Source organism: Cetorhinus maximus, chromosome 17 (genome assembly GCF_964194155.1).
Source record: "Cetorhinus maximus chromosome 17, sCetMax3.hap1.1, whole genome shotgun sequence".
In the NCBI taxonomy this organism is placed as follows: domain Eukaryota; kingdom Metazoa; phylum Chordata; class Chondrichthyes; order Lamniformes; family Cetorhinidae; genus Cetorhinus; species Cetorhinus maximus.
The window spans coordinates 97499539-97643717 of NC_135895.1; the positions used below are offsets into that span (position 1 = coordinate 97499539).

General features: G+C 43.2%; 2 protein-coding genes across 2 annotated transcripts; both read right to left on the reverse strand.

The window, feature by feature from the left end:
• Positions 1–14567: 14567 nt before the first annotated feature.
• On the reverse strand, positions 14568–43346 carry LOC144692705 (fibronectin type III domain-containing protein 7-like). Its single transcript, XM_078561794.1, has 12 exons — positions 43301–43346; positions 42095–42349; positions 41638–41898; positions 39982–40242; positions 39359–39613; positions 36487–36747; positions 36114–36374; positions 31492–31752; positions 30967–31254; positions 24853–25095; positions 21148–21201; positions 14568–15353 (listed from the first exon to the last, which is right to left on the reverse strand). Exons 1-11 carry the CDS (start codon positions 43344–43346, stop codon positions 21149–21151), a joined length of 2445 nt encoding a protein of 814 aa, XP_078417920.1. The 3' UTR covers positions 14568–15353; position 21148.
• A 949-nt stretch (positions 43347–44295) lies between these two features.
• LOC144692789 (fibronectin type III domain-containing protein 7-like) lies at positions 44296–56020 on the reverse strand. Its single transcript, XM_078561870.1, has 4 exons — positions 55579–56020; positions 54218–54478; positions 49960–50220; positions 44296–44694 (listed from the first exon to the last, which is right to left on the reverse strand). Exons 1-4 carry the CDS (start codon positions 55856–55858, stop codon positions 44402–44404), a joined length of 1095 nt encoding a protein of 364 aa, XP_078417996.1. The 5' UTR covers positions 55859–56020; the 3' UTR covers positions 44296–44401.
• Positions 56021–144179: the final 88159 nt, after the last annotated feature.

A 144179-nucleotide genomic window follows, 5' to 3' on the forward strand; every position in this document is an offset into this window, starting at 1 on the left:
TAAATACAAAGTGATATGAAACGAAACCATGGTGAACCCATCAGCGATGGAGGCGATATGGGGTGGGGTGGTGAGCAAGCAGTGTAAGGACCTCTGTGAGAAATAAAAGGAAGTAATGAGATGTAGCGCTTTACATTGTGAGAGCACGCTCTGATACACACCATTGACTTTAACTATAATTCAGTTGCCCTTATCATGCAACCCAACTTTTGCAGACCCCTTCTTTCCCCTTCTGCTCAGTGAACTGACAGGATCTCTTTATCACCATGTTCCATGTTGGCACCTGTTATGTGCAATTCTCCATCCCCAACAACCAACCAGGCGGGCACTCTGGCTACGTCCATGGCTATCTCCTCCATGTACCTGATTTCCCATAACCTCACAGCCCCAACTCAGTCTGGGCCATCTCTCTGGCATCCTGGTATTCTGAATCCTCTTGTCCTGCAGATACAACATAAAGAATGATGAGAGCTGAATATATAGCGTCACCAGGGACAAATCTCTTGAATTTGGCAACACGTCACAGTGAACATTTACACCTCTACTGTGTGCGCCTACAGGAATGACTTGAACATACAAGCCTCCATGCTATAGGAGAGGTATGTGCCAGGTCTCCCACATTGGTGCAGCATTCAGATGTGAACCATCACTTCAACTTCCGCGTGCTTGTGCCAAACAACTCACCTTGCTGGAGTGCAGCAGGTCATGGAACCTCTTTCTACACTGAATCTATAATCAACCATGATCTCCTGCTATGCTCATGGCAGAGGCTGTCTCCTGCCACGCCTTCTTGGTCTCTGTGGGCAGGTGCCACTGGCCACAGGGATATAATAAGCTGCGCTGTCCCTGGACCCCCTCGACCAGGATCTGGAGGCCCTGGTTACTGAAGTAGGGCACAGCCCCTCACACTCCTGCTTTGTGACATTCTGGCATGACAAATGATAAAAGAAAAGATACATAAGGCTTCCAGCTTTGAATAGTCTTGCACACATATGTCTGCTTACATACACAAACCACGTCCTCTAGCTCAATAATGCCTAATGCCAGGGTAGCCTGGCATTTGCTCCTGTCACTCCCAGATGGCAAATTGTGCTCCCGACCATAAACTACCTTGCTGGCCTGCCCCCTCTGAGTCACATTGTTCTGCCAAGACAGTGCAGAGGTCTGAGGGTCCTGATCAAGGCTCAAATGTATGGCTGCACCCTGAGAGATGGGTGGAAAGAGGGTAAGTGGAAGGGCAAAGGTTCATTGCAAATGTGGTGTATGTCAGTCATCCCCTGAGGTATTATGCTAACCTGAGTTAATATAGAATACCATGAACAGCTGATGGTGCCAAGGTGCTGTCATCTCCATGGCTGTCTTGTGAAGCTTCTCCAGCCTTAACTTGGTAGAGTGCACTCTATAGTGAATAGGCAGCAACAATTACTATATTTTCCTATGGAGGGCCCATGATGGGCCATCTCTCCCAGTGTCAACAACCAGTTGAACAACTATTACAGTTAGTACTCACCTGACTGTTAAGAACATAAGAACATAAGAAATAGGAGCAGGAGTAGGCCATTCAGCTCCTCAAGCCTGCCCTGCCATTCAATAAGATCATGGCTGATCTACCTAGGCCTCAACTCCTCTTTCGTGCCAGTTCCCCATAGCCCTCTACTCCCCAATATTTCAAAAATCTGTCTACCCATCTTTAAATACTTTCAGCGATCTAGCCTCCACAACTCTCTGGGGTAGAGAATTCCAGACATTCACTACCCTCTGAGAGAAGAAATTCCTTCACATCTCAGTTTTAAATGCGTGACCCCTTATTTTGTAAATATGTCCCCTGGTTCGAGATTCTCCCACTAGTGGAAACATCTTCTCAACATCTACCCTGTCAACCCCCTCAGAATCTTGTACATTTCAATAAGATCACCCCTCATTCTTTTAAACTCTAATGAATAAAGGCCTAACCTGTTTATTTATTTTTGATAAGTCAACCCCTTCGCCCCAGGAATCAGCCTAGTGAATCTCCTTTGAACTGCCTCCAATGCCAGTATATCTTTTCTTAAATACGGGGACCAAAACTGTACACAGTACTCCAGGTGCGGCCTCACCAACACCCTGTTTGTTGTAACAAGACTTCCCTATTTTTAAACTCCAACCCCCTAGCAATACAGGCCAAAATTCCATTTGCCTTCTTAATTACTTGCTGCACCCACATGCTAACCTTTTGTATTTCCAGCACAAGAACATCCAGATCCCTCTGGGCTGCACTTTTTTGGAATCTATCTCCATTTAAATAATAGTCTGCCTTTTGATTCTTCCTACCAAAGTGCATGACCTCACACTTTCTACATTAAACTCCACCTGCCAAGTTTTTGCCCACTCGCTCAACCTGTATATATATCCCCTTGCAGATTCCTTATGTCCTCTTCACAACATGCCTTCCCACCTATTTTTGTATCATCAGCAAATTTGGATACATTACACTCTGTCCCCTCCTCCAAGTCATTAACATGGATAGTAAAGAATTGAGGTCCTAGGACTGATCCTTGTGGCACTCCACTAGTTACACCTTTCCAACCTGAAAAAGACCCATTAATCCTGATTCTCTGACTTTGGTGTGTTAACCAATCCTCAATCCATGCTAATACATTACCCCCAATACCGTGAGCTCCTAGCTTGTGCAATAACCTTTTATGTGGCACCTTATCGAATGCGTTCTGGAAATCCAAATATACTACATCTACCAATTCCCCTTCATCAACTCTGCTTGTTATATCCTTAAAGAACTCTATTGAATTTGTCCAACATGATTTCCCTTTCACAAAACCATGTTGACTCTGTTTGATTGCGTTAAGCTTTACCAAATGTCCTGCTATTTCTTCCTTAATAGTGGACTCTAGCATTTTCCCAATGACAGATGTTAGGCTGACTGTTCTGTTGAAGGGTCACGAGGACTCGAAACGTCAACTCTTTTCTTCTCCGCCGATGCTGCCAGACCTGCTGAGTTTTTCCAGGTAATTCTGTTTTTGTTTTGGTTCATAGTTTCCTATTTTTGTCACCCTCCACTCTTGAACAGAGGTGTCACATTAGCTGTTTTCCAATGCGCTGGGACCCTCCCAGAATCCAGTGAGTTCTGGATTGGATACTCTCCTTGACCACCTTTGTTAACCATGGGTGGTTCATCCTTCTCATCAAGTCCTTTTTTTTTGACCTGGATAAACTTTTGCTGAGCGTTATGAAATATCTGCTTAAATGTCTACCTGCGGATGAGGTTCCATGAAAAATGCGAAGGTCGCCTGGGCTCTTCGCTTGCCCAACAACCTTAAGGTTGGACGGGCAGCTCCGTTAGTAACTTTAATTGAGAGTTAAATGACCTTAATAGGCCTTTGACAGTTTGGCGGGCACGCAGCCAACTCGGGTGTGCGCCCTCCAAACTGAAAGTATGAATGAAGCGCCGTGACATTGGGACATACGCCCAATGTCACCACGCGTCATTTTAAGCCTTGGCGAGCGGGGGAGGGGCCCGCTCGCCGAGCCGAAGATTCGGCCTATGATTACAGCAGAATGACTGTATTGACTGTAAGCACCTTGCGACAGCCAGAAGACATGAAAGGCACGACATGAATGCAAGTCTTTCAAGCTCTGATCAAGATACAAGAGACACATGCAAAAATTCGAAGCTCAAAGAGGCCATGAGTCTGAGAGATAAGTCTGAGTTATAAGAGAAGACTGGAGAAACCTTGCTTTCTGAATCTTAAAAGGAGGGGACTGAGGCCAATACAATATTGGGAAAATCTTCATGCTAACAGTGATTGCCACATGAAACAGGCTTACTTTTAGAGTTTCTTCCATCTAATCTATCTGGATCACTAATCCCTTCTCAACTCTGTTGTTGCTAGGTCATCTTGAAAGATGTTGGGTGTCTTATTCTTAGCTAGAGATCTGGCTAGAGGCAAAGATCTTTTTTCAAAGGAACCTTTATTTACATACTCAACTATGTACAGGATTACAAAGCACTAGGACATTTCTCAGATTCTCCTCATTCTCTTCTGTGTGACATCATTATTACATAGAGATAAAAACTACTCTACGTCTGGCTGAACTTGTTCTCACACTGAACAATTTCTCCTTTAACTCCTCTCACTTCCTCCAAATAAAAGGTGTGGCTATGGGTACCCGCATGGGCCCCAGCTATGCCTGTCTCTTTATGGGGTACGTGGAACATTCCAGTCCTACACCGGCCCCCTCCCACAACTCTTTCTCCGGTACATCGATGATTACTTCGGTGCTGCTTCATGCTCTCGTCGGGACTTGGAAAAATTTATTAATTTTGCTTCCAATCTCCACCCCTCCATCATTTTCACATGGTCCATCTCTGACACTCCCCTTCCCTTCCTTGACCTCTCTGTCTCAATTTCTGGTGATAGACTGTCCACCAATATCCATTACAAGCCTACCGACTCCCACAGCTACCTCGACTACAGCTCCTCACACCCCGCTTCCTGTAAGGACTCCATCCCATTCTCTCAGTTCCTTCGCCTCCGTCGCATCTGTTCTGATGACGCTACCTTCAAAAACAGCTCCTCTGACATGTCCTCCTCCTTCCTTAACCGAGGTTTTCCACCCATGGTCGTTGACAGGGCCCTCAACCGTGTCCGGCCCATCTCCCGCGCATCCGCCCTCATGCCTTCTCCTCCCTCCCAGAAACATGATAGGGTCCCCCTTGTCCTCACTTATCACCCCACCAGCCTCCGCATTCAAAGGATCATCCTCCGCCATTTCCGCCAACTCCAGCATGATGCCACCACCAAACACATCTTCCCTTCACCCCACCGGCGGCATTCCGTAGGGATCATTTCCTCCGTGACACCCTGGTCCACTCCTCTATCACCCCCTATTCCTCAACCCCCACCTATGGTACCTCCCCATGCCCACGCAGAAGATGCAACACCTGCCCCTTCACTTCCTCTCTCCTCACCGTCCAAGGGCCCAAACACTCCTTTCAAGTGAAGCAGCATTTCACTTGCATTTCCCCTAACTTAGTCTACTGTATTCGTTGCTCCCAATGCGGTCTCCTCTACATTGGAGAGACCAAACGTAAACTGGGCGACCGCTTTGCAGAACACCTGCGGTCTGTCCGCAAGAAAGACCCAAACCTCCCTGTCGCTTGCCATTTTAACACTCCACCCTGCTCTCTTGCCCACATGTCTGTCCTTGGCTTGCTGCATTGTTCCAGTGAAGCCCAACGCAAACTGGAGGAACAGCACCTCATCTTCCGACTAGGCACTTTACAGCCTTCCGGACTGAATATTGAATTCAACAACTTTAGATCTTGAACTCCCTCCCCCATCCCCACCCCCTTTCCGTTTCTTCCCCCTCCCTTTTGTTTTTTCCAATAATTTATATAGATTTTTCTTTACCCACCTATTTCCATTATTTTTAAATCTATAACTGTAATGCCCTGTCAGTCTTTCCACCCCACCCCCACTAGAGCTGTACCTTGAGTGTCCTGCCATCCATTCTTAATTAGCACATTCTCTCAGATAATATCTCCACCTTTTACACATCTTTGTTCCTTTGTCTGTGACATCTTTTGATTATCTGCTCCTATCACTGCTTGCTTGTCCCTACAACCACCCCACCCTCAACTTCTCTCCTCCCCCTCCCCCCACCACCTTAAACCAGCTTATATTTCACCCCTCTCCTAACTTTACTCAGTTCTGCTGAAGGGTCATGAGGACTCGAAACGTCAACTCTTTTCTTCTCCACCGATGCTGCCAGACCTGCTGAGTTTTTCCAGGTAATTCTGTTTTTGTTTTGGATCATTATTACATAGCTCCTTATGCAAATGTTCAGTAACTATTGTTAGAGTAATGTTAGACTTTACCCTTTACTCTACATCTCCCCCCAAGTCTTTATCTCTACATGTTATGTACACATCCCCTCACACCTCACCCCAAGGTCTCTGTTTTTACAGGAATAATCTTTGTGGTGGCTTTACCAATCTCCCCATACAGAATTCTTTTTGAGGTTGTTGAGGATCTGTTCACTTCAACTCATTCTCTGAGGCCTGTCATTTCTTGTTTCCATTATCATTGGTTCTGTAGCCGTGGTTTCCTCCTGAGGATCAGGCTCTGCAGCTCATCCATCTAATGGCTTCTCATTCATCGAAATTGAGGCACTCCTATTCCTTCAGATGATACCGGTTTCTATCTGGACAATATATTGTTGCAACCTCTCCATTAGCTTACCTTCTCGCTGCTAATCCACACCATCTCTCCCCTTTCGAGTGTGGGCAGGTCGTGGGCCCTGTCTCATTGGTTGAAAGTGCAGGCTTGACTGGCTCTATAACCTTCTTCCTTCTGTTGGGCACGGTCATGGTTCTGTATTGTGATGCTTGGCATTAATGTGTGAGGAAGGGAAAGAAGTTAGGTCCTTAGCCTGCAGCCCATCAAGAGCTCACATGGGGGGGAAGCTGTTCTGCAATTGTGTAGAGCAGTAGCTGAGCAGGGCTAACTGAAAATCTTTGTTTTCTGAGGAGGCCTTTAATGGTACATACTCCTCCCCTGACCTCTCTGTTGGCCTGAGGGTAACTCGACGAACTTTGACTTGGACAATTCCATTATGATGCTGCAGTGGGTTGGAAACACTGAGCAAATTGTGGCCCATTGTCAAAAATGACAATGTCTGGAATGTCGTGCATGTAAAATATCCTCTTCAGAAAGGTTATAACAGCTTCAGGGGTGAGCCCATGTAGCACCTCAATCCACAACAATGAGAAATGCCTTCTCTTTGAATTCAAATAGGTCCATACCAAGGCATTCCCATGACCTGGAGGGAAAAGTACAGGACAGAATTGTTTCTTTCCACTCCTGTCTATGGTTGGCACAGGTGACGCAGTTGGAGACCATGTTTGTAAGAGAACATGAGATACCTGACCACCATATGGATTGTTGCGCCCTGGCCCAACACTTGGGTAATACCAAGATCACCTGGTGAATCTTCTGGGGGCTCATGGGACCAACAACCTCTCATCATAGACCAAGGGGCATCAGAGATGCTGATGTGGCAACATCGTTCAAAGAAATGCCTGAGGACCGGGTTATGGGAACATACTCTGGCTATCCACCAAGGCAGTATGTGCGAATCTGCGCACATTCCTCATCTCACATTTCAGCCTCCTGAAATTCTTGCAACTTCCACTCTGCTGCTGGCAAAAGTGGTTAAGGTCGTGAAGGCCTCACCCAGATTTTTACCTTCTTGTTCTGGATCATTGACTTTTTCAACTTTAAGGATCAGGTTCAGACCTATACAGGCTTTCCTGCTTAAGAAGGAGCATTCCTGGTTCGGAATGACATATAGTGTCTCCGAGATTTTTCTGCCTTTGTATCTTAACATTGCATCAAGATGACCTTTGATTTTTAGCTTGAGTCCTCCTGGACCTTGAAGCTTGATTGATGAGGGTTGCAGAGTAACTTTTTGAGGCTAGTTAACTCCATCAGACAGAAGTGGGAGTCCAGCTCCTGTATCCAATTTAAATTCTGCATGATGCCCATTGAGCTCAATGTTAGTGCTCCAGTATTGGCTTTTGTTCTCTTTGATTTCACCAAGACAATTGATTTCCTGGCAGTCTGGTTCCTATACTCCTTGTATAGAGCTTCCTTTAAAAGATTTTTCTTTCTGCTTGGCAAACACAGGTTTTTTTGAATGACGCACTATTTGAAAATGACTGACTTTGCTGCATCTATGACATTCTGTGGTTCGGGTGGGACTTCCTTTGCAGCTGTGGATCTTCTTCCCACCACAGCGAGGACATTATAAAAGGACCATTGGTGCTTTTTCAGCCATGCTTCCCTGGTTGGTGCCATGATGCGCTTTCAGTTTTGCATCCAATAAATTGAATGGCTTCAAATGGCTTTTCCCATGGCATTTCTTGCTTACAAACTTACAAACACCCAGTTTGCTTTCACACTTCAGCCTGCCCAGCCAGTTGTTCTGCTTTGCTCAGCACTAAATCTTCCATCGACTAGAAAATCTGACAGGGTTTGTTCCAAAACAGCAACAATTATTCTGTCTCTTACTAAATCACCTTTAAACATTCCATACTTAAGATTATCAGCCAAATGATAGAGATCATTTATAAATGAATCAATTCCTTCACCTGGTCTTTGATTTTGACTGTTGAATTTTGCCCGCTCTATGAAGATGTTTTGGCAAATACCAAAATATGAGTCAAAGGCTCCGATGACATCCTTTGGAGGAGGCTGCCTCCTGGTTCACCCCCTGCCTGGCCAGCATGTCATCTGCAATGCTACCAACTGCAAATAACAAAATACTAACTTGATCTTTGATAGTCTTATGAGAACCGGAGCATTTCGATGATGGGTGAAATGTTTTTTCCATTGCCCGGTCTGTCTGGGGTCCTCTACATACTGGAATGATTCTGGGTGAGGTAGGGTAGAATTCATTGCTCACCCTGGGTCAAGGTTCCTGTTTCCCGCGCTGCTTTCTATGGTTGTCGCTGAGCTGTCCTCATGGTTTCCCTCTCTGGTCCGATTACTGGAGAAGCCTCAAAGTCCTCTACCCGCTGCTGTCTGCTGCTGCTGGGCTTCTCCTCAGGCTGTTTCCTGCCACTTTTATACTGCTTTCCTGTGGGTCTGGCCACCACTGCCACCATCTATTCCTGTTGGGCTATCTTGGAAGATGTTGAGTGTCTCACTCTTAGCTAGAGATCTGGCTGGAGGCAAAGATCCTTTTTTGAAGGAACCTTTATTTACATACTCAACTATGTACAGGATTACAAAGCACTAGGACAGAGCCACTGCTCATCTCTCAGATCCTCCTCATTCTCTTCTGTGTGGCATATTGTTACGTAGCTCCTTACGCACACGCTCAGTAGCTATTGTTAGAGTAGTGTTAGGGTTAACCTTTAGTCTACATCAGCCTTCTCTGCTCTAAGGAAAAATAAACCCAGCTCCTCCAGTCTATCCACATAGCTGAAGTCCCTCATTCCTGGAAACATTACTTAAGCTTTTCTCTAAGGCCTCCACTTCCTCCCTGAAGTGTGGTGCCCAAATTTGGAAACAATGCTACAGTTGTGACTGAAACAGTGCTTTCTAAAGGTTCATCAAAACTTTCTTGTTTTTGCATTCTATGCCTAAGTGTCAAAAGCTCAGGATTCCCATTTGCTTTTTAACCACTTTGTTTAGGAATGTTATCAGGAAATTTTCTTCTCATAGTGTAAAGAATATGTGGAAGGAAGTACAATTGTGGGGCTGAGAGCCAAGGCAGGCTGGCTAAAAGGCCCATCTTGGTGCTCTGGGACTTCGCCCTGTTGTATTGTGACAATTTAGGCCCTCACCAAAAGGGACTTTAAGCATCTTTACCAGTGGCACCTGCATCCCGAGAAAATCTTTTGAATAGAGGTGAATAGAAATTATTTTAAATAATTGCCTACCACAGGCAGCAGCCCAACACAATTCCTCCTAACATCTTCCTCCAATTGCAAGCAAGCTTATAAGATGACATTCTCTACAGAAAGTCAATCCCTCACCCCCCCCCAGCTCCATTTACCGTCCATGCCAACCGATGCCTCCCACCCAACCCCTAATGGCCCCTTATATCCTCCATCCCAATCACCTAGTATCTAACATCAGGAGACTTCAGGAGCTATGTTGAGCTGAAATAAAACAAAGTTCTAAAAATCTAATCCAGCCTTACTGTATTAGAAAGAGCTCCCATTCATGAAAGTCCAGTCAAAACTTTTGTTAAAATCTCAAGTGCTTAATCTCTTATAAAAGCAATCAAACTTGTATTCATACCTCACATCAAAGACTGTGAATCTTTAATAGGCTGTTTAACCTGTCAATCAAACTGTGAACTCAGAACACTCCTGCTAAGATAATTGTGACTTTTGGAAACCAGCCAAGCAATCATAAAGAGCCCTTAGGGAAATGACAGCAACTATTGAAACTGTTGGAATCGAGTCTTTTAACTCTCATTGACACCTCCAACCTGTTTCTTTTTCATTTTTACAGGGCTGGGGATTTAAATAACTTCAGATTATAATGATCAAACAGACCTTAAGAGACTTTAAGCCTTCTCCATAAATTTGTGACTCCCACGCTATGGGTTAAGTCCCTTACAGCAGCCAAAATGGGGTCTGTTTGAAATCGGCACTGAGTTCAAATGATTCTGCTGAGTTTGGGTTTCCCTCCTGTGAGAGTCACGCATTGGCCCCTTTCCCATACCGGTAAAAATCGGATCTGTTGGGAATGGGGGGCAGGAGTACCACATCTGGGTCCCACCTGCTATTTTAGAAATTTTACAGAGTCTCCATGATGCCTCGAAAATCCGGGCCCTAGACTTGACTATTCCCACACCTTCCTGACTGGCCTCCCGTTTATTCCACTCTGTAAACTTGACATCATTCAAAACGCTGCTGCTTGTATCCGAACTTGCATCAAGTCCTGTTCTTTATCAACCCTGTGCTTGCTGACCTACAATTAGTTATGCAACCAACCCTCTGGGATCTCTGTGCTCCGCTCATTCTCGTTTCTTGAGCACCTCTGATTTTAATTGGTCCACCAATGGTGGCTATGCCTTCAAATATCAAGGCCCTAAACTCTTGGAATTCCCTCTTGAAACCTCTCCGGCTCTCTATCCTCTTTTCCTCTTTTACGATGCTGCTTAAATCCTTCCTCTTTGACCAAGTTTGGTTTTATGCATTAATATTTCCATAGGCAGCTCAGTTTCAAATGTTGCTTTATACTGCTTGTGTGATGTGCTTTGGGGCACTTTATTTTGTTAATGTGTTATATAAATACAAGTTGTTGTTGTTGAATGCCCTTACTATTGCAAAATAGAAAATTGCTGACTCCCTGTCACGAACGCCACAGGAACAGGAATGGGCCATTCAGTCCCTAGAGCTTGTTCTGCATTTAATGAGATCGTGGTTGATCATAGAGCTCTGCCTGTCTACATGTGAATGTTTTGAGGTTTTCAGGTTTTGCACACGCATGTTTTTGCATCACACTCTGACATAAAACGAAAGCTGGCCATTGTTTCTGATTTCTTCTGACCTCAAACTAATTTCAGGATCTGCTTAAGAGCAACTAACTCCCAATTTAACTCAGGAAGACATAGATAATTACATCCAACAGCCTAAAAAGGCTGCAGAATGTTACACTGCATGTAACAGGATATAACATTACTTTCCTTAGAAAACCACATCATATGGTTTACTGTGAATAATGCTATGTGAAATCTTCAAGTATATAAAATAATTAGGATGAAAATACACATCAGTCAACATCCTGGGGGTTACCATTGGCCAGAAAACTGAACTGGACCAGCCATATAAATACTGTGGCCACAACAGCAGGTCAGAGGCTAGGAATCCTGTGGCAAGCAACTCACCTCCTGACTCCCCAAAGCCTGTCCACCATCTAGAAGGCACAAATCAGGAATGCAATGGAATACTCTCCACTTGCCCGGATGACTCCCACAACACTCAAGAAGCTTGACACCATCCAGGACAATGCAGCCCACTTGATTGGCATCCCATCCACCGCCTTCAACATTCATTGCCTCCACCATGACACACAGTGTACCATCTACAAAGGTGCACTGCAATTCACCAAGGCTCCTTCGACAGCATCTTCCAGGCCTGTGACCTCTATCACCTAGAAAGACAGAGGCAGCAGACGCATGGGAACACCACCAACTGCTATTTCCGCTCCAAGCCACACATCAGCCTGACTTGGAAATAAATCGCCATTCCTTCACTGCTGCTGGGTCAAAACCCTGGAAATCCCTTCCTAACAGCACTCCCTCAGCTTCTCCATGTTGAACACCACTTGGAGGAAGCACTGAGGGTGGCAAGGGTGCAAGAATGTACTCTGGGTGGGGGACTTCAATGGGCATCACCAAGAGTAGCTCGGTAGCACCACTACTGACCTAGCTGACCTAGTCCTAAAGGACATGGCTGCTAGACTGGGTCTGTGGTAGGTGGTAAGGGAACCAGCAAGAGGGAAAAACATACTTGACCTCATCCTCACCAACCTGCCTGCCGCAGATGCATCTGTCCATGACAGTATTGGTGGGAGTTAGCACCGCACAGTCATTCTGGAGACGAAGTCCTGCCTTCATCATGTTGTGTGGCCATCATGGTGTGTACCACCGTGCTAACTGGGATAGATTTCGAACAGATCTAGCAACTCAAAACTGGGCATCCTTGAGGCACTGTGGGTCATCAGCAGCAACAGAATTGTACTCGAACATAATCTGTAACCTCATGGTCCGACATATCCTCCACTCTGCCTTCACTATCAAGCCAGGGGGTCAACCCTGGTTCAATGAAGAGTGCAGGAGGGCATGCCAGGAGCAGCACCAGGCATATCTAAAAATGAGGTGTCAACCCGGTGAAGCTATAACACAGGGCTACTTGCATGCCAAACAGCATAAGTAGCAAGTGATAGATGGAACTAAGCGATCCTACAACCAGCAGATCAGATCTAAGCTCTGCAGTCCTGCCACATCCAGTCATGAATGGTGGTGGACAATTAAACAACTCACTGGAGGGGGAGGTTCCACAAATATCCCCAGCCTCAATGGTGGGGGAGCCCAACACATCAGTGCAAAAGACGAAGCTGAGGCATTTGCTACAATTTTCAACCAGAAGTGCCAAGTGGATGATCCATCTTGGCCTCCTCTGGAGGTCTCCGCATCACAGACACCAGTCTTCAGCCAATTCAATTCACTCCATGTGATATCAAAAAATGGCTGAAGGCACTGGATACTGCAAAGGCTATGGGCCCTGACAATATTCCGGCAATAGTACTGAAGGTTTGTGCTTCAGAACTTGCCACATCCCTAGCCAAGCTGTTCCAGTACAGCTACAACACTGACATCTACCTGGCTATGTGGAAAATTGCCCAGGTATGTCATGTACACAAAAAGCAGGACAAATCAAACCCAGCCAATTACCGTCCCATCAGTCTACTCTCGATCATCAGTAGAGTAATGGAAGGGGTCATCAACAGAGCTATCAAGCAGCCCTTGCTTAGCAATAACCTGTTCACTGACACTCAGTTTGGGTTTTGCCAAGGCCACTTAGCTCCTGACCTCACTACGGCCTTGGTTCAAACATGGACAAAAGGGCTGAACTCCCGAGGTGAGGTGGAGTGACTGCCCATGACATCAAGGCTGTATTTGACCAAATGTGGCATCAAGGAGCTCCAGCAAAACTGGAGTCAATGTGAATGAGGGGGAAAACACTCTGCTGGTTGGAGTCATATCAAACACAAAGGAAGGTGGTTGTGGTTGTTGGAGGTCAGTCATCTCAGCTCCAGGTCATCAATGTTGGATATCCTCAGGGAAGTGTCCTCGGCCCAATCATCTTCAGCTGCTTCATCAATGACCTTCCTTCCATCATAAGGTCAGAAGTGGGGATGTTCGCTGATGATTGCACAATGATCAGCACCATTTGCAGCTCCTAAAATACTGAAGCAGTCCATGTCCAAATGCAGTAAGACCTGGACAATGTCCAGGCTTGGGCTGACAAATGGGGCAAGTAACATTCGCGCCACACAAGTGCCAGGCAATGACCATCCTCAACAAGAATCTAACCATCACCCCTCGACGTACAATGACATTATCGTCACTGTATCCCCCAATATCAACATCCTGGGGGTTACCATTGACCAGAAACTGAACTGGACTAGCCATAAAAATACTGTGGCCACAAGAGCAGGTCAGAGGCTAGGAATCCTGCGATGTGTAACTCACCTCCATGCCCACCATCTACAAGGCACAAGTGAGGAGTGTGTTGGGATACTCTCCACTTGCCTGGATGAGTGCAGCTCCTACAACACACAAGAAACTTGACACCATCCAGGTCAAAACAGCCTGCTTGATTGGCATCACATCCACAAACATTCATTCCACCACCGATGCACAGTAGCAGCAGTGTGTACCATCTACAAGATGCACAGCAGGAATTCACCAAGGCTCCGTAGACAGCACCTTCCAAACCCATGACCACTGCCACCTAGAAGGACAAGGGCAGCAGATAGATGGGAACACCACCACCTGGAAGTTCCCCTCCGGGTCATTTGCCATCCTGACTTGGAAATATATCACTATTCCTTCATTGTCACTGGGTCAAAATCCTGGAACTCCCTTCCTAACAGCACTGTGGGTGTACCTACACCACATGGACTGCAGCGGTTCAAGAAGGCAGCTCACCACCACCTTCTCAAGGGCAGCTAGGGATGGGCAATAAATGCTGGCCTAGCCTGTGATGCCCACATCCCGTGAATGAATTAAAAAAAAAACTGTGGGTGTACCTACACCACATGGATTCAGGAATGCAGCGATTCAAGAATGCAGTTCATTACCACCTTCTCTAGGGCAATAGATGTTGGCCTAGCCACTGATGCCCACATCTTGTGAAACAATGATTTAAAAAATGTCATATATTCACAGAATCACAGAATAGTTAAGCTCAGTGTTACATTTGTTTCTATTTTTAAAGCTTTTGAAAAATACTGGATGTAAACAAAAATAGCTACTAAAATGCTGAGATATTTTTTATTTATATGCAGCAAATACAGAACCAGTATTTTACAATAAAACCAGTAAAAATATACTTTTATACAGTTCAAAAAGATTTTGTAATTGAAATAATTGTACTTAGCATCTACAGTGAAATTGGACTTTCTCTTTTTATACCACAAAGTTCAAATAAAATCATTCTAATTGTGTAATCTTACATTGTATAGGTATACAGCAGTCAATAATCATGTCAGAAACATCACAAAATTTTTTAAAAAATCATTATATTAGAAACATGTGTATAGGAAATGTAATAGAATAGACTGGGCACTTGCAAATTTCATTAGCATGCCTTGTTCCAAATGGTATTAAGTTATAATCATACCTCCAGGAGACAAAAAAATCAAGCCTGCAAGTTAGGATATTTTTATAATATTCCATATGACTAGGTTTACTAGACTTGACTGGTAAACCATCACTGTGGCAGATCGATACTTTACTGCAGCTAGCTAAGCAAAATGGGATGTGAGTTTCACCATAAATGTGAGATCAGAACTTGGTGTTTCCACTTAATGTGTAAAAGTATTTCTTACATTTAGTGGAATTCTTTGCTGACACTATAACAATATGTTGTGTGACACCTGAAAGACCAGATATCCTGACATTAATCTTTGCAACAAATTCTATGTAGATTTGTTACGTGTTCTTCACTATGACTGTAAAGTACTTTGCATCCTCTTCAGGGAGCCATTTGCTTGCACTGAGTATCGGTTCTAATAAAGTACTTTTGGAGGGGAAGAGGAGTCATTCTAGAGAAAAAAAGTAAACAATTAAAGGCTGAATTGTTAAACATTTTTTCATACAGTATATATCTCTACCTGAATCAACATTTTCCCATTGTTCTATTCGAATCATAAACCAACAGAAGTTTGTAACACAGGAGACCATTCGACACAACAAATCTGTCCTGGCTCTTTGATGGAACAATCCAAAACTAATCCCATTGGTCTACTCTCTTCTCATTGCTTGGTACTGTTCACTGCTTCAGAAATAACACTTTACACTTAAATGATGCATTGGTTTCTGCATTAACCACTCCCTGTGGCAAAACATTCTATAAAGCCAGCAATGACCTGTTTAAGGAATATCTCCCAACTGTTCTCCCCACTCACTTAGTGGCAATTTTAAACTGGTGACTGCTTAGTAGAGACTCACCCAGAAGAAAAGCATTTTTTTATTCACTATCAAAATTTCATAATTTGGAAAACCTCTAAAACTCTTCTTTGGCCATTTCTGCTCCAATACAAAAACTTCTAGGGCAGAATTTTCTGCCTGTCGGGCGGGCGGGCCCGACCCAGTCTCTGACGGGCGGGGAGCCGATCCCCGCCGGATAAGCGGGCCCCGCCGCCATTTCACGTGGGCGGGCCAATTAAGGCCCGCCCGGCGTGAGGTCCACTGGGAAGCAGGCGGGGGGTGGGGGGGGGGAGGTGGGAAGGGGTGGGAATTCCCCAAAAGCGAGAGTGTGCTCTTTCGCGCATGCACATGAAAGAGCGCACATCTCCCTGAGGCTAAGTGCTGCCCCAGGGAGATCACTGGCAGTTTTAAAAACGTTAAAAATAGAAAAAAAAAATCCTTAACATGTCCCCCTCATGTGACAATGTCACACGAGATGGGACATGTTAATAAATTTCACTCAAACTTTATTAAACTTTTAAAATCCCTGCATGAAACCCCATCCCGCCGATGGATGAGGTTTCATGTTTTTTCTATTCCCCGCCGGGGCTCCTGGCCTGCCCGACAGCCTTAAGGTTGGACGGGCAGGTCCTTTAATTGTTTCAATGATCCTGTCAATGTCCTCAATTGGCCATTGACAGGTCGGCGGGCCACCAGCTGATTTTGCTGCGCCCCCGTCTTCCTGAAAATTTAAATGGGGCGGGATGACGTCGGGGGTTCCCCCCAATGTCATCCCATGTCACTTTACGTGTCAGCGAGCGGGCCCCGCCCCCTGTTCACCGGCGGCAAAATCCAGACCCTAGTATCGCAAGTCTCTCCACATAACTCTCAAAAAAAAGTCATTAAAATGTCATGAACAGGTACAGAAAGTAATCAAAAAGACAAATTCTATGTTAGCTTGACACCTAGAGGACAAGAACACAATCGGGTAGAAGGTTAATGGGTGATTTGATCAAACTTTTCAAGTTATTAAGGAAAACAGCTAGGGTCAATAGAGAAAAACAACTTTTGCTGGTTGGGGAGTCTAGGGCTAGGAAGCACAGTCTAAAAATTAGAGCCAGATCTTTCAAAAGTGAAATTAGGAGGCAGTTCTGTATACAAATGATGATAGATATTTGGAACACTCTTCCGCAAACAGCAATTGATGCTAGGTCAGTTGTTAATTTTAAATCTGAAATTGATAGTTTGTTAACCGAGGGTATTAAGGGATGTGGGGCAAAGGCTGATATATGGAGTTGGGTCGCAGATCAGCCAAGATATTATTAAAAGGTGGAGAAGGCTCGAGGGGCTAAATGGCCTATTCCTGTCCCTATGGTTTCTCATCTCTGGCATCACTCTGGTGAAATGTTCTTAATTACTTTATTGCCCTTTCTATAATAAGGTGCTCAAAAACTGCTCACAACATTTTTTGAACAATAGCCTAAACCAATATTTTGTACAAAATTTTCAGTGCTCCTTTAATCAATCACTCTATGGCCTCCAAGATGTCTTTTATGTGCTTTATCTGCCTACACTTGCATTTTCAGGAATTTTTACATTTGAATCTAGCCACGTGTTTCCATTGTGTGTGTACACTTGTTCCTTGTTTTTATTTTTTAATCTTTAAAAATTTAATTTCTTTTCTATAGTTATCTCCACCAATTGTTCCACATCCTCCTTTGATTCACCCACATTTTCACTTCTGCCCTTATTTTCAACACAAAGTATTTATTTAATATCTCTCTCACATCTTCATTTTCCACAAATATACTTCCTATTTCATAGTCCTACCCTCTCTTTAATTATTCTTTTACTTTTTTGTATACATAAAAATATCTTATTATTCCTTTGATATTATCTGTTAGCTTGTTTTCATATTTCCTTTTAGTCTTTTTTAATCCTAATCTCCCTTTTTAATCTTCCCTCTACATGTTTTATGTGCAATTTTCAATACAGTTAATCCCAATTTTATGATGTGCCTACTCTTTAAGTTTAAGTTCAGTTTTTATTTCTATCTATCAATGAGAAGACAATTTATTTAGTTTTCACAGAATAATTGATAATCATGGAATTAAATACAAAACCCCCCCAGAATACCATTTAGTAAAAATGAATTTGACTTATTCAACTGTTATAACAGAGTAGCCTTGATTCCATATAGGAATATGTTCATTTTGTATTCAATATTATGCTAATCAGTCGACCTGTTTGCTAACTTGGTTCAGATCCCTTCTTATCTTATTGACCTTTGCTCTTTTCCAGTCCAACATCCATATGTTCATTGTCCTTTTCTAATTTTACATTGAATTTATCTACCTGTTTCCTACCTGTCCTACTCACATCATTATTCACCCCGCTTTATTTCTTAAACGTTCTAATTTAGGAATCAGGCCTGGATTCATAATAAAAAGGCATTTCCTACTTGGACCACAAGTAGTTTTACTTCTGCCCCTGTTAGTCTGCACACAAAATAACTGAAAAATTAATGCATGAGTTTCAACGAAACATGGTACACACATAGGGTATGGCCCAAGGAAGAACTCATTAATTTTTGGCATGGATGCAAATCTGGATCCTGGAATTTTTTTAAGGATCTGTTAGCATTGAAAGATAGGGCATTTTGTGGGTTGTTTCAGTTAGACTGTTGTTGATTGTTTTAGAATGTTATGGATTGTCTCAGCTCTGTGGTGGAATTTGTTACCGCTGTCAAAATGTGAGCAGAGTTTTCAGAGAAGGTTGTTGGATGTGGATTGGTCTGAAGCCTCCTCAATGAGATGAAAGCACATGATAAAAAGGTTTATTTTTTTCAGCTTTTTAATTACAAAGCAGCAAGCAGGCAGAAATAGCCTCAAGGAAGAACTGTGTAAATGTAATAAGGATTGTAAATTCTATTGGTACATTTTGTGAGACAAGAGATCAGCTAGAAGTGCATATATGTTATAATATAGTATAACATTGAGTTAACATAGTGTGGTGAAGGTTTGCACTCTACCAGAGCCTTCTTCACTTGTTTTTATATTCATTCATGGGAGATGGATGGTGCTGCCCAGGCCAGCATTTACTGCCAATTCCTAATTGTCTTCAGAAGGTGGTGGTGAGCTGCCTTTTTGAACTTCTGCAGTTAATCTGGTGTAGGTACATCCACAGTGCTGTTAGGGAGAGGGTTCCAGGATTTTGACATAGCGACAGTGAAGGAACGGTGATATAGTTCCAAGTCAGGATGGTGTGTGGGGTTGGTGGGGAACTTGCTGGTGGTGGTGCCTACTGCTCTTGTCCTTCTAGCTGATAGATCGAGGGGTTAGAAGGTGCTGTTGAAGGAACCTTGGTGAGTTGTTGCAGTACACCTTTTAGATGATACACACTGCTGTTACTATGTGCTGATGTTGAAGAGAGTGAATGTTTAATGCTGAGGATGGGGTGCTAAACAAGTGGACTGCTTTATCTTTGGATGGTGTCAACTTGTGCCTTCTAGATGATGGACAGGCTATAGGGAGTCAGGAGGTTAGTAACTTCCTGCAGAATTCCCAGTCTCTGACCTGCCCTTGCAGCCACACCATTTATATGGCTGGTGTGGCTAAGTTTCTTATCAATGGTAACCCAAGGATGTTGATGGTGCGGTTTTAGTAATGGTAATGCCACCGAACGTCAAGGAGAGATGGTTAGATTCTCTTTCAATGGAATTGTCATTGCCTAGGACTTGTATGGTATGAATGTGACCTACCTTTGGCTTCAATTTTGTTAAGGCTCCTTGATGCCACATTTGGTCAAATGTGAGGTGACAGTGACTGCCATTGACATCAAGGCTGCATTTGACCAAGTGTTGCATCAATGCACCCTAGCAAAACCGGAGTAAATGGGAATAAGGGGGAATACTTTCCACTGGTTGGAGTCATACCTAGCTCAAGGGAAGATGGTTGTGGATGTTGGAGGTCAATCATCTCAGTTCCAAAACAGGAGTTAATCAGGGTAGTGTCCTAGGTCCAACCACCTTCAGCTGCTTCATCAATGGCTTTCCTTCCATCACAAGGTCAGGAGTGGGGATGTTCACTGATGATTGCACAAAGTTCATGTCCAAATGCAGCAAGACCTGGACAATATCCAGGCTGGGGCTGACAAGTGGCAAGTAACATTCATGCCACACAAATGTCGGGCAATGACCATCTCCAACAAGAGGCAATATAACCATTGTCCCTTGATATTCAATGATATTACTATCACTGAATCCCTACTGTCAACAATGGAGTTACCATTGATCATAAATAGAACTGCACTAGCCATATAAATACTGTGACTACAAGACCAGGTCGGAGGCTATGAATCCTATGGCGCGTAACTCACCTCCTGACTCCCCAAAGCCTGTCTGCCACCTAAAAGGCACAAGTCAGGAGTGTGATGGAATACTCACCATTTGCCTGGATGAGTGCAGCTCCAACAACACTCACAAAGCTTGACACCATCCAGGACAAAGCAGCCCGCTTGATTGGCACCATATCCACAAATATTCAATCCCTCCACCACCATTGCACAGTGGCAGCAGTGTGTAACATCTACAAGATGCACTGCAGGAACTCACCAAGCCTCCTTTGACAACACCTTCCAAACCCATGACCATTGCCATCTAGAAGGACAAGGGCAGCAGATAGATGGGAATACCACAGTCTGGAAGTCTCTCTCCAAGCCACTCACCATCCTGACTTGGAAATATATCGTTGTTCCTTCACGGTTGCTGGGTCAAAATCCTGGAACTCCCTCTCTAATAACATTGTGGGTGTACCTACGTCACATGGACTACATTAGTTCAAGAAGGCAGCTCACCACCACCTTCTCAAGGGCAACTAGGGATGGGCAATAGCCAGCAACACCCACATCCCATGAATGAATTAAAAAAATGTTGGCTTTGGTACCTAGAACAGTCACTCTCATATTTATTACCTTCACTCAAGTCTGACCTGGGATAGGTAAAATTATTTAATTTTACCCTGTTATTCTAATATACCTCAAGACCAGCCTTGTGAAAATCTACCATAATAGGCATCTGAAATAGTTAAGACTACTTCTTGGGGTAAACAGGTCATCTTCATGATAATGGAACAGAACTCAGACTAGGTATTTTGTGGAATTTAATATTAAAAATTGGTAGTGACACTAATGGAAGGTATAGGGAATTTTACAAGCTATGTTGATGGCTATATGTTACTTTTTCTGAAATTTGGATAACAGCACACTTGAACAAAGAAGAAACAACTGTTTTCTACATCTGGCCAATGCTGTACCTGACTTGAAAGTGCTTATTCTTAACATTTAGTGGCAAGAGTGCTAAAGTTCAGAAAAGTTCATCAAAAAATAGTTAAAACATTAATCTCATAATTGTTGTAATAAAATCAACTGTACCTTATACAACTGTTGTAGGGAAAGGCTCGGTGGGGGAGTCTCTTTTTCTTCTTGCTGTGATATTGAAAAAGTCAAGCTTAATATAACCATTTCATGGAAATCACAGAACAAATGGAATCATTTATATAGGGGTCAGCACCAAACATGTAGGATATGGTAAATATGTAATTGACTATTCAGCTTGTTTTTACATGCTGCATATGTCTACCATGTCAAATTATCAAGTGTACTAAACACAAATATATTATATAAAAGCAAAAAACTGCAGATGCTGGAAATCTAAAACAAAAACAAAAATACTTGGAAAAACTCAGCAGGTCTGGCAGCATCTGCGGAGAGGAACACAGTTAACGTTTCGGGTCCGTATGACTGAATTTCTGTTGAAGAGTCATACGGACTCGAAACGTTAACAAATATAATATAGTTTAGGAGATTGGTTCTCAGTAGCAACTGATTGTTTATAAACTGTCAGAAATAAAGAGGATGTTAGTTGAAAATAATCTGGGATAGGCAATACAACCTCAGCACAATGGCTTAAAGGTTGCTTATTCACCTTCCCACTTTTCCTCCCTTTCTTTAGTTGTCCTAGCAACGCAAAGCATTCCTCAGAAATATAGTTCCAAGTCAGGATGGTGTGTGACTTAGTGAGGAAGCTCCCGTTGCTCTTGTCCAAGGTGATGGTCAAGGGATTTAGAAGGTGCTGTCGAAGGAGCCTTGACGAGTTGCTGCAGTGCATCTTTTACATAATACACACTGCTGCCACTGCCAACATGTACATCCGTGGTGGAGGGAGTTGGTGGATATGGTGCTGATCAAGCCGGCTGCTTTATCCTGTCTAGCTTCTTGAGTGTTTGGAACAGCACTCATCCAGGTAAGCGGAGAGTATTCTATCACACTCCTGACTTGTGCCTTGTAGATGGTGGATAGATTTAAATGAGTTGAGGAGGTGACTTACACCTCTCAGGGTTCCCACTCTCTGACCTGCTCATGTAGCTACAGTATTCATATAGCTAGTCCAGTTTAGTTTCTGTTAATGGTAACCCTCCAGGATGTTCATAGCAGGGGACTCGGCGATGGTAATGCCATTGAAAGTCAAGGGGAAACGGTTAAATTCTTTCTTGCTGGAAGTGGTTTTTGGGACTAGTGTGGCATGAATATCACATGTCACTTATCAGCCTAAGCCTGAACATTATCCAGGTCTTGATGCACATAGACACGGACTGCTTCAGTATCTCAGGAGTTGAGAATGGTACTGAACATTATACAATCATCAGCAAACATCACTACTTCTGACCTTATAGTGGAGGGAAGGTCATTGGTGGAACAGCTGAAGATGGTTGGGCCTAGGATAATACCCTGAGGAACACCTGCAGTGATGTCCTGGGACTGAGATGAGTGATCTCCAACAACCACAGCCATTTTACTTTGTGCTAGGTATGACTCCAACCAGTGGAGAGTTTTCCCCCTGATTCCCATTGACTTCAATTTTGCCAGGGCTCCTTGATGCCACACTTGTCAAATGCTGTTTTGATTTCAAGGGCTGTCACTCTCAATTCAACTCTTTTATCCATATTTGAACCAAGGCTGTGATGAAGTCATGAGCCGAGTGGCCCTGGTGGACTCAAACTGAGAATCAGTGAGCAGGTTATTGCTGTGTAAGTGCTGCTTGATAGCACTGTTGATGACACCTTCCATCACTTTGACGATGATTGAGAGAAGGCTTATGAGGCAGCAACTGGCTGGATTGCATTTCTCTTGCTTTTTGTGGACAGGACATATCTGGGTGGTTTTCCACATTGTCAGGTAGATGCCAGTGTTGCAGCATAATGGAACAGCATGGCTAGGGGCCTGGCTAGTGCAGGAGCACAAGCCTTTAGTACTATTGCTGGGATATTGGCAGGGTCGATAGTCTTTGCAATATCTAGTGCCTTCAGCCATTTCTTGATATCATGTGGAATTAATGGAATCGGCTAAAGATGGGCATCTGTGATGCCGGGGACCTCAGGAGGAGGCTGAGATGGATCATCCATTCAGCGTTTCTGGCTGAAGATGCCTTGTCTTTTGCACTGACATGCTGGGTTATCCCATCATTGATCCCATCATATAGATATGGAGGGAATATATATGGAGCCTCCTCCCCCTGTTAGTTGGTTAATTATCCACCACCATTCATGACTTGGTATGGCAAGATTGCAGAGCCTTGATTTGATTTGTTGGTTATGGGATTGCTTAGCTCTGCCTATCGAATGCTGCTTCCGCTGTGTGGCATGCAAGTAGTCCAGTGTTGCAGCTTCACTAGGCTGACACCTTACTTTTAGGTATGCCTGGTGCTGTTCCTGGCATTGACCCAGGGTTGATCCTCTGACTTGATGATAATGGTAGAGTGGGGAATATGCCAAGCCATGCAGTTACAGACTGTAGTTGAATACAATTCTGCTGCTGATGACCTACAGCGCCTCATGGATACTGCTAGATCTGTTCTGAATCTATCCCATTTAGCACAGTGGTAGTGACACGATAGAGCGTATGCTCAGAGTGAAGATGGGACTTTGACCCATCCTAGCTATGTTGCCATGTGCAGATGTACCTATTGGTGAGGACAGGGTCTAGTAGGTTTTCCCCTCTTGCTGGTTCCCTCAGCACCTGCTGCAGGCCCAGTCTGGCAGCTATGTTCTTCATGACTTGGCCAGCTCAGTCAGCCATGGTGCCACCGAGCCACTATTGATGATGGACATTGAAGTTACCCCACCCAGAATACATTCTGTGCCCTTGCCACCCTCAATGCTTCTTGCAAGTGGTATTCAACATGGATGAGTACTGATTCATCAACTGAGGGGGGCAGTAGGTGGTAATCAGTAGGAGGTTTCTATGCTGATCCTCCCTGATGCCATGAGACTTCACAGGGTCCAGAGTCAATGTTGAGAACTCCCAGGGTAACTCTCTCTTGACTGTATGCCACTGTGCCGCCAGCTCTGCTGATGTTAGCTTTCATGGCACCAATACCGAGACAGTTCCAGATTTTTATTAATCAATTTATTAATTAATTGAATTTAAATTCCACCGGCTGCCATGGATTAAATCAGAGGGTGGCGGGAAGGTGGTGGGATCTTCACCTTGCACCTTCTCACCTGATCACATGGTCCCCCCCTACTTCTGGCTTTAAATTCTTCCTCATGTGCTTATTTTGTGTTCCACCCCTGCTAGGCATTGAGGAGACTTTCGGAAATGAAGGGAGGCTCGGTGCAACTGAGTCTTCGCCATTTCCATGGTTTTCTGCCAGGTTACAGTGTGAGACCTCTAGAACCCTTTCCAAATTTCAGATTCCAGATATATACCTCCAGTGGATACATACTATGTAACATGTCCTGGAAACTTAGCTATAAAAATTGAAGGGATGCAAATTAAACACATAGATAAAAGAATGCAGTAAGTGTACTAATAAACGGTACTCATTTACAGTTTTTATAGAACAATAAACAGAGTTCTATCTTCAAAGTATTGAGTGGCACAGAGTACCATGTAATAAAAGTGGAATTTGATAATTTAGTCACCATTGGCATTGATAGTACATTATGTGTTACATGGTACACACCCCCTGAGTGCTGAGAACACTCAGAGAGATCTACTAGTCATGATACAACAGGTTTTTTATAGGAACTGTTAGAGTAAACCTTTACTGACTATGACCCAACAAGGAAATCTTACCTTGCAAGAAATTAATCTTGCTAGTTTCACTTTCACCAGCAGAATTTAAAGCAACAATTTCAATCATATCTTTATGAACATTTGCAGCTTCACAAGAAAGTGCTGGTGTTCTGCATATCTCACTCCTTTCTGAATTAGAAACCGCATACACAATATATTCTGTGGCGTAAATTGACCCTGCCCATGAGATGAACAGGGTGCCATTTTCCTGAGAAGCATTAAGATTGTTTGGAGAGCAAGGAACTGAAACAAAAAGAAAGTTACTTATAAATTGTTATACATAGTACAAACTACAAGAGTCAAAGTGTTATCTTTTGCATGAGATTTTGGTCCAGTGGTTGACTTACTGGCTGATTTTTGGACAATCCTATGCAGTAAACTGATGTTTTGCCACAGCACTGATAAATAATGTTTCATAGCACTTTGCTAATTCAGGCAAGATGGGCTCCTATTTTACCAATATAAATTAAGTCACTATAACAGATCGTTTCATACATGGCATTCTTTCTGTATGAACATTGGTTTGATATTCCACTGATCAAAATCAGGTGGTACAGTTTTAAAATTGACAGGTTCATTGAGAGTAGCACAAAATTATGGCATAATAGTAATGACTGAAATGGAGTTGAAGTTGAGTCATGATTGGCAATTAAACGTAGATGTTCAGGACAGTTAGGGAAGGAAGAAAAGAAGAGAATTATTAATGAAACGAATAATCATAACACTAAAGTGGAAAGAATAAAATGGAGAAGTGGTCCAACTATAAACTATAAGTTTGAGATATGGAATTGGAAAGGGTAACAAGCAATATAATATGGGGTGAGGGAAGAAAAACAGGGAATGGGAATATAGAGTTAATGGAAAGGCATTGAAGGTTATAGAAGAACAGAGATCTACATAACGCAGTTACAAGTTTAAAGCCATAGGGCAGGGTTTCCCCCCGTTGGGAGGGAAGTTGAAGTGTGGGTGTGCAGAGGTGCACCTCCGATCAGGGGCGCGCCGCCATTTTACGTGGGCGGGCCAATTAAGGCCCGCCCAGCGTGACGTCCGCATGGAAGTGCTGTGCGCTCCCTGTGCGGGCAGAGGGGGGAATCCCTAAACCCGAGAGTGCACTCTTTTGCGCATGCGCATGAAAGAGCGCACTCATCTCCCTGAGGCTAAGTGCTGCCTCAGGGAGATCGTCTCTACTGTACAAATTATTAAAAATAGAAAAAAAAATCCCTGACATGTCCCCTCATGTGACACTCACATGAGTTGGGACATGTCAATAACTTTTTAAAAAACTTCAATTAAATTTTTAAAAACCTACATGAAACCTCGTGGATGAGGTTTCATGCTTTTTCTAATGCCCGCCAGGGCTCCAGGCCTGCCCGCCAACCTTAAGGTTGGACGGGCAGGTCCATTAATTACTTAAATGACTTTGTCAATGGCCTCAATTGGCCATTGATAGGTTGGCGGGCGCACAGCTGATTTTGCTGAACCCCCGGTGACCTGAAAAGTTAAATGGAGCGCGGTGACGTCGGGAGTTCCGCCCAACATCACCGCGTGTCATTTTACACGTCAGCAAGTGGGCCCCGCCCCCCCGCTCGCCGATGGGAAAATCCTGCCCATAGAGGATACACAATGTAATTTCACTAGGATGATGCCAGGGCTGAGGAACTATCAATGCAAGAAGAGGCTTGAAATGGTGGGATTGGGGCAAATAAAGCCAAGAGGAGATGTAATGAAGATTTAAAAAATTATGAAGGATCAAACAGGAAAAAACTATTTCTTCTGACTGGGGGAGCCCATGAAGATGAATCATTGTGGAATTCTTTGCCACAGGGAATAAATGGGACAGAGACCATTCCACCTTGTAATGAAAGAGAAAACAAATATTCAAAACAGAGGAAGATCCAGCGTTATGGGGACCAAACAAGGTAGAGGGGTTAGTTTGATTTACTGCAGTAAAGAGATATAATGGGCAAATTGTGATGAAGGTTGTGAAGGACCAATGGGAGGCATAGATAAGTGGCAGTTACAGTTCAATGCACAAAAATGTGAAGTAATATATATTCGAACTAAGAATAAGGAAAGTGAATACACCTCAAATGATAAGATTTTGAATGGAGTAAATAAGGAGAGGGATGTTTATTTGTCGATGCACATGATTAAAAGGTGGTAATGCAAGTTGACAAGGCTATAAAAAAGGCATTAGAAATATATTCTGTGCTTGTCTAGAGAGTAAGAATACGAAAGCAGAGAAATGTTGAACCTGTACAAGTCCTCAGACACAGGTGAAGTATTGCGTACAATTTTGGGCACCCCATTATTGGAATAGCAAGGTTGCAAAAGCAACAAAGGGCAGGGCTTTCATTAAGGCATAGTGATTAGGATTGCTGGGGAATGACTGAAATCACCTTGTTTTAAGCTGAGAAGTTGGGCTAGCTTGACATATTCTTTATTGTATATTATTACATGAAGGTAATTTGTGCAGATTGAACGAAGTGACTCCGATCACAATGGTTATTTTGCATGTTCACTTTACTGAGAAATTAAGTACCTTATTGATTCAAACTTGGCTTTCTCTCACCAAATACCTGCTAGTATTTGTTTCTTGAGACATGTGTTTGTTTCTTGAGACATTTAGGAAGAATTGTTTTGTGAAATAAGCGCATGTTCTGTTCAGATCACAATGGGATATTGTTGTTACATTTCGGATGCACTATCTTGCAAGTGAAAATAGGGCAATGTGAGTCAACTCCCAAAATGCTTGGACCATGTATGGGAATCGACACCAACTTAACCACAAAGGCACCTATGGAAGACCCATATTTGTAACAGCTATGAAAAGATAAATAGCGATGGATTGTTTTCATTGATTACTGAAATGGTAAGAGGAGGGAAAAGTCTAAAATAATTGTGAAAAGAATTAAAGGGGATGAAAGTTTTTTTTGTAGATAAAAGGTGGTTAGAATGTGGAATTGTCTGCCACAACCATTATTAAAATGAAGTATCAACTGTGGCCCAATAGTAGCACTCTCGGCTTTGAGTCAGAAGAGTGTAGGTTTAAGTCCTTCTTTAGAGACTTCAGCCCTAAAATCTAAAACAAAAACAAAATTACCTGGAAAAACTCAGCAGGTCTGGCAGCATCGGCGGAGAAGAAAAGAGTTGATGTTTCGAGTCCTCATGACCCTTCAGCAGAACTGAGTAAAGTTAGATGAGGGGTGAAATATTAGCTGGTTTAAGGTGGGGGGTGGGGGGGGGGAAGAGGTGTTGAAGGTGGTGATATTATCTAAGAAAATGTGCTAATTAAGAATGGATGGCAGGACACTCAAGGTACAGCTCTAGTGGGGGTGGGGTGGAAAGACTGACAGGGTATTAGTTATAGATTTAAAAATAATGGAAATAGGTGGGAAAAGAAAAATCTATATAAATTATTGGAAAAAACAAAAGGGAGGGGAAGAAACGGAAAGGGGGTGGGGATGGGGGGAGGGAGTTTAAGATCTAAAGTTGTTGAATTCAATATTCAGTCCGGAAGGCTGTAAAGTGCCTAGTCGGAAGATGAGGTGCTGTTCCTCCAGTTTGCGTTGAGCTTCACTGGAACAATGCAGCAAGCCAAGGACAGACATGTGGGCAAGAGAGCAGGGTGGAGTGATAAAATGGCAAGCGACAGGGAGGTTTGGGTCTTTCTTGCGGACAGACCGCAGGTGTTCTGCAAAGCGGTCACTCAGTTTGCGTTTGGTCTCTCCAATGTAGAGGAGACCGCAGTGGGAGCAGCGAATGCAGTAGACTAAGTTAGGGGAAATGCAAGTGAAATGCTGCTTCACTTGAAAGGAGTGTTTGGGCCCTTGGACGGTGAGGAGAGAGGAAGTGAAGGGGCAGGTGTTGCATCTTCTGCGTGGGCATGGGGAGGTGCCATAGGTGGGGGTTGAGGAGTAGGGGGTGATGGAGGAGTGGACCAGGGTGTCCTGGAGGGAAAGATCCCTACGGAATGCCGCAAGGGGGGATTAAGGGAAGATGTGTTTGGTGGTGGCATCATGCTGGAGTTGGCGGAAATGGTGGAGGATGATCCTTTGAATGTGGAGGCTGGTGGGGTGATAAGTGAGGACAAGGGGGACCCTTCTGGGAGGGAGGAGAAGGCGTGAGGGCGGATGCGCGGGAGATGGGCCGGACACGGTTGAGGGCCCTGTCAATGACTGTGGGTGGAAAACCTCGGTTAAGGAAGGAGGAGGACATGTCAGAGGAACTGTTTTTGAAGGTAGCATCATCAGAACAGATGCGACGGAGGCGAAGGAACTGAGAGATGGGATGGAGTCCTTACAGGAAGCGGGGTGTGAGGAGCTGTAGTCGAGATAGCTGTGGGAGTCGGTAGGCTTGTAATGGATATTGGTGGACAGTCTATCATCAGAAATTGAGACAGAGAGGTCAAGGAAGGGAAGGGAAGTGTCAGAGATGGACCATGTGAAAATGATGGAGGGGTGGACATTGGAAGCAAAATTAATAAATTTTTCCAGGTCCCGACGAGAGCATGAAGCAGCACCGAAGTGATCATCGATGTACCGGAGAAAGAGTTGTAGGAGGGGGCCGGAGTAGGACTGGAACAAGGAATGTTCCACATACCCCATAAAGAGACAGGCATAGCTGGGGCCCATGCGGGTACCCATAGCCACACCTTTTATTTGGAGGAAGTGAGAGGAGTTAAAGGAGAAATTGTTCAGTGTGAGAACAAGTTCAGCCAGACGGAGGAGAGTAGTGGTGGATGGGGATTGTTCGGGCCTCTGTTCAAGGAAGAAGCGAAGGGCCCTCAGACCATCCTGGTGGGGGATGGAGGTGTAGAGGGATTGGACATCCATGGTGAAGAGGAAGCGGTTGGGGCCAGGGAACTGGAAATTGTTGATGTGACGTAAGGTGTCAGAGGAATCATGGATGTAGGTGGGAAGGGACTGGACAAGGGGAGAGAGAAGGGAGTCAAGATAACGAGAAATGAGTTCCGTGGGGCAGGAACAGGCTGACACGATCGGTCTGCCAGGACAGTTCTGTTTGTGGATTTTGGGTAGGAGGTAGAAGCGGGCCGTCCGAGGTTGGGTGACTATCAGGTTGGAAGCTGTGGGAGGAAGATCTCCAGAGGAGATGAGGTCAGTGACAGTCCTAGAAACAATGGCTTGATGTTCCATGGTGGGGTCATGGTCCAGGGAGAGGTAGGAGGAAGTGTCTGCGAGTTGACGCTCAGCCTCCGCGAGGTAGAGGTCAGTGCGCCAGACAACAACAGCACCGCCCTTGTCAGCGGGTTTGATGACAATGTTTTTAGCCCTAAAATCTAGGTTGACACACTAATGCAGTACTGAGGGAGTGCTTCATTGTGGGAGGTGTCATCCTTTGGGTGAGATGTTAAACCAAGGCCCTATCAGCCCTCTGAGCTGAATATAAAATCCAATGGCACTATTTTGAAAGCCATGGGGTTTCTCCCATGTGTCCTGATCTTTATTTATCCCTCAACCAACACCTAAAATCAGATAATCTGATTATCACATTGTCATAGGACCCAATTGTTGTGGACAAACTGGCTGCCACCTTTCCTATGTTTATAACAATGACTATACCTCAAAACTACTTCATTGACAGTTAAGCACTATGGGATATCCCGAGGCCATGAAAGACACCATATAAATGTAAGTTTGTCCTTCTTTAACTTTATTTGACATGCATTTAAATCTTTGTTTGAAAAACAGCAATATTGGCCAGAATTTCCTGGCTCCGTTGTGGGCATTCATTGATTTGCGGCAGGACTGGAAGATCGCGGCGGTGGGCGGGAGCGGAAAATTCCACCGATTGAAACAAACAGAATGGTCAGAAAAGTATGATTAGACAGGGTGCGGAAAATAAATATTGGCACAGACTTGATGGGCTAAAGACCTGCTGCTGTGTTATAACATTGCATGGTTCTAGTACCTTATGAAAGGGTATCTTTAAAGTATACATTAGACCACATGATAGTCATTTATTTTCAAGTTTCTTTTCAAGTAACAACTTTCTAAAAAATTCAAAGAGTATGCAATGCTAGAAGTTAATTTCCAGTGATGGCTAGATTTCATATACTGGATATTGTGCTTTATTTTTAATTCTGTTACTTACCAGTAATACCAGCTAAAGGAATGCTTGGACTACTGATCCCTGCTGCATTTCTTGCTGTGACAGAAATGTTGTATGTGGAACTGCAAGGAACTGGGAATTGGAAAAAAGTTCTGGGTGTCCAATATGACTGCAAGGTATACAAGGAGAATGGATCTTTTTCAATTTGTCCCTCTATGCCTACTTCATAGTCTTCGGCACAGTGACTGCTTTTCCAGGAGATTTCTATGTCTTGTACACCATTACTGGCAGGGCTTAATGTGGCTTGTATGTCTTCTGGTACACATGGGACTATGCAACAAAAAGGATTAAATGACAATAAAATGAATTAAACAACAATCAAATTAAGCTAGGTTAAAAATTCATCAGACCATTATTAATCACGTGCCAATTCATATTATGAATTTGTATAAAGCAAACTATAATTAGAACTTTTACTAATAAGCTTTTTTGTATTAAAGCAACATTTTTGAATGCTGTAGTTGAGCTCAAACAAAATAGAATAATTGGTGTAGGTAGAATATTTACCTGTACCAACTTCATAAGAAGTGTTAAGCATACTTGTGCAAAATCCATCAAAAGCGTAAACAGAAATGTTGTACTTGGTAGCACACTTCAGGTGTTGAATGTAGCAACTTGTGTTTGTTGTATTAAAATGAAGTAGGTCTTTATCACTGGCATTTACAAATGCCATATATGATATTGCAGTATCGCTGTGAGCCCATGACAGTAACATTGAGTTGTTTAAACAGTCCACATCAGCTTCAAGATGTTTTGGAGTACATGGTACTAGAAGGTTGAAAAGGATTTGTTATTTTTAGGATTATGCTGCACTTGAGTAAAACAAAGTAGATGTAATTAGTGCCACAACACAAATCTTAAATCTTCAGTGATCAATATTTGTTTTAAATAATTCTTAGACTAATGAAGCAGCTCACAGATGTCTATGAATGTAATGCAACACTTTCTTAGCAAATTATATCTCTAATTTATTAAACAAAGAAAATAATTCTAAATTTTCTTTAGACATTCAACTGTCATGAGTTAAAATGGTGGCTGGCAGCCATTTTGCTCTTTTTCCATATGTGAATTCACAATGCCAACTGCCGACTATTGGACTATAACAATAAACCTATTGATATATCAGATTCAAATTACTCAAATACTTAATGAGTTGCTTAACTAGTTAAAAAATGGCACAACATTCTTGAATTTGGTTATGGAGCGCACAGTGTTCAGAGGAAATGTTTGTGAGAATATTCACTTGTGTTGCCATAGCCTCCAGGGCTATGGGCCAAGCGCTGGAAAATGGGATTAGACAAAGTCAGATCTTTGTTGGCAAGCATTGACATGATGGGCTGAATGGCCTCCTTCTGTGCTGTAAACGTCTATGAGTCTATGTCCCAGCTGCTAGATCATTACAGTTAACTGATCAGGTGAGATAGCATTACAGCCTTCTCTCTCCACAGATGCTGCCATATCTGTTGCGCATTTCCAGCACTTTCTGTTTTTACATTTGACATTAGAGTCTTCGTTTGCTTATTCTTTTGTTTTCTGCCTCCTGCAATTTAGGTCTACATTTGGGTCTCAGTTAGCCTCTAACTAACTGTGCAAGGTTCTGTGTTTAAGTTCCACTCCAGGCCTTGAGCACAAAAATCTACACTGACACTCTAGTGCAGGACTGAAGAAGTGCTGCACTGTTAGAGGTACCATCTTTCGAATGGGACGTTAAACCGAGGGCCCATCTGCCTGCTCGCATGGATGTAGATCTCATGGTACTACATCAAAGTAGAGCAGGGGAGTGATACGCGGTGTCTCAGCCAATATTTATTCTTCAATCAACACCATCAAAACCAGGTTATCTGGTCATTATCAAACTGCTGTTTGTGGAAGTCTGTTTGGTGCAAATTGACTGCTGTTTTTCCTACATTACAACAGTGACTACACATCAAACATACTTCATTGGCTGTAAAGCACTTTGAGGCACTTCATGGTCATAAAAGGCTATATATAAATGCAAGTCTTTTCTTTCTTTAAATATTGTTAAATAAAAGTCTAATAAAATGAAATATTAAATACGGTATATACATCTTTCTTTAGTTTTGGTGGCAGTGGGTCAATTGTGGTCATTAGAGTGGATTGAGATTTGCCAGTTGAACAACTGAGTTTGGGTGGGAAGGCCTGGAACAAGTACTTCACTATCTTAAAATAGCTCTTAACAAGATTTTCTTCTAAATATTTTTCATATTGCCATTACACCCATTAAGGCCATCAGGAAATTAAAACACCATATTTCATCCCAAGTTTAGCCATGATATCTTTTCTGAAAAATACACTTACACACAGACCCCGGAGGTATCTATTAGCTGTTAGATTTATTGCAGCCTTAAAATGCACACCTAAATATATTTAAGGATATACAATGCACACAATACGCCCAGTACCCCTGCACTGAGAGTTATTTTGCATGATCATAGAGTGATGCATAAATGTGGCAGATGGCTCCTCATTGCTTGAAACAAATGCAGCTTTCAAACCAGTACCTGGGGTATAACAGAGCCATTACGTTACATGCTGAGATTATTATCTAAACAAAAGTATGCATTTTCCAGCATTGCCTTCTATTGATGATCATAACAATTCCAAAAGTAAGAAATTTTAAGAAGTCACAACTTTACATAGCAAGAATATAGATGAGCAAATTACTATCTGCAGAGAGTGCAGTGATTGTAATTTAAGGTTGAGTTATTGTCATCATGCACTAAATTATTTATTGCATCACAAAAATAATGCTTTTGCCATACGTACGAAATGAATCAAGCTTCCCCAGCACAACTGCAAATCGCAAATAGGTTTTTCATATTCGTCAAAGGAAAGGGATGGATACTGTGTTTGAAAAGGCAATTTCTATTGTTTTTAATTCCTGTTTTACAATCTGTGTCTCAGTGAGGATTCTCCAATCTGACTGGTTGAAGAGTCTCCCTGCTGCTTGTCCTGTTCATAGATACCACAGGTCTCCCTTAAGGATGCTGCTTTGATGAAGGCAACCAAAAACCACAAATTTTCGCTACTGGTGTGAAAGCCTGTTCACAGTAAAATCCGCACCAAAATCTCTGTGTCCTCTATTAACATGCACTATTGTGATAAGTATTGCAAAATTTCCACCCATGTAAGTAAATGGTTTGTTTTGTGTGTGTTATAAAAGGACACCAATGTCTAGATTAACCATTCAAACAGAACAATATTGTGTGTGTAGAGCTGGTTATCTCCTCGAAAACCCTTTGCCGCACTTTCTGAACTGTTGCATATCTCATTAACAGCTACTACTGTTACTATTGTACTATACCTTGGTTTTTTTGGTACATTTGTATTTAGCACTAATTTTCATCTCCCTCATTTCCTGTTGCATCTGCACTATTTTGCAATGATACTGTGTTATTGTAACAATACTGAGATATTTTAAACATCTTTTGAAGATTTAAGGGACAATTTATACATTAAAACATTTTTCATGGGAAGTCAGGAATCTAAAACAGAAATGAATGTCAAACAAAATGAGAGACCAATAGAAATGGAGATTGGAAACAGCAGCAAGTGAGATAAGAAGAAATCTTTTAATCATGTACATAGCAGGACCAGACAGGACCGTTAAGGGGTTGGTGCAGCAGGAACATAATAAAGAATCACATAATGGTAGATGTTTAAGGTCAGTTCTTCAATAGTTTTCACAACGACTACCTGATGGAGTTTATTTTTAGTTTAGAAATCTACCTAGAGACCTGTAAAGTAGATGTTTTGAAGGAATTTTTTACACTTTGCTCACAGGCCTTCCTGTTGGGAAAGTCTGGAGTATTGGAGTATGAAAGTATTGGGAAAGTTGGGAGGCAGTGGCGTAGTGGTATTGTCCCTGGATTGGTAATCTAGAGGCCCAGGGTAATGCTCTGGGGACCTGGCAGATGGTGGAATTTGAATTCAGTAAAAAATCCGGAATTAAAGACTAATGATGATCATGAAACTACTGTTGATTGTTATAAAAACCCGCCTGGTTTTCTAATGTCCTTCAGGGAAAGAAATCTGCCATCCTTACCTCGCCTGGCCTACATGTGATTCGAGACCCACAGCAATGTGGTTGACTCTTAAAATGCCCTCTGAAGAAGGGCAATTAGGAATGGGCAATAAATGCTGGCCTAACCAGAGATGTCCACATCCTATGAATGAATAAAAAAAAATGTATGGATGTTTACCCTAATTTTAATGGGCAATGAGTCAAGGGTTGAGGATGGACAATTCCCTGAAATGGAAAATTTCACTTGAAATTTATACAGGACACTTGACGGAGTCCATGTTATTAACCGATGTGACAATGAAGGACATTTTGTTTGCAAGTTCAAAAGTTATGACCACCCTGGTGTAGGATGGAATCTAATTCTATAAAAACCTAAAATGGCTATTGCTGATGAATGTGTTATTTGCTTTATAGACACCTCGCCACTTATGTTTTCTTTTGATGGATGTGAATTAGGTTAAGTGGTGTGAGGTGAGGGTTGGCGATCCAGTTAAAGTAGCTTAGTGCTGTGCTCCTTTTGGGATTATTGAATGTATCCATAAATTTAGTACTTTCAACTTTTTGTTATCAGTTAATGTGAACTGCAGACACTGAATCTCAGGCTGAGATTCCAGAAAGGGTGCATTCGCAATCTCAAAACTAAAAAAAGGAGAGTGAATAGAAAATAAAAGCACAAAAGCAAAATAACTGCAGATATTGGATACCTAACATAACAGAAAATGCTAGAAATATTCAGCAGTTCAGTCAGCATCCGTGGGGGGAGAAACAGAGTTACAATTTCAGGTATAGATTCAGTATTTGGTCAAATATTGCCGCTCAAAGGCAAGCAACATTGGAAAATATCAGCATCGTTATCCAGAAATGATTAGAACACCAAACAATGCTCCAACTGGATCTGTGGAAGCATTTTAGATTAAAGATTATATAAAAATCAAAATGTTGAGTTATCAAATCAAAGATGTCAACATCTGTGAAGTCAATACTATGAATTCTACAATATGAATTTAACCTGCACCCTGTGTAAAAACCCATCTAACAAGAACAGAATTAACAAAATAAAAACACACATTTTAATGAGCAATACCTGCATGTACATTCACCACTGCACTCTGAGGGCTTTTGCAGATGTTGTCTGTCGCTAGAACAGAGATTGTATAATATTCACCACACTGCAGGTGTGGGATTTGAGCCATGGTATCACTGGTGTTGAATAAAGCTGTGACTCTTTGACTATCTTGAGCGGTCACTGTGTATAACTTTGCTCCATCGGTGTCATCCCACGAGAAGGATACTGCATTCGAATCACAATTCAGCTCAGCTTTTAGATTCTCAGGAATGCACGGTGCTGTTTAGAAAATACAAATGAATATCAATCCTCGCTCTCTGTCCTGTAAACATGCAGAATAAATGCACAGCTATTTCCATGGTAGACATTATTTAAGGATTAATAGCTTTACCAGTTTGGGTTTGAACAGAAGTACTTGAAATGCCATTCCGGCTATAACTGAGTGTTGTTACAGTTATGTTATAGGTCTGTCCACAGTGTAAATCCAGCATTTCATAGCGTGACTCTGTTGTGTTGTGCGAGTGTGTATGTCCATTGCTGCCTTCTGCAGTTACATCGTATGATATTGCTCCATTAGTCCGTTCCCATAATACTACTACTCTATTCGAATTACAGTCCAGGTTCACAATGATTTCACCTGGGGCACACGGTGCTGTAGAAAAGGAAATATAAACAATAATATCCATAAGGGTTGTGTGAAAAAACGTTTTGTTTAAATGAACCTTGTCAATATCTTGCCAAACATAAATAACCCCAATAAGCCTGTCACAGTTATACTCCACATTGTGACGACTCAATCCAGGTTTACAAATAACAAAATTAAGCTCAGGTGTCACTATGGTCTATACTATACCCACTTTGATTGCTAAGTCTTCAACTATTTTCGCTGAATGCTCATCTTTATATCAATGGTGCCAGATGGACATACAAGGATATGGATCCTAGATCTCTAGCTTATTGCTGATATCCACAGTGAGTGAAAGTTGCTGAAGTGCAGGGTGAAGGGGGAGGAAATCAGGGGAACATGGGGCTGTGCTCCTGCCGCTGTGTACAGGAGCGCCCTGGGGCCCCACTGAAGGATGGCAGCTCACGGGCAGCAGGCGGGTACATGTTGTTTATTTAGGATGGCAGGCAGTGGTTCTGTGTCCCAGTTTAATTTTGGATGAGATATTTGTAAATTAGACGCTTTTAAAAGATTTCCAATTGGGCCAGTCCAGTAGTGGCTGTAACAGACAGGACGCTCATTTTATACTGATATAAGGCAGCATTGTTTTGTAGATATCTAATTCTCACTCATTGGGCTGTATTTTACGTGCCCCCACTGGGCGTGTTTTGGGCAAGGGGGGCACATAAAATAGGGCAAGTGCCCACCCCACCACCTTCCACACAAACCAAACCTCACCTACATAATACAGGGGGTGGGTGGGCACCAAAATCGGCAGCCCGCCCACCACATTTAAATAAGTGATCAAGGGTCAAGTCAAGTCAATTGACCCTGAAAATACGCTGCCCACACCATAAAACATTTGGCGTGAGCAGCCAGGTGGGAGTGGGCAGCCTGATTTTTTAATAAACTTCCTCAAAGGGCGGGAAGGAAGGAGGGGGGGGTTCAATCTTCAGGGACAGCCCTTTGCCAATCAGGGAGGAGATGGCTCCCCTAATATCAAACACCCCCTTCCTTCCTACCTGCCCACAGCCTTAAACCCACCCCCCAGCCCCCCTCCTGGCCTACCCAAACCCTCCTTGCCCAAGACCTCTGACTTAACTGCTCTGGGGATCCATGGGCCTTCTTCCCTCTTCCCCTGCAGTCCCAGCAGCGGCCACAGACACACTCTTGGCGCTGCTGGAACTGATGGGAGCTGCCATCCAATCCGATTGGCCGGCAGCTCCAGGGGGCAGGACTTCCTCCCCAGTGAGGGGCAGAATTCCCACTTGGCACTTACCCAGCCCACCCGCAGCACTTTATGGCTGCGGGGCAGGTCGGCGTGATGCTGATCAACTTTGCTTCCATGGGGGCGAGCTATCTGCCTCCGCCCTTCCCATACTATTCAGCCATCATCATCATCATCATCATCGTCGTGTGTGCTCTGCCCGAAGACAGCTCCTTGGCTCATAGTGGTCTTTCCATGTCTCTCTGTCCCGTGCCAGTCTTTTTATTTGCCAATAATTTCCTTCAATTTTCAGGCCACCCAGCATTAATATTCTCTTCCTTCCTCTAAAATCTTTCCTCCATAGCATCTCTTACTAGACTGTTTCCTCTAAGGTGTGCCCTGTCCAGTCTCTCTGCCGTTCCCTAACTACATTCAGCAAATTTCTTTGTTCTTTCACTCTCCTCAGCATTTCGCCATTTGTTACTGTTTCTGTCCAACTGATCCTTTTCCATTCTCCTCCAAACCCACATTTCAAAGCTACTTAGCAGGTTGGTCTCCTATTTCCGTAAGGTCCAAGCCTGGCATCCATACAAAACAACACTCCAAATCAAGCTCTTTACAAGTCATGTCTTGGGTTGTTTATGCAGCTTTCCGGTTAACAACTGTCCAATTCTGCCTATTTCATCATTGTGGTCTATTTTAACACTTCGCAACCATGGCAAAACTTTCAGGTGGACAGTTTAAAATAAGCAGGTTGAAATGTTCTAGGACTCAGCTGATAGGCTTATATTATACCGAGGCAGTGCTAGTTGTCCATGTGCTGTGTTTCCAATCACACTTTAAGGCCACATCTGTCACACCTTTCCAGTTGTGAGATCACATAGCACCATTTTTGAAGGGTTGAAAGTTGTCTCACTAGGGAGCTGCCCCTTACTAACATTGTCTAAACAGATTAACTTGTCATCTGATTTAATGACTTCTCTCCCGGATCTCTGTGCTCCTCCAATTCCGACCTCCTGTGCATCCCCGATTTTTTTAGATCTCCATCAGTGGCAGCCACGCCTTCAGCTGCTCTGTCTTTGCTGCTCCTTTAAAATGCTCTGTAGAACCTATTTCTTTGGCCAAACTCTTTGTCAACAGCCTTAATGTCTTTTATGTGGCTGAGTGTCACATTTTGTCGCATTATGCTCCACTGATGTGCCTTGGGAAGTTTTATGTTAAAGATGCAATATAAATGCAAACTGTTGGTGTTTGTGTGGTGATTAACTTGGCTGCTTCAGTTTGCATACATAACAAGAAGGACCACACTTCAAAAACAAACCCTTGGCTGTGAAGTGCCCTGTGGTGACTAAAGATGTTTTACAAAGGCAAAATGTTTCATTTCTATATTACCTGTGCGAATATCAGAACTGGAGCTTTGAATGCTGCTGCAGTTTTCACCAAATGCGAGTACAGAGATGCTGTATATTTGGCTGCAGTGAAGATCTGGGATTAGACAGTGTGTTTCAGATGTGGTACAGGTGGCTGTGTGTCCATCACTCCCCTCTGCTGTTGCAGTGTATGACACTGTGAGATTACTCAGCTCCCATGTCACAAAGGCTGTGACAGCATCAATATCGGCTTGTACATTCTGAGGGGGGCATGGGACTTATGGGAGGAGGAAAGAGAAATGAGATATCATGAATTAGTGATACCAGTGTGGAGTCAAAATTCTTACCTTTGATATGAAACTCAATAAATAAGCACCTAATGAGATCACACAGAGAATTCAACGTGAACTTTAATTCATGATTCGACCTTTTGTTTGCAAGTTTCTGAAGAGGCTGCTTCATAGCGGGGGGAAAGAAAGGGAAAGCTTATTCTTCTATTCTACAAATAGAACCATCTGCCATTAAAGCTGGTAGGTGGATAGAAATCCAGAGATCTGAGCATTCAAACTCAGAGCTCACAACAGCACTTGCTACTCTGTCAGTGTAAAAGTTATTAAATATCAGAAACTTCTTTAGAAATTTTACCTGATTCAGTTTCAAAACTGGAAGTGTTTACACTCTGACAATAACCATCCATTGCTTTGACTGTGATCAAATATGTTTGACTGCAGTGCAGGTCCAGGAATTCACAGCTTGTCTCTGTTGTGTTACATAGTGTTTGGTGTCCATCTTGTCCTTCTGCTGTTGTAATGTACCACAGCGCACCATCACTCCTCTCCCATGTCACTGTCATACTCTTGCTGACACAGTTTAGGTTGGTATCAATATACTGGGGTGCACATGGGGCTGCAAAATACAGAAACACAAACTGGCTGTGACGTGGCAAGAAATATCTATAATCCAAAACATTCAAAATCAGAAGGGTGGAATCTTCTCAGTCTCTCGGAAGGCTGAAGGGGAATGGGGGAGTATCTAAAGCTCCCCAATACTGAGTGAGTTTACCAGGAGTGGGCTACCAGGGAAATCAACAGCCCCCTTCACGGAGGCAGGTAACCAATCAAGGTAATTATGGCCCCATTTATGAGCCATTTTCCCACACCAACGGAACTTTCCCCATGTCAATTGCCTCCCCACCACGCCCTGCCACCCACAGAGCATGGCAATGGTTTGGCGGGAGGTCAAACAGCCATCGGAGCCCGCTCTCAATGCGCTTCTGATAGCAACTTTGAAAAAGTCACAGCATGGCCAAGACCAATCTTGAGCGGGTTGGCTCAGCTTTGATAGCCCTAACAGCTTTGAGCCTTCTTTGTTAGTAGACCTGCAGCCTTTCGAGTGTGCCTTAAAATGCAGCTCTCACCTTCCGCCTCATCAGAGCCCACCTCTTCCAGGAGGCTGCCAGCCAGCCAGGCCCTCTACTTGGGCCTCCCTGCATCCCGATTGCTCCTGCCGTCCTTAATTGGATGGTGAATGTGGAGGCAGCAAGTTAACTGGCAGCCTCCTGGACGATCATGACACTGTGCCATGGAGTCTGAAATGGACCCGACTCCTGGCTGGAAGATTCCAGCCCAAGTCACTCTAATTTGTGCTTCTGAACAATAATTTATTTTTATATTGTCTTTTAGTGAGTAAAATGCCCTAACATATTTGACTGCATCTACTGCAACAGTTCCTAAGGAAAATTCTGACCCTTTTTAAAACAGGAAGGCTGTCTTTTGAAAGTAAATGGCTTAGTTTCATGCAAATATGGTGCTAGTTTCATTGAGAATGACACAAAAAATTTCTATACCCATCCTTGTGTAGAACAATCGAGGCAATTTTTAGCCATTCAGCATTTGTACTTTAGTAATTTGACTTGTGTTTCTTTTGCTTGACTTTCAGCAGTTGTATTTATATTATTTATCTTTACTCATACTGAATGACACATGAAAAGTAGCCGACAGAATGGGTCAAATATTCCCCTTAGGCCACTTGTTGACTGTCCATTCCTGTCAACTTCAGTCATGTGCCTTGTTTGGCTACTTACACTCAAAATAATATGCTACTTGCGTTTAGTGGAGACATAATACAAAAAATGTTGTAAGTTCTAGTTCGTATCTCAATTCCTGATCAGACAGTAAATTCCCTGTCCTAATGGAGCATTTAAAGATATTTATAATGTGGAGGATTACACCTAAGTGAGATTTTTATGGGGAATCAGTTGTACCAGTTTTGAATTATTCTATCCCATACAAAAGGACTTACCAGTTCTGAATTCAATTATAGAGCTTTGTGAAGTGTCACACACACCGTCCAGTGCTGTTAGAGTTAAATTATACATCTGCCCACAGTGTAGGTTGGTTATTTGACACTGTCTGTTGGCTGTATCACATGACACTGTGTGCCCATCACTTCCTGCTGTTGTTGCAGAGTATGACACTGCACCTTTAGTGTGGGTCCATGACACAGAAGCATCGTTTGTGTCACAATCCAAGTGGACATCGAGATTCTGTGGGATGCACGATACTGAAAAGAACAAAAAGACCAGGTAAAGAGCACAATGACCAGTGGCTGCTTTGTGGAATTGTTTTTGAACTGAAGCCTTCATGCAAATGCATTCGAGAGTTTTTCTGGAAAAAGTATTTAGACAGTGTAGAAATCAGGGTTAGTGAGATTGATGCAGATATTAGTGTTATGGGAAAATCCGTTTCTCTTTAGTTACCTGTTTTCATTGAGACAGAAGGACTTTCAGCAGTGTCACATGAATCATCGTGTGCACGAACGGTGATGGTGTAGGTTTCTCCACAGTTCAGGTCAGGGATATCACACATGGTTTCATTAGCGCTGCATTGTTGTACATTGCTTCCTTCAGCAGTCGCAATGTATGAAATTGCACCTTCACTTGATTCCCATGAGACTGACAAATATCCATCATCACAGTTCATGAGAGTATCAACAATCTGTGGGACACATGGTACTGCAAAAAGAAAATTCACAAGCATTCCCTTATGGAAAAAATACTGATCCAAAATATACAAAAACCTCCATGTTCCAACCAATCTTTAATAATAAAAACACAGTTTTTTTCTATCTGGACTGTTTTGATTGGTCAATTTAAAGGGTGCATCTGTTGGTGGTTTTCTGTGGTGAATGATGCCTGGGTACCCTCAATAAAGTTTCGAAATATTTAATTAACCAGTTGTCATCCCCCAGGTGCAGAATAACCTCACTAAAGATAAACCACCCAAAGGGTGAGGGGTGTGGGTGGGAGTGAGGTGGGGAGACAGGGGCGACAGCATGGGTAGGGGTAGGATGGGTGTGGCTGAACAGCAGGGAGGAGAACAAGGAATGAGAAGGATGAATGCATGGGAGGTATGGAATAGAGGAAGGAATTGGCTCTGGAAGAAGGGATAGGATGGGGATCATATGAGGGGGATGAAAAGAATGGGATGGGTATGGCCTGAGAGGGATGGAATGGCATGGGATGGGAGGGGGGTTTAAAGAAGGTCTGTTGTGTAGTGAGAACACTACTTTCACTGCAAATGTTTTGTGGGTTGGAAAGCAGGGGAATGTCAACAACAATGTTATCCTGGCTAGAGAAATCGGGAGGGGAGGAAGTAGCGTGGGGGGATGTTATGGGGTGAGTGGCATGCAGGAGGGGGCAGCAAAGGGGAATGGCATGGGAGCGGAAATGCATGGGAACTAATGAATGTGGTTGGAATGGAGGATGCGGATGATATGAAAGGAATGGGATAGATATGGCATGAGAGGGATTGCATGGGAAGGATGGAATGGCACAGGATGGGGATTTTAAAAAGTACTGTTGCAATAAAGATACTAATGGCATGACAAATGTATTTTTCTGTGGGTCTCTGTAGAGTGTATTTATTTTAGAATTTTTAAACTCTAAATTCATGTCTAGAATTACCTGTTTTAACTGTAACAGCAGAGCTTTGTGAGCTGTTACATTGCATGCGGATTGCCTCTACAGTTATATAGTAGCTCAGTCCACAATACACATCTGAGATCACACATTCAGTGTCTGTTGCATTGCATGAGGCCCAATGACCATTGCTTCCTTGGGCTGTTACAAGGTATGATTCTGTGCCATTACTGGGATCCCAAAACACTGACACATTATTACTTTCACAGTTGATGTGAGCGACCACATTCTGTGGGATACAAGGGGCTGTAGATAGGAGAAAACATGGAATGAAATACTTAAACCGTAGTAGATTTAACGTTACATATACATTTCTGAAATCTACACAATATCAAATTTTACAATTAATATAGGGAAACAATGCAGCTATTTTGTGCAGAGTGCAATCCCAGGGCAATGAGATAATATCTAGGTAATATGCTTGCAGTGGTGTTTGAGGATAAATGTTAGCCAGTCTCCTGTAATGGCCTAACCACCCTATTGTCTAGTACAATAATGCATATAGCAATGGAAGGAACTCTCAGTTTGTGGCCAGCTGGATTGTCAATCAGTCTGTGAATCCTTCAAGTATGTCCAAGGGAAATGATGTACTAAAACGACAACATCCAACTCTCAGCTCACAGCTGAAAATCTTCAACAGTTTCAATAAACCCAAAAGCAATCCAGTAAGGAAGCCCCACAAATTGGAAGAGTAGACCAAGGCACTGCTTCCTAATGTATCCGGATTCCTAGATGTTTACTGGGTAAAGGCACCAATCCCTGGTATGTACTGATTTCCTGACAGTTTCCTGAGCTAAAAAGAGCTCTACAACATGCATGAGAGGCAGTTTGATCAATATTGAGTAGAATTGACTGCTGGATAGATGGGATTGTAACAAGGATTAACTATAGAAATTATCAATATACAAAATATGAAGTAGTGTTTATTAATTTACAGTTTGATAATGCCACTTGGGCTTATAAATTTTCCTGTTTTTTTTGGGACTATGTTCTGTTTATTTTCTTTAATTCTTTGTTTATTAATCTACTGCTTTATAATTCTACATTCTTTCTAGTTTTTCCTGCCTTTTAGGGACTCTATTCTGTTTATTTTAATAAAAACACAACCAAGGTTTTACCTGTTTGGATTTCAAAAGCTGGACTTGGTAAACTGGTACAACTCTCATCCATTGCTAATATAGTTATACTGTATATCTGACCACATGGGAGGTCTACGATCTCACAGTTTTCCTCTGTTGTGTTGCATGGATACCTGTCTCCATCCATTCCTTCTGCAATTGCGATGTAGTTCACTGCACCGTCACTCTGCTCCCACAATACTGATGCTGTGTGTGTTGTACACTCCAAAGAAGCACTTACAATCTGGGGACTGCAAGGAGCTGAAGATATCAGAGAAATAAGATGGATTAAGGCACAGTCAGTTTTTTTACTTAGATTCATCTAATTTGTATGCCATCAAGAAAGATAAACCATGTTAACTATAGTTAGTCTAACGTCAGTTGTGGAATAACAATTAGAATTCCTGACTGGAGATAAAATTAGTGAGAATTTAGAAATAAAGATTAATCAAGGACCGCTAGTATGGAGTTGTTAAAGGTGAGTCATGTTTGATGATTTTAATGGCTAGATATAGGAAATTTAATGAATGTAGAGTATGTAGATTTTTGGAAGGTGTTCAATATTGTGTCCCACAGGAGGTTAGTAAAATTTATTCATATGGTGTAAGAAGAAATGTAACGATGTGGATAGAAAGTTGGGAACGTGACAAAATCAGGTAACAATGCCGCTTTTGGACCCCAACTGATTTTGCTCTCCATAGTACTGAAATAGTAATAGTACTGCAATAATACTGAAGACTTGTGCTCCAGAACTTGCCGCGCCCTTAGCCAAGCTGTTCCAGTACGGCTACAATACTGGAAGCTACCCAGCCATGTGGAAATTTGCTCAGGTATGTCCTGTAGGCAAAAAGCAGGACAAATCCAACTCAACCAGTTACCGCCCCATCAGTATACTCTTGATCATCAGTAAAGTAATGGAAGGCGTCATCAACAGTGCTATCAAGCTGCACTTGCTTAGCAATAACCTGCTCACTGATGCCGAATTTGGGTTCCCCCAGGTCTACTCAGCTCCTGACCTCATTACAGCCTTGGTTCAAACATGATTAAAAGAGCTGAACTTCCAAGGTGAGATGAGAGTGACTGCCCTTGACATCGAGGCAGCATTTGACCAAGTGTGGCATCAAGGAGCCTTAGCAAAACTGGAGTCAATGGGAATCAGAGGGAAAACTCTCTGCTATTTGGAGTCATATCTAGCACAAAGGAAAATGGTTGTGGTTGTTGGAGATCAATCATCTCAGTCCCAGGACATCACTGCAGGAGTTCCTCAGGGTAGTGTCCTCGACCCAATCATCTTCACCTGCTTCATCAATGACCTTCCTTCCATCATAAGGTCAGAAGTGGGGATGTTCGCTGATGATTGCACAATGTTCAGCACCATTTGCGACTCCTCAGGTACTGAAGCAGTCCATGTCCAAATGCAGCAACACCTGGACAACAGGCTGACAAGTGGCAAGTAACATTCATGCCACACAAGTGCCAGGCAATGACAATCTCCAACAAAAGAGAATCCAACCATCACCCCTTGATATTCAATGACATTACCGCCACTGAATAGCCCAATATCAATATCCTGGGCATTACCATTGACCAGAAACTGAGCTGGACTAGCCATATAAATACTGTGGCTACAGAGCAGCTCAGAGGCTAGGAATCATGTGACGAGCATCTCACCTCCTAACTCCCCAAAGCCAGTCTACCATCTACAAGGCACAAGTCAGGAGAGTGATGGAATACTCCCTACTTGCCTGGATGAGTGCAGCTCCTACAACACTCAAGAAGCTTGACACCATCCAGGACAAAGCAGCCCGCTTGATTGGCATCAAATCCACAAACATTCACTCCCTCCACCACCGATGCACAGTAGCAGCAGTGTGTATCATCTACAAGATGCACTGCAGGAACTCACCAAGACTCCTTAGGCAGCATCTTCCAAACCCATGACCATTACCATCTAGAAGGACAAGGGCAGCAGATACATGGGAACACCACCACCTGGAAGTTCCCCTCCAAGCCACTCACCATCCTGACTTGGAAATATATCGCCGTTCCTTCACCGTCGCTGGGTCAAAATCCTGGAACTCCCTTCCTAACAGCACTATGTATGGGTGTATTTACACCACATGGACTGCAACGGTTCAAGAAGGCAGCTCAAGGGCAAGGGCAACTAGGGATGGGCAATAAATGCTGGCCCAGCCAGCGAAGCCCACATCCCATGGATGAATAAAAAAAAATTAAAGTAAATGGGCTTTAAAACTGGCATGTCACCTGATCACACGGACTTTCTGTCTAGTGACTTCATTGAAATGACTCTGGCATTAACGCTGCACTTTACAAGGTGATTATGTTTTAAAATGGCCCTTTGACTTAAAGTGAAAGGAACATTCTGAAAAGGGGAATGGTGAACTCCTGACAAACACTTCAGTTCGGGCAAGCGGCCATGTGATCGCAGGTTACCATAGGGAGAGAAACTCAAATAGGAACCTACTGAGGTGTCGGATGGCAGTTTTAGCACCTTTCATAGTATCTCACAGGACATAGGACAGCTACTGCAGAGTCGCAGGCAGAGGAATTGGAACTCTCCCAGGAACAGGTCTTCACTGTTCTGTAAGAAATGATGGGTAGCAGAAGTAAAACTCTCTTTGGAGAGAACAGTTTTACCAGGGCCAACTAAACTATTTAAAAGAGTTGGACAAAGGAATCCCTGGAATTCTGGACTGTCAACAGTGTTGTATCCTGAAGGAGAGGGGAATTCATCTTGTGCCATGCTGATGGTGATCGTATCCAAGAAAACTTTGGAGCAGTGGAATAATTGTCAAAGGCCATTGGAAGTTTTAACCTGTGTGGCGCGGAGAGGTGGGAATGACTTTGGGCTGGATTTTTATCCTAGAGGCGGGTAGTGGGAGTTCCCAGCTCGGTCTGCCCGCCTTGGGTGAAAGTGCCAGCAAAGACCAGATTTTCATTCTGGGGGGAGCGGGTACTAACTGGAGTCAGGCCTGCTGCCCCAAGAAAGAGTTTGGAGGCAGCCACAAGGGCTGCCATGTGCCAAGGAAGGCTGTTTAAAAGGCCCAACTTGGTGTTCTGGCACTTCGTCCCAGTTGTAATAATAGCAGCAAAACAAAAAACAGCTCTCCAGTCACCCCTCACGCTACTTCTTCCCCGCCCACAACATACTCCCCATGCCCCATTCTTTCCAACTCATGCTCCCTACCCACCCCCCATAGCCTCTCATACCCTCCATGTCAAGCTATGCCCTTATACCCACTATGGCCCTCATACCCTCCATGCCAAGCTATGGCACTTTCATGCCCATTCACCCACTATACATTCTGTATAGAACCAATGAACACTATTGTAACAATAGTATTTGTGAAACCCATTCATTCATTCATAACTTTCTAGTTTCTTAAAAAAAGCTTCTTTCGCTACAGCCCTATAAATGTGTCAATCATCCAGACCCTTTAAAGTATCAATAGCAGAAACTGCAAGCTCTTGACACCGCTTCATCTTGTAAATAGTGTAAATAAACACTATGCAATTGACAGAATAGATCACAGAGCAAGAGCTGTCAATCAAGCAATATTTTCCCTGGGACGATGCTGTTTCAACAGTTTAATGGATGTCTGGGCTCTCAGCCAAGAATACATAACGAGGCCTTTCTAAATACCTTTCTAAAGGTTCCTTCATCCAAGTATGGTGCATGAGACATCTGAGGGGCCGTGAACCATGATTTCTTTAAAAGCTGGCCCGACTTCATGAAACTGTGGGGGACTAGGAGATGCCTAGTATTGCTATGGAGCCGGCCTGGCCAGGAGTGCAAGTTGTGAGCTTACGAGCCACACCAACCCGCACACTTAACCTGCACTGGTGAAAATTGGGGGTGTCAGGAATGGGGTCAGAAATCCTGGAATAGGGTCCTGGCTGCCATTTTTTCACCTTAACAAAGACTTCTGACTCCATGGCCAGAATCGCCCCTGCTCACCGACGCGTAAAATGATGCGCGGTGACGCTGGGTGTGTGTCCCGACGTCTTCAGATCTTCAGTTTGGCGGGTGCGCAGCAGAGTTGGCTGCGCACCCACCGAACTGTCAAAAACCTATTAAGGCCATTTAAAAACTAAGTAAAGTTATTAACTGAGCTGCCCATCCAGCCTTAGGGTTGGCGGGGGGCAGGTGAAGAGCCCAGGCGGCCTTCACATTTATCATGAAACCTCATCCACGGGCGGGATGAGGTTTCATGAAGGGTTTATAAATTAAATAATTTTTTTAAATTAAAGTTCATTGACATGTCCCAGCTCATGTGACACTATCACATGAGGGGACATGTCTTAAAAGTTTTATTCTTCCTTTATTTAAATTTTTAAATATCAAACTGATCTCCCTGAGGCAGCTCTGTGCCTCAGGGAGATTTCTGCGCTCTTTTGCGTGCATGCGCGAAATAGCGTAGGCCCCGATTCAGTGTATTCCCCCCGCCCGCACGGGGAGCGCTCAGTGCTTCTGGGTGCGGGTCATGCTGGGCGGGCCTTAATTGGCCGCCCACGCAAAATGGTGGCGCCCAGCCGATCGCGGGTGGTGACCGGCTGTGCGCCCGCCCGCATCCGCTTCCACTCAGCCCCCTCTGATGGGGAGAAAATTCTCCCCCAATGAAAATCTAGTCCTTTGTCACTGTTCCTTTAATACTATCGGCGGGATTTTCCGCACCTGCCCGCTGCTGCGATATTCCAGTCCCGCTACAAGTTAATGGACTTCTGGCTGGGGCGCCGCCGCCCGCGGTGGGTCCCGCTAGAATGGGACTGGAAAATCCTGGCCTATATGTCTGACAGAAGTATGGCGTAAAGTATGTGTTCTGTAAGTCGTATCTCAGTTGATTTAGTTAGTTAATGCAAAACTTACCTTTTTCTTTAGTTTGATGTATCACTTGTCAGTTAATGTTTGTATTATTTTAATTTTAGCTTGTTTGTTACAGTAAATGTCTTAAAAATTGAAATCTTGTCCTTCGGTCATTTCAGTTGGGTCATTCTGGAAACTTGGCTCTTTTAAAAAGTTATCAATCTCTATGTGGATTGTAACACCTCACCATAGAGTTTGTGCACATAGTGTTAGCTGCATTGGAGAAGAATGTGGTGCAGCCAGGCATCAGTGCTGGATTTGCTTTTGCCTTCTCTATATTTGGATGCTTTGAACTTATCAAATTCGTTGACACAAAAGTAAGAGATTTGACAAACAGTGAGGAAAATTGTAAGGGGTTTCAGGGAGATATGAACTGGTTAGGAGAAGGAGCAGAAATGTGCCATAAACAATATAGAATGGAAGTGTGTGAGGTGATACATTTTAGTGGATAAATTAAGAATTCAGAGTACACACTTAACAGAGTACATTGAATGATTTTGGTGAACAGAAGGACCGAGGCATTATAGATACTTATTTCATTGTATTATATGTTAATAATTAATTATTCCAGTAATTAACATTTCTGGAACATTACTTTTTTTTGACTACATGCTGCATCAATTAATAAAGTAAGGAGTTACCTGTTTGAATTTCAATGACTGAACTCTGGGATTGGTTGCATGTGCTGTCAGATGCTGTGACATATACAGAATATAACTGGCCACAGAGTAACCTGGGTGTTCTACACGATGTTTTTGATGTGCTGCACGATGTGATGTTCCCATCGGCTCCTTCAGCAAAGGCAGTGTACAACAGTGCACCTTTACTATAGTCCCACGAGACCAAAGCTGTATTTAGGTTACAATCCAGTCTTACTTCTACATTCTGTGGATCACAAGGGACTGAAAATGAGATTGAAAGTTAAAATGGATGTCAGGTGACAGAATAAAACCATCAGTGTAATTTCAAATAAATAAAGGAATGGATAAATTTTCTAAATTTTCAATAATTGCATTAGAACTTGTCATTCTATAAACACAGGAAAGCAAATATAAAATTAAAGCATGCAGACTGTTATTTCACACAACAAGTACCATAAATGTAGACCTGCATTAATTCTGTCGCATAAACACCCTAACAAGAGACTATCTAGCTGAAGTCACATTCACATGCAAATTCTTAGAAAAATAATTGTGCTGGCCTAAGTGTGTAGTTTGCAGCACTTTTCAAAATAGTGATAGCACTGATTCTAGTTTGTGCATCACTCATCACTTAGTGGCTCTGAATAAATCAATAGGATGTTTTGTCATTGTCTGCAAATATTGACCAAGCAATTTTAACTTAAGTTTACGATAGTTGCTACACCAGCATGGTGAACATTATTATGGATAATAGGATCATGCTCAAATTAGAAGTCACTCGGTCCTGTTGGGTTGCATCCTAGGTTGCTGTAGGGGTGGGGTGTATTGGGAGTAACAGTGCAATATGCAGATGTTCTGGCTACAACAATTTTTTAATCCTTCTTGGATATGGGAGTAGAGCCAGTGGACTGAAGGGTTACAAATATTTCACCCTTGTTAAAAATAGGGGAAAAGGATAAACCTAGTAGCTAGAGGACAGTCTTCCTAATGTCGATGATGAGGAGTCGGCTAGGGACGATAATCCCTGAGAAAATTGTCACTTGGGAAAACATGGGTTAATAAAGCAAGGATCTGTTAAAGGCTAATTGTGTCAGACAAACTTGATTGAGTTCTTTGATGAAACAATATTGAGTGTTGATGGTGTAATGTGGTTTATGTCATGTATATGGACTTTCAAAAGGCATTTGATGAAGTATCACCTAATTGACTTGTTAGCAAAATTGGAGAGCATGGAATTAAAGGGACAATGGCAGTATAGGTACGAATTGGCTGAGAGACAATAATCAGAGAGTGGTGGTAGACTTATTTTTCATACTTGAAATAAATATGCAGTGGAATTCCAAGGGTTATTATTAGACCACTGCTCATATTAATGACCGGGAATTAATTATTTAGAGCATAATTTCAAATTTGCCAATGACACGATAAAGAGTGAGAAGGATAGGACTTCAGGAGCATATAGTGTTAGGGTGAAATGGGGCCACATATGGCAGATGTGAAGTGATCCTTTTTAGAAGAAGAATAAGGAGAGGCAACATAAACCAAAAGTAAGAAATATATGCTATATCTTTATTAATCACTGGTTAGTCTCAGCTGGAGCACTATGTCTATTTCTGGGTGCAACACTTTAGGAAGCACATGAAGGCCTTGGAGACAATGCAGAGGCGAGTAACTAAAATTATACCAGGGATGAGGGACTTCAGTTATCTGGAGACACTGGAGACGTTGGGGTTGTTCTACTTCAAGCAGAGAAAGTTAAGGAGAGACTTAATAGAGATGCTTAAAGTAGTTTTGATAGTTTTTCCTTGTTTACTCTGTTTTCATTGGTAGGAGGGTTGGCAACCAGAAGTCACAGATTTAAGGTAATTGGCAAATAGCTAAAGGTGAGGTGAGAATTTTTTTACCCAATGTGTTATTCTGATCTGGAATGTACTCTCCTGAAAGGATGGTGTAAGTTCACTCATAAGTTTCAAAAGGGAATTGGATATATACTTGAAAATGAAACATTTACAGAGCTATGGGGAAAGACCAGTGGAATAGTTCTAAATGGAAAGTCTCCCAAACAGCCAATTGGTCTCCTTCTTTGCTGTCTGATTTTCTGATGCCCATCCGGAAGATCTTTCCAGTCACGAGAAATTCAGAAGCTTATCTTTGGACATCTTTTTATTCATTAATTACCTTAGGCTTCAACCAATCTTCGCATGCGATCCATATTTCCGCTGAACTTCCAAAGATATAAGATCATAAGAAATAGGAGTGGGAGTAGGCCATTTGGCCCATCAAGCCTGCTCTGCCATTCAATAAGATCATGGCTGATCTGATTGTGGCCTTAACTCCACTTCTCTGCTTTCTCCTTGACTCCCTTGTCAATCAAAAATCTGTCTAACTCATTTTTGAATATATTCAGCTACTGCTCTCTGGGGAAGAGAATTCCAAAGATTAATGACCTCCTGAGAGAAGAAGTTCCTCCTCAACTCTGCCTTAAACTTTTAAACCGTGTCCCCTAGTTCTAGATTACCCCACGAAAGAAAACATCCTCTCAGCATCGACTCTGTCAGGCTCCCTCAGAATCTTATATGCTTCAATAAGATCACCTCTCATTCTTCTAAACTCCAATGAGTATAGGCCCAACCTTCTCAATCTTTCCTCATAAGACAACCCTCTTATCCCCAAGGAAACGTGTGAATTCAATATTGACTTTTTTAAGTATCCAGCTCCATATTTTGTGATTTGGGGTTCCAAATCGTTTGCTGTGCTAAAATGTAATGCTTGTCCAGTTAGATACCCCTAATAATAACATTCTTGATTTCTCGTGCTTGGATGGGTTGTGGTGTTGGGTAGGAGTTGGGGGTGGCACAGTGGGGGCTGCGTAGACCCACAATTTGGAAAGATATTGTCAGTGCTAACCTATTGGAAAATGCTAACTCCATTATGCAGGATCTTTTAGAACACTAAATTCTGCTTCCATCGGATCAGTGAAAACATTTTAGGTTAAAGAGGATGCAAAATGAAAATGTTCAAAATGCCATTTCTCAATAGTCAGACCAAATACATAAACAGTAACTCTGATGTGGATGGTATAAAGTGGGGTCTGCAATTTCACCTGCGCCATGCACGGGGGCCCCTTTAACAAGAGCATAGTTAACAACATAAAGATTCACTTATGCAGCTACTGCCTGTGGAATGTAAAACCTTATTGGTTAAGATGCTACAAAATATTTTATGGAAATGAGCAATACCTGCGTGTACATTCACCACTGCACTCTCAGGACTTTTGCAGATGTTGTCTGTTGCTGGAACAGAGATTGTATAATGTTCACCACACTGCAGATATGGGATTCGAGCCACGGGCTGGAATTTTCCCCCTGTCGGGGTGGTTGTGCGGGAGCGGGGCGGGAGCGGGCGTGAACCCGACTGGGGGCACCAATTGGGGTCATGCTGCTATTTAACATGGGCGGGCCGATTAAGACCTGCCCAGCATGACACACCTGGAAGTGCTGAGCGCTCCCTGTGCGGACGGTGGGGGGATTCCCTGAGCCTTTCGCAAAGGTGCCTCAGGGAGATTAGCTTAAGTTTTAAACGTCTAAGTAAAGAAATGAAAAGCTTTTAAAACATGTCCCCTCATGTGACAGTGTCACATGGAGCTGGGACATCAATGAATTGTTAAAAAAATTTTCATTGAATTTTTAAACACTTCATGAAACCTCATCCTGCCCGTGGGTGAGGTTCCTTGAAAAATGCCAAGGCTGCCCGGGCTCTTCGCCTGCCCCCCCGCCAACCTTAAGGTTGGACAAGCAGCTCATTTTATTAGTTCAATTAGGCCTTTGACAGTTTGGCGGGCGGGCAGCCGACTCGTCTGTGCGCCTGCTGAGCTGGAAATCTAAATGACGCGCGGTGACATCTGGGCACCCACCCAACATCACCGTGCGTCATTTTACGCATCAGCGAGCGGGCCCTGCCCCCGCTCGCCGACCTGAAAATTCTTCCCATGGTATCACTGGTGTTGAACAAAACTGTAACTCTTTGACTATCTTGAGCGGTCACAGTGTATAACTTTGCTCCATCAGTGTCATCCCATGGGAAGGATACTGCATTCGAATCACAATTCAGCTCAGCTTTTAGATTCTCAGGAATGCATGGTGCTGTTTATAAAATACAAACAAATATCAATTCCTTCTCTCTGTCCTGTAAACATGCAGAATAAGTAAATGTAGAACTGTATCCATAGTAGATATTATTTAAGGATTAATAGCTTTACCAGTTTGGATTTGGACAGAAGTACTTGAAAAGCCATTCCGACCATAACTGAGTGTTGTTACAGTTATGTTGTAGGTCTGTCCACAGTGTAAATCCAGCATTTCATAGCGTGACTCTGTTGTGTTGTGCGAGTGTGTACGTCCATCGCTGCCTTCTGCAGTTACATCGTATGATATCGCTCCATTAGTCCGTCCCCATGACGCTACTACTCTATTCGAATTACAGTCCACATTCACAACGATTTTACCTGGGGCACATGGCGCTGTAGAAAAGGCATTAATAGAAACATTAATAATCATAGGGTTCATGTGAGAAATACTTTTGGAAAAATCGTCTTTGCCAATATCACACAGAACTTAAATAACCCTAGTAAAGCAATCATCATTATACTTCACATTGTGACGACTAAATCTAGATTTAATGTATTCTGGAAACAAATTTCGGCTCAGGATTCTATGTCACTATGATCTGTACCCACTTTGAACATTAAGTCTATATGTATTTTTTTTTAATGTTAAATATCTATATCAAGCATGCCAGATGGGCATAGAAGAATACAGATCCCCAAATCTCTAGCTTATTGCTGATATCCACAATGAGTGAAAGTTGCTGGAGTGCAGGCTGAAGGGGGATGAAATCAGGGGAACGTGGGGCTGTGCTCCTGCCGCTGTGTACAGGAGCACCCTGGGGCCCCACTGAAGGATGGCAGCTCCCAGGCAGGTACATGTTGTTTATTTGGGATGGCAGGACATTGGTTCTGTGTCCCGGTTTAATTTTGGCTGACATATTTGTAAACTAGGCACTTTTATAAGATTTCCAATTGGGCCAGTCCAGTGATGGCTGTAACAGACAGGGTCCACTTTTTATACTAATGCAAGATAGCATTGTTTTCTAGGTCCTTCTAATTCTCATTACTACTTTCTATTTCACCACTGTGGCCTATTTTAACCCTTTCTACCCATGGGAAAGTTGGTGGGCTGGCAGTTTAAACTTAGCAGGTCAGAAAGTCCGAGGGCTCAGTTGACAAGTCAGTGCTGTACTGAGTTAGTGCTGGCTGTTCATGTGCTGTCTTTTCAATAACGCTTTTAACCAGCACCTATCACAGCTGTTCCAATTGCAAGAGACTGCAGCAACATTTTGAAGTGCTGGGAGTATTTTCATTGGGGAATTGTCCCCTATTAATACTGTCTAAACAGCTTAACATGTCATTTTGGGATCTTGCTCTGAGTAAATTGGCTGCTCAGTTTGCCTGCACAACAACTACACATTAAAAATAATCTCTTAACTGTGAAGTCTCTTGAGATGTCCAGGAAAGATAAAAGGTTTTACATAAACTTGTTTTTTTTTTTGTTTCTATATTACCTGTCCCAATATCATAACCGGAGCTTTGAATGCTGCTGCAGTTTTCACCAAATGCGAGTACAGAGATGCTGTATATTTGGCTGCAGTGAAGATCTGGGATTAGACAGTGTGTTTCAGATGTGGTACAGGTGGCTGTGTGTCCATCACTCCCCTCTGCTGTTGCAGTGTACGACACTGTGAGATTACTCAGCTCCCATGTCACAAAGGCTGTGACAGCATCAATATCGGCTTGTACATTCTGAGGGGAACATGGGACTTTTGGGAGGAGGAAAAAGGTCATAAATTAGTGATACTGTTACAAAGTTCCAATGGGGAACATAGGGACGGGAATAGGTCATTTACCCCTTCGGGCTTGTTATGCCAGTCAGTTAGATCATGGCTGATCTGTATCTTAACCATGTACCTGCGTTTTGGTTTCATATTCAATATCATGAGGATTCTGGACAGTGTAAATAATGAGAAATTTCACATTGGCGGAAGGGTCAAGAATTCACTGAGAGGTCAGAGGTCACTGAGTTACAGCGATTGGCAAAAGAGCCAGTGGCGACATAACGAGAAACCTTCGTAGGCAGCTAGTGGTTAGGATCTGGAATGCACTACCTGAGTGTGTGGTAGAGGAGGGTTCACCCATGGCTTTGGAAAGAGTGTTGGATAATTATCTAAAGAGGAAAAATATTGCAGGGCTATGGTGAAAAGGCAGGAGAGTGGGAGTAGCTGAGTAGCTCTTAAAAAGCTGGCACGGGTACAACAGGTCAAATGGTCTCTGTGCTGTAACCATTCCATAATTCTATCCCTTGATTCCCTAATTTAACAAAAATCTGTCTAAGCAAACTTCCACCCCTTTGAACTCCAGCACTCACGAGATAAAGGTGAACGTTCCAATAGCTATTTCACTGTTTATTTGTGCCTGTCCATTATGTATTTTTGTGACTTCTGTATCTGGACCCCTAGAATTCTCTGCCCCTTCAGTTTGCAGTTTCTTACCATTTAGAGAATACCTTTCCTTATCTTTCTTGGTTGCAAAATGGATGACCTCACACAGAAATCCTTCTACGACAGCTTTGCCCAATGATAACCTTTGATACCAAACTCAGAAAATAAATATTTAATGAAGAGATCCCCAATAACCGTGCAGTAACCAGGTTTCCATTCAGAAACACAGAATTCAACATGGACTATAATTTCTGATCGGGGCTTTTGTTTACAAACTTCTAGACAGGCTGCCTCACAGTGGAAGGGAATTCTAAAACGAAAGATCGTGGTTGCTAAGACAAAGTGTTAATGTTAGTAACTGGATGGAAAACCAGAGACCATATCATTCAAAGTCTCTGCTGAAAAGGGTCATCACAGAGAGGAAAACAAGTGTAACATTACCTCCCAAATTATCACTATGACCTTCCTAGACCTTGAACCTCACGACAGAACTAGCGATGGTGCCAATGTAACAATTCCCAGAAGTCACAAACCTCTTTAGAAAGTTTACCTGTTTCAGTTTCAAAACTGGAAGTGTTTACACTCTGACAATAACCATCTGTTGCTTTGGCAGTGATCAAATATGTTTGGCTGCAGTGCAGGTCCAGGAATTCACAGCTTGTCTCTGTTGTGTTACACAGTGTTACGTGTCCATCTTGTCCTTCTGCTGTTGTAATGTACCACAGCGCACCATCACTCCTCTCCCATGTCACTGTCGTACTCTTGCTGACACAGTTTAGGTTGGTGTCAATGTATTGGGGTGCGCATGGGGCTGCAAAATACAGAAACAATAACTGGCTGTGACATGGGCAAGAAATATCTACCATCTAAAATGTTTAAAAAAAGATGTCGCAATATTTGTGCTTCTGAACAAAATTTAATTTACTTAACATTTTCTTTTAAAAAATAAGATCCTCTAACATATTGTACTGCACCTATTGGAATGATTACTAGGGAAAATACTGGCTCTTTTAAAATATGATGTTTCTCTTTTTCAAAAATAAATGGCTTAGTTTCACTCAAAGATGGCATTGGTTTCAATGGAGAATTACAAATAAATCTTTAGCCATCCTGCTGTATTAAGGTTAAGGCGTATTTTTCATGATTCAGTATTTGAACTTTATTAGTTGGACATGTATTGCTGTAGTTACACTTTCAGCTGTTGTATTTACTGTCCTCTGCTCTCATACTGGATGACACATGGCATGTAACTGAAAGAGTCAACTATTCCTTGAGAGCCAGGGTAACAGGGAGGAAATTAGACCTGTAGTTTATAAAGGAGAAAAACATTCATGTTTGATACACCTTTTCACATCTGTTTCCGGGTACATGGCATTACACTATCAGCCATAGCAAAAACTCAGTACATGACCAGTTCAATAGAAATGCAAAACAGTGAAATAGGTTTCGAAAGGGTCAACAGCATATAATCAACCTTGCCACAATTCTTCACAAGGGTGTCCTGCATTCCATCCCATAAAACTCCATCTTGCACAGAACACCTGTCATCCCTCTTGTCCAATGCCTCACCATCTCAAAATCATTTCCTACATTAGTGACTACACTACAAAATTATTTCATTGGCGGTTATGTGCTTTTAAAGTTGGGAAAGGTGCTACATAAATAACAGCCTTTCTTTAGTATGATTTCAAGCCTCATCATTGTCTCACTCCATCCTACTAACTTTGGAAAGCATCTCTAGCTCTTGATCTTAGTTTTTGGTCCCTTATCTTTGGATTCTGGATTATTTTGTTCTTCCCTCCCCCCCGAGTCTCTCCTTGCCACCCACTTGTTCCACGTCACTGATGGAGACTGAGCTTTTAGCCATCATGAACTTTCTGGTTGGAATTTATTTTGACTCATTACCGCCCTGCCTATCTTCAAAAGACTCCTTAAAGCTAAATGCTGCCTTCACTCACAACTTCTCCCAATTCCTGTTCGATATTCATATTCCCTGTCTCAACGATTTGAGATGAATTATTATGTGGAATGTTCTATATAAATCAAGGGATGTCATGGGAATCAGTTGTACCAGTTTTGAATTATTCTATCCCATACAAAAGGACTTACCAGTTCTGAATTCAATTATAGAGCTTTGTGAAGTGTCACATATACCGTCCAGTGCTGTTAGAGTTAAATTATACATCTGCCCACAGTGTAGGTTGGTTATTTGACACTGTCTGTTGGCTGTATCACATGACACTGTGTGCCCATCACTTCCTTCTGTTGTTGCAGAGTATGACACTGCACCTTTAGTGTGGGTCCATGACACAGAAGCATCGTTTGTGTCACAATCCAAGTGGACATCGAGATTCTGTGGGATGCACGATACTGAAAAGAACAAAAAGACCAGATGAAGGGCACTTGTCCAGCAGCTGTTTATCTTTGTAGAATTATTTTCTAACTGAAATCTTCATGAAAATGTCATAGAGTCATAACGACGCAGGTAGAGGCCATTCAGCCCATCGAGTCTATTCTGGCTCTCTGTAGAGCAATCCAATCAATCCTATTCCCCTTTCCATCCCCATAGCTCTCAAGTGCCCATCTAATTTCCTTTTGAAATCATTATTTATCACCACCCAAGTACCATCAGCTAATGGGAACAGCTTTACTTTGCCCACCTTATCTAAATCTGTCATAATCTTGTACACCTCTAATAGATTTCCTCAGTCTTCTTTGCTCCCAGGAGAAGAAACCCAGTTTTTCCAACCTAACCTTGTAGCTAAAATCCCTCATACCTGGAACAATTCTGGTAAACCTCCTCTGTACCCTCACATCCTTTCTAAAGTGTGGTGACCAGGGCTGGAGTTGTAGCCTAACCAGAACTTTATACAGTTCCAGACAAGTTTCCCTGTTTTTGTACTCAATACCCCTCTTTATGAAGTTCAAGATCCTTCTGCTTTGCAAACTACTCTCTCAATAAGTCCTGTTGCCTTCAAAGATCTATGCACATGAACCCCCAGAATATATCAAAAAATCAGTGGTCCTAGCCCTGAACCCTCCAGTGGTGGAAAAGCAACCATTTAACATGGCTCGATGTTTACACTCCTTAAGCCAATTTTATCCAAGCTGTCACTGACCCTTCTGTTCCATTAGCTTCAATTTTGTTAACCAGCCTTTTCAAACTCCATATGGACGACACTCATTGCATTCCCATCATCAGCCTAAACACGTTTCAGAAATTCCTCCCTTTCCTTACCCTTTACTGTAACATTATCCCAATAAATATTTGGGTAATTAAAGTCCCCCAATTTACACTGGAAGCAGAGCCCTTTGCATCCCCCACCCTAAAAGGCAGTGGCGAGCTCGCCCCTGCTTGGCCAGCTTGCTCCAGCAGCCAGTTAACGGCCGTCGGGTCTTTAATTGAGGTGGGCCTTCCACCCTCAGTGAGAGGAAGTCTCAGGTATGAAAGCTGCCAGCCAATCAAATTGCCTGCGGTTCTCTTGTCCCAGCTGCACCACCAGGAGTGGTGGCCACTGTTTGGAGCTCAATTGCCAAAGGTGAGTAGCATGGAGCCCAGACCCATAGGTAAATCCGTGGTCTTGCCACGGGCAGGCTGATACGCCCTGGTGAGGGAGGTAGGGCATCAGGAATGCCACAGGGGGAGGGGAAACATGGGCTGCGGTGAAATACCTTGGTGGCGGCCTCCAATGGGCACGAGGTGTCCAATCAGAAAGTAACTTCCATCTAAGTCTGGCCACAAAGCTTGCCCGGATTTACTGGACAGCCTGAATACTTGACACTGGCCTCCCCAGCTGGGGGCAAAATCCCAGCAGCAGCAGGAGGAGGCTCTTAACTGGCCATTAATTGACCACATAAGGTGCTTAATTAACCCACAGGTGAGATGCCTCCCCTGCCACAAGTAAAATATCTGCAGAGGTGGGTGGGTAGATCACAGCGCTGCTGCCATGGTGCCTAATTTTACCCCCTGCCCCCCACCACACTCCCCCACCCCCCATCCCCCACCCCCAGCTTGCTGCCAACCTGTCTCCAGTCAGTTTCGCCATCCTTTAGTTATAGCACATCTCTGTGATTTCCCTGCAGATTTGCTTCTCTATCTCTCTCTCTCTGTCTCGCACAATTTGGAGGCTTATAGAATACCCCCTGGAGCATGATCACCCCCTTTTCCCTTCTCAACTCTAAATGGATTTGTCTTTGCTCCCTCTTTCTAAAACTACAATGTCTTCCTTTAAAAACACTGCTACCCGACCTTCCCTATCTTCCCTGAACATTTTGTATCCTTGAATATTAAGGCCCCGGTTCTGACTATTTTTAAGCCATGTTTTTGGTATTGCCAATACATCATATTCTCACTGTAATTTGCGCTTGTGCACCACACTTTGTGTTTAAATACATGCAGTGTAAACCTGTCTTTGTATTCTTCACAGTCCTTCCTAGTCTGCTGCTATACTTCCTTCTCTAATACTATCTAACACTCTCACTCTTTAGGGCCCATTATTCCTCTTTTCTACTTGTATATGTTGGTGCCCATGACTTGCCAATTTAGTTTAAACCCTTTCCAACTACACTAGTGAACCTCCCCTCGGGTACATTGGTCGCATGTATTCAGGTGCAACACATCATTTTAAATAGGTGCCTCTTACCTCAGAGATGATCTCAATGTCCCAAGATTCTGGGACCCCCTCCTGCACCATGCTTCAAACCACACATTGATCCTCCATCCTAATTCTCAGTAGTGAGTGGCACTGGGAGGAATCCAGAGGATGTTAACCTTGAGGTCCTACTTTTTAACTTTCTAGATCCTGAAAATCTAACTGCAGGACCTCAATACCTGCCCTCTTTATATTATTAGCATGGATGTGGGCCACAACTTCTGCTCACTCTCTTCGCCCTGCAGAATATTCTGAACCCTCTCTGTATGTCCTTTATGCTGGCACCAGGGAGGCAACACACCAAGCAGGACTCCTGACGACAGTTACAGGAATGCCTGTTCAGCCCCCTAACTATGGAAACTAAAAGGAGTGCATTACTAGTCTTTCCTGTTCCCTCCTATGCATTTTCTTAGACATTGGTGCCATGGGCTAGACTGGACTCCTTCAAGGTTTCACCATGCTCAGCAGTCTCCAAAGCTGAGTATTGGTTTGAGAGTGACACACATCCCAAAGACTCCTGTAGCTCCCGCCTCCTACCCTTCCGATGGCCACCTATCTACCATCTTGAATTCTTACTGCTTGTGGGATGATGACCTCCTGGAATTCTCATCCTCCCTGATGCTTGGCAGTGACTCCAGCTGCCCCTCATGTTCAAAATCCTGAACTTGACCTCAAAAGCAAATGAAGACATTGCCTATACACATGATTCCCCCAAGACACATGAAATGTCCTGAAGTTCCCACATGGTGCAGGATTTGCAAACAACAGGTCTCAACTGCCCATTCATGATCTAAGAAAAAAATCTTGATTCTCTCTTTCATACTCTAGTTAATACTTTGTATTCCATTCTGTTCCAGAGTACTCTGCCCAAGGCAGATCCTTGGCTCATTGATTGCTGAGGTTTCATCCTGAGCCATTTTTCTTGGCAGCTTATGTCAGTGGTGGTTTGCCACTGCCTTCCACTCTTAGGGGCGAGGCAAGGGGCCAGGACCCAAGTCTACCTCAGCCGGAACAGGAATTGAGCTCACCCTACTGGTATTATTCTGAACCACACGCCAGCTATTTAAACAGATGTGGTAACCAGCACCACCAACACCGCTCACCACCCTCCCCCAACCTCCCACCTTTACCTTGCATGAACTATTAATGTTAATGAATGTATTTGAGAGTTCTTCAGGAGAAGAGCATTTTGGAGAATGTTGAATTCAGGGCTAATGTGATTGATGCAGAATTAGTGATGGGGAAATTTCACTTCCCTTTTAGTTACCTGTTTTCATTGTGACAGAAGGACTTTCAGCAGTGTCACATGAGTCATCGTGTGCACGAACAGTGATGGTGTAGGTTTCTCCACAGTTCAGGTCAGGGATATCACACTTGGTTTCATTAGCGCTGCATTGTTGTACATTGCTTCCTTCAGCAGTCGCAATGTATGAAATTGCACCTTCACTTGATTCCCATGAGACTGACAAATATCCAGCATCACAGTTCATGAGAGTATCAACAATCTGTGGGACACATGGTACTGCAAAAAGAGAATTCATCAAAATCACCAACTGAAAAACCATTAAGCCACATAATTGTCTATAAGATACAAAAATGTCAATATTCCAACTAAAGTGTATTCATTTAAAACTTCTTATTCTAAATTCTTGTCTAGAATTACCTGTTTTAACTGTAACAGCAGAGCTTTGTGAGCTGTTACATTGCATGCGGATTGCCTCTACAGTTATATAGTAGCTCAGTCCACAATACACATCTGAGATCACACATTCAGTGTCTGTTGCATTGCATGAGGCCCAATGACCATTGCTTCCTTGGGCCATTACAAGGTATGATTCTGTGCCATTACTGGGATCCCAAAACACTGACACATTATTACTTTCACAGTTGATGTGAGCGACCACATTCTGTGGGATACAAGGCACTGCAGAAAGAAGAAAACACAGAATAGCTTTGCATGAACATGCTCAATTCATAGTAGATTTAACATTGCATATGTGCTTCCAAGACTGCGTGATATCAGAAATTTGCATGATATGGGGAAAGGGACTATCTAAATTGTTCTTACAGAGGGATGGCATCAGCCTCAAAGGGCCGAATGGCCTCATTTGTTGCTGTAACCATTCTAGGGTTCTAAGATTCCATTCCTGAATTAAAACGAGTTCTGAAATGGGGAGACTAAGATTAACAGTAGCAATTTATAAAATATGAAATATAAGGTGATGTTTATTAATCTATTGCTTTGTAATGCTACATTAATACTAGTTTTTTCTGCCTTATTCTGTTTATTTTAATAAAAACACAGTCAAGGTTTTACCTGTTTGGATTTCAAAAGCTGGACTTGGTAAACTGGTACAACTCTCATCCATTGCTAATATAGTTATACTGTATATCTGACCACATGGGAGGTCTACAATCTCACAGTTTTCCTCTGTTGTGTTGCATGAATACCTGTCTCCATCCATTCCTTCTGCAATTGCGATGTAGTTCACTGCACCGTCACTCTGCTCCCACAATACTGATGCTGTGTGTGTTGTACACTCCAAAAAAGCACTTACAATCTGGGGACTGCAAGGAGCTGAAGATATCAGAGAAATAAGATGGATTAAGGCACAGTCAGTTTTTGACTTAGATTCAGCAATGTGAATATACCAGTAGCATGTGAAAAGTTTAAAATAAAACCTGAAAGTAATTCTTTCTGTTACCATGGAAAGGAGCTACGTGCAGGAATAATAAAACACTAAAAATCAAAGTATCATATTTGGTCACTATGTGAAAGATGTGACATCTTGTTCATATGGTCAGACGTCACCACGTTACATTTCTTGGGTTACACTATCATATATTGTTCAAGAAAGATGAACCATGTTAACTATAGTTAGTCTAATGTCAGTTGTGGAACAACAATTCGAATCCATGACTGAAGATAAAATTAGTGAGAATTTAGAAATAAAGATTAATCAAGGACCATTAGTATGGAGTTGTTAAAGGTGAGTCATGTTTGATGATTTTAATGGCTAGATATAGGAAATTTAATGAATGTAGAGTATGTAGATTTTTTGGAACATGTTCAATAATGTGTTCCACAGGAGGTTAGTAAAATTTATTCATATGGTGTAAAAAGAAATGTAACGATGAAGATAGAAAGTTGAGAAAGTGACAAGATCAGGTAACAATACTGGTTTTGGACCTCATCTGATTTTACTCTCCATCTAAGTAAATGGAGTAATTTGAGGTGGGCTCTAAAACTGGCATGTCACCTGATCAGGTGGACTTTCTGCCTAGTGACTTCATTGAAATGACTGTCATTAACGCTACATTTGTACACTCCAAAGAAGCACTCACAATCTGGGGACTGCAAGGGGCTGAAGATATCAGAGAAACAAGACAGTTAAAGGCACAGTCAGCTTTTACTTAAATTCATCATCGTGCACAATAAAGTTTCATTTGTAAATGTTTACAACGTAGTCTAAAATGAATTCTTTCTGTTAACATAGAAAAAGTCCAAGTCCTGGAATAGTAAAGCATCAAAATTAAAAGATCTTATCTGATTGCTATATAAATCACCTGCATGACAATGTACTTTCACTATCACAATAATTCGAATAAGTGGGCCTAATCAGAACTATTGCATTTCTTGTACACTAGCATTGTTCAGTTGTATTGCTACAGCTGTTACATAATAACACAAGAAATAGGAGCAGGAGCAGGCTCTTTGGCCCCTTCAGCCTGCTCTGCCATTCAATAAGGTCATGGCTGTTCTGATGATAGCTTTAACGCAACTTTCCTGTCTGTCCCCCACAACTTGACTCCTTTGTGGATCAGAAATCTGTCTAATTCAGCCTTGTACAGTTGTAACAAGACTTCCCTACTTTTATCCTCCATCCCCTTGGAATAAAGGCCAACATTCCATTCGCCTTTCTAATTACTTGCTGTGCCTGCATACTAACTTCTTGTGATTTGTGTACGAGGACATTCAGATCTCTCTGTACCACAGCACTCTGCAGTCTCTCTCTATTTAAATAATATTCTGCTTTTCTATTCTTCCCATAAAAATGGACAACCTCACATTTTCCCACATTATACTCCATCTACCAAATTTTTGCGCATTAAGTTGCACTGTCTATATTCCTTTGAAGACTCTGTGTTCTCCCCACAACTTGCTTTCCTACCTATCTTTCTATCGCCACTAAATTTGGCTAAGTTACAGTCAGCTTCTTCATCCAGTCGTTAACATAGATTGTAAATAGTTGATTCCCCAGCACTGATCCCTGTGGCACTCCACTAATTACAGTTTGCCAAACTGAAAATGACACCTTTATCCTGACCCTCTGGCCAGAATTTTCCACCCCTGTTGGAGTCGGGCATCAAGGCGGGCATGAGTGGACAACATGGCAAGAAGGCCAAAAATCGGTTTTATGCCATCGTGAAACCAGTTTGCGCTCATCCACTCTACCTGTCAATGGTGGGTTGCCTTCCTGCTATCCAACATCGGGAATCTAATTTCAATGTGTTTGCAACTCATCATCTTGCCTGCCAGCCAGAATCAGCTTCCCACCCTGGATGATCTGGACACATTAGTGTAATTGCACAATGACATGTTTCACAACTGAACATAAGCGACGTGCACTTGGCGAGCTGCAATTCACCTGGGACTTTAAGGTTTGTTTGCCTATCTTACTTCAGGCAGCACTCATGGTCATCAGCACCAGGCTTCACAGGCAGCACCACATCACTTTTAGGGGGGGCTCACGGACAGGTCTCTACTTACCAGACTAGCCGTAATGCGGGGTTGGCTTTTCCACAGCTACAGGGCTAAGGCAGTACTGGGGAAATAGATTATCTGAGGGTGTGTGTGTGGAGATACATGTTCATCTGTGCAAGTGGCCTCAACAGAGTGAGTGCTAAGGAGGCAGTCTCCAGAGGAGATGAGGCCAGATAGCGATGTGAGGGTGTGTGTGAGAGAATGAGTGGTGATGTCCCTTGAGATGGCAGTGTGTGGAATACCAATGAATGTGTGATTGGCCAGTGAGCGTGTGAGTTCGTTGCTTTGCCCTGGCAGCATGGATGAGGTCATTCATCCTCTTTCTGCACTGGATAGTGAACTTCTTTTATAAAAGCAAAATACTGCGGATGCTGGAAATCTAGAACAAAAGCAAAAATACCTGGAAAAACTCAGCAGGGCTGACAGCATCTGTGGAGAGGAAGACAGAGTTAACGTTTCGAGTCCATTTGACTCCTCATCAGAACTGAAGAAAAATAGAAATAGGTGAAATATAAGCCGTTTGACGGGGGTGGGACAGGTGGAGCTGGATAGAGGGCCAGTGATAGGTGGAGGCAAAGAAGAGATTAATTCAGTGAGGACAGGGTTGATGGGTGAGCAGAGTTTTTGGTCAAGCTGAAGTAAAGTCTGTAGATAAAAGCAAAATACTGCAGATGCTGGAAATCTAGAACAAAAACAAAAATACCTGGAAAAACTCAGCAGGTCTGACAGCATCTGCAGAGAGGGATACAGTTGACGTTGAACTTCTTTTGTTTAGTGCTGGCACTGACCACCATTGCCACTGCCTCCCAAGCCAGTGTGGTGACACTTCTGGGCCTCCTGCGGCCAGAGTGGGGCAGAGGGCATTGTGGCGCCCATCCACATGTTAGAAAATCAATGGGCTGCATTCTTCTTGCCTTTTGGGGCCCTGTCTTCTGTGCAGCAGTCCTGGGCTGCTAGCTTTGAGAGCTGTGCGCGTGGCTGCAATTCATGTATGACGTCAGGTCTGAAGAAGGGGCCAAGGTCATGGCGTGGCAGGCGAATCAGAGGAAGCCTGCCAGTGAAACAGCATGTTTCCTATGACTGCATAAATAATGAGGCGAGAGGGGGATGATACGGCGTGTAAAGCTGCCATTGCGACTGGCGGGTAAAACCTCCTTTCTCCTACCCACTACTGCAATTAGTGCAATTCCGGGACGATTCTGCCCTCTGTTTCCTGTTATTAGCCAGTCCTTTACCCATGCTAATGTATCACCCCCAACACCATGAGTTCTTATCTTGTGTAGTATCCTTTTATGTGGCACCTTATTAAGCGCCTTTTGCGAATCCAAACACCATTTCTTTATTCACCCTGCATGTTACACCTTTAAAGAACTCTAGTAAACTTTTCAAACACAATTTCCTTTTCACAAAGCCATGTTGACTCTGCTTGATTGTATTATGATTTGCTAAATGTCATGATACTATTTCCTTAATCGTGATTCCAGCATTTTCCCAACGACAGGTGTTGGGTTAACTGGCTTATAGTTTCCTGCTTTCTGTTTCCCTCCTTTCTTGAATAGATGTATTACATTTGTGGTTTTCCAATCTGCTGGGACCTTTCCAGAATCCAGGGAATTTTCTAAGATTACAATCAATGCATCCATTATCTCTGCAGACATTCCATTTAAGACCCAATGACGTAGGCCATCAGGTTCAGGGGACTTGTCAGCCTTTAGTATCATTAGTTTTGCTATTACTTTTTCTCTAATGCTAGTGATTCTTTTAGGTTCCTCCCTCCCTTTATCCCCTTGATTTTTTTTCTCTATTATTATTGGGATTCTTTTTGTGTCTTCTACCATGAAGACAGATACAAAATATTTGTTCAAAGTCTCTGCCATTTCCTTGTTTCCCATTATTAATTCCCCAATCTCAATCTCAAAGGGACCAGTGCTCATTTTAGCTACTCGCTTCCTATTTATATTCTTGTAGAGGCTCTTACTGTCTGTTTTTGCAAGTTTACTCTCATATTCTAAATTCTCCCTCTTTAATGCTTCATGGTCATTGTTTGCTTTTTAAAAAATTTTCCCAGGCTTTTGGCCTACAACTAATCTTTGCAGCATTCTACACCTTTCCTTTCAATTTGATACCATCCTTAATTTTCTTAGTTAGTCATGGATGGTGCATTCTTCTCATAGAGTCTTTCTTTCTCAATGACTATATCTTTGTTGAGAGTTATGAAATATCTCCTTAAATATGTGCCACTGATTGCCTACTGTCTTACCTTTTAATCTATTTTCTGAGTCCACTGTAGCCAACTCTGACATCATACTTTTGTAATTGCCTTTATTTAAATTTAGGACACTAGGTTCAGACCCAAGTCGCTCTCCCTCAAACTGAATGTGAAATTCTATCATTCTATGATCACTTTTGCATAGAGGATCCTTTACTATGAAATCCTTAATTAATCCCATCTCATTACAAATTACCAGGTCTAAAATGAATGTGGGACCACTAATCTATTTCTGCCATCATTCTTCTATTTGCCTATTGTAACAGATGTAATGGATGGAGATTTGCATGAGGTGGTTGATAAGGTGTTTCACAAAGGTTTTGTTATAAAAGATTGAGGCATATAGTCTAAAAGGATATGTAGCAACATGGATAGAAAGTCAGCTGTCTGACAAAAGACAAACAGCGAGTGGACATAGGTGTGTGTGTGTGTGAAGATCTTGGGAGAATGGGCAGACAGGTGCCAATATAATATGAATAAATGTGAAGTAATACATATTTAGGGAAAGCTATTCATCATGAATGCACACTGTGTGGAAGAATAGATAAAGAGTGAGCCATGGAGTCGATGATACTTTTTGCCTAGTGTTATAATTCAAATAACAAAATATGCTGGAAGTTTACCTCATTTGGTCTACATAGTCCAGTATCTGGAATAGGAAGTTACCTGTTTGAAGTTCAACCACTGAACTCTGGGATTGGTTGCATGTGCTGTCAGATGCTATGACATATACAGAATATAACTGGCCACAGAGTAACCTGGGTGTTCTACACGATGTTTCTGATGTGCTGCACGATGTGATGTTCCCATCGGCTCCTTCAGCAAAGGCAGTGTACAACAGTGCACCTTTACTATAGTCCCACGAGACCAAAGCTGTATTTAGGTTACAATCCAGTCTTACTTCTACATTCTGTGGATCACAAGGGACTGAAAATAAGATGGAAAGTTAAAATGTATAGAAGAATTCAGAATAAAACCATCAACGCAATTTCAAATAAATAAAGGGATGGATGAATTTGCTAAATAGTTAATAATTACATTGGAACTTGTCATTCTATAAACACAGCAAATTGAATAGAAAATTAATCATATCTGTGCATCACTCATCGCTGACTAAAACAATAATAACGGTTTCATCATCATTTGCCACATTGGTCAAGCAGTTTTCACTGTTCCTATTCATTTCTCCTCAAACCTATTAAACTGACATTATGCTAAATTGATGTTAGCTTCAATGGCATGCTGGTCAAAAAGAATTTACACCCAAACTTCCTGCAAAGCTGATTTCCCCGTGACAAGATGTAAAAATCAGTGAAAAACAAGTGCAAGTTACAGTGCTCCCAGTAGGGGTAATATTCTGAGTATAAAACAGGCCTTTTGCCATGGTTTCTCACTGTCTGAGCCTCTTGCCTGTGCTCTACATCATCCACTACAAATTCTACAGGGTAAGGCCATAGCCATTGGGAAAGAGATTCCATCAACTTAGCCCCTCAGATGGGACATTCTTAGACACATTTTCATAAGAAATTGACTTCCTCCTTTCCTTCATGAACCCCAAATGTCCACTTGCATGTGAATAAGTTCGGTATTCAATTCCTTAGGTACCCAAGTCTGCAATACATCTAATGAGACTCAAGAGTCCATAATTTTTGATTCACATTAAATGTAATATTTGCCCAGATATATACTCCTACTAATAATATTTTTCATTTCTCTTGTGGAGGTAGTGAGGTTGGGGTGGGGTGGAAGACACAAGTGTAGAATTTGGGAAAATATTGCTGATACGACAAAGCAACTTTGGAAAATACTCTTTTATCCAGGAACTTTTAGAAGAACAAACCCTGCACTGATTGAATCAGTGAAAACATTTAGATTAAAGAGGACACAAAATCAAAGTGTATGCCTATTGCTGACTTGTCAGGGCAAAGACATAAACTTTAGTTGTGGATGCAATAACATTAAGTTTACATTTTAACCTGAACAATGTAAAGAGTCCCATTTAACAAGAACATTAAGAACAACATAAAAGTTCACACTTCAAATACTGCCTGTGAAATGCAATATTTCATTTGTTAAGATGTCACAAAATGCTTTATGGAAATGAGCAATACCTGCGTGTACATTCACCACTGCATTCTGAGGACTTCTGCAAATGTTGTCTGTTGCTAGAACAGAGATTGTATAATATTCACCACACTGCAGGTGTGGGATTTGAGCCATGGTATCACTGGTGTTGAATAAAGCTGTGACTCTTTGACTATCACGAGCGGTCACAGTGTATAACTTTGCTCCATCGGTGTCATCCCACGAGAAGGATACTGCATTCGAATCACAATTCAGCTCAGCTTTTAGATTCTCAGGAATACATGGTGCTGTTTAGAAATTACAAATGAATATCAATCCAGTCTCTCTGCCTTGTAAACATACAGAAAAAATTAATGTAAAACTATTAACATGGTAGATATTATTTAAGGATTAATAGCTTTACCAGTTTGGATTTGGACAGAAGTACTTGAAATGCCTTTCCGGCCATAACTGAGTGTTGTTACAGTTATGTTGTAGGTCTGTCCACAGTGTAAATCCAGCATTTCATAGCGTGTCTCTGTTGTGTTGTGCGAGTGTGTATGTCCATCACTGCCTTCTGCAGTTACATCGTATGATATCGCTCCATCAGTCCGTCCCCATGAAACTACTACTCTATTCGAATTACAGTCCACATTCACAATGATTACATCCGGGGCACAAGGTGCTGCAGAAAAAGTAAATCAAATGCTAATATCCACTGGGTTAATGTGAGAAATTGTTTTGAACTGATGACCCTTGCCAACATGTCATCGAGCTTAAACCACTTGGATAAAGCAGTAATCGTTATATTCCACATTGTGATCACTCAATCCAGATATTGTTTATTGGGGCCAACAAATTTCAGCTCAGAATTCTGGGTCGCCATGACCTTTGCTCAGTTTGACCACTAAATTTTCAATTGTTTTCTCTGAATATTAAATCTTTTTATCGATGATCCCAAGAAGATATAAAAGGATGCTAATCTCTGAATCCTTAGTTTATTTTTAGTATCCATAGTGACTAAGGAAGCTTGCTGTGGTACAGACTGAACAGGGATGGGACCAGTGGGTCGCAGTCCCAGTTTATTTTTGACTTAGGATATTTGTATCATAGGTACTTATAAATTATAGCCAATTGAGTGAGTTCAGTGGGTGTCTGTAATGGACAGGACCCTCTGTATATACAACATTGCAGTCAATTTTAACCCTACCCACCTGTGAGAAACTAGCAGCTGAGCGGTTATAAACCAACAGGTCAGAAGATTGTCAGCCTCAGCATTTCTCTTGAAGAAGAGCAGACGCTGCCTCAGCAGGGAACTGTTGCTAGCTAACATTCAATAGCTGTGAGCCTGCTGCTCAGATTGCCAACAATACTGCACTGACTACACTTCAAAAATAATCTTTAATAGTGAAGTGTTTTGAGATGTTCTGAGGAGATGAGAGGTTTTATATAAAGTCAGATTTTTCCTTTCTATATTACCTGTGCGAATATCAGAACTGGAGTTTTGGACGCTGCTGCTGCAGATTTCACCAAATGCGAGTACAGAGATGCTGTATATTTGGCTGCAGTGAAGATCTGGGATTAGACAGTGTGTTTCAGATGTGGTACAGGTGGCTGTGTGTCCATCACTCCCCTCTGCTGTTGCAGTGTACGACACTGTGAGATTACTCAGCTCCCATGTCACAAAGGCTGTGACAGCATCAATATCGGCTTGTACATTCTGAGGGGGACATGGGACTTTTGGGAGGAAGAAAGGGAAATGAGATACCATGAATTAGTGATATTACAATCGCAACAACTTATATTTTAATAGCGTCTTTAGCATAATAAAACCTTTTAAGACGCTTCTCAGGAGTATTACAAATTTAATTATGACACTGAGCTACCTAAGGATGACACAAAGAGTTAGGTTTTAAGGATTGTCAAAGGGAGAAAGTGTGGTATAGAGGCAGAGAAGTTTAGGGAGGTATTCTAGAGCTTAGGGCCGAGGCAACTGAAGGCACAGCCTCCAATGGGACGCACAAGAGGCCAGAGTTAGAGGAGTGCAGATATCTTGAAGGGTTTTGGGGGCTGGAAGAGATTACAGAGATAGGCAGGGACAAGGCCATGAAGCGATTTGAAAATGAGGATGAGAATTTCAAAATCAGGGCGTTGTTTGACAGGAGCCAGTGTAGGTCAGCAAGCACAGGAGCGATAGGGGAACAGGGTATGGTTCAAGTTAAGGCATAGGCAGCAGAGTTTGGATGATCTCAAGTCTATGGAGGGTAGAATGCGGGAGACCAGCCAGGCATGCAAGCTGAGAGGTAACAAAAGCATCAATGAGGGTTTCAGCAGCAGTTGAGCTGAGGCAGGGGCTATGTTACAAAGGTGGAAATCGGCAGGTTTAGTAATGGCATGAATATGAAGTTGGAAGCTTATCATGGGGTCAAATGTTACACCTGGGTTATGAACACACTGGCTTAATTTCAAACTTTTGCCAGAGAAAATGATGGAGTTGGTATCTAGGAAACGGAGTTTGGAGCAGAGACTGAAAACAATAGCTTCAGTCATCCCAATATTTAATTGGAGGAAATTTCTGCTCATCCAGTACTGGATGTTGCTCAGTCTGATAATTTAAAAACAGTGGAGGGATCAAGAATGGTGGTGATGAGTGCCATCAGCTTACATCTGAAAACTAATACTGCACTTTCAGATGATGTTGCCAAGGGGCAGAATGTGTGTGAGAAATAGGAGGGGGCTAACGATCGATCCTTGGGGGACACTGGAGATTAACGGTGCGGGAGCAGTAAGAGAAGCCATTGCAAGTGATTCACTGGCTATGATTAGACAGATAAGAATGGAACCAGGTGAGCGCGGTTCTACCCAGCTGGTCAACAGTGGAGAGGCATTGGGGAGGATGTTATGGTCAACCATGTCAAAGGTTGCAGACAGGTCAAGAAGGACAAAGAAGGAAAGTTTACTTTAGTCACAGTCACATGGGTTGCCTTTTGTGACTTTGCTAAGAGCTGTTTCAGTACTGTGACAGGGAGGAAACTTGATTGGAGGGATTCAAATATGGAGTTCCAGTAAAGATGGGAACAGGTTGAGAGGTGACAAAACATTCAAGGGCTTTGGACAGAAAAGGGAGGTTGGCAATGGAACAGTAGTTTGCATGGACGATGGGGTCAGGTTTGGTTTTTTGAGGAGAGGGGTGGTAATGGCAGATTTCCAAGAGAGAGGGATGACACCTGAAGAGAGGGAACTGTTTTCAGTGTGGGTAACATGGGATCAGGAGGGGAAGTTGGGCGATCAGCAGTTCAGTGGAAAAAAGATTGAGGCAGCAGGAGTGGTTCTCTTTGATAAGATGAGCTCAGAGAGGGCAAGAGGGGAGATAGGAGAGAAACTTGAGAAAGATGCGAGTTCAGGGCTAGGGCAGGCAGGAACATTAAATGAAGTTTGACCACTTGAGCTAGCGGAAGGGAGGGACATGGCAGAGGCAGCTGCTCATATAGTCTTGATCTTAGTGAACTCCTCGTATTTGTTATTGAAAATGAGTTTGATGAGGGGGGAGAAGATTAATATAAAGCTCCAATGGTTCCCTTTAATACCAAACTCAGAAAATAAACACCTAATAAAGAGGTCTCCAATAGCCATGCCTTAACTATATTCCAATTCAGAAACACTCAAGTCAATAAGGCTGTAAGTTCTAATTGGGCCTTTTGTTTGAAAGGCTCTAGAGAGATCGCTTCATAGTGAAAGGGGAGAAGGGGAAAACCTCTCCTTTCATTCTACACGGAGAGCCTTTTGGTGGCTAATACAGCGTTAATTATACTAACCGAGTAGAAACCCAGAGACCAGAGCATTCAAACTCTCTGCTGATAAGGTTACCACAATGGTGAGAACAAATGTCATCATAATCTGCCAAATTACCATTGTGACCTTACTGGACCTTCATGTCAGGACTTGCTACCAGGCCAGTGTAATATTTCCCAGCATCACAAACTTCTGTAGAACTTTTACCTGTTTCAGTTTCAAAACTGGAAGTGTTTACACTCTGACAATAACCATCCATTGCTTTGACTGTGATCAAATATGTTTGACTGCAGTGCAGGTCCAGGAATTCACAGCTTGTCTCTGTTGTGTTACATAGTGTTACGTGTCCATCTTGTCCTTCTGCTGTTGTAATGTACCACAGCGCACCATCACTCTTCTCCCATGTCACTGTCGTACTCTTGGTGACACAGTTTAGGTTGGTGTCAATATATTGGGGTGCACATGGGGCTGCAAAATACAGAAACACAAACTGGTTGTGACAGGGCAAGAAATATCCACAATCCAAAACATTTACAACAAGAATGTTACTGTGCTTCTGAACAAGGTTTAATTTACTCACATATTTTCTTTGAATCAGTAAAGCCCTCTAACATATTTGGCTACCTGTTGGGATAGTTACTTAGGAAAATCCCAGCTCTTTTTAAAACATAAGGTTTCTGTTTTGAGAATAAATGGCTTTGTTCACTCAAAGGTTGTGTTGATTATATTGAGAATTCTGAGTCAGAAGATTGTGGGTTCAAGATCCATTCCCTGACTTGACCACTGCAATCTAGGCTGACACTCCAGTGCAGTACTGACAGAATGCTGCAATTTCAGAGGTAATCTTTTGGGAGAGACATTAAACCTGTCTGCCCTCTCTGGTGGATGCAAAATATGGCACGGTGTGATTTTGAATACAAGGGGAGTTATCGCCAGTGTCCTGGCCAATATTTATCACAAAACCAGATAATCTGATCATTATCACATTGCTGTTTGTGTGAGCTTGTTTTGTGTAAACTAGCTGCCATATTTCCTACATTACTACAGTCACCACATTTCAAAGTACTTCATTGATTGGAATGTGCTTTGGGATGTCCAGTGGTCATGAATGGAGCTACATAAATGCAGGTCTTTCTTTCTTTTCAAAGTTACACTGTCCAATAGGGAGAACACCTAAGTAAATTTTCAACTCTTATCTCGGTGAGTGAATTCAGCTGGGAAGAAATTCTCCTTCTTCTTCTTCAGTTGTCTACCCAAAGGCAGGTCCAACCCACAGCGCCACAACCTCCACCAGGGGTAGGGCAAGGCAGCAGTTCCCAAATCCACCCCAGCCAGAACGGGGGATTAAATGTTGCGCTGTTGGCGACAATCTGATCCACAATGGTCATCCAGCCAAACGAGGTCCCCACCCACTCCAACACCCGTATCCCAAGGAGTCCGGGTTTCTGTGGCAACATATACGTTTACGTGTGTGTTGTAACCTGGAACTATGGATAGTGATGATAGAGCCTCCAATTTCTTTCCAACATATGGCTGACCAGCAATCTCTCCCGCTCTTACCACCTGCCATTGGGATATGTTGGAAGGATTTACAAGTTATTACTCAATGTGTTAGGCTGCATTATGAACAGACCTTTCTCGCACATCAAGTCCTGGGGTGGGGCTTGAACCCTGAGCTTCTGGCTCAGAGGCAGGGAGGCTACCCACTGCACCACAAGGCCTGCTCAGGGAGGAAATCAGACCTTTATCAATTAGAATAACATTCATGTCTGATGTCCCTTACCACATTTGTTTCCATACAATGGCCTTACAGAATCAATCACAGCTAAAAACCAGTACACAACCCTTCCTTCCTTCTCTCCTGTGCTTGGTGACACATGACACAGACAAAGCACGTGCTTTTGTCTATTTCCGTGGGTAATTTTCCCTGGAACAGGTTGGCCGAGGCTAGAGCCATTCCGCATCAAGCATGGAGGTTTTCTCACTCTTAATGCCGGCCACAGGCAGATTGGAAAGGTTTACAGGTTAATAGTCAACCTGTTTGGCTAGGTTATGAACGTGCCTCCTGGAGTAGGACTTGAACATGGAACTTCTGATTCAGAGGCAGTACTGCTACCCACTGGAACACAAGACCTCCTACAGTACACAATCACTTCAATGAAGATACTTCATAGTCAAAGAGAAAAAAGATTGGATTAGGCTACAAACAGGCACAGGGGTCACGATGTGCAATTAACTCACTCCTGTTCATGGTGCTGCTGGCAATGTGCAAACTTTGTGCTGTCTAAAAAATTTGAATGATCGTGGGGTTGCAACTCTTCAAAGCGAGGTGTAATCCAGCTGCAGCGTGTGCAGGAACTGATGATCATTTCTGAGCAGAAAGAATAATGGAAATGGCACAATGGGCCAGAGAGTGTGAAAGTTGTGTGTGGGATCTTCATATGCCAAGAGATATAAATAAAAATGAAGCGATCCAAAGATGTGCTGCATGACTCTGCACAATCAGTATGGGATATACACCCAGTGTCACATCCTTGATCAAAGATTTGGAATGGGAATCACTATAGCAACGAAGGGAAAAAATAGTCTGGCCATGTTCAAAATATGGAATGGCCAGGTGGGACATGCAGAAACAAGTTCCTGGTGCCCACTGGCAATGACAAAACATGTAGTCATCCAAACTACAAAGACCATTTGTTTCCAAGACAATGTGCTCCTGTGTGCTCTGATGTAGCAGTTGAGGCCTTGGTGCAAGGAGTGGACAGGAGGCAAGAGATCCTTTTCCATTGAGCCACATGGCACTCCAGACTGGCATTAAGAAAGGACTGGGAGCCAGTAACCATCACAGTCAATGCCAGCAGTCTAGGCCTAAGGAAGCTGATGCAGCACCTGAAAAAAGTTAATGATCTCACATGAGTAGTCAAAGTCAGTGAATGCATTCTCATATGCATTATCCTTCTTCTGCTTCTGCTTTTCAGATGTCGGATTCACAGCCTAATATCTGTATTCCGCCAACAGTTATATGGGTAATGGTAGCTAAACCAGGCATGACCTGCTCAGATAGTCGTCCTAATAATGAAAACTTATAAGTGGAAATAATCTAATGATGGTTCTTGAAGATTCCACGTGATGGGGTTGTGACTATTTCCTTTGTCAGCTTGTTCCATTGTGGGATTGTCCTTGGGCAGAAAGATTGTTGATACACAGTCTTGAAAACAAATGGTCTTTGTAGTTTGTGTGGATGACTACCTCATGTTTTGACATCGCCAGAGGGCACCAGGTACTTGTTTCTGTCAATTCCCACCAGTCCATTCCATACTTTACTGAACATGGTCCGTCTATTTCTTCCCTCCTTAGCTGTAGACATTCCCAGTCCAAATCTTTGCTCAAGGATGTGCCACTGGTGTATTTCCCATATTAATTCATGCAGAATAGTGCAACACATCTTTGATCGCTTCAATCTTATTTACATCTCTTGGCATATAAAGATCCTACACACAACTTGCATACTCCAGGATTGAATGAACAAATGTTTGGTAAGCTATAACTCTTACATATGAACCACTAGCCTCACACATTGCTCCATTCCGCACACCCCCTTTACTCACCTATCAATAGTCATCATCAAACCCAGCACAGACTTCACATTCATAGTCCCACCTCACCCTCACACTTGGAACACTGCTATAAGCGTCACATCCACATCTCACAGTTAGTACCCTGCACCACGGGGAAAAACCCACTATCCTGGCAAAGCCTTGTACATGCACCATCTGCTTCTCTCTGGTCAGAGAGAAGGCAATGAACTCCCTCTCCTTGCATAAAGCGTGTCAGTCACCTCTCTTATGCAGAAGTGGATGACAAACCAAGACATGTTACAGATGTCACCTGCTCCAGCCTTGAGGATCTCGACACAATGAAATTGAGGGCCACGGACATCTTTTCAGCCACTGGCAGTGCCATCCTTGCCCTGATCTGAAGCTGCAGGTCTGATTGCAAGATGTGACAGAGTTCTGTGGATGCCTCCTTCTTAAAATTCAGATGACGCACACACGGCTTAGGTTGTGGTAAGACCAGATGAAGGGCACTTGTCCAGCAGCTGCTCAACATTTTGTAGAATTGTTGTTCTGACTAAAATCTTCATGCAAATGTATTTGAGAGTTTTTCTGGGAACATCATTTTGGACATTGTAGGAATCAGCATTAGTGAGACTGATGCAGAAATTAGTGATATGGGAAAATCCGCTTCTCTTTAGTTACCTGTTTTCATTGAGACAGAAGGACTTTCAGCAGTGTCACATGAATCATCGTGTGCACGAACGGTGATGGTGTAGGTTTCTCCACAGTTCAGGTCAGGGATATCACACATGGTTTCATTAGCGCTGCATTGTTGTACATTGCTTCCTTCAGCAGTCGCAATGTATGAAATTGCACCTTCACTTGATTCCCATGAGACTGACAAATATCCAGCATCACAGTTCATGAGAGTATCAACATTCTGTGGGACGCATGGTACTGCAAAAAGAGAATTCATCAAAATCACCAACTGAAAAACCACTAAGCCACATAAGTGTCTATAAGATACAAAAATGTCAATATTCCAACTTATGTGTATTTATTTTAGAACTTATTACTCTGAATTCTTGTCTAGAATTACCTGTTTTAACTGTAACAGCAGAGCTTTGTGAGCTGTTACATTGCATGCGGATTGCCTCTACAGTTATATAGTAGCTCAGTCCACAATACACATCTGAGATCACACATTCAGTGTCTGTTGCATTGCATGAGGCCCAATGACCATTGCTTCCCTGGGCTGTTACAAGGTATGATTCTGTGCCATTACTGGGATCCCAAAACACTGACACATTATTACTTTCACAGTTGATGTGAGCGGCCACATTGTGTGGGATACAAGGCACTGCAGAAAGAAGAAAACACAGAATAGAAATCATAGACTGTAGAAAATTTAATATTGCACATATACTTCTAAAGCTGCTTGATATCAGAAATTTGCAGAATATAGGGAAAGGGCAGGGAAGTGGGACTATCTAAATTGCTCTTTCAAAGATGTGGCATTGCCTCAAAGAGCTGAATGAGCTCCTTTGGCGCTGTAACCATTCTACAATTTTAGGATTCTAAGATTCCATTTTTGCCATAAAATGAGTTCTGCAACATGTTGGGGGGGGGTTTACCGTGAAATGCACCAAGTGCCTTAGTGGGAAAAAAGAGGCGTTCCATTCGCCGGCCACAATGGTGGGTTTTTTGCGCCGTATCTTGTGCTTCAGACTGCATTAAGTATTCATCTACAGGGAGCATGCCATCTTGCTGGCGGGCAGCATCTGATTCATCTGCCCTGCCCTGACCTCAGTGCTCCCTAACTCCGGGATATTTAAACGGCACCCCTGCACAGCATTCGCGCTCTGCAGCCTAGGGCACTTCCAGTGAAGACAGGACTTCTAAAGGCAGAAAATATACTGCGTCTAATTCAGTGACACCTCATTGGTGCGACTGTTGGATGCAGTCGAGGCCCGTCGCGATGTTCTCTACCCCCACTCTAGGCGTAAGACTTCCATCAAGGTGACTGATCATGCTTTGGAGGCAGTCACATGGAGGTCAGTGCAAATGCCCTGCAGAACAGGTCAGCCATCCAGTGCAGGAAGAGGATGAATGTTCCCCTCATTTCAGTACTCTCAATTCACACACTCACAAGCCCATCACACATACTCAAGGATCTCACTCACTGCCACATCTAGGGACATCACCACTCACTCTAACACACCCTGACATCTCCATCTGGCCTCATCACCTCTGGAGTTTGTGTCCTAATCCTGTCCAGGTCTCCACTCGCCACCCACACATGCCAGGCATCTTTATCATCTGCCTTCACATGCATCTTGCTCACAATCTCTCCCTCTGTCTTCATGCGGGACAGGCTGGCTCACAATAAGAAGGAGAAGTCCCAGATCGGGGGTGGAGTTCCCGAGACCAAGATGCTTACAGACTTCGAGAACAGAGCCATGGAACCGGCCAGAGAGGATGTAGACTGTGCCTGCGTTGATGGTGAGGTCAACGGTGTACACCCAAGTGAGGATACTTCACTGCAACATCCATCAGACAACCATACTGTGAGTGATTTCTCCTGTTTCAGAGTCACTTGCTATGCGCTTATTGTCCCTCCTTTCTTGGCACCTCTGTGAAGCTGCCAAGGGCATCTATGAGCCAAGCCCTCAACTCTAGCCCTGACGACTCAGATGAGGAACCTGAGGACAGCACCTTTGAAGACCCGTCACAGCACTCACCCAAACCCTCCATCAGCGCAGAGACACACACCTCAGTGGCTCCTAGTTCTAGATTAGCCTTGGGGGTCACAATTTGGTGAGCACAGTACACCATCTGGTCCACAGCAGGCGGAGGCAGGGACATCGGAGGCCACCAGCACTCAGAGGACTGCTGGAGGCCATGATTCTGTGGAGTCTGAGTTGATGATGAACCTCTGGACTCGGTCCTAAATCAGTTGTTGGAACGGCAAAGATAAGTACAAGAACGTCAGGAAGGGATGTCAGCTGCACTCCTCAGATTGCAACGCACGATGGAGGAGTCCGTCTGCCTACAGTCTGAGGTGAGAGCGGCAGCATGCCAATGCACTGAGGTTCACACTAGCAGGATGGCGTCTGCCATGGAGACCTTGGTCCAGGACATCGGACCTGCACTGCTGCAGGAGCTGAATTCCATCGCTGAAGCACTTGCCGCGATTCATTGGTGTCAACGTGAGAGGGCTGAGGGGCACATTGATCTCATTCCCCCTTCCCCTTATCCTCAAGGAGTCAGCCAGGGGCCATTGGGCACCCATAGCGGGGAGGACCATCATCTTGACACCCCAGGGCCATACACCCAGGTGACTTTGAGAGTGTCTGGGCGATCCAGATCCCTTCTTCCTGTGACCCCATCAGCTCCAGCTCAATAGGCTGAGGAGGGTGCACCTAAAGCAGGCAGGGGCCCTCCAGGTCTCGACTCTCCAGAGGACGCTCGCCAAGGTCATCACAGACAACAGGGCATAGCGCTCAGCAGACTGCCTCCACCTCCGCTGTGTATGTCGGGGGACCATCAAGATTTAACTGCAGACTAAGGAAAGTAAAAAAATATACTTTGGCATGTGTGTTATCCACATGTATATAATGTTCACAAATGTAAATAAACTCACAATCATTTCATATCTCTTCTTGTCTATGCTTCCTTCTTATGATGAACTGTGTTACTGTGATACCTTGGTTCTTGCACCCACTTAAGGCAATGGTCTCTATCTCTCTGTGCAGTGTGCTACCATCACCACAGCGAGTGGTCCATTTCAACATAATTAATGCCTGTACTTTCACGTTAAGTGTGCTTGTGGAACAAACCTCATTCTTATGCCTCATAGGGTCCTGTCACATGCATCTTGGCTCTGTATGATTAAGGCAGAGGTGTGCCCCTATCTCATCTGCATTCTTGAGTGGTGAAGGTATGGTGTTTAAGGAGAAATGTGTTCATGCGTGCAGAAGGCTCATTACCATCCAACTCCATCTGCCGGCCATCTCTCGGCAGGGTTTTGATGATGTGAGCCTATACTCAGAGCTTATGTGTGTGCTGCCCTCAGCCAAACAGGTTTCCAACATTCCCAATGTCAATCTGCTGAGCTCATCACATCTGGGAGCACCTTGTCACCTCGAGGTGACGAAGCAATGGCACATTTGTTCGCAGGCGCTGAGACATCCAACCTTAAGCATCTCTCATCCTGTAGCTGTGACTATTGTGAGAAGGGTCTCGTCACAAAGTTGGTGGACAGTGCTGTGCGCCTCATTGCCTTGACACTCCAAGAGGTTACTGATGCTACTTTCAAATGGTGATTTCTGGAGGTCAAAACAGCCTTTAGGCATGCTCTGGAATCACACATTGCTACTTCAGACAAGGTGTAGAGGAGCAATGGGATAGGAGTGAGTATGTGATGAAGCAGAACAGTGCTTCTCATTAGCAATCATGCATGTCCTTGAGGGCTTCATGTTGTCTGATCATTTTGGACTTGGCATGGGCCAGGGCTGGCCATGAGGGCACACTGGCTGTGAGCCTATACTCAGAGGCATCTCAAGATCAGGCAACCAAGTGTCTGACCACGTCATGCTCAGATGCACCGCCTCCATATTAGGCTGAGGAGAAATGCAGCTCAGGGCCCCGGACTCAAACTGCCAGATGCCAGTGTCATTTCGGGGACTGTCCCACAGCTAACTGACTTATGCCTAAGTGCAGTCACATCAGGGGTATTTCATCAGCTGCCTTGCCCCAAGTGTAATGCTTCTGTTTCACCATCAGTGTAACACTTCATGCGTGGCTGCATTGGTTCCGATGGGTCTCTATGAGGAGCCTTGCCAGATTGAAGGCAATGCAGCTACTAGCCAACTGAGGACTGTGCAAGTGACCCTGTGTCTTGAAGGTGCTGTTTCTACTGGGATGCTGGATGGACGTGTGAAGAGGCTGCACTTTCTGACGTATGATGCCAGGACACCCTCCTCCAGGTAGCACCTCGTCTCAGCATGGACACTCACCCTTGAGGCTTGCTTATCCTTCCCGGCACCAGGGCTATGTGAGCGTTCTGTGCAATGATGCACTGTCATCTGGAAGCTCATGGGTGAAATTAGAGAAGTCACAATGCTGGTGCTCATGCTGGCCCATGATCGAGGTGGGTTGTCCAGTAGGATCCTCAGTACATCTCTTCATCCTCCTCCTGGAATCTGCTGGCTTCACAAGCACGCCTGTCTCTGTGGCCCGTGCAATGGCCTTTTCATCTACATCCTTGGTTTCCAAGACTTCATCACCATCATCCCCTTTGAGGTCCTCCTCATTACAGGAGCCATGCAGCTCCTCCATCTTGACATCTGCCAAGTCCTCCTCCCTTTGCAGTGCCAGGTTGTGCAGCACATGGCAAGGCACGATGATGCGTGACACCCCCTGGGGTGTGTCCTGGAGCACTCCGCCAGATCTGTCCAGACATAGGAATTGCATTTTCTGGACTCCACCAATGTCCGAGTTGCAGCATGTGCCTCGTTATAACTTTTCCCAGCAGCACTCTGAGACCATCGCATGGGTATCCTCAGCCACATCGTTTGTGGGTAACCCTTGACCTTGAGGAGCTATTTCTGCATTCTGTGTGGTCCCTCAAAGATGTCAGGGATCTGAGACCTACTCAGGTTGTATGAGTCATGGACTCTTCCTGGGTATCTGGTGCAAACATGCATGATAAGTTTGTTATGGTTGCACACCAGCTGCACATTGAGCAAGTGGTAGTCTTTCCAGTACTGGACTGCCTGTTGACAGGGAACTTTTATAGCCACATGAGTGCAGTTGATGGCACCCTGCACCTGTGGGAAACTGGAAATCTCAGCAAAGCCCAGTTTGATCTCTGTCGCTGTTGACAAAATTGCAGGCCTTTGCAAAAATGGTGTCTGTGACCTCCTGCATGCATTTGTGGGTGGATGATTGGGAGATGCCGCAGAGGTCCCCAGTGGAGCCCTGGAAGGAGCCACTGGCGTAGATGTTGAGTGCAGTGGGTACTTCCACAGTCACAGGAAATGGGTGCCCACCAAGTCCCCGTGGGGTCAAATCCTGCAGAATGTGGCCAATGTGGGTCACCAGACCCCTTGAGATGCTGAGGCATCTGCTCACCTGCAGATAACACATGTGACATCTATACCCCATTGTTCTAGTGAGGTGCCTACGAATGACGACTCTCTGAGGATCAGCCTCTGTGTCTGCAGGAGAACCTGCTGCCCCTTGGTCTTGAGGGTTCTGCTCCTCCCTTTGGTGAGCCAGGCACCTCCGTTGCCTTCTTCTCATTCTTCCCTCCTGCCTATAAGCAATAATGCAGGCAGTGGTAACACAATGCTGCATCTTCCTGATGGTCTCCTCACTGCAGTATCAATGAGAAACACTCAAGAGTCAGCGGTTGTTGCCAAAGGTCCACTTTCTGTTAAGGAATTGTCTGTGACTGTGGGCTCAAGGCCTGTTTATGCATGTTAGAGAGTACTGGCCCTTGAAATGATGTCCAGTGTGGGTGAGCATGAATGTTCACCACAAACTCCGCCCCCTAGCTCACTGACTGACCGCTGACAGCTTTGGCCAGGTGACCAGATGTTCTGCTTTCAGCCCAGGCACTGGGCTCATCTTTATCTGAACTCCAAGACTGCGCTGTTTGGGCTAAACATGAGGGTGAATGCTCAGTGACTGCATGAGATTAATTTAGGAGGTCTGGAGGCTTCTCCTCTGTGAGTGGTGCATGGGCACATTTCCAGGGGATTCTCAAGCTTGTCCAATCGCCCAATAGTTCTGCAGTTCCATAACACTCTGGTGAATTATAAGGCTGCAAGCGAGGGGTTAAAACTAGGGGAACAATCATTACCGCTTTGAGGAATCAGTGTTGCATGAATGGACATTATTGTTTCACTTTCCTGACTCCCTGCATGTCAATTGAACAGCAGCTATACTGTCTCAGCTGTGCCTCTGTCCTCATTTTGGAACTATCATTTCAGTTAGGTGGCCCTTTAGTGCCGTCCCACAGCACCCCCACCCCCACCCCCGCCACTAGTCTCAGGACAACCTTCCCCACTTGTTACCCTCAATTGAGCCATTGCCCTGCAGCAACTTTCCTTCCCTCAGTCCGGTCTGGCCCTATCCCCAATCTGGACATTGCCTTTCAGCACAGTGAAAGCCACCCCTGCCTTAACCCTGGTGCGGTAGCTTTAGAGACTTGTCTGTGAAATGCCCCTGAAACCGATGCAGTATGGCTTGCAAAGCCTGGCGCTGACCCCCGCAATCACCGGGCGATGCAAGATCTGCAAACTAACCCCGGATCCTCATGTGCAGTGCAGGTCACCAGCTGCACATTGTTTAAATCCTGTTGTGAAGCAGATTGTTCTAACTGCACGCCGACATGGGCTCTTAATCCAATGTCAAGGGATGATTCGAGCGAGCAGGCATGGTAATGAGATGCTGATTTATGCTAATGACATCCGCGACGATCAGCGGCAGGAATTGTGGCCCGCCATTGACGGCTGAAGGCACAACCGCTTTCTCGCTCCACGTTGTCGTACAACAGGTTTTGTGCCTTCTCGTGAGATTTAGCTCTAGCGCTTGCCACGACAACTGCCATAATCGGGAGCGGAAAATCCCGGCCAATGACTCAAACGTTGATCTGCTATGGTTCAAGGCTCGATGGATGGGTTTGTAACTAAGGTTCACAGTAGCAATTAGCAATATACAAAATGTGAGGTGGTGTTTATACAATGATGCAATGCTATATCAATTCTAGTTTTTCCTGTTCTTTAGGGATTTTATTCTGTTCATTTTCATAAAAAGAGAACCAAAGGTTTTACCTGTTTGGATTTCAAAAGCTGGACTTGGTAAACTGGTACAACTCTCATCCATTGCTAATATAGTTATACTGTATATCCGACCACACGGGAGGTCTACGATCTCACAGTTTTCCTCTGTTGTGTTGCATGGATACCTGTCTCCATCCATTCCTTCTGCAATTGCGATGTAGTTCACTGCACCGTCACTCTGCTCCCATAATACTGACGCTGTGTGTGTTGTACACTCCAAAGAAGCACTTACAATCTGGGGACTGCAAGGGGCTGAAGATATCAGAGGAACAAGACAAATAAAGGGGCAGTCAGTTTTTTTTACTTAAAATTAACATTGTGTATTGTAACACTGTTCATTTGTAAATGTTAAAATGAAGTCTAAATATAATTATTTCTGTTACCATGATAATGATCTATACACAGGAATAGTAAAACATAAAAAATTAAAGAACCTTATCTTGTTACTGTGTAAATTGTCTGCTGTTTTGAATAATGTCTCCCTCATTAGCACAATAATTATATTACGTGAGCCTAATCTTAATTGTTGCACTACTTGCTCATTGAAATTGTAAAGTCATATTGCTCCAGCCATAGGGTATGTGGGACTGCTAGTCTTTTCCTACCATTATTTTCCATGTTCCTTTTGTAGTCAATGTGGATTTTCAGAAGGTGTTTGATAAGGTGTCTCCCGTGTCTTTTTATATAAAAAAAATCAGGCATAAGGTCGAAGTGGGAATGTAGCAACATGTTTAGAAAATTGGTTGACTGACAGGACACTATAGGAAGCAAAGCTAGTGAACACTGGTTGCATTGGAGGGGATTTGGAGTGGTGAACCCATGGTCAATGCTGGGTTCATTTTTGTTCTCTCTCTATATAGGATTGTGAATGCATGCTCAATGGAAGAACACTTGAATAGAGAACATTGGAGTTACTGATACTTTTGCTTAGTGTTTTAAACTAATATATTGCAGTATAAACAAGTTAACAAAGCAGGCTGCAAATTTCCTTCATTTTGGACTATATAGGGCAGCATTTCTCAGTAAATCAAAGAGTTACCTGTTTGAAGTTCAATGACTGAACTCTGGGATTGGTTGCATGTGCTGTCAGATGCTGTGACATATACAGAATATAACTGGCCACAGAGTAACCTGGGTGTTCTACACGATGTTTCTGATGTGCTGCACGATGTGATGTTCCCATCGGCTCCTTCAGCAAAGGCAGTGTACAACAGTGCACCTTTACTATAGTCCCACGAGACCAAAGCTGTGTTTAGGTTACAATCCAGTCTTACTTCTACATTCTGTGGATCACAAGGGACTGAAAATAAGATTGAAAGTTAAAATGGATGGAAGATGACAGAATAAAACCATCAGTGTGATTTCAACTAAATAAAGGGATGGATGAATTTACTAAATAGTTAATAATTACATTGGAACTTGTCATTCTATGAACACAGCAACTTGAATAGAAAATTAATCATATCTGTGCATCACTCATCACTGACTACAACAATAATAATGGTTTGGTCATTGTTTGCCACATTGGCCTGGATTTTCATTCTCGAGGTGGGTAGGGCTTGTCAGGAGAATTCCTGGCTTGGCCCGCCTGCCTCAGGAGAAAGTGCCTGCAAAGGCAGGATCTTCATTGCTAGGGGCTGAGTGCTGGCTGGAGCCAGGCCAGCCAGTGCAGGAAGAAGTTTGGAAGCAGCCACAGGGGCTGCCGGGTGCCGAGGTGGACTGTTTAAAAGGCCCACCAGTGGGCTGTGGGAGTTTGTTCCAGTTAAAGTAAAAACACAAAGGACCTCCTGCCATCACCACTCACACCCACCCACGCCTCACCGTCCAAACATTCCCCATGCCCCATTTATGCTCTCATACTGGATGACACATGGAATGTAGCTGATAGAAAGACCAAATATTCCCCAAGGGCCAATTGTCAACAATCCATTCCTACTCACTGCACTCATAAATATCTGTCGCTGGGCAACAATTTACAGTGCAACCGAATCCAAAGCTCTTGAATTTAGTGCAAATTTTGGTCCCGTGCAATCCAAATTTGTCTGGAACTTCCTTGAGGGCTTTCCCGATTGGCATTTGACCTTCCAAGAAAGATGAGTGGAAAATGTGGCTAGACCCTGTGAAAGAGATTTCTGGTGTGTTTCTAAGGACATAAGAAATAGGAGCAGGAGAAGGCCACACGGCCCATCGAGCCTGGTCTGTCATTCAATATGATCATGGCTGATCTTGGTCTTCAACCCTACTTGCCCAGCTGCTCTCCATATCTCTTAATTCCCTGAGCAAACAAATATCAGCCTATCTCAGCCTTAAATACATTCAATGATGGCACATCCACAACCCTCTGGGGTAGAGAATTCCAAAGATTCACAACCCTTAGAGAGAAGAAATTTCTCCTCATCTCCGTCCTAAATGATCGGTCCTTATCCTGGAACTGTGCCCCCATGTTCTAGATTACCCAGCCAGTGGAAACAATCTTTCAGGGCGGGATCATCCCAGAATTGCACTAAGTGCGGCAGCGGACTTGAAAAATGACGTTTTACCCACCGGGCGCAAAGGCAGATTTTCACGCCACATCGTCCCCTTCCCGTCTCATAAACTATGCAGTTATGGGAAACACGCAGTCTCGCTCGTGGGCGGCCTCCGATTTTCCCACCACGCCATTGCCTCGTCGCTTCCTCACTCCGGACACCATTTTTAAGCTCCAGTGAAGATGTGGTCCCATAAGCCAAGAAGAGTGCACACTCCTGATTCAGTGATGCATCCCTGGATGCCTTTTGGACGCTATGGAGGCCTGCCGCGATGTCTCATACCCCAGCTCTGGCCGCAGAATGCCCATCAGTCTCACCACTCCGGCTTGGGAGGCGGTGGTCAGTGCCAATGCTGCACACAAGAGGTCGGCCATCCAGTGCAGAAAAAGAATGACCTCAACCGTGATGCCAGGTTAAGTTGACCATCTCATCAATCTCAACTCACCCACCGACAAGCCCATCACACATTCACTGTCATCTCACTCACTGCCAGCTCAAGGGACATCACTCACTCTCTCACACACACCCTCACATCTCCATCTGGCCTCATCTCCTCTGGAGATCGACCTCATCCCATCCATGTCTCCACTCAGCACACACGCACACCTAGCATCCTTCTCATTTGGCCTGTCATGCGCCTTGTTCACACTCTCTCCATCTGTTTAATGCAGGACAACATCATGCACAATCAATGGGAGAGGTCCCAGACCAGGGGTGGAGTGCCAGGCATCAAGGTCCTCACTCCATTCGAGAGCCACGGGTTGGAGCTGGCCGGACAGGATGTGGGTCGTTCCTGCGATGACAGTGAGGTCATCGGCAAGCATCCCCGTGAGGATTCTGCACCAGATCATCGCTCTGTTAACACTACCCTGAGTCCAATGTGTAACGTGGCTGTCAAGCACTAGTGATCTGAAATTTCTCTCCTAGACACATCTGCCACTTCGCCCTCAGGCAACCTTGACCCAAACTCTGGCACCGAGAGCTGCTCGGTTGAGGACCCTGAGGGCAGAACCTTTGAAGACCCGTCACAGCACTTACCCACACCCTCCACCAGTGCAGAGACGCACACCTCGATGGAACCCAGATGTAGAGCAGATTCAGGATCACAATCTGGTCAGCACAGCACATAATCTGCTCCACAGTAGGTAGAGGCCAGGACATCAGATGATGAGCCTCTGGACTTGGTCCTCAATCAGTTCTTGGAGCTGCAAAGACAATCACAGGGACATCAGGAAGGGATGTCTGGTGCACTCCTCAAATTGCAAGGGACAATGGAGGAGTCCGCTTGACTTATGTCTGACGTGCTTATGCCATCATGCCAATGCACTGAGGTCAACACTGGCAGACTGGTGGTCACCATGGAGACCTTGGTCTATGATGTCGCTCCTGCACTGTTGGAGAGCTGAACTCCATCACTGAAGCCATAATTGATCTCTAGCAGTGTCAACACGAGAGGGGTGCTGAGCAGCTCAATCTCACTCCAGTTTCCCCTTCTCCTCAATGAGTCAGCCAGGGGCTGTTAGGCACCCATAGGGAGGAGGACCAGCATCTTGACACCCAGGGTCATCCACCCAGGTGACTCTGGGAATGTCCGCCTGATCCAAACCCCCTCTTCCTGTGACCCCATCATCTCCAGCTCCACAGACCAAGGAGGGTGCACCTGGCCCACAGCAGGACACCCAAAACAGGCCAGGGCCCTCCAGGTCTTAGCTCTGCATAGGACGCCTGTCAAGGTCATCACAGACAGGGCATAGCAGTCAGCAGGCTGTCTGCACCTTCACTGTGGATGTCGGGGGAACATCAAAATGTAACAGCAGGGTTAGGAAGGTTAAGAAGATGTTGCACAGCCTGGGCATGGGTGTTAATCACTTGTACATAATGTTCACTATGGTAAATAAACTCCCAAGAATGTCTCCCTGCCTATGGCTACTTGTTCTGATGGGCAGTGTTCTTGTCACTCAGATGTGAAACCTTGGTTTCTGCACAAGATAAAGGCAGATGTCTCAGTCCAGGGCCTCTTCCCTGTGCAGTGTGTAACTTTCAGAGCAAAGTGATGGTCCCGGCCTCACACTCACTGGACACATTACTGATGCCTGCACCTCGACGGTACTTGTCATTGCTGCCTGAATGTCGTGGGCAGGCACCACAGAGTTCCGTCATTCTCTCTGTGTGCTCTCAGCACCTTTGAGGTGGGGCTGGCCCCTCATCTCTTCAGCATCTGTACCTGGTGACGCTGTGCTCCTGAAGGGTACAGGTGATGAAGGCTACCAAAGGATCAGGTGCACTTAGAAGTTTCAGGGCTGCATCTCCATGATGTGACCCTGATCACAGAGCGCAAGCGAGCTGCCCTCAGCCACACAGGATTGAGGCATTTACAGAGGCAATGTGAAGATCTATGGAGTGCCCTCACTGCATATCATCATCATTATCCTGGAATCTTGCAATTTTTAGGGCCTCTGCTGCGTCTCCATGACATGAGCCTGAGCACTGAGAGTATGTGCACTGCCATCAGCCACACAGGAATCAAACATTCACAGGTGCAAGGTGAGGACGTCAGGACTGTCCTCACTGCTTCTTGTCATCATCCTCCACGAATCTTGCGGCTATTAGTGCCTCCATATGATATCAAGAAATGGCTGAAGGCACTGGATACTGCAAAGGCTATGGGCCCTGACAATCTTCCGGCAATAGCACTGAAGACTTGTACTCCAGAACTTACCGCGCCCCTAGCCAAGCTGTTCCAGTACAGCTACAACACAGGCATCTACCCGGCTATGTGGAAAATTGTCCAGGTATGTCCTGTATGTAAAAAACAGGATAAATCCAACCCGGCTAATTACCAACCTTTCAGTCTACTCTCCATCATCAGTAAAGTGATGGAAAGGGTCATCAACAGTGCTATCAAGCGACACTTGTTTAGCAATAACTTGCTCACTGACACTCAGTTTGGGTTCTACCATGGACACTCGGCTTCTGACCTCATTACAGCCTTAGTTCAAACATGGACAAAAGAGCTGAACTCCCAAGGTGAGGTGAGAGTGACTGCCCTTGACATCAAGGCAGCATTTTACTGAGTGTGGCATCAAGGAGCCCGAGCAAAACTGGAGTCAATGAGAATCGGGGGAAAAACTCATAGCTAGCACAAAGAAAGATGGTTCTTTCCATCATAAGGTCAGAATTGGGGATGTTCATTGATGATTGCACAATGTTCAGCACCATTCACGACTCCTCAGATACTAAAGCAGTCCGTGTCCTAATGCAGCGAGACCTGTACAATATCCAGGCTTGGGCTGACAAGTGCCATGTAATATTCGCGCCACACAAGTGCCAGGCAATGACCATCTCCAACAAGAGAGAATCTAACCATTGCTCCTTGATATTCAATGGCATTACCATCACTGAATCCCCACTATCAACATCCTGGGGGTTACTATTGACCAGAAATTGAACTGGACTAGCCATATAAATACTGTGGCTACAAGAAAAGGTCAGGGGCTAGGAATCTTGCAGTGAGTAACTCACCTCCTGGTTCCCCAAAGCCTGTCCACCATCTACAAGGTCAGGAGTGTGATGGAACACTCTCCACTTGCCTTGATGAGTGCAGCTCCCACAACGCTCAAGAAGCTTGACACCATCCAGGACAAAGCAGCCGGCTTGATTGGCACCCCATCCACAAACATTCACTCCATCCATGACCGACGAACATTAGCAGCAGTGTGTACCATCTACAAGATGGTACAAGAACTCACCAAGGCTCCTTACGCAGCACCTTCCAAACCCATGACCACTACCATCTAGAAGGACAAGAGCAGCAGATACACTACTACCTGGAAGTTCCCCTCCAAGTCATTCACCATCCTGACTTGGAACTATATCGCCATTCCTTCACTGCCACTGGGTCAAAATCCTGGAACTCCCTCCCTCACAGCACACATGTGAAGATCTATGGAGTGCCTTCACTGCATATCATCATCATTGTCCTGGAATCTTGCGTTTTTTAGGGCCTCTGCTGCGTCTCCATGTGGTGTACCTACACCTCATGGACTGCAGTGGTTCAAAAAGGCAGCTCACCACCACCTTCTCAAGGGCAATTAGGGATGGGCAATAAATGCTGGCCCAGCCAGCGAAGCCCACATCCCGTGAATGAATTTTAAAAAGCACACCTGCCTCATCTGGCCAGTGCAATGGCATCATCGCCGCATCCTTGCCTTTGAGGACCTCATCACCCTCATCCCCTTTCATGTCCTCCTTATCGGAGGAGATGTGCAACTCTTCCATCTCCCCCTCAGCCAGGTCCTCCCTCCATTGCAGTACCAGGTTGTGTAGCAAGCAGCAAGCTCCGATGTTGTGCAACACCCTCTGGGGACTGTATTGCAGTGCTGCACCGGACCTGTCGTGGCATGAGCCTCGTTGTACAGTCGATCTTCTGCAGTCTGAGGCTGCCGCATGGGCGTCATCAGCCAAGTCCTCTGTCTCCCCTTGTCCCTGACGAGCCTCTGTGGGCCCTGGAAGATGTCAGGAATCCGAGACCTGCTGAGGATGTAGGAGTCATGGGCACTCCCTAGGAATCGTGCGCAGACTTGCAGGATGTGTTTGTGGTGGTCACAGGCTAGCTGAACATTCAGTGAGTGGAAGCACTTGCTGTTCACATATTGGACTGCTTGTTGCCACAGAGATCTAAGCGCCACGTGACAGCAATTGATGGTACCCTGCACCTGCTTCCTGGCTATCCTGATCCTGAGCAAAATGCATAAAGTTCTGTGCCTTCATGAAGATGGTGTCTGTGACCTCCTGGATACACTTGTGTGTAGAGGCTTGCAAGATCCCACACAGGTCACCTCTAGAGCCACTGGTGTAAAAATCGTGCACCACGGTCACTTTCACAGCCACTGGCAGTGGATGCCCTGCATGTCCCCGTGGCACCAAATCCTGCAGCAGCTGGCATATGTGAATGACCAGTTCCCTAGACATGCGCAGTCTTTGGTGACACTGGTTCTCAATCACATGCAGGAATGGCAAGTGCTGTCTATAGGCCCTGGGTCTAGCGAGTCACCTACAAGCCATGGCTCACTGTGGATCTTCAGCTGTGTGCATAGGAGGCCCTGCCACAACTTCATCTTGAGGGTGGTGCTCTTCCCATCACACTCTTCTCCTTCTTCTCTGCTCCCTGTAAGCCATGGGGCATACCGCTAGACCACCAGGCTCCATGATCCTGATGTTCTCCTCTTGCAGGATCAAAGGGAGAGATGTGTGGGTTAGCATATGTCTCCTAAGGACCTCTCTTGGTTAAGTCTCCGGCTCCGGCTGCATCTCAAGGGCCCTTCAAGCATGCCGGAGATTGCTGGCCAGCACTTGGATGGCCAGTGTGTAGTGCACTTCATGGCTGTGCAAAACCCCGCCCATCTCTGCCCACTCCACTTGACTGATTGGTGGCAGCTTCGACCACTGGACTGCATGCTGTGCTCTCAGCTCAGGCACAGGCATTCTCCTAACCCACACTGCAAAGCTGCACTGTTAGCTTGAACCATGAGGGATACTATTCCAAACCTGAAGACATTGAAAGCGGGTGTAAGCGCCTCCACAAGTGACTACACCATGGCCGCCTTTCACAAGGGGATTCTACAACTTGCCAGTCGTCCAATTGTTCAGCAGCCTCCTAAAATGCACATTAATTTGCAGTCTGCACCCGAGGGGTGAAAAGTTCTGGAGCATTTGATGGCACATTCATCCTTTTGTGTTGCTTAAGTGGGCAGAAATGCTTCAGAGGCCCAATTCCAAACATGTCAATGGAGCTGCTGCTGAACGGTCTCAGCTGTGGAAGAATGCTCACTTTTGACAAGCTTTTCCAAGTGTGTGGCTGCTTCACTCACTCTTCCCTCCCTCTCCCCCAGCATGCGCTTCTGTACTTCCATCAGTCTGTGCTGTCTTGCCCACCCCCTCAACATCCCCCCCCACCCCCCCCGCCAACCCCTAGCTTCACCTACACCCACACCCTTGCCCAGCACTGTACTGAAAGCCAGTTGGGAAAAAGTTACTTGTCTGCATCCCCTCAAATGCCTCACCCTGGAAGCCATATGGGCGATTCTCTGCGCAAGGTTGTGTGCACTCACCTTCGAGTTCCCCTCGAAGTTCAGCTTGCCGGGTGCACGCCTCTTAAAGGCAGTCATGAATCATGCCAATCTGAAGTTGTGCCGACATGGGAGGTAAATTTGGTATGGGGGGGGTGGGTGGTGATTCTGGCTTGCAAGCACAATGATGAAATGCAAATGCATTAAAATTAAGTCCTCAATATTGGATCGCTGTAAACATGGCCTGCTATTGATGGGCAAGGCAGACGGTTACAAACTGGGTTCATGACGGCATAAAACCGATTTCTGACTTTCCTGCCATATTGTCTGCTCACCCCACCAAACATGCCCACCGCCAACAGGAGCAGAAAATTCCAGCCTCAACACCTTCCATGTCAAGCCCCTTCATAATCTTGAATACTTCAATGAGACCACCTTTCACTCTTCCAAACTCCAAAAAATACAGACCCAATTTATTCTTACTCTGATCATGGGATAACCCTCTCATCCCAGGGACCAATCAAGTGAACCTTTGCTGTTTCACCTCCAATGCAAGTATATCCTTCTTTAAATATGGAGACCAAAACTGCACACAGTATTCTAAGTGTGGTCTCATCGAAGCCCTGTACAATTGTAGCAAGACTTCTTTATTCTTGCACTCCATCCTCCTTGCAATAAAGATCAACATTCTGTTTACTTCCCTAATTGCTTGTGGTACCGTCAGGCTAACGTTTTACGTTCCTTGTGTGAGTACACCCAAGTTTCTCTGAAAATCAACACTTGCAAGTTCCATGCCTTTTAAAAAATATTCTACTTTTCAATTTTTACAACCAAAGTGAATAACCTTACTCTTCCCCACATTATACTCCATCTGCTAACTTGTTGCCCGCTCACTTAACTTGTCCATATCTCTTTGCAGCCTCATTGATTCCTCCTCACAGGTTATATTCCCACCTAGCTTTGTATTGTCAGCAAATTTAGGTACATTACTGTTTCTCTCTTCATTTAAGTCATTAATATAGATTGTAAATAGCTGAGGTCACAGCATTGGTCTTTGTGGCACTCCATTAGTTACAGCCTACCATCTTGAAAATGTCTCATATATCCCCACTCTCTGCTTCCTGTCCATTAACCAATCCTCTATCCATGCTAATACATCACCCCCAACTCAATGAGCCCTTATCCTGTGCATTAATCTTTTGTGTGGCACCTTATTGAATGCCTTTTGGAAATCCAGATATACTACATCTACTGGTTCCCTTTATTTACCGTTCCAGTTACATCCTCAAAAAATTCTAATAAATTTGTCAACAGGATTTCCTTTTCATAAAAACATGTTGATTTGTTCTAATCATACTGTGCATTGTTAAGACTTCCTTAATAATGGATTCCAGTTCTTTCACAATAACTGATGTTCGGCTACTGGCCGGTAGTTCCCTGCTTTCTCCTTTCTTTCTATTACACTTGCTAACTTTCAATCTGCTGGGACCACTCAAGGATCTAGGAAATTTTGGAAAATCATAGCTAGCCCACCCATTATCCCTGCAGCTATCTCATTTAGAACCCTAGTATGTAGGGTATTAGGTCCTGGGGATTTGTTGGAAGTTTTTCCAGTACTTTTCCCTCTGCTGATATTAATTACCTTAATTTCCTTAATCTTATTAGCCCCTAGGTAACCCTTTATTTCTGGTATGTAACTTATGTCTTCTGAAAAGAAAACATTGTTGTTGAAGCTTTTTGTCTTGCACTCATCAGGACAATTCACAAGAATACTAAATGTAAAAGGAACACCAATTTATACCTCATGAGTAGATAGTCCTGATTGGTTGGCAAGTCAACTCTTATTGTTAGAGACATTGACAAGGAGAATGCACCAGTTAACTGATGACTGAGAGTTAACTGCCAAGTTTTGTTTAAATTCTCCATGGCAATGCCTCTATCAATCAGAGTCCACTTGCCAATGAATCAGCACTCTCTTCTCATGAAGTATAAAATAGTTGTTCCCTTAATATTTGGTATTCTTGCAAATTGTCCTGATGAGTGCAAGATGAAAAGCTTCAACAACATGTGTTTTTTCAGCAAGCTCAGGTTCTGCACTACTAAACGACTGCTTGTGTCTACTACGAAGACAGACACAAAATATTTGTTCAATGTCTCTGCCATTTCCTCATTCCCCATGATAATATCTCCTGTCTCTGCCTCTAAGAGACCAATGTATAGTTTAGTTCCTCTCTTCCATTTTATATACTTGTAAAAGCTCCAACAATACTCAAGAAGCTTGACACCACCCAGGACAAAGCAGCTCACTTGATTGGCACCCCATCCACAAACATTCGTTCCTTCCACCACCGATGCACAGTGGCAGCAGTGTGTACCATCTGCAAGATCCACTGCAGGAACTCACCAAGCCTCCTTAGACAGCACCTTCCAAACTCACATCCACTACCATCTAGAAGGACAAGTGCAGGAGACACATGGGAACACCACCAGCTGGAAGTTGCCCTCCGAGCCACTCGCCATCCTTGGAAACATATCGTCGTTCCTTTACTGACGCTGGGAAAAAAATCCTGGAACTCCCTGCCTAACAGCACTGTGGGTGTACCTATGCCACATGGACTGCAGCGGTTCAAGAGGGCAGCTCCCCACTACCTTCTCAAGGACAATTAGGGATGGGCAATGAATGCTGGCCCAGCCAGGGACACTCACATCCCATGAATGAATAAAAAAGGTGTTTTTAATTCCTGGTTAGTTTACTCACATATTCTATATTTTTCCCTTTTCGTCAACATTTTGGTGGCTGGTTTCTAAAACACTCCAATCTTAAGACTTATTACACTTCTTTGCAACATTATAAGCCCCTTCTTATAATCTAATACTATCCCCAATCTCTTTAGTAAGCTAAAGATCGATCTTTCTCGTGGGGTTTTTGTTATTCAATGGAATGTATTTTCATTGAACATTTTGAATTGTTTCTTTAAATGTTGCCCACTGCTTATTTATTGCCATGCCTTTTGGTCAATTCGCCCAATCAACCTTAGCCAGCGCTCCCCTCATAATTATGTAATTGGCTTTGCTTAAGTTTAAGGTTCTTGTTTGTGATTGGAGTATGTCATTTTCAAACTTAATGTGGAATTCAATTGTATTATGATCACCATTTCCCCGTGGATCTTTTACTAATGAGGTTACTAATTAAACCTGCCTCATTGCACAATATTAAAAGTAAAACAGCTTTATCCCTAGTTGGTTCTGCAACACATTGCTCTGGGAAACTGTCATGAAAGCATTCTATAAACTCGTCATCCAGACCACCTTTGCCAGTTTGATTGGTCCAGTTTATATGAAGATTAAAGTCCCCCACAACTATTACATTGCCTTTGTTACAAGCGCCAATAATTGCTTGTTTAATGCTCTGTCCAATGGTATAACTACTGTTAGGGAACCTATAAAGTACACCCAACAGCATTTTATGACCCTTGCTATTCCTAATCTCCACCCAAACTGATTCTACTTACTGATTTTCTGAGCCAAGATCCTTTCTCACTAATGTCCTTATGTTATCCTTTATCATCAGTACTACCCCTCCTCCTTTTCCATTCTGTCAGTCTTTTCTTTGTGCACTCTGGAATATTTGTTTCCCAATCTTGGTCACCTTGTAACCATGATTGCGATTAGATCAAAACCATTTACCTCTATATGTGCCATTAATTCATCTGTCTTATTGTGGATTCTCCACTCATTCAGATAAAGTGACTTTAATTTTATTTCCTTACAACTATTCCTTACATGGGCCTGACTCTCTGATGCACTCGTGCTGTTAAACTCTCTGTCCCTTCATGTCCTACTCAGCTTGCCTTTACTCACATCGATATACATTCTATTGCTTCTACTTTTACCTTTGGATTTCTAAATCTCCCTTTACCTGTCCTCTCTTCCTCCTCTGTTAGTTTAAAGCCATTTTTCCTTACTCTATCCATATTTGCTGATGCACTCCCTGACTATATTTGTGGTATACACGCTGTTCTTTTCTTTCACATTCTGGTTACCATTACCTGTATCACTATCCTGGACTATTGCCTTGTCCTTTCACTTTAACTTTACAAATCTCCCCTCACGTGAGCCCTCTTCCCTCCACCCCATTATTTCGTTTCTTGCTCTCTCCACAGCCCTAGTTACACGATTCACTAGTATTCTGGTCCCAGCACTGTTCAGGTGAAGACCATCCCAGTGGTACAGCTCCCTCTTTCCCCAGTACTGACACCAGTGCCCCAATGAATTGAAACTCATTTCTCCCACACCAATCGTTGAACCACACATTCAATTCTCTGTCTTATTTGCCAATGTTACACTGCTCACTATGGAGAACCTCAAGTGGTCTCCAAAACTTGATGGATAAATTTAATAAATTTGAACATCAGCATAAAAGGGAGGAAATCAGACCCATTGTTTATAAAGGAGAAGGACATTCATGCTTGATACACCTTTCCACATTTGTTTGCAAACGCTTGACATTACGTTGCCATAAAGAGACAGTCATAGCAAAATTTCAGCGCATGACCACATCAAAGAAAATGCATCACACCCAACAGCTTTACTAAGCAGCTCTCTAAGAAGCACAAAATAGGCTTTGCCACTGTTCTCCACCAGGGCATTCTGTGTTCCATCCCACGAAGCTGCATCTTACACAACGACATGCCAACACTCCTGAAATAAACACATAAGACACAATCTCTCAGCCAAATCCAGCCTCACATGCATTCTCGATTGTGAAATCTGATGATTTTGCTGCCGCTGACATTTGCTCGGGAGCTGATACAGGATTACTCCAGTCAGCGAGGTGACATCAAGTCAGTGTCTCCCTATGGCCAGGCACGAATGAAACAACTTTGACATGTGTACAGTTGTAAGACTGGGTAAGAATCTGATCACGTTATTATGCAGTGTGCAAGAAAACCAACCTTTTGCATCATGGCTATACTTTCATTTTAATTACATTTCAAAATTCCTACATGTGAGTAAATGGGAAGTGGTTTGGTAAACTGGAACTCTTTGCTTGCTTCAGATCTAGATCATGTATTCAGAGTCAGAGAAAAAAATGTTTTGTTGTAGATCTGTTGGATTCATTAGCAGGTTCTGCTTATTAGAATGGTCATTTTTTTGGAAAACCACAGAATGGGGGGGGCAAAAATACTGTCCCTTACTTATCAACTATATCAACTATATAATTTTCTAACCAGCATCCCAAATACAAGTATTTGCTTGAAATTTAGCTCGGTTCCTAGGAAAAATCTAGCAAATTTATTCTAAGAGCTGGTTAAATTTTGTCAGACTGTTGTATAGGCATCTTCATCCCATTCTATTGAAGATACTTTGCTTTTTGTATCAGCACAATCATTTTGTGCTTTCTCCATAACTTTACCTCTGTTACAAACCTGATTCTGTTATTTTCCTTTAGTCTAATTAGAATCTCCTTCAAGGTGAATTTGTGCTAAAAAGGAAAACCGAGAGCTGAATCTTCCGGTTGGCGTGCGAGGGCAGGCCCACACGCCAACGCGCGATGATGTCGGGCGTGTGTCCCGACGCCGTCGCAATATTTTGCTCAGCAGGCGCGCGCCAGAGTTGGCTGAATGCCCGCTGAAACGTCAACGGCCTATTAAGGCCACTAAGAAAGTAATTAAACTAGTTAAGAACGCTGCCCGTCCAACCTTAAGGATGGTGGGCAGCCGAAAAGCGGGATGAGCTTTCCTGAGGCTTTTATAAAATCAATAAATTAATTTTCCCACCCTTACAAACGTGTCCCAACTCATGTGACACTGTCACATGAGGGGACATGTTTAAATAAATTTTCACATTATTTATTAAACTCTTCTAATAAATAACTCCGTGCCTCAGGGAGATTGCTGCATCCTTTCGCGCGCATGCGTGAAAGAGCGCAGGCCCCGACTCTTCCTCCTCACCCCGCCCGCACAGGTAGCGCTGAGCGCTACCGGCCGCGAGTTACGCTGGGCGGGCCTTAATTGACCCGCCCATGTAAAATGGCAGCGCGCAGCCAATCGCGGGCAGCGATCAGCTCCTTGCCCTCTCCCGCCCAGCCCGCCCGCCATAGGAAAATTCCAGGCCTAAGCTTTAATTGCTGTTTCTGTTTTTACTAAATTCAGTGTCACGGAGTCCGGAACTAAAGCAGTTCAAAATACTAATGTAATTGTGAGCACTGACATCAAACAATTCTGGATTTTTACCAAACAAAATTTGTGGTTAGTCGTCTCTTCACAGGTTTTTTCCTATTCATTTTAATTTATCATCCACCGTGCATTCCAGAATTCTACGATCTCTTCAGTCTGTCCTGTTCTGAAATGTGAAGTGATTCAGACTAAAGTTTATCCCTGAGCTGCGGACTACACATAAATTACACTGAGTATCTGTTCATATGTTTGCATTAACCTAACTGATGCTATCATATTTTGAATAATTCAAGTTTAGAGGTGATAATTGTTCCTCCACTGTAGATAAATAGATTTTTAAGGTATTAATGGGTTAAGCTGGGATAATTGCATTAGACTTCATGGGGTGAATCTTTCCTATGGTGGGCAGGCTGTTCGGGACACACCCCCCCCCCAAACTATAGGGAGGTGGTTGTTTCAGCCAATAGTCACTGTGGGAGGTGGATCCTTCTTTAACACATGCGGGGATGATGTGTAGGATTTTTAAAAAGTTTTTTTATAAAGCACTTCCATATGCTTCCCTCACCTCCCCAGGAGCCCTCAAGCAAGCCTGACAGGGTTTTTCATTGAGGTTCCTTGCATTACGAGTCCCCTGCCCGCCACTGGTTTAATATCAGCAGTAGCAAGATGAGGCCTTTAATGGGCATTAATTAATCCCACTGAAAGGCTTCATTCAATTGGCGCCGAGACAGGATGGCCATCCACAAGCCTTCCCACCCTGGACTTAATCAAAGCAGAGGCAGGAAGGAGGTGGGGTCCCCACCTAGCACCCTCCCGCCCAATTAAGTGCCACCTCTGTCTTAGGGGAGGGCAATAGGTTCCACCCATAGTTGTTGTAAAGAGCTCTGAATTATTAGAGGTTAAATTAGCCATTGGTGAGGTTTATAAACCAATTTGTTGGTTTACGTTTCATGTTTGTAAAAAACAGAAACATAACAAATCTCTGGACTGTTTTTAAGAGTTTGGCTCCTGATTTATGAGACGGTAAAATTGACATTACTGTGCACTGAACCCCAAGTTATTCCTCTCCCCCGGTGTCTCCACATCCCAAAAGCATTTCCTAAATTATATCACTTCAAAAATACTACATTCACTGTGCTTTGTGACGTCTTGAGTTTGTGAAAGGCGCTATATAAATAACAATTTTTCTTACTTTTGATTTCAAATGCCAGCAATGTCACACTCCATCCTACATCAGAAAACATCTTGATCAGGATTTTCACCTTTAAAAATGGCAAGTGGGACCTGGATGTAAAAGTCTCGCCCCCAGTTTGAACATATCCCATTTTCACCAATAGGGTAAAGCGGGCAGGGCATTACTCACACAAGAAGGAAACCTGAACTTAGCAGGGCCATTCGAACTCAGTGATGATATCAAACAGACCTAATTTTTGCTGTAGCAAGGGTTTTAATCTGCAGCGTGGGAGTCAGAAATTTTTAGAGTAGACATAAATGCTCTTGATGGCCAGATAAAGTCTGTAGAACTGTCATGATATGAAGTTATTTAAATTTTCAGCCCTTTAAAAATTAAAAAAAAGCTGGCAGCCTGTGTCAGTGAGAGTTGAAAAAACTCCATCCTAGCAGCTACAGTAGCTGTTTGTTGATGTTTCCTCAAGGGCTATCATTATGCCATTGGGAATGCTTGGCTGCTTTCCACTAGTTACAATTATCTCAGCAGTGGGTGTCCTAATTTCACAGTTAGATCGACAGCTCAAAGAGGATGTTAAAAATGAGCTGTCTTTGATGTGGGGTTATGAATAGAAGTTGGTGTGTTTTTATAAGGGATTAGGCACTTGAGATTTAAAAGTTATGAGTGGGCTTTCATGAATAGGAGTGTTTTCTTATATAGTGAAAGCTGTAATAGGTATTTAGACCTTTATTGTGTTTCATCTCAACATGGTTCCTGAGGTCTGCCCAGGGTGGACACTGAGTGAGTTGGTATGTAGGATGTATGGGCTGTGGGTGGGTTGGCATGATTTGGCATTAGGTTGGCATGGGAGTTATAAGGGACCATGGGGATAGGTGGGGAGTATGGGTTGGCATGAATTGGGATTAAGTTGGAATGGGGGCTATGAAGACATGGAGATGGGCGGGGGGGGGTAGGGGTTGACATTAAATTGGCATGGGGGGCATGGAGGTGGCATGGGGGCTGGGTGGAGGGACCGATGGGGGTGTGAGGGATGAGGGCTAGAGGGCCTAAAATTTAACAAAGCAACTGGGACAAAGTTTTAGAGAACGGAGGCAGGCCCTTTAAACAGCCTGTCTCAGCACTCAGCAGCCCCTGTGGTCACCTCCAATCTGCACCCAGCAGCAGCTATCCCGCAACTACCACCCAGAAAGAAGATCAAGCCATCCTGGGGAGTTTCTCAGCGAGCCATGAAATTTTCCGACTCGCGCTACCTGCCTTGGGAGTGAAAATCCCAGCCCTCAAGTCAACTTTCCAATTTTCAACCCTTATTCTTCTGCTTTTGCATTAATTTGTTATTCCCACACACCCAAACTCCCCCACTACCCACTTGCACAAGCCTTCAGCCGTCGTGGACTTGTTGCGTGGAATTCATTTTGACTTATTCTCTCTCAACCTATCATCAAAACGATCCATGAAACATAGCTCTTAGACCTTGCCTTCACTCATAACTTCTCCCAATTCCTTTTCAATATTCATACTCCCTGTCCTAAAGAAGTGTTCAGGATGTTTTATCATGTGGAATGTTCTATATAAACCAAGCTGTCGTGGGAATCAGCTGTACCAGTTTTGAATTATTCTATCCCATCCCCTGCTATAACCTCCATAATAATAGATTCCAGCATTTTCCCTATGACAGATGATAAGCTAACTGGCCTGTCGTTTCCTGCTTTCTGTCTCCCTCCATTCTTGAACAGAGGAGTCACATTCACTATTTTCTAATTTGATGGGACGATTCCAGAATTTAAGGAATTTTGGAAAATTAAAACCAATGCATCTACTATCTCAGCAGCCACTTCTTTTAAGACCCTGGGATAAAGTCCATCAGGGCCTGGGGACTTGTCAGCTTTGAGTTCTAATAATTTTCTCAGCACCCTTTCCCTGGTAATTGTAATTGTTTTAAGAATCCTTCCTCCCTTTCATCTCCTGATTCTCACTTATTTCTGGGATATTATTTGTATCCTCTACAGTGAATACAGGTGAAGGGCACTTGTCCAGCAGCTGCTCAACATTTTGTAGAATTGTTGTTCTGACTAAAATCTTCATGCAAATATATTTAAGAGTTTTCAACGGAGAACAGTAACTTATGCAGTACAGGAGTAAGGTTGATGCAGAAATTAGTGATACAGGGAGTTCCACTTACCTGTTTTCATTGAGACAGAAGGACTTTCAGCAGTGTCACATGAATCATCATGTGCACGAACGGTGATGGTGTAGGTTTCTCCACAGTTCAGGTCAGAGATATCACACATGGTTTCATTAGCGCTGCATTGTTGTACATTGCTTCCTTCAGCAGTCGCAATGTACGAAATTGCACCTTCACTTAATTCCCATGAGACTGACAAATATCCAGCATCACAGTTCATGAGAGCATCAACATTCTGTGGGACACATGGTACTGCAAAAAGAGAATTCATGAATGTTATCTACTGAAAAAGTAATGAGCCACAAAATCAGTATTCAGGAGAAACATCTTTACTAAGAGAATGTGGAACTCAGTGTCTTAGAGTGCTACTAAGTGAATACTATTGATGTATTTGTTGGGGGCTAGATAAACATATGATGGAGAAGGAATAGAAGCTTGTGCCAATAGACTTAGATGAAGAAAGACAGGAGAAGCCTTGAGTGTTGTATAAGCACTGGCTGTCTGAATGGCCTGTTTCTGTGCTGTATATCCTATATGATGATAAGGTACAAAAATGACAATGCTCCATCAAACATGTATGGGATGGATTTTGTGTGCCCGCGCTGGGTGGGTTTACACCAGGGTGGGGGAGGGGGCACGTAAAACTGGGCGGGTGCCAACCCCACTACCTTCCTGCCAGCCCTGAGCTCACCCCCCCCCATAACACGGTAGGTGGGCAGGTGGTGAAATCGGCTGCCTGCCATATTTAAATAAATAATCAAGGGTCAATTGAGCTTGTTAACAAGCCAATTGACCCCAATAATACGCTGCTCACACCACAATACGGTTGGCGTGGGCCATTGGGTGGGAGTGGGTAGCCCGTTTTTATAAAAAGCTTTTTAAAAGGACAGGAAGAAAGGGGCAGTACTATCTTCAGGTGGTGCCCCTTATGCATCGGGGGACAGCCCCCCTAAGATAGTACCACCCCCTATTTCTTCCTACCTGCCTAAACCCATCACCCGCACCTCATTGTACCCCCCAACCCTCCTCCCTAAACTGGCTAAACCCTCCCAGCCCAACATTCTGGACATACCTTGCTCCTTCCCAGGGTGGGACTCCCTCTCCATTGAGGGGCCGAAGTTCCACTGTCAGGCAATTTAGACCACCCACACGACATTATGGCTGCGGTGAGGGCTGGCCTGGTATGAGGCAGCTTCCCGCTGACATTGCCTCCGGAGCAGCGAGCTGCCTGCCCCACGCATAACATGCAGCAGGGAGTCGACAGTGTAGTGGTATTGTCACTGGACTTGTCACCCAGCAACCCAGGGTAATACTCTGGGGACCTGGGTTCAAGTCCCGCCACAGCAGATGGTGGAATTTAAATTCAATAAAAATTTTGAATTAGAAGTCTAATGATGACCATGAAGCCATCTGGGTCACTAATGTCCTTTAGGGAAGGAAATCCGCTGTCTTTACCTGGTCTGGTCTACGTGTCACTCCAGACCCACAGCAATGTGGTTGGCTCTTAAATGCCCTCTGAACATGGGTGATTAACGTTGGCCTAGCCAGTGACACCCACATGAATGTATAAAAAAATATATATATTTTAGAACTTTTTTACCTTAAATTCTTGTCTAGAATTACCTGTTTTAACTGTAACAGCAGAGCTTTGTGAGCTGTTACATTGCATGCGGATTGCCTCTACAGTTATATAGTAGCTCAGTCCACAATACACATCTGAGATCACACATTCAGTGTCTGTTGCATTGCATGAGGCCCAATGACCATTGCTTCCTTGGGCTGTTACAAGGTATGATTCTGTGCCATTACTGGGATCCCAAAACACTGACACATTATTACTTTCACAGTTGATGTGAGCGACCACATTCTGTGGGATACAAGGCACTGCAGAAAGAAGAAAACACAGAATAGAATTCATAAACCATTGTACTTTTAATGTTACATATATATGACTAAACATTGTTTGATATGAAATCTTACCAACAGAACAATAGCTATTTGCATATTTATAGTTCCATTAACATACAAAAAAGCGTCAAGCTGGTTTACAGAGGAGTAAAGATATAAATGAATGCTGAGCAAAGGTGGAGCTATTAGGCATGGTATAAGGCTGGTTGAAGCTCCTGAAGGAGAGCTGAGTGAGTGCACAGGAAGTCAAAAGGAGAAAAAGGTCCAAGAGTTAAAACGAAAAGTGAGATAGCAATAAAAGGCTTAGGTCTGGTTCTGAAACCAAAATGTACATGCAAATGGATACATAGCAAATTTGGATTGTATAGGCAAGGCAAGAATGAGAAGAGATATGCCTTGGTCTTATAATGAGTCCCTTCATCTATATTCCAGGTGCCTAGCAATGGATGGATGAATAGTTGTTAAACTCTGTATACTTGGTATAATAATCTTACAATAAACTGCTACAATATATGGTCAATCAACACTCTGTTGTGAGCTTTTGGTTCAGTATTAGGAAACCTACTTCGGAGTCAGAAGGTGCAGTTTTGGAACATTGCTCCAAGCAAACCTGCTGAGATTGCCTGGGCTCCTGATCTGAATTCTAGTTTGGCATCCAGTGGAATCACTGGTAGATGTCACTGGCTCCCCTTCATCATATAAGTTCTGGGAGCCCATAAAACCTTCTCTGCAATACAAGCATACAATCACTTGAATTAGGAGCAGGAGTAGGCTATTTGGCCCCTTGAGCCTGCTCTATCATTCAATAAGATCATGGCTGACCTGATTGTGGCCTCAACCCCACATTCCTTCCCGCCCCCCGGTAACCTTCAACTCCCTTGTTAGTCAAGAACCTATCTGACTCTGCCTTAAAAATATTCGATGACCCTGCTTCTGGAGAAGACAATTCCAAAGATTCACGACCCTCTGAGAGAAAAAAATTCTCCTTGTCTCTGTCTTAAATGGGAGACCCCTTATTCTTAAACTGTGTCCCCTAATTCTAGTCTCTCCCACAAGGGGAAACATCCTTTCAGTATCTACCCTGTCAAGTCCCCTCAGGAGCTTATATGTTTCAATCAGATCACCTCTCAATCTTCTGAACTCCAATGGATACAGGCCCAGCCTGTTCACCCTTTCTTCATAAGATAATCCCCTGCATCCCAGGTATCAATCGAGTGAACCTTCTCTGTACTATTTCTAATGCATTTATATCCTTTCTCAAATAAGGAGACCAAAACTGTCTACAGTAGTCCAGATACGGCCTCACCAACACCCTGTACAGCTGCAGCAAAACATCCCTACTTTTATACTCCATTTTCTTGCAATAAATGACAACATTCCATTTGCCTTCCTAATCACCTGCTGTACCTGCATACTAATATTTTCTGATTCATGTACCAGGTCCCTCTACCTCAGAGTTCTGCAATCTCCCTCAATTCAAATAATGTGCTGCTTTTTTATTCTTCCTGCCAAAGTGGACAGGTTCACATTTTCCCACATTATACTCCGTCTGCCAATTTTTTTCCCACTCACAACTTATCTGTGTCCTTTGTAGCCTCCTTACGCCCTCTTCACAACTTATTTTCCTACCTATCTTTGTGACATCAGCAAATTTAGCAACTATACATTTGGTCCCTTCATCCAAGTCATTGATATAAATTGTAAATAGTTGAGGCTCCAGCATTGACCCCTGTGGCATTTCACTCATCACGTCTTGCCAACCCGAAAATGAACCTTTTATGTCTATTCTGTTTCCTGTTAGCTAACCAATCCCCTATCCATGCTACTATGTTACCCAATGCGCCATGAGCTCATATTTTGTGTAGTAACTTTTGATGGGGTGCCTTGTCAAATGCCTTCTGGAAATCTAAGTACAGCACATCAACAGGTTCCCCTTTATTCATGCTGCTTGTTACTTGCTCAAAGAACACCATTAATTTGGTTTAGCTCTTTTACAAAACCATGTTGACTCTGCTTGATTGTGTTGAGGTTTCCTGCCCTGCTATAACCTCCATAATAATAGATTCCAGCATTTTCCCTATGACAGATGATAAGCTAACTGGCCTGTCGTTTCCTGCTTTCTGTCTCCCTCCATTCTTGAACAGAGGAGTCACATTCACTATTTTCTAATTTGATGGGACGTTTCCAGAATTTAAGGAATTTTGGAAAATTAAAACCAATGCATCTACTATCTCAGCAGCCACTTCTTTTAAGACCCTGGGATAAAGTCCATCAGGGCCTGGGGACTTGTCAGCTTTGAGTTCTAATAATTTTCTCAGCACCCTTTCCCTGGTAATTGTAATTGTTTTAAGAATCCTTCCTCCCTTTCATCTCCTGATTCTCACTTATTTCTGGGATATTATTTGTATCCTCTACAGTGAATACAGACACAATCTGTTCAGTTCATCTGCCATTTCTTTATTTTCCATTATTAATTCCCCATTCTTACTCTCTAGAAGACAACGCTCACTTTACTTACACTTTTCCTTTTTAAATACCTGTAGAAACTCCTACTAGCTGTTTTTATATTTTTAGCTAGTTTTCTCTTGTGCTCTAATTTCTCCTTCCTTATTAATCTTTTAGTCATTTTTTGCTGTTCTTTATATTCTGTCCAGTCTTCTGACCCGCTACTCATCTTTGTGGAATTATACACTTTTTCTTTCAATTTGATACTATCTTTAACTTCCTTAGTTGGCCATGATGGTGCATCCTTCCCTTAGAGTTTTTCTTTCTCATTGGAATGTATCTTTTCTGAGTATTCTGCAATATCTCCTTAAATGTCTGCCACTATATCTCTACTGACCTATTCCTTAACCTAATTTCCAAGTTTACTTTATCCAGCTCTGTCATCTTGCCCTCATAATTGCCCTTATTTAAGTTTAAAACACTAGTCTTAGATCCATTCTTCTCTCCCTCAAACTATGATTACTGCTACTTAGGGACATCTTCACTATGAAGTCATTACTTAATCCTGACTCATTGCAGATTACCAGATCTAGTATAGTCTGCTCTCTGATTGGCTCTAGAACTTGAAACTCTAGGAAACTGTCCCATAAACACTTTATGAACTCATCATCTAGGCTACCTTTGCCAATCTAATATGTCCAATCTATATGTAGATTGAAACCACCCATGATTATCACTGTATCTTTCTCACAAGCCTTATTATTTCTTCCTGTATACATCATCCTACATTGTGGTTACTGTTATGAGGCATATAAACCACTCCCACAAATGACTTCTTACCTTTACTATTTCTCATCTTCACCCAAATTGATTCTACCTCTTGATCTCCAGAACTAAAGTAATCTCTCTATTGTACCAATGTCACGCTTAATTAACAGAGCTACCCCTCCACCTTTTCCTAGCTTCATGTCCTTCTAAAATGTCATAGAGCCTTGAATATTTAGGTCCCAGTCTTTGTCACCTTGCAGCCTTTAGTTCTGTCTTTTGTTGTGAGGATGTGTTTTTTTATAAAAGGATATAATCTCTAATTTTTCTTTTCCTGACTGGATTAAAAAAAGACATTAACTGTAATCCTATTAAGACAATGGAGGACTGCCAGCCACTTGCAACATACAAACTTGCATTCCACCAAGTGGGGTGAAAAGAATAGACACTCACACCCCATGCCAAGCGTGAAAGACCCAATCTCCTGTTGGATTGAACTCTGTCCTAAAGCTTTTCCAAAGCTTTCTGAGATGAGACATCAAAATACAATTACCTGTTCTAAAAACAATGACAGCAGCAGACATAGATTAATCAAATTCCTCTGGAATATACAGCCAGCAGGGCTTTAAGAACTGTTTACCAAGCCAGAGAAATCAAAGGCCAGAATATTATAGTGAAAGGCTGCAAAGAGGTTGCATAGAGCTACAGTCAGGAAAACAACTGAGCAAAATGGCCACAACATGGAATCACCACATGAAGACCAGCCAAAGGACACTAACCGTATATTCCTTTGTTTTAGTTTCTTCACAAACTGTAAAAGGATCTTAAAGTCTATCCTCTTATCCCAACATCTGTACTAGTGTGTGTGTGGGCCCAGGGAATGTGTGTGATGTATGAATGGTGGTTGTGGTTTATCTAGATTTCTTTATTCAGGAAATAGTTTCAATCAACTTATCTTGTTCTTTGTTTAAACTCAGAAAACTTATCTGACTAATTCTTTATAATCTGAAAGCATACATAGTGGGACTTCTGCAGTATTGGCAAAGCACATCCTCTCTAAATTCACAACAAACCCTGTTATGGTCAGACCTGGCATGGTAGAATATGGGAGTCATTTTTATCTCTCCTCACATGGTCGTAACACTTTTTATTATTTTTGTAACTGTGATGGACTAAGACCTCACAATATACATTTTTATAAAATATATTTCTAAATTTTAAAACTGGACCTTGACTGAACAAGATCCTTAAAATGACTGAACTTATGTTTGTCTGTGGCCCCAGAACAAAAGAAACCACTTTAGAGTTTTGGGAAAACTCACACCTCGTTATCTCTGAAGAGTGACTAATAATCACCTGGGGACTACACAGCCCAACTTCAAAGACTGTTATACAAAGGAAATTTGCATTTGATGACCCAGGCTTGCCATCAGGAGACAGAGGAACTACTAAGACAAAAGGCCTCTCAAGCATTCATTTCAACTCATAATGGCTGGGATATTTAGCAGTCTTTGAGACCTAGCTGAATTCCTAACGATGGATACACATCCTTTGCTGAAGACCTGGTGGAGAGGTGGGGGTCATGTGACCTAGGCCTCTGGCTTGTGGAACAAGAAATGTTGCCATCCTGAAGTGTAGTTCAGTCTTCTCTTTAACATCTGACTAGCAGCCATGCAGAAAAGATCTGCCTAGGTTGAACACCTGGCTCCACTTACACTGCTTCTGTTGGAAGTTCTGTGCCATCACCTACAAGCCTGATTCATCTCTGTGTACCTATCTCATCTTGTGAAGTCAGCACCACTGGAAAAGTGAATTCTACATCGGTTTTCAGCCTGCGGACTTCAGTGAAGGAATACCTAATTGGACTTTGATTCTGGACTCTGGACCTCATGTGAATCAATAATTTTTTTCCCCTGGTCTCTGTACTGTAAAACCTTCTTTTCTCTATCCCGCTTTTTACTGTCTGAGTGTGGAGGTGACATTGCAAACCCTCCTTCCCATATTTTGAGTGTGTGCAAATAAACTAACCCTTTGAGTTCATCCTATCTCGAGTTTGCTGTGAAGTTTTAATAGGATAGTAGGATTGCACAAAAATCAAGGGATTGGGGAAGTAGGCCACCGTTTTTAAAGAGGGAAACAAATCAAAACATCTTTTTGTTTATGGATGGGTGGTAAGAGAAGAAATTCTCTCTGTTTAAATTAACGTCCCTGCTGTCCATAACATAACCTCTAGCCTTATCTGCTGATGCGCTCTTAGGTTTGTACACTCTGTCCCTTCCTGACATGCTCTGATCACCATTTCCCTTATTGCTACCTTGCTCTCTTGCCTTGTCTTCTCTATTTAATTTATCACATCTTCACAAACTTGATCCCTCGCCCCACTATTTAGTTTACTCTACTACCCTCGTTATATGACTCACCAGAATACTGGTGCCAGCGTGGTACAGATGAAGACCGCCCCAAGGGTACAGCTCCCACTTTCACCAGTACTAGTGCCAGTGCCTTGCAATGGCCCAAAAGGCACCAAGCCCTGTGCCATTATGAGCAAGACAGCATGAAAAGAGGCAATTTGATGAACATCAGATAGAGTTAACTGCTGGATATAGGAGTTTTTAACTAAGCTTATTTTAGCAATTAGCAGTATACAAAACATGAAGTGGTGCTTATTAAGATATCGTGTGATAATGCCATTTGATTTCTAAATTTTCCTGTCTTTTAGGGACTTCATTGTTTATTTTCATAAAAAGAGAACCAAGGTTTTACCTGTTTGGATTTCAAAAGCTGGACTTGGTAAACTGGTACAACTCTCATCCATTGCTAATATAGTTATACTGTATATCTGACCACATGGGAGGTCTACGATCTCACAGTTTTCCTCTGTTGTGTTGCATGGATACCTGTCTCCATCCATTCCTTCTGCAATTGCGATGTAGTTCACTGCACCGTCACTCTGCTCCCACAATACTGATGCTGTGTGTGTTGTACACTCCAAAGAAGCACTTACAATCTGGGGACTGCATGGGGCTGAAGGCACCAGAGAATTAAGATGGATTAAAGGCACAGACAGATTTTTTTTTAATTAGATTCAACAATGTGAATATGCAAATAAAATTTCAAAAAGTTTCAAAGTAATTCTCCCTGTTATCATGGAAAAATGTGCAGGATTTAGAGTACTCTTAATGGAAGACATTGGATGGTGTGAATCAATTGAGGGACCTTGGGGTACTGATACTTGTTGCATATTATTATAGGTCTATGCACTAGTTCATAAAACATACTGGCAAGTTACCTGTTTGAAGTTCAACCACTGAACTCTGGGATTGGTTGCATGTGCTGTCAGATGCTGTGACATATACAGAATATAACTGGCCACAGAGTAACCTGGGTGTTCTACACGATGTTTCTGATGTGCTGCACGATGTGATGTTCCCATCTGCTCCTTCAGCAAAGGCAGTGTACAACAGTGCACCTTTACTATAGTCCCACGAGACCAAAGCTGTATTTAGGTTACAATCCAGTCTTACTTCCACATTCTGTGGATCACAAGGGACTGAAAATAAGATTGAAAGTTAAAATGGGTGTAAAATGATTGAGTTAAATCATCAATGTTAGTTCAAATAAATAAATGGATGGACGAGTTTACTAAAAAAATCAATAATTGCATTGGAACTTGTCATTCTATAAGCACAGGAACTTTAATAGAACATTAAAGTATGCAGTGTGTCCATACTTCATACAAATAAACACCATAAACGTAGACCTGCATTAATTCTGTATTGTAAAAGCACTAACAAATGACTTTTTAAAAATTCATTCATAGGATGTGGACCTCACTGGCTAGGCCAACATTTATTGCCCATCCCTAATTGCCCTTGGTCAGAGGGCATTTAAGAGTCAATCACGTTGTTGTGGGTCTGGAGTCACATATAGGCCAGACCAGGTAAGGATGGCAGGTTTCCTTCCCTAAAGGACATTAGTGAACCAGATGGGCATGACTAATGTTATCTAAGTGACTAGTGAGTCATATTCACATGTGGAAACTAAAACGTTCTCCAAGATAAAAGCAAAAAACTGCGGATGCTGGAAATCCAAAACAAAAACAAAAATACCTGGAAAAACTCAGCAGGTCTGGCAGCATCTGCGGAGAGGAACACGGTTAACGTTTCGAGTCCGAATGGTCCTTCAACAGAACGTCGGACTCGAAACGTTAACTGTGTTCCTCTCCGCAGATGCTGCCAGACCTGCTGAGTTTTTCCAGGTAAAACGTTCTCCAATGTGTCTCAGCTATATCATTTGCTGGATTATTCCAAACTGTAAGCTCTGTCAAGATGAACTTGGCTACTTCTCTCTGCAGATGTTGGAGTATACATGTGGGTGGGAAAGCACAGAGGCACTCTTGTACAGTATGATATGACTGGCAAACTTCCACATGTCTCCTTTCTCCTCCAAGCTTCTCAGCAAACATTTCCTGGAGGCAAATCCTCTGTTGTCAATGAAGGAAATCTTGGACAAGATCAATAAGTAATTGCACCTTGCACAAAAGATCATGATAGCCCAGATGCGAATTTTTTTTTAAAGAACTACAAGATTGTTCTCTAAAAGGCTGAATGCACTTATCTTTAATGTTTATGAACCGTTTAAAAGCCTTCTCACCTGTAGGTGTAGCTGGGCCTTTTTGCCAGCTTTCACTGGATGCACTGGAGACTTCTGCACAGTTCGTGCATTTGAAAACTTTTCCAGATCCTTCTGACGATGGTAATAAAACTCTTACCTGCTTCAGGCATTACCTGAGACCCGTCCATAAGATTGAGCAGATCTTAACTAAGGGCAGACCAGGTGGAACTAGTTTCTGCTGGTATATCCTGACCATTATACCTTGGCCAATAACAACCAAATTTGAGGTGATTTTCCCTCTGCACCATGTTTAAACAGTGTACCTCTGCACATTGTATTTCTATAGCTTTCCCAGACTAAAGGTGTCAGCAACGTACAGAGTAATTCCAGCTGTGCACCTTCTAACAAGAGATCTACAATTTAACCTGCGCCATGCAGAAATGCATGCAACAAAAGCTAAATTAACAAAATAAAAATTTGTGCATTTAAATACTGCCTGTGAAACGCAATATTTCATTTGTTAAGATGTCACAAAATGTTTTATGGAAATGAGCAATACCTGCGTGTACATTCACCACTGCACTCTGAGGACTTTTGCAGATGTTGTCTGTTGCTAGAACAGAGATTGTATAATATTCACCACACTGCAGGTGTGGGATTTGAGCCTTTGTATCTCTTGTGTTGAATAAAGCTGTGACTCTTTGACTATCTTGAGCGGTCACAGTGTATGACTTTGCTCCATTGGTGTCATCCCATGAGAAGGATACTGCATTCGAATCACAATTCAGCTCAGCTTTTAGGTTCTCAGGAATGCACGGTGCTGTTTAGAAATTACAAACGAATATCAATCCAGTCTCTCTGTCCTGTGAGCATGCAGAATAAACAAATGTAAAACTATTTCCGTGCTAGATATTATTTATGCATTAATACTATTACCTGTTTGGGTTTGGACCGAAGTACTTGAAATACTATTCCGACCATAACTGAGTGTTGTTACAGTTATGTTATAGGTCTGTCCACAGTGTAAATCCAAAACTTCATAGTGTGTCTCTGCAGTGTTGTGTGAGCGTGTATGTCCATTACTGCCTTCTGCAGTTACTTCATATGACACTGCTTTATTAGTCCGTTCCCATAATATTATGACTCTATTAGAATTACAGTTCACATTCACAATGATTTCACCTGGGGAACATGGTGCTGTAGAAAAGGAAATATAAATATTAATGTGCACTAGGTTAATATAAAAAAAATTGCTTTGGTCAAGTGATCCCTGCCAGCAGCTCATAGAACTTAAATAACTTTGATAAAGCATTCATATTTATAATTGTGTTAACTCAATACTCAATGTTTTAGGACCACTAAATTTCAACTCAAGATTCTGGGTCACTATGGTCTATACCCAGTTTGAGCTCTTAAGTCTACAAGCGTTTTCTCTGAATGTTAAATCTTTGTTTTAATGATGCCAGGTGGACATACAAGATACGGATCCTAGATCTCTAGCGTATTGCTGATATCCACAGTGAGTGAAAGTTGCTGGAGTGCAGGCTGAAGGGGGATGAAATCAGGGGAACGTGGGGCTGTGCTCCTGCCACTGTTTACAGGAACACCCTGGGACCCCACTGAAGGATGGCAGCTCCCGGGCAACAGGCAGGTACGTGTGCTGTTCAATTAAGTTGGCAGGGCAGTGGTTTTGTGTCCCGGTTTAGTTTTGGTTGAGATATCTGGTAGTCACTTATGAATAATTGCCATTTGAGCCAGTCCAGTGGTGGCTGTAACAGGGCCCTCTCTTTATACTTACAGAAGAGAACATTGTTTTGTAGGTCATTCTAATTCTCATTACCTCTGGTTATTTCATTATTCGAGAACCCGTGTAATGCAGCCTATGAATAATCCTTATGCTACGCGGGGGAAAATCAAAGTAATAAAGGCTCATATTGAGTTTGTGGAGCCTGAAGGACCATTCCTGCTCTTATTGACACCACAAGAAACAACACGAACTCACCTTCGGGATCCACTTCAGCCAGACAATTACCTGATGCTGGCCGGAGTGAGCACTGCTCATGCTCCATCCAGCTTATTCTACAGATAGCAGCCCAGAAACTAAGTACATCTAGGACCCCATAAACAAATCAACAACAACAAATGTTTACATAGCATCTTATATAGCACCTTTAACGTAATGGCGCATCCCAAGGCATTTCACAGGAGCATTATAAAACAAAATATGACACTGAGCCACATAATAGATCAGATGACCAAAAGCTTGGTCAAGGATTTAGGTTTTGGAATGTCTTAAAGCAGGAAAGCAGAAATTTCCTCCAATTAAATCATGGGAAGACTGAAGCCATTGTTTATTCAATCTGTACTCCAAACAGAGGTGAGGTGTGTACGGAGGGAATTCCAGAGCTTCAGACGTAGGCAACACCAGGCATGGCCATCAATACTGGAGTAATTATGATTGGGAATGCCCAAGAGGCCAGAATTAGAGGAGCGCAGATATCTCAGAGGGTTGTGTGGTTGGGGGATATTATAGGTATAGGGAGGGGCAAGGCTATGGAGGGATTTGAAAACAAAGGTCAGGATTTTAAAATCAAGGCATTGCTTGATCGGGAGTCAGTGTAGGTCAGTGAGCATAGGGGTGATTGGGGAATGGGATTTGCTGCGAGTTAAGACAAGGGCAGCAGAGTTTTGGGTGATCTGAAGTTTACAAAGGCTAGAATGTGGGAGACCAGCAAGGAGTGCATCGGAGTGGTCGAGTCTAGAGATAGCAAGGGCATGGATGAGGGTTTCAGCAGCAGATGAAATGAGACAGGGATGAAGCAGAGCAATGTTACAGAGGTGGAAATAGACGGTCTTAGAGTTGGCACGAAATATGAGGTCAGAAGCTCATCTCAGGATCAAATGCGAAACCAAGATTGCAAATAGATGGGCTTAATTTCATACTGTTGCTAGGGAGAGGGTTCATACGAACATACAAACAAGGAGCAGGAGTAGGCCATTCAGCCCCTCGAGCCTGCTCTGCTATTTAATAAGAGCATGGCTGATCTGATAGTAACCTGAAATCTGCATCCCACCTACCCCCGATAACCTATCACCCCTTTGTTTACCAAGAATCTATCTAGCTCTGCCTTAAAAATATTCAAAGGCTCTGCTTCCACCACCTTTTCAGGAAGAGAGTTCCAAAGACTCACAGCCCTCTGAGTGAAAACATTTTGCCTCATCTCTGTTTTAAATGGACAACCTCTTATTTTTAAATAGTGGCCCCTAGTTGTAGACTTTTCCACAAGAGGATACATCCTCTCCGCATTCACCCTGTCACGACCCCTCAGGGTCTTTTGTGTTTCAATTAAGTCACCTCTTACTCTTCTAAACTCCAGCAGATACAAGCCTAGTCTGTCCAACCTTTCCTCATAAGACAACCCACCCATTCCAGGTATTAGTCTGGTAAACCTTCCCTGAACTGCTTCCAACGCATTTACATCCTTCCTTAAATAAGGTGACCAATACTGTACACAGTACTCCAAATGTGGTCTCACCAATGCCCTGTACAACTAAAGCATAACCTCCCTACTTTTGTATCCAATTCCCCTCGCAACAAATGAAAACATTCTATTAGCTTTCCTAATTACTTGCTGTACTGCATACTAGCATTTGTGATTCATGCACTAGAACACCCAGATCCCTCTGAACCTCAGAGCTCTGCAATCTCTCACCATTTAGATAATATGCCTCTCTTTTATTCTTTCCTGCCAAAATGGACTATTTCACATTTTCCGACATTATACTCCATTTGCCAGATCTTTGCCCACTCATTTAACCTGTCTATTTCTTTTGTAGCTTCCTTATGTCCTCTTCACAACTTACTATCCTACCTATCTTTGTGTCATCAGCAAATTTGGCAAACATCCCTTCAATCCCTTCATCCAAGTAATTTATATAAATTGCAAACAGTTGAGGTCCCTGATCCCTGTGGCACACCACTCATTACATCTTACCAGCCTGAAAAAGACCCATTTACTCAAGACCCATGAACTCTCTCTTCCATCCTCACCCTTTTTTAAATCCCCTTTTATCAATATTCATTTTCATTTTTTCATTTTTATTTTTTATCCACTTATTTTTATTTGTATTTATTTTAATTTTCATTCATTGTTTTATCCCCGCCTTTTATCCTATTTTCAATCTTTTTTCCCACCACCGTCCCCTCCCCCACCCTACCTCCACAAGGGCCATCTATCACTTGTTCATGTTGTTCTTTCCAGAGTGCTTACCCTTGCCCTGCTATTATCACATTCTGCTTTCTGACCTTAATGCCACTATCAGCACCTCCTTTAGCCAGTACCACTACCATTAACACCCACTTTGTCCTTTTGTTCATGACATCTTTGGCAATCTCTCCTTTGCCTGCACCTATCACTGGACTTCTATCCAGCTTCACCTGCTCCACCCCCCTTAAACAGTATAACTTTTGTCACATTTTTACTTCTCTTTAGCTCTGAAGAAGAGTCATGCGACTCAAAACGTTAACCCTGTTTTTCTCTCCACAGATGCTGTCAGCCCTATTGCGTTTTTCCAGCTTTTTGTTTCAGGTTTCCAGTATCTGCAGTATTTTGCTTTTATCTCAGTACGGAGGCAGTGCTGGTTGTCCACTGAGACTTTCTCCCAGGCTCACATCTAATCTGGGTGAAAGCTCATCTAGCAGCAGGGAGATGTTCTTACCAGCACTCATCTTATAATGAAAGGGTTGAAACAGATTAACTTATCATTCATTTCAATCTCTGTTTCGAGAGCTTGCAGTGAGTAAATTAATTGCTCGGTTTGCTTACACGACTACACTTCAAAAACAATCTCTTGACTGTGAAATGTGTCAAGGTGTCCTGAGAAAATGAAAGGTGTTTTACAAAGTCAAGTTTTTTTTTTCTTTCTATATTACCTGTGCGAATATCAGAACTGGAGTTTTGGACGCTGCTGCTGCAGATTTCACCAAATGCGAGTACAGAGATGCTGTATATTTGGCTGCAGTGAAGATCTGGGATTAGACAGTGTGTTTCAGATGTGGTACAGGTGGCTGTGTGTCCATCACTCCCCTCTGCTGTTGCAGTGTACGACACTGTGAGATTACTCAGCTCCCATGTCACAAAGGCTGTGACAGCATCAATATCGGCTTGTACATTCTGAGGGGGACATGGGGCTTTTGGGAGGAGGAAAGAGAAAGATATCATGAATTAGTGATATCAGTACAAAGTTTCAATGGTTTCCTTTGATGTCAAATTCAGAAAATAAACACTTAATGAAGAGATCCATAGTAGCCAGGCCGTAATTAGATACCCATTCAGGAACATTGAACTACAATTTCTGATTGGGCCCTGACCCCATGGGTGGGTTGCTTCAATTTGCTGAGAAAAATCAGCAGTTGAAGGAGGAAGTGTACCTGAAAAAGCGCTCTGATGCTGATCCCCTTTCTCAGCAGAGCAAAATGAATCAATGGAATTGTCCAACTTTAGTGAACATTTAACAATCAGAAGATGTCTTTCATTTATTTTGATTGCGTCTGACACTGGTCAGGTGTTCTTTTTGTAAATGTGTTATTTTAAACTGATAAAATATTTATGTCATATCACAAATTTATGAGAGAGGGTGTTAGGTCCAACACCTATGATTCCTCTTGCCAGAGTATTTTAACTGTCTTGTGAATCATTCAAGGGTCTCATGAATGTCTTGATGATCCTTAGAGGATCATCGTAGAGACTGACCACTCCTTGGGTGAAGAGGTACTTCTGGACAGCAGTTCTTAATTTGATTTTCATTCATTCAGAACTGCATTCCTTTGTCTTGATTTAATGGAAAATAGTGCACCATTTACCTTTCATATGCCATTTCACATCTTACATATGGCCTCTCTCATTTATCGGACCCAAGTTCTTTCAGACTTGCACATTAGACAGTGGATTGTTTCTTTCCGGCCTAGTGGAAGAGCTGCTGGAACTGGATTGTGCTGGTTGCTATACATGAAACGTCAATCAGGAGCTAGTGTCATCGGACAAAGTGAGCCCAGCTCATGAATACCACTTACATCAGCTCCCTGTACCACCCAGTCCTTCGACCGCACTGTAGGACAGAAGTCAAGCCAGCACCCTGCTGCTCAAAATGAAAGGGTCTGCATAGCTTAAAAGACAAGTAGCTGCATATGGTGGCAATAGAAAATGACTGAACCTTTTTAAATATTAGAAATGCTTTCAACACATTTTTTTACAAAATATATATATATAGGACAGGGAGCTGAAAACACAAGGTTTGAAAGCCCAGTAAGGGAGGCAGGAAATGGAATCTGAGGGCAACCGGCAGTGTGGCATTCCCCCTAATCCTCCACTTAATGGCTTTCAAAGTAATGGGAGCACCACCTGTTGTACCTCCAAGTTCCCATTCCCAGGGGTTGACAGGAGGCAGTGGCCAGCAGGTTTTGGCCAGCGTTGCCAAGGGCCCAGAACAAGGCAGAACCACCCACCATCCTGCATCCCTCTAACTAAACTCTGCAGGCACCAACACAGATAGAAACAGAGGATGCAGTTAATGGGCATGAGGAGTTGCACAGATTGATTCAAAATGCAAATGTGGGAAGAAGCAATTAAGTGATGGTGACCCAGGAAGAACACAACAGGACAGTCTCAAATTAGCTTTTAAAGCAATTTCATTGCTAAGTTTGCAATTGAACCAATCAGGCACATAGACCTTCAAAACTAATTTCACAGCCCACGCTTCTGAGTAGTGAGTCTGTTCTGAGAGTGGTACATTGCCAGGCTGCCACTCGTGTTGGTTCTGTATGGATTTGTGTTGGCAATTTACAGGTGCAGAAATTAGTAATGGGGGAGATGGCACCTCTTTAACCCATTGATTATTGACTATTATTCAGTTTTTAAAAATGCACAATTTTATTTAAAATCTGCAAAAATTATGTCACTTTGTATTTTGTTAGGTTCTGATGTGTTGTGTTTATCCACTGTGTGACCCGATTCTGTGGCTGAATATAGGTGCTTGCTGCCTTTGGATGAACTGCGCTAGTAATCTATAGTTTCAGAGACAGTTTTTTTACCTCCTCACAGGGAGGAATGAAGACATTTCCATGAAGGCACGTTTATTAAAACACCCATTTCACAAGTGAAAGGATTGTATTGAAACAATAGGACATATGGAAAGAAAGAAGAAAAGCCATAAGTAGCAGCAACTCCCAGCAGCCAGTGGTCACTTTTATTCTACAGTGAAAGCTACAGATTCAGGTCTAGTTCTACAGCTATGTTAATGAGGAATCTTCACTGGTTATTGTGTTGTGTGATAATGGATTATAATCTATCAGGAGTTGTGATCTAGAATGTACTGCCTGAAAGGGTGGTGGAAGCAGATTCAATAGTAACTTGTACAAGGGAACTGGATAAAGAAGGGGAGAAAATTACAGGGCTGTGGGAAAGATCAGGGTGAATGGGTCAAATCGTATAGCTCTTTCAACAAACTGGCACAATCATGATGGACCAAATAGTTTTGTTCTGTGCTGTAAGATTCTGTGATTCAAAGTACTGAGAAATATACACTAAATCCTGCTCATTTTAATCACAGAGTTCAACTGATTAGATGAGCAACAGGATTTTGCCCCAGCACGTTTTGTGTCAGGTCTGCAAGCAACCGGGCCTTGCTCCGATAACAAAAATATAATATACTATTACTGGAACAACAGCAGACATTTGCAGGAGCTGTGCGTTACTAGGCTACGTGGTGTCAATAAATGTGGTAAGAAAAGATGTTCTTGATCACAGAATGATAGAGAAAGGAAGAAGCCATTTGGCTCATCGTGAATGTGCTAGCTGTATGGTAGAGATATCCAACAAATCCTACATCCCTGCTCTTTCCCCATGGCCCTTTATTGCTTTCCCCCTTCGGTATTTATCCATGTCCTCTGGTTACCAACCCTTCTGTCACTGCAAACAGTTTCTCTTTACTCACTCTATCGAAACCACAAATGATCATGAATACCTCTGTTAAATCTCCTCTTAATCTTGGATTGCACTAAGGAGAACAACACCAGCTTCTTCAGTCTCTCCAGATAATTGAAGTCCCTCTCCGCTGGTAGTCCTGGTAGCATTCTGGTGAATCTCTTCTGCGCCCTCTCTAAGCCCTTGACATCCTTCCTAAAGTGTGGTGCCCAGAACTGAACACAATATTGCAGATGAGGCCGAATCAGTGTTTTATAAAGGTTTAGCACCTTTTCCTTGCTTTGTACTCTATTCCTCTATTACAGGACCAACATCCTTGCGGGGAGGCTTGCTAGTGCTGCTGTGGGTGGGGTTTAAACTAATTTGGCAGGGGGATGGAATACAGAGTGGAGGTACAGTAGGGGGTGGTGCACAGCCAAATATAGAAGAGAAACTAAGTCAGTCTGGAAGGCAGAGCGAATATAGACCTGTTAAGGCACAAGAGAATAATACAAGGCTGGGTTGCATCTATTTTAATGCAAGGAGTCTTATAAGTAAGGCAGATGAATTGAGGGCATTGATTAACACATGGGTATATGATATTGTTGCTATCACAGAGACATGGTTGAGGGAAGGGCAAGACTGGCAGCTCAGTATTCCAGGGTATAGAATCTTCAGGCGTGACGGGGGTGGGGGTGATGTAAAAGAGGAGGTGACATTGCACTATTGATCAAGGAGTCAATTACTGCAGTGAGGAGGGACGGTATCTTAGAAGATTCCTCAAATGAGGCCATATGGGTAGAACTTAAAAACAAAAAGGGAGCAATCACTTTGCTGGGAGTGTACTATAGGTCTCCAAACAGTCAGGAGGAGATAGAGCAGATATGTAGGCAAATCTCAGAGAAGTGTAAAAATAATAGGGTAATAATAGTACGGGATTTCAACTTCCCCAATATTAACTGGGATAGTCTTAGTGTGGAAGGCTTAGAGGGGGAGGAATTCTTAAAGTGCATTCAGGGGAGCTTTTTGAGCCAGCACATAGAAAGACCTACAAGAGAAGGGGCAGTACTGGACCTAATCTTAGGGAATGAAGCTGGGAAAGTGGTAGAAGTGTCAATGGGGGAGCATTTCGGGGATAGTGACCATAACTCTGTAAGATTTAAGGTAGTTATGGAAAAGGACAAAGATGGACCGGAAATAAAGGTACTGAATTGGGGGGAGGCCGATTTCAATATGATAAGCCAAGATCTGGCCAAACTGGACTGGGAGCAGCTACTTGTAGGAAAGTCTACATCAGACCAGTGGGAGTCATTTAGAAAGGAAATAGTGACAGTTCAGGGCCAACATGTTCCTATAAAGGTGAAGGGCAGGACCAATAGTTCCAGGGAACCCTGAACATCAGGGATATAGAGGATTGGATAAGGAAAAAATAGGAGGTTTATGGCAGGTACAAAGGACTGAAAACAGTGGAAGCTCTACAGAAATGTAAAAAATGTAGGGGGGAACTTAAAAAAGTAATTAAGAAAGCGGAGAGGGGGCATGAAAAAACATTGGCTGGCAAGATAAAGGAAAATCCCAAGGCATTTTATAAATATATTAAGGGCAAAAGGATAACCAGGGAAAGAGTAGGGCCCATTAGGGACCAAAGTGGCAATCTGTGCGTTGAGCCGGAGGACATGGGTGAGGTGTTAAATGGTTACTTTTCATCTGTATTCACTATGGAGAAAGACGATGTAGGTGTAGAAATCAGGGAGGGGGACTGTGATATGCTTGAACAAATTAGCATTGAAAGGGAGGAGGTATTAGCAGTTTTAGTGGGCTTAAAAGTGGATAAATCCCTAGGCCCAGATGAGATGTATCCCAGGCTGCTACGTGAGGAAAGGGAGGAGATTGCAGGGACTCTGACACTAATTTTCAAATCCTTCCTAGCACAGGAGAGGTGCCAGAGAACTGGAGGACAGCGAACGTGGTACCATTATTCAAGAAGGGTAGTAGGGATAAACCAGGTAATTACAGGCCAGTGAGTCTAACATCAGTGGTAGGGAAACTATTGGAAAAAATTCTGAGGGACAGGATTAATCTCCACTTGGAGAGGCAGGGATTAATCAGGATAGTCAGCATGGCTTTGTCAGGGGGAGATCATGTCTAACAAATTTGATTGAATTTTTCAAGGCGGTGACTAGTTGTGTAGACGAGGGTAGTGCAGCTGATGTAGTCCATATGGACTTCAGTAAGGCTTTTGACAAGGTCCCACATGGGAGAATGATCATGAAGGTAAGAGTCCATGGGATCCAGGGCAATTTGGCAAATTGGATCCAAAATTGGCTTAGTGGCAGGAAGCAGAGGGTGATGGTCGAAGGTTGTTTATGTGATTGGAAGTCTGTGACGAGTGGTGTACCGTAGGGATTGGTGCTGGGACCCTTGCTGTTTGTAGTGTACATTAATGATTTAGACGTGAATATAGGAGGTATGATCAGTAAGTTTGCAGATGACATGAAAATTAGTGGTGTCGTAAATAGCGAGGAGGAAAGCCTTAGAATACAGGATGAAATAGATGGGTTGGTAAGATGGACAGAGCGGTGGCAAATGGAATTTAATCCTGAGAAGGGTGAGGTGATGCATTTTGGGAGGACTAACATGGCAAGGGAAACACAATGAATGGTAGGACCCCAGGAAGTACAGAGGATCAGGTGGACCTTGGTGTACATGTCCATAGTTCCCTGGAGGCAGCAACACAGGTAGAGAAGGCGGTTAAGAGGCATATAGGATACTTGCCTTTATTAGCTGAGGCATAGAATATAAGAGCAGAGAGGTTATGTTGGAACTGTATAAAACGCTGGTTAGGCCACAGCTGGAGTATTGTGTGCAATTCTGGTCGTCACACTATAGGAAGGATGTGTTTGCACTGGAGAGGGTTCAGATGAGATTCACCAGGATGTTGCCTGGGCTGGAGTGTTTCAGCTATGAAGAGAGACTGGATAGGCTGGGGTTGTTTTCCGTAGAGCTGAGAAAGCTGAGGGGGGAACCTGAGAGAGGTATACAAAATTATGAGGGATATAGATAGGGTAGATAAGAAGAAATTTTTCTCCTTAGCGAAGCTGTCAATAACCAGGGGGCATAGGTTTAAGGTAAGGGGCAGGAGGTTTAGAGGCGGTTTGAGGAAACATTTTTTCACCCAGAGGGTGGTTGGAATCTGGAACACACTACCTGAGGAGATGGTAGAGGCAAGAACTCTCACAGCATTTAAGAAGTATTTAGATGAGCACTTGAAACGCCATAGCTTACAGGGCTATGGGCCAAGTGCTGGAAAACGGGATTAAAATAGATAGGTGCTTGATGGCCGGCATAGGCACGATGGGCTGAAGGGCCTGTTTTGGTGCTGTATAACCCTATGACTCTATGATTAATAAAGTCAAGGATCACATTTTCTTTTAATAGCCTTCTCCAGTTGTCCTGCCACCTGTAGACCCCCAAAGTCTTTCTGTTCCTACTTTGCCTTTAAAACTGTTATTGTGTTAATGTTGCCTCTCTTCTGATCTTTGCTCTTGGTCTGATTTTTCTGGACAGTTCAGAGGTGAAAAGGTGACTGATTTTCAAAGAATAAACACATTGGTGAGGAAAATACATACATGGCTGTAAGCTCACCCCAAGGCTTTGCCCACACTACGTCCATTAGAAATGTTTCTTTAGTTACCTGTTTTCATTGAGACAGAAGGACTTTCAGCAGTGTCACATGAATCATCGTGTGCACGAACGGTGATGGTGTAGGTTTCTCCACAGTTCAGGTCAGGGATATCACACATGGTTTCATTAGCGCTGCATTGTTGTACATTGCTTCCTTCAGCAGTCGCAATGTATGAAATTGCACCTTCACTTGATTCCCATGAGACTGACAAATATCCAGCATCACAGTTCATGAGAGTATCAACATTCTGTGGGACGCATGGTACTGCAAAAAGAAAATTCACAAACATTCCCTACTGAAAAAACACTGAGCTGCATGACTTTCTATAAGATATAAAAATGGCAATTATCCAACTAATGTGTATATATTTTAGAATTTCTTATTCCAAATTCTTGCCTAGAATTACCTGTTTTAACTGTAACAGCAGAGCTTTGTGAGCTGTTACATTGCATGCGGATTGCCTCTACAGTTATATAGTAGCTCAGTCCACAATACACATCTGAGATCACACATTCAGTGTCTGTTGCATTGCATGAGGCCCAATGACCATTGCTTCCTTGGGCTGTTACAAGGTATGATTCTGTGCCATTACTGGGATCCCAAAACACTGACACATTATTACTTTCACAGCTGATGTGAGCGACCACATTCTGTGGGATACAAGGTACTGCAGAAAGAAGAAAACACAGAATAGAATTCATAAACCATAGTAGATTTAATCCTGCATATATATGTCTGAAAGTTCCTGGATCAAACATTAGTGCATTAGAATGAGCTGTACAACAGAAGCATTCAAACTTTGATTAGCATCTGATAGGATTAACTGCTGAATAGTTATGTCTGTAACTAAGATTAACGATTAGCAAAATACAAAATGTGTGGTGGCGTTTATTAATATACAGTTTGATTATGTTAAATCAACTCTGAATTTTCCTGACTCCTAGGGACTTCATTCTATTTATTTTCATAAAAAGAGAACTAAAGGTTTTACCTGTTTGGATTTCAAAAGCTGGACTTGGTAAACTGGTACAACTCTCATCCATTGCTAATATAGTTATACTATATATCTGACCACATGGGAGGTCTACGATCTCACAGTTTTCCTCTGTTGTGTTGCATGGATACCTGTCTCCATCCATTCCTTCTGCAATTGCGATGTAGTTCACTGCACCGTCACTCTGCTCCCACCATACTGATGCTGTGTGTGTTGTACACTCCAAAGAAGCACTTACAATCTGGGGACTGCATGGGGCTGAAGGCACCAGAGAAACGAGATGGAGAAAGGCACAGTCAGTTTTTTTTTTACTTAAATTTAACCTTGTGTATCTGAAACTGGCATTTAAATGTTTAAAATGAAGTCTAAATGTAATCATTTCTGTTACCATGGAAATGAACCATATACAAGAACAGTGAAACATCAAAAATTAAAGATATTGGGGTTGATTTTAAGTTGCCGAAATCTCTGTTAAAGGGTGGTAATAGCTTCAAATTGGGGTCAGTGGACTTACTGCCTGGTTAACATAAATAATCAGTCCACTGTCACTTTCACAGGGGCCTATCACTTACTGAATGCAGGGCCTGCCTGTTTCAGGTAGTAGGCATTCCTTAACTTGGTATTCAAGGTCCTTATCAAGTATCTATCAAGAACAGTCAGCATGGATTTGTGAAAGGCATGTTGTGCTCAGCAAACTTATTAAAACATTTTGATAAAGTGACGCATTGGATACATAAAGAGAATGTAGTTGATGTAGTATGTGTGGATTTACAGGAAATGATTGATAAAATGTCTTAATAGAGGGTTGTTAGAAAAATTCAGAAATATGGCATAAGAGGAAATGTAGCATAATGGATAGAAAGTTGGTGATGGACAGGAAAGAAAGAATTGGAATAAATGGGTAATGCTGGAAGTGGAGAAGGATTGGAAGCAGTGCACCCTGGAGTCAGTACTGGGTGGACTTCTGATTTTATTAAATGTAAGTGATTTGCACTTGGGTATAAGTAGCACAATCTCAAAATGTCTGGATGACAAAAAAGTTTGAGATTTAGCAGATTGGGTGGAAGGCTGTAAAGGATTTCAGCAGAACATTGATAGGTTAGCACAATGGACAGACCGCTGGCTGATAAAATATGGGGTAATGCACTTTGTAAGAAAAGTGAAGAAATGTTAGCAGGCACTTCACAGAGATCTCGAGAGGTTCACATTAATAACTCCCTGAATGTGCAACAGCTGGCAGATAAAACCAGAAAAACATTGAATAGAAATTTGAATTTTATAAAGTGCAAGGGTAAAGAATTACTAATGAATTTATATAAAATACTGGTTAGGCCACAGTTAGTTTTGCTGGTCCATTATAGAAATAATAGCAAAGGCAAAGGGGGCTAAATTTGATAGCCTCCTGAAACTAGGCACAGGGATCATAATGTATGATTAACCTGTGCCCGTTATCAGCAATGAAAGCTTCAGTTTTATGTTGTCTGCTGTTTTAAATGATTTCAACATCCAGCCAACACTGACCATGCTGTGGATTAGCTAGATGCCTGAGCAAGCGGCCAACATGACTAGCCATCAGTCAAAGCCAGCCTCTTAAAGGGAGGTACATTGTGGATAGGGCAGGTGCTGGGAGTTCCTTGTGAACTGAATCTGACCGGGACAGAACAGCATGGGAGGGAATGGGCACCAAGTTTTCCGATGAACTGGAGGCCTTGTTAGAGGAAGAGCAAAGGAGGAGAGGTGTCCTGTATTCACAGGGGACGGGTCATCCCTCCGGAAGCACATTCAAAGGCAGTGGGAGCACACAGCCACCAAGGTCAATGCTGGGAGTCAAGTCCTGAGGACTTGAATGCAGAGTCATTAGAAGTTCAATGGCCTCACACAAGTGATCAATGTCAGTGACTGTGCCCACAAATGCCATATCACACCAACTAGCCTCAGACACTGCTCAAATCATCACATCCCCATCACTCATCTACCAACAATCTCCATCTATGACCTAACAGTCATCCGCTCCACCTCACCCTCACACAATTCACACTGCTGCAAGCCTCACCCCCACATCACACAGCTTGCATACACTGAGAAACTCAAAAACACCACCAGACAGATTGCACGGGCCCCACTGAGGTCAGAAATAGAGGTGGAGGGGGCCTGAAAATATCGGCACTGGCCAGCACTTCACTTTCCCAAGCGTGCTGTTGGCATCACCCACCTTAGAGGAGGCAGGTTCGGGGCCTGGCAGCCAATTAGGCTCATTAAGAACCTTGTTAAGGGCAATTAAAGGAGACCAACGGGGATTTTCCAGTCAGCCTCCAGTTGCCGATGCAGCAGTGGGTAGTTTAGCTGCCTGGGGGTGTGCACCCAGGGTGCCAGTGCCCTAAGCAGGTCTACAGGCCTTCCCTGTCTGCCTGGGTACAGGTGTAGCCAAAGGTTGCTCTTTAGAGGAATACTCCCCACCAACACTGGTGGCATGGCTGATTTTATTTTAATTTTTAAAAGAGTTGGCAAGAAGTCACCTCCATTTTGAAGCGCCCTCTAGGTTACGTACCCTTTATTGCAGCCTGCTGCTCCTCTCAAGCTGGAAGACCTCTGATTGGCCGTTCAGCTTTGAGACCCTGTCTGCTACACTTAAAATCTCCAAGGGGAGAATTGCCGTTGGGGTGAGGGGGGTGGTGTTGGGTGGGAGCGGGCACAGGCGGGCAGCCGATTGCCGCCCGTGATCAGTTGGGCGCCGCCATTTTACATGAGCGGGCCAATTAAGGCCTGTCCAACGTGACGCACGCCTGGAAGCGCTGAGCGTCCCTGTGCGGGCGAGGGGGGCGGTTGCCTGAGTCGGGGAGTGCGCTCTTTCGCGCATGCACATGAAAGAGTGCAGAAATCTCTCTGAGGCAAAGAGCTGCCTCAGGGAGATTAGTTAAGTTCTGAAAATTTTAATAAAGATAAAAAAAGATTAAGACATGTCCCCTCATATGAAAGTGTCAATGGATGTTATTAAAAACTTTCATAAAACTTTAAATACCTTCATGAAACCTCAACCTGCCCATGGATGAGGTTCCATGATAAATGCAAAGGCCGCCTGGACTCTTTGCCTGCCCCCCAACCTTAAGGTTGGATGGGCAGCTCTGTTAAGCGTTTTAATTGATATTTAAATGGCCTTAATAGGCCTTTGACAGTTTGGTGGGTGCGCAGCGGCTGAATGACTCGTGGTGTCGTCGGGACACACGCCCGATGTCACCGTGCATCATTTTAGGGCCCCACCTCCGCTCGCCGACCCGAAAATTATGGCTCAAGAGTGACCATTCCTACCCCCCCCTGCCCCCCCCACGCCCCCCCCCGTGTCCCGTGTCCCGTGTCCCGTCCCCCCCCCCCGGAAAGGGTTAGGGTTCCAGAAACAATCCCAACCCCTGACTCCCAACCGCACAGCAAAGATTCAGTCCCATGGTCTGCCCTGATACACCTCTCTCTCTCTCTTGCAGGGCAACCAAATACAGCAGAAGCTAAATAGAAGGGTCAGGTATGCCTGTATATCCTGACCCCATGGAGAAGACTGTGCTGGTGTACGCAGACATCCATTGCTGAGCCATGGCCGGCAGAGGAGATCAAGCCATCAAAGGTTATGGTATCCTCGTATCTAATCCTTCTTCTCACATCCCAAATCCCGCTCATTCCAGACTTCCTTCTGATTTAAAAGCTGCGGATGGTAATTCTTACTTTCCCCATTCGCCCCACCTCAACCTTACCTTTATGCCTTTCTTTCAGCGACCTAAGAAATGCACCCTGAACGTGCGATGGAGGAACAGCAAGAAGACAGTGACGATGAACACACACCATCACTTCATACCATACTCACATCCACCAATTCAGATACTGGCATTGTGCATATCTTAGAGGATTGCACAGAGCTAGCATCTGCTTGTGGTGAAACACTGGGCACAAGTGACCCACAGATAGGGCAGAGGGCGAGGATAGTGCAGGTGACAGATCCCCAGAGGGAAAGATCACACGCAGACTCTGCAGCAGAGGGCTCAGATGAACTTCGATGGGGTAGGCCACTGATGAAGGCTGATGGTTATGTACAAGGAAATGGTTGGTGCATTGGGCAGCTTGTCAGAAAGCCTGCGGCCAATGTTAAAAAGAAAGGAGGGGTTTGACACTGACTTGGCAGAGGGTAATGCACAGAGCTTGGAGCACATCGTTTCCAGCATGGAGGTGATGGCCAACTCCATCCTCACAATTTGTGGATCCAACTGCAGCGCAGCATCTGATGGTCAAGGCCTCAGCTTCCATTGCAGCATAAGCAGTTTCCAGCAGAAGTCTGTTTGCTGCAGTAGAAGCTCAGGCTGCTGTCCTGCAATCCAGGCACTGGCATCATGGTTTGGGATTACAAAGGGGCTTGCAGGATATCACAGCAATCCTGTAATCTATCCTCCAAAAGATTACTAGAGGGGGAGTGCCAGTAGGTCTCTGGAGTATGAGCCTGCTGTCCTCTCTCAAGAAGACATTTCCTGTCCTCTCTCCAATGCCACTCTGCCAGTGGTCCTGCTGTTGCCTATTGGCCAACCAGCCCAGACTGCCCATGTTGTAATGGCACAGCCTGCAACCAAGCTTTCTCATCCCAGAACTGTTTAAGTTTTCCCTCCAAGGCTACCTGCAGTTTCTCCCACTGAAAGCCAGCAGCCACACTGCAGCCACTACATTAGCACTGTGGAGAAGTACTGGGTGGGCGTCATGGTGGCATAGTGGTTACTGCTGCCGCCTCACAGCTCCAGGGACCCAGGTTTGTTCCTGACCTTAGGTGTAAGTCTGTGTGAGTTTGTACATTCTCCTTGTGTCTCCCTGGGTTTCTGCCAGGTGCTCCGGTTTCCTCCCACCATCCAAAGACATGCTGGTTAGATGGATTGGCTATGGGAAATTGCCCCTTAGTGTGTTTGTGTGCCCTGTGATGGACTGGTGCCTGTCCTGAGTGTACCCTGCCTAGTGCCCTTTGCCTGTCAGGATAGGCTCCAACTCCCTGTGACCCTGAATTGGATGAAGTGGTTCAGGAGGAGTGAGTGAGAAGTACTTGGCCAGGCAAAATCACATTGAAGACAGGCACTAAAGGAATGAACAAGGGTGATTTATTGACATATGCAATATGGCATGGATAGGTTTATAAATTTGGTTTGGAATGTTTATTTTGTTTTGGCTATTATTTTTGCATTGTGGCCAAGTGGATGCTGTGATGGTCAGTGACAGAGACAAGATAAGGGATGGAATCTTGTGCCTTCCGCTGTGGTAAGTTTGGCGGTGGGGGGGCTTTTAATAGGATGCGAGGGTGGCCTATTGGGGACCTGTCACCTTCCTGTCTCCACCCTGATTAAGTCTGTGGCAAGAATGCCCGTGGATAGCTTTCTCATCCCGCTGCTTTTCCAATGAGATCACCTCTCATTCTTCTAAACTCCGGAGAGCAGGCCCAATTTACTCAGCCTCTCATCCCAGGAACCAGCCTAGTGAACCTTTGCAGTACCACCTCCAAGGCACGTATATCCTACTTTAAATATGGAGAGCAAAATTGCACACACTACTCCAGGTGTGATCTCACCAAAGCCCTGTACAATTGTAGCAAGACTTCATTCGTCTTCTACTCCAACCCCCTTTCAATAATTTGAACAAAAGCTATTGAGCTGATTGTACAATAGCAAAATCTTATTTGAATATATAACATTATCAAATGTTCGTACCAAAATCCAGCAGTTTGCACATGTACTTTTCACATTATAGTGTACCAATGTTAGATATTGTATTTTTATGCTCTGTACAGCTTGCTAAGTTAAAATAGTTCTTTGCTATATTGATATATAAGATAGGCTGCAAGTTACTTCATTTTGGTCTACATAGGGCAGAATTTGTCAAGGAAGTAAGGAGTTACCTGTTTGAATTTCAACCACTGAACTCTGGGATTGGTTGCATGTGCTGTCAGATGCTATGACATATACAGAATATAACTGGCCACAGAGTAACCTGGGTGTCCTACACGATGTTTCTGATGTGCTGCATGATGTGATGTTCCCATCGGCTCCTTCAGCAAAGGCAGTGTACAACAGTGCACCTTTACTATAGTCCCACGAGACCAAAGCTGTATTTAGGTTACAATCCAGTCTTACTTCTACATTCTGTGGATCACAAGGGACTGAAAATGAGATTGAAAGTTAAAATGGATGGAAGATGACAGGATGAAACCATCAGAGTAATTTCAAATAAATAAGAGAGCAAATTAATTTACTAAATAACCTATCTAAAGCAACTTGTCATTATAATAAAAGTGAGAAGCAAAATAGAAAATTAAAGTATATGTAAACACATCAATTAATTGACAACAATAAATACAATAAATGGAAAAGTAAAGCTGTTTAAATTCTGGAATGTAAGATCTTTAACATTGAGCATCTGACTGAAATAGTGGGATGTTATGTCATTAATGTTATGACAATATTGACAGCAATTTTAGCTGTTCCCATTAATTTTGACTTCAGGAGTAGTAATGTACATTAAATATAATTTGCAGAGTTGACCTTCCATCATGTTGGTAATTTTGATTTTGTGTGAGAATTGGGGGTGGTTAACACAATTATTATTGCTTGATTTTTAACCACGACTAGTTATATTAAATGACAGAAAGTAAGAAGACACTTGGCCCAAATTTAACTCTATACAAGAAAATGGGTTCTGAGTGAGTTAAAATTTTGCCCAAAATTTGTCTCAATACTGAACACACAAGAACAACTTAACCTGAGGCCAGGGACTCAGGGACAGAGAAAATGAACAAATATTAAAAACAAAGCAATTTATCTCTCATTTCAAAACTGATTCACTAGTTCCTGGTTCACAGTTAACACAGGGATTTTCCTTACAATATTGTACTGTGATAATAAACCACAATATGTAAAATAGGTAATCGAAATGTTAAAAAAATGAGGTTTCTGTAAAATAAACAGAGTTTTCTTCAATTGCAATTTCCAAAATCACAGGCAATGAGGGATGTTGCAATATCTGACAATATGACTCTGCACATTTGACATGCACATCAAGCCAATGTTTAGTAGAAGGCCTTTACTTTAATTGTGTGAGCAGGCCTGTGTGTGCTGTTTGCTCAGCTTCCAGAGAGTAAAAATGTGCTATAGTGTATTTCACTTATTTAGCTCATGAAGATCATTATATGTTTTGTAAGTACAACTCTAACTGTACTGAAGGAACTGAAGGACTTCAAATATAATTAGGTGACCTGGATTCAGGAATCTTTGAAACTATAAACAATGTATTCCAAATAGTCAACAACGTAAAAAGTAACTTTAGTATGGAGTCTCTAAAATCAATTATACTATTGCATTGTGCATAGGGACCCATTTCTCTATGAGCATAAATTTAAAAATGAACAAAATCACACATAGCATTTAAATACTGCTTGTGGATCCAAAACTTCATTGCTACTAAAATTAGAAAATGCTTTAATGTGATGCATGGTACCTGCATGTACATTCACCACTGCACTCTGAGGGCTTTTGCAGATGTTGTCTGTCGCTAGAACAGAGATTGTATAATATTCACCACACTGCAGGTGTGGGATTTGAGCCTTTGTATCACTGGTGTTGAATAACGCTGTGACTCTTTGACTATCACTAGCGGTCACTGTGTATAACTTTGCTCCATCAGTGTCATCCCACGAGAAGGATACCGCATTCGAATCACAATTCAGCTCAGCTTTTAGATTCTCAGGAATGCACGGTGCTGTTTAGAAATTACAAATGAATATCAATCCTTTCTGTCTTGTAAACATACAGAAAAAATAAATGTAAAACTATTAACACAGTAGATATTAATTAAGGTTTAATAGCTTTACCAGTTTGGGTTTGAACAGAAGTACTTGAAATGCCTTTCCGGCCATAACTGAGTGTTGTTACAGTTATGTTGTAGGTCTGTCCACAGTGTAAATCCAGCATTTCATAGCGTGTCTCTGTTGTGTTGTGTGAGTGTGTATGTCCATCGCTGCCTTCTGCAGTTACATCGTATGATATTGCTCTATTAGTCCGTCCCCATGATACTACTACTCTATTCGAATTACAGTCCACATTCACAATGATTACATCCGGTGCACATGGTGCTGTAAAGTAGAATTTCATGAACACTTGAAGAGGTACTTTGATAAAAATATATTGACATAAATGGATTGCGTCACGCTGATCATATAATTAAAATCAAATAGTAATCTCTTTGAACAGACTAACTATTCATTTTGATGCTGCATGAAATCTTCTTTGAATCTATCCAGCTCTCTTACTTTTTCCAAATTGTTAGAAGACTATGGACATTAGGGTAGGTAGGTATCTATTAATGCCACATAAAATGGCATTCAGTGGAGAATATCTCAGTAATAACCATCTACTCAATTTTCCCTCCTCCCACTACATTGAACAAAGGACCAACTTCACAGTGATATGGGAAAAACTGCAAACTCAAGAGAAAATTATGGGCACGAATCCACCCCCTAGTATAGCTGGTGTACTAGCTCAGTGCATCACTGAACTGATTGTCACTGGACACTGAACACTAAAGACCTCATGAAATAATCTCAGTGGCCAGTTCAAGTGGAAAACACAAATATATGCATCGGTAGCATTTTCGTTATATCTTTGTGCTGGATGTTCAGCAGTAATTTTAAGTTATTAGTTCAAACCTAGGGAAATACCAACAATATCACTTTGAAAAAGTTTAGACAAAAGCAACAGCATCTACTACCATAGCTACTGTTCATCCAAATGGAGTCTCAGTTCAGGCAGCTCCCAGCTTACCCTACCCAGGAGGAGTTTGCTCAAACCTTCCCTGAACATAATGATTGATGCAGTTCTTGCAATTCAAAATAAGTCTTTCAGATCCAGAAAACAAGAAGCACTCATACGCTTGTGGTTACGGTTATGACTGTTACTGATGAAGAGGACCTGTTGGAGTAAAGACTATCATCCCTCCACTAGTTGCTAGATGTCTAACTTTGGCAAGTTTGATATTGTTCTCATGATAAAATTGAAGTTAAGTTTATCACAGAATATCTCTGTGCAGAAGAGGCCCTTCAGCCCATCAAGTCTGCACCGACATGTGAGAAACACCTGACCTACGTACCTAATCTCATTTACCAGCACTTGGCCCATAGCCTTAAATGTTGTGACGTGCCAAGTGCTCATCCAGGTACTTTCTAAAGGGTGTGAGGCAACCCACCTCCACCACCGTCCCAGGCAATGCATTCCAGACCGTCACCACCCTCTGGGTAAAAAAGCTTTTCCTCACATCCCCCCTAAACCTCTTGCCCCGCACCTTGAACTTGCGTCCCCTCGTGACTGACCCTTCAACTAAGGGGAACAGCTGCTCCCTATCCACCCTGTCCATGTCCCTCATAATCTTGTGCACTTCGATCAGGTCGCCCCTGAGTCTTCTCTGCTCCAACGAAAACAACCCAAGTCTATCCAACCTCTCTTCATAACTTAAATGTTTCATCCCAGGCAACATCCTGGTGAATCTCCTCTGCACCCCCTCCAGTGCAATCACATCCTTCCTATAATGTGGCGACCAGAACTGCACACAGTACTCCAGCTGTGGCCTCACCAAGGTTCTATACAACTCCATGACCTCCCTACTTTTTTAATCTATGCCTCAATTGATAAAGGCAAGTGTCCCATATGCCTTTTTCACCACCCCACTAACATGCCCCTCCACCTTCAGAGATCTATGGACACACACGCCAAGGGCCCTTTGTTCCTCAGAACTTCCTAGTGTCATGCCGTTCATTGAATACTTCCTTGTCAAATTACTCCTTCCAAAGTGTATCACCTCACACTTTTCAAGGTTAAATTCCATCTGCCACTTATCTGCCCATTTGACCATCCCGTCTATATCTTCCTGTAGCCCAAGACACTCAACCTCACTGTTAACCACCCGGCCAATCTTTGTGTCATCCGCAAACTTACTAATCCTAGCCCCCACATACTCATCTATGTCGTTTATATAAATGACAAATAAAAGGGGACCCAGCACAGATCCCTGTGGTACGCCACTGGACACTGGCTTCCAGTCACTAAAGCATCCTTCTGTTATCAACCTCTGTCTCCTCCAACTAAGCCAATTTTGAATCCACCTTATCAAATTACCCTGTATCCCATGTGCATTTGCCTTCTTTATGGGCAGGATTTTACCGTTGGCGAGCTGGGGGCGGGGCCCACTCACTGACGCGTAAAATGACGCGGGATGACGTCGGGCGGAACCCCTGACGTCACCCTGCCCCATTTAAATTTTCAGGAAGGCGAGGGCACAGCAAAATCAGCTGCAGGTCCGTCGATCTGTCAATGGCCACTTGAGGCCATTGACAGGATCAATTAAGCAATTAAAGGACCTGCCCGTCCAACCTTAAGGCTGGCGGGTCGGCCAGGAGCCCTGGCGGCAACTAGAAAAAACATGAAACCTCATCCAGCGGTGGGATGAGGTTTCATGTAGGGTTTTAAAAATTGTAATAAAGTTGTTATGGAAATTATGAACATGCCCCAACTCATGTGACATTTTTTTTTCTCTATTTTTAATATTTTTAAAAGTCGAGGCGATCTCCCTGCACATAGCCTCAGGGAGATGAGTGGGCTCTTTCATGCGCATGCGCGAAAGAGCACACACTCGATTTTAGGGCTTCCCCCCGGCCGCTTCCCAGCGGATGTCACGCTGGGCGGGCCTTAATTGGCGTGAAAACGATCGCTGGCGGTGATCGGGTCCGCGCCCGCCCGTTATTGGGTCAGCTCCACCCGCCCGACGAATGGAAAATTCAGCCCTCTAAGTCTCTCATGTGGGACATTGTCAAAGGCTTTGCTGAAATCCATATAAACTGCATCAACTACACTACCCTCATCTACACACCTGGTCACCTCCTCAAAAAATTCAATCACATTTGTCAGGCATGACCTCTCTCTGACAAAGCCATGCTGACTATCCCTGATCAAACCTTGCCTCTCCAAGTGGAGATAGATTCTCTCCTTCAGAACTTTCTCCAATAATTTCCCTACCACTGACGTTTATATTAACAAACAAGTCCACTTTCAGACTCCATTAAATGTGGAGAATAGAAAGGTTGGTTACTCTGCAACATTTCACATAATGCTCTGACGCAATGCAACACCCTTTAAGAAAATCTCTCATAATCCACAACCTTTTCTATAAAAGTTATTATCATGCCCCAGCTTCTCAGTAACATAGACTCCATCTTTAGCAGCTCTTCATAAGATATTCCTTTTTTATAGGCAATGTATACGTAAGATGTCACAAGTATTAATAGTAATATGTACTTCATTACCTGTCCCAATGTCATAACTGAAACTTTTTTTGCTGTTGCATTTACCATCAAAGCCTTGAACAGTGATGGTATATGTTTGACTACAGTGAAGAGCTGAAATTTGACAGTTGAATCCAGAGGTGGTACAGGTGTCTACATGTCCATCGCTCCCTTCTGCTGTTACGGTGTATGAATCTGTGTGATTACTGGGCTCCCATGATATCAAGGCAGTATTATTCTCACTATAAGCTTCCACATTCTGAGGGGCACATGGCACTTGGTTGGAGAAAAAACAGAAAACAGAAAAATAAATGTTATAAGAATGTCATCAGGGTACCAAGGTTCTAATTAAATAAGACAAAGTTGGAGAATAAACACTTAATGGTGTGCACCCTACTAGCTCTAGAGGATTGAGATCCCATGTAGAGAGACTGCATTTGAATCCGAATTTGAATTTAGCTTTTGAATTAGAAGCAAAATACCGCGGATGCTGGAAATCTGAAATAAAAACAGAAAATACTGGAAAATATTCAGCAGGTCTGGCAGCATCTCTGGAGAGAGAAAAGGAGTGAACCTTTCAAATCTAATATGACTCTTCTTCAGAGCTGGTTCCAAAGAAATTGGTCTCAAAATGTTAACTCTGTTTCCTTCTCCACATTAGCTTTTGAATTCACTGGGATCTTCACTAGCTTAAGAACCAGCTGCTTTTACTGGTAGCGCATTGTGTGAAGTTGGGGGGTGGTGTGGGGCAGGTGCCAGAAAGGAAAGAGGGAAGTGGCAGAGGAAAGGCAATGTTCTCCAAATGGTTGCTTTCTTCCCTCCTATAAAGTAAGTTCCTGGTTGTTAACGTAGAGTGCAATGAAAAGCTAGAGTATGGAGACCATCAGTCCAGATTATTCCAAACTGCCCACGGAATAAAGTCACCGTAAAAGCACTACCCATTTCATTAGGGAATCTTCTCCAAGAAATCCACAATGCCTGACACAGCTTGAGAGTGATGAGTAACGCAATAAGCATTTCCAGGTCACATGCAGCATTGTCCAAAGTGAGGTAAAAGCCCCTTTTATTCTGTCTTAAGCTTCAGCTTTAGAGGAATGCTACACTACTATGATATTTGCACTTCCCATCCCAGTCACCTTTATGTAATTTTGTACTATGGACTCATACTTGCTGGACAGCACTGAGTGGCTAAATGTGTTTCACTTAGTCTCTTAATGCTCAGTTAGATTTGGATCAAGGTTCCAGAGATGAGAGTACAGTATTCTAACACACTGTGCTACTCATTCCATGTTAAATAGGGAATTGAGGTAGAATTATTTTACACAGGGGGTATGATGGCAAGTTGCCTTAGAAGGCCATTGAGCAAATGACGTATATAGACTCATGAGACAACTAACCATGTTTCTTGTGGAAAAGAAGTTGAACAATTATTACAAGATAGGTAAAGATCTGTTAAAAATGTCATATGCCTTTTAAACCAATTGACGTTTCTTTTTCCTAAGATGTTCTTTATTGTTATCTTTACATGTCATTGTTTTCTTACATCTTCTACATCCCTTTTCAATCCTCCTTTTGGCAAACTGGCTTTGAAGTTAAATACCTGACTGAATTTCCATAGCTGAAGAGGGTAAGGTGCTACTGCAATGGCCAGCCCATGCTATCACAGTCCCTGAATAACTCTTTCCACATGGGAGATGGAAGATTGCACAGCTTGTGTCTGTGGTGTTGCACGATAGTCTGTCTCCATTGTTCATCTCCAAAAATGCAATATATGAGTCAGCTCCATCACTTTCCATCCACTCCAATGATGCCACATTCAAAGCACAATCCAAATGAGCATCGACAAGCACTGGCGCACAGGGAGCTGTAATAATTCAGCAATTGCAGAAAAGAAGTATTATTTTCTATTCTGTGCATTAAAGATTTCTGCTAATTATCAAACTTTCATTTTTGACTGCTAAAGTTAGGTTTCTCTAATTAAAATGAGGTGATTTTTGATGGCCTTTGATGATGGGTAAACTTGGTTCTAGATAACAGCATTTGGCCTTGGGCACAATCCCATTCTCAGCTGTGCATTGGTGCATAATATGGTAGGCAAGGGGGCAAGAGAAGCAAGGACTGCTAGGAAGTGGAACACAGTATCATGGTACAGGATTTTAAAAAGTATAGCCACTGGACCTTGAGAGAAGCACCTATTTGATAACACTGAGGGAAAAGGCAAAAGCAGCTGCTGAGAAATTTATTTCTCCTGGATTTGGTTCCCAACCAGAAAGCTGTATTGGTAAAAGATTTTTTGTTTGTCCAGTCAGAAATCAGGGCGTGCCTTTAAAGCTCCTGATATTTTTAGGATTGATATAAGCTGATTGAGTGTGCCATGAATTTCTGTTTGTAATCTGCACCTTGTTCACGAGTGCTAGTTCCAGTATAAGGTAACAGCCTTAAGTTGTACTCTGAAAGTTGCAGTTCATCAGCGGACCAGATACTATCACACGGGTACATTCTGAAGCTCCACTACTTGGTTAAACCTCTTCATTCATTATGGTCCAGTTACATGACACAAGCTTGCGAATGCAGCAGCACCAGGATTTAAATATCATGGACACTGCTGCAAACTACCCGGGAGGAAAAAAACCTTTGAGGCATTAAAAAAACTATGTGCTTTCTCATTTTCTTTGAACAAAATATTGGAGGTAGGGTAATAAGCTATTTGACCAGCTGCGGGCAATATAAGCCATATGATGAAACCTTCAGGAACATGACTAACTAGAGCTGGAAATGCAAAAGAGAACTCTAGCCCAAAATTCCAGAAATACAGGAAGGCCTCTGTAGAAAAAAAAAAGACCTTCTTGGTGGCGTCTCAAAAATACAATGGTAAAATTTTTAGTTAAATTTAAAATTTTTTCCAGATTTATTTTGAATTTCTTAAGTTACAAATCTCATTTATCTTTCTTTTGTATGGTTTATATTATATATTATTTATGCAGCAATAAAATCTGCTTAGTCAGAAATCAAGATAGAACCAGTTGAAAAATATTTCAGTAGGTTAATTGGTTGATATTTTGTGCTTACTCATCACTGATTGGTAGTTGTTTCTCCGACATTTAGTAAAGTTAACTGAAGATTGGTTCATTTTGCAGATGATATTGTTTGCTGATTGGCGCTTTCCTAGCTCCTTTCTGCCCATTTCTTGGCAACTGGGCTACCTTCAGTGAATTATGATTGAGTACGATTTCTTTTTTTATGGACTGTATTTAAACTAATTAGGTACAACTGTGACAGACATAGTCTATGTGGGAAACTTTCTATATGCACCCATGCACTAAAATATTTACTTCCTCCTCTTTAAGTGTGTAAATTGCTGAATGTGTTTGCAAATATTGGTGGACTCCTAGTGAAGAAGGACCCCAAGCCTAGATGCACCTCTGGCGTAGGACCCAATGCTCTGTGGATTACACCCAACCATAAATTACTGGCAGAAAAAAAATGGAAATCACAATATGTCAGAAAAACGTTAAGTCCTTGTTCAATGCTTGATTTGTTAATGCAAAGAAATGATGGGCTAAATCCTATAGGGTGCCATATAGAGAAACTTTTCTTTCAGAATATTCAGAAAAATTAGATGTTAATGTGGAAATGGATGTGAGAAAGGATGAGAATGGCAATTGAACAGAGAGTATTGGGTTAAGTAATATTAACCTGACTCTCAAATATGGTTATTACTAATTTTAAAAAGTTTTTCTCTTCATAAGACATTAAAATGAAACTGGAATGAATTAAATTCATCAACTAAGGTCTAAAATAAAATACTTTTACCTGTTTCAATTGCTGCAAAACTCTTGGAGGGTCGTAAGGTATTGCACTGTTCATTGAACCCTACTATGGATATGTTGTATATCTGGCCACATTGTAAGTTTGTGAGTTCACATTTTGTGTCTGTTGTGTTACAGGAATGTGTGACAAATCCATCACTAGTTTCTGCTACCACAGCATATGACACTGCTCCATCACTGTTATCCCAGAAAACCTCAATAGTATCAGCATCACAGTCCAAGTAAGCAGTTGGGTTGATTGGGTCACACGGTGCTAGATAATGCAATGTATCATAAAAGCAAGTTGTCAAAACCAATTATTAATATTTGCAATAAAAATCAGTTAGAGTACATTATGTTTTGCACCTACACAATCACAGGTAACATTGCATGCTGTGTCAGATAAAGGGGTGTACTTTCATTGTACAAACAAACTTGATTTTTTTCTAGTGGAAAAATAGCTTCAAACCCTAGCTAGTACTAAACCAGTGAATTCTGTTTAAGCACTGAAAAAGGCATTTGGAAGATAGAAAGATGCTGACCTGATTTTTATTTATGTTGGCTGTCTAGTTGGATTTGTTGCATATGAAATTTATATATTTTCTAATAGTTGTGAAAGCCAGCAACTACAAAGCTGCTTTCAACTTAGAAATAGTTGATCCCCACAAAAATATATATTAAAAAGCTTGCAAATGCATGTATTTCTGACTAAAAAAACCTTACTTCCTGTTGTCATATTTTGACCACACTTTGCGTCAACTTTTTCCCTTATATATTCTAATGTCCACATGTCATCTTTTGGAATTGTTTTTTTAACCATTCTTCTATGAAAATTATTTGGATATAATTTGTATTAAAGTGTTGCTTTAAAATTGATGTGAATTGACAGATGTTTACTTACAGTTAGACTCAACTGAGAGTCAATATACAGTCACTGAAACTATTTCTCATGATGATTTAAATAAGGTCCGAGATCCATTATCAGGTGTATCTTGGGCCTACCTGTTACATTAACTAGTTTAAAGGTCTCTGCCTCTAAATGGAACAGTATTTTCAATTATACAAAACACCTCAAGAAGTGTATACGTGCTTAGATCCATCACCTGAGTAAATATAAAATAATTAATTCTGAAAACTTTACCTGCTTTGATTTCCTTTTCTAAGCTTTGTAAGCTATTGCAATTTTCATTGTGCGCTGTCACTGTCACATTGTACCACTCATCACAATGCAGATCAATGATTTCACACCATGTATTTGATGTGATACATGAGTGCCGGTGCCCATCTCTGCCAGCAGCGAAAGCCGTGTATAATATTGTACCATCATTGGAATTCCAGGACACCAATGCGATGTTAGTAGTGCAGTCCAGCACAGCATCAACATTCTGTGGGGTACATGGTTCTGAAAATATATCCATAAATCTCATTAGAATAAATCTGAAATCAGCCTCATTGAATACTGTTTATTGGGGGTCTTGTGGCGTAGTGCTAGTGTCCCTACCTCTGAGCCAGAAACTCTGGTTTCAAGTCCCATGCCATGACTTGTTGACCACGGAAGGGGTATTGATGACTTGGTTCAACGGGTTGATAATCAGACTGGAAATCCTCCCACCACCTCCCCATTCTTCCCCAAAGGAAACAAGAATGTGTGTGAAGATATGCCAAAAAAACACTGTTTAATCAGGATGGTGTAATGTACTGTTGGCCTGCCAGAGAATGGATTAGAATATTTAGACTTGTGCCTGGTCTGATATAAGGCCAGAGTCTTTGGGTCGGTGTGCGGGGTCGGGCCTCGCTCGTCGGCGCGTGGTGATGTCACGCACGCGTCCCGATGTCACCGTGTGTCATTCCGATTTTCAGTTCGGCAGGCACACACCGGAGTCAGCTGTGTGTCCAATGAACTGCCAAAGGCCTATTAAATCCATTTAAATATCAATTAAAATACTTAACGGAGCTGCCCATCCAACCAGGCGGCCTTCGAATTTATCCTGAGACCTCATCCATGGGTGGGATTGAATAAAAGTTTTTATTAAAGTTCATTGACATGTCCCAGCTCGTGCGACACTGTCACATGAGGGGACATGTCTTAAAAAGTTTTTTTTCCTTTATTTAAATTATTGATAATGAAACTAATCTCCCTCTCTCTGTGCCTCAGGGAGATTTCTGTGCTCTTTCACGTGCATGCGCAGCCCTGAGTCAGCCTACTCCCCCCACCCACACAGGGAGCGCTCAGCGCTTCTGGGTGCATGTCACGCTGGGCGAGCCTTAATTGGCCTGCCCACGCAAAATGGCGGTGCGCAGCCAATTGCAGGCGGCGATTGGCTGCTTGCCCGCCCATGCCCGCTCACACTCAGCCCCCCCCAAATGGGGAGAAAATTCTCCCCTAAGTTTCCTGTGCTTCGACTCTCCCTTCAAAAGCTCAGGGGTGTTTCATTCACACCATGCTGAAATTGCAAGCTTGCCAATTTACTCAGGATGCATAAAGTTCAAATTATAATGGTTAAATTCCCCAGTAATTACTGTGCATTAATATGGGATACTTTGTGTCTATCACAGCGTAGACATTTACTGCCCATCCCTAGTTGCCCTGAGATGGTGATGACCCAGCTGAGCGGCTTACTGAGCTGCTTCAGAGGGACTGGAAGTCACAGAGACAAACTGGAGCAGGACAGCAGGTTTCCTTTGCTAAAGGCAGGGTTCAAAATACATGGGGGGTGGGGTCGCAGGGAAATTCACCCATGAAAGCCCCCAAAAAGCATGGGAAAATTCAGTCATGGGGCCAACCAAGGAGAGAAAAGTCACCCCAGTACGTGGAAGTGATAGAACCTGTAAGGAGCTGCTCCTCCAATCACATACTGTTTCTCTACTGTACTTGCAGCTGATAGGCTGAGAGAAAAAGCCTGTGATTGGAGGAACAGCAGCGTATCAGCCTGAGCAATGGCAGTGAGAGGGGCTGCGAAGGAAGAGTTCCTCACTCTCTGTTTCCATAGTTCTGACATAGTCTATATATTTCATGACTTAAGTGAACAATTGCTTTCATGGCCCATGTTGAATATT

Bases quoted from the DNA above. Each gene is read 5' to 3' on its own strand.
- LOC144692705 (XM_078561794.1), bottom strand. From the start codon at position 43,346: ATGCAATGTAACAGCTCACAAAGCTCTGCTGTTACAGTTAAAACAG. The intron at 39,614-39,981 runs GTAAAATTTCTA...TCCTCCCATAAG, and splicing joins CAGTTTTGAAACTGAATCAG to TCCCATGCCCCCCTCAGAAT. The intron at 25,096-30,966 runs GTAAGTAACAGA...TTTTTGTTTCAG, and splicing joins TCCTTTAGCTGGTATTACTG to TTCCTTGCTCTCCAAACAAT.
- LOC144692789 (XM_078561870.1), bottom strand. From the start codon at position 55,858: ATGACCTTTTTCCTCCTCCCAAAAGTCCCATGTTCCCCTCAGAATGTA. The intron at 50,221-54,217 runs GTAAAGCTATTA...TCTCATTTTCAG, and splicing joins TTCTGTCCAAATCCAAACTG to TCCCTTGTGATCCACAGAAT. The intron at 44,695-49,959 runs GTAACTCCTTAC...TGATATCTTCAG, and splicing joins AGTCATTGAAATTCAAACAG to CTCCTTGCAGTCCCCAGATT.